Below are 128,461 nucleotides of genomic sequence, written 5' to 3'. Positions count from 1 at the left end.
TGTGAGTGGATTTCTTTGCAATGACTGCTAAGACTTGTCAAGCTTCAGGACTGGTATTAAGGACATCAGAGCAAAATTGCCTTAACCCTGGATAATTTACAATGCTGATCCTTGGACCTCATCTGAAAATACAAATTTTGAAGCTTTTTGAAAAACTTCCAAGTTAATCAATAAAGAGTGCCAGTAAATTTAAAAAATGGTCTCTACTATTAGTGGTGTGAATTTTGGCATACTGCCAACAGGCCAAAGAATGTAAGCAACAATGAGATTTTTCTGAAAAGAAACAGATATGGTTCTGGAGGTGAAGCAAAGCATGGGTTAGGGAAAAGGCAAAGGATGAGAATTATGGAAGTGGTGATGCATTAAAATGTGTAATTTAAGTTATCAAATAAGTGCAAATCAAGCAGGAAATGCCTTTTTGTTTTGTTTTTTTGCCTATGAAATGAGCAAAGAAGTTTAAAAGTATAGTAGTGTTCAGTGCTGCTGAGGGTTAACAGGAGGTGGATATTGGGGTGAGTCTTGTTGGGGAGGACAAATTAATAAATACAACCTCTTTGAAAAGAAGGCATTACATTTCTATGAATCAGTAATAATGCAAGATGCAAAGATTTATGTATGAGGATATTCATCCCAATGTTATTTTAAAAATTATGATCTAAATATCAATATCAAAATAGTTGAATTATTGAGATATCGACATGCCAGGATATATTGTGAGTCATAGGAAAAAAAACCTGATGTGTGCATTTAGGGATATAGCTAATGTTCAGTGAGAAAAGGATGATACAGGGCTGGGGAGATAGCTCAGTCAGTAGAGTGCTTGCCTTGCATGCACAAGGCCCTGGGTTCGATCCCCAGCACCGCAAAAAAAAAAAAAAAAAAAAAAAAAAAAAAGGATGATACAAAAATACTTTGATGTCAATTTCAAGCCTTAAAATTTTCATGTAACAGTTAAATAAACATAATTTGAAAGAAAACCAGGCCCGGGTGATCTCCATTTATTCACCAGTTGTGTGCCTTGGACAAGTCACTCAGACCTTTTGGGGAGTCTTCTCTCATCTTTTTTGAGTCTCATCCTCTGTACAACGGTGACAGTACTTCCTAATGGATTTGTCTTGATAATTAAATGGGATAACTTGCCTAGAAAGATACCAGGCCCTTGAGCAGGGTTCGGTGTTCCCTTCCCTTCCCCTTTAGTGGGCTTTGCAACGCCCGCTGCCTGTGGAGGCACCACAAACTTGGAATCAAAAATGCTCGGGTCGGGTGGGGCTCGGATGACTTCATTGGCTCTGTAGGGACGCACTTCGGCTTGTGGCTGAGCAAGAAGATCTAGCCGCGCCGGGCCGAGCGCACGCGCGGACAGTGACGTCCGCCCAACTGGCTCTCCCAGCGCCTTTCCCACGTCCAGGGCGCAGCTCAGGCTTGGGCAAAGAAGGCTCCGCGCGGTAGTCGCCCTCGGCGGAGGGGCGGGAATAAGGCGGGGTTTCGTGAGGAATGATGGGAAGCCGCACCAATCGCACGGGCGGCTCCGCCTCAGAGCTCGGTTTGAAATTCCGCGCGACCCAACGGCTCGCGGAGCGGCTACTCCGAGCGAGATCTCCCGTGTGTGCGGCTGGTTGCTGCGCTCGGCCCCGCGTGGAGGAGGTCGGGTGTCTCGATTCCCTGGGGCTGCTTGGAGTGTCCGCCATGAGAAGAAGGTGAGAGTCGAGGGGTGGTGGGAGGGAGCGACGCCTGTTCCCAGTACGGGGCCGGTGCAATGTCCGAGAGGCCCCTCATCCGGGACTAGGGTGGCCGGTCAGCCCGCGGCTAGCAGGTGCATGTTCGAGCCTGACGCGCTGGTCCGAGGTCCCGCAGCCTCACGCCCGTGTCGGGAGCGAGCGGTTCCAGGGCGCGCTGGGCTGGGGCTGAGGCTGGCGGCGGGAAGCCCTCCCCGCGGCGCCTCAGGTGCCGCTCCTTGGCACTGAAGGTCCCCTCAAAGTCCTAGGTCTCTTGGATCGTGGCTTTGCATTTCTTGAAGCCGTGAAGTTTTAAAATCATCTTTGCTTTCCTTTGTATCCGCCCTGCGGTGTTAACGCTTACTTGAATTGGAAAGACGGCTTAGTTTCCTTGCAAATTAAAAAAACTGATGATGGAATTTTTTTCCGGTCATTTTAACAGCGTCCCCGGCGCTACTGGGGAGGGAGTGTCCAGTTTGAAATTCGACCAGACGTGTAACTTTAGGCAAGAGGTCGAATGCATTTTCTCGCTTCTAAAACAAGAACAATATCAGTGCGAAGGAGTTGTGTTAAAGCTATACAAATGTTACATTCTGAAAGTAGTGGGTGAAATATTGTGCCGATTCCATATTAAATGATTTGTAGTTATTGGTTAAACTGATTCCCCCAAGGTTTTGTAAGATTCTTGGTTCCATGATTACTAATTCTGATCAGGCTTTTCCAAATGCTTGTCCTCAGGAAAATGGGTGTTGGGTATAAATTATTAGTACTCTTGCCAAAACTAACAGTATTATACGGTTGTGGATGACAAATTAACTTTTTTACCCACCCTATTTGGTGCTGGGAATATCAAACCCAGGGTTTACAGCATGCTAAGCAAGCACCTACCACTGAGCTACATCCCAGTTCCACAAATAATCTTATTATCTAAAGGACGTTATCTTTAAGCTGCTGTGCGTTTAAGCTAATGGTGTTTCTGAGGGCTAGTAAAATCTTAAATAGCATTTGAAGAAAAATGTTATTCACAGTTCATTATGGATGATTAGGGCAGCTTCTGTATTCAAGTGAGTGAATGAAAGCAGAAAAAAGTTACACTTGAATGGTTATAATTAGATTTTAAAACAGCAACTGGGATTACTGTAACCCAAAACGAGGTTTTTGGGTACCTGTGAATTTCAGATATTCATTTTTGGAAAGGGATATGAGAAATAGGCCTCAAAAACAATGGTTGTCAGATTGGTCACTGAATTAACTATGGTTGTGGATCCTGAAACAGTTTGGACAGAGCTTTTCCAGAGTTGTGTCCAGGGCAAAAACCAGGGCAGGGGCTCAGTGAAGGTTGACTGAAAGTAGGCAATCATTTAGAGGGGAACATTTGAAATCTTTTCCAGTCTGGTGACAAGAGACTGGGGAAAAAATGGTTCTTTTTACAACTTTTGTATCCTTGGGTATTTTTGTATACACTCTCAGTAATTCAGTATTCTGAGAAAGAACAAAACAAAAAACAAAACAAACAAACAAACAAAAAAAACAGATTTGCTCCTTTTAGGGAATTATTTAACTGTTTAACAAGGACCACAATGAGAGCTCTGAAGCATCGTCAAGTCATACAACATTTTTAAAAAACTACAGGTTTTTTTTTTTTTCAAAATACTTCTTGAATGTTTGTTATGTACAAAGTACAATTCTAAGTATTGGGGATAGAGTGGCAAACAAAACTGACATCCTTGCCCTCATAGAGTTTACAATCTGAAAAGAAAGGTAATAAACAGGTGTGGTAGCACATGCCTGTAATCCCAGCAACTGGAAGGCTGAAGCAGGAGGATGGCAAGGTTGAAGCCAGCCACAGCCATTTAGGGGAGATCCTAACTCAAAAACAAAACAAAACAAAACAACAACAACAACAAAAAATGATGTAGCCCAGTGGTAAAGCACCCCTGGGTTCAATCCGTGGTACATACTTGCTGTCTCAAAAAGGGTTGGGGATGTGACTCAGGGTTTGAGTGTCCCTGGGTTCAATCACTGGTATGAAAAAAGAAACCATAGGAAGAAAAGGTTGCAGGTTGGTCCAGGAAAGGCTTTCCTAAGAAGGTGACCTTTGAGCAAAGACCTAAAGTGAGGAACCAAGCTGTGCAGCATCTGAGGGAGGAGGGGTCTAAGTAGAGGGAACACAGATGCCCTTAGTATAGCCTGGGGTGTTCTAGAGAGCTAGAAGGCTGCTGTGACCAGAGCAGAGTGGGTGCTGGTGTCAGAACGTAAATGAGTATCAGATGGAATTGGGCTCCTTGGGCTTCTGGAAAGGCAAAGGTTTTAACTGGAGTGGGATTGGAAGTCATTGGAGGGTTTTAAATAGAAAATAGGACTTGGAGCCCTGTGGCTCCTCCTGTGCTGACTGGAAACTTAAGGAGGCCATGGTTGAAGCAGGGAGCCCAGTTAAGAGGCCATTGCCATATAGGTAAGAGATGATAGTGGTGACCTGGATCCATGTGATAGCAGGAGAGGAGGGCTGAGGAGGGGTGAGATTTGGCTCTTTTGGAGGCAGTGTTAATGACAGAGATATAAGGTGTCAAGTATCGCTTGGCATGTTATTTTTTAATTCTTGCAGCCTATTTGCCATATAGATCTTTTTTTTTTTTTACTGGGAACAGAACCAGTGGCATCAAGCATGCTAGGCAAGTGCTCTACCACTGAGCTATAACCCAGCCCTTTAGATTTTATTTTGAAGCTGACGTGGTGGCACTTGCCTGTAATCCCAGCAGTTTGGGAGGCTGAGGCAGGAAGTTCATAAATTCAAAGCCACCCTAAGCAACTCAGTGAGACTGTCTTTAATAGAATATAAGAAAAGGACTGGGGATGTGGCTCAATGGTTAAATGTCCCAGGGTTCAATCCCTAGTACCAAAATAATAAAATAATTTTTTTTTAAATTTTGAGATGATCTCATTAAGTGGCAGAGGCTAGCCTTAAACTTTCAATCCTCCTGCCTCAGCCTCCCAAGTAGCTGGAACTACAGCATGCACCACCAAGGTGGCTTATCTTGGTTATAAATGGAATTGAGATCCACACATTAATGTCCCAATCTCCTATTATTTTACTTTATAAAAGTAATTTGACTAAATTAATTAGTAAAGATTAAGTTTTTCAATGAAGTCATTAATAAAAAATTTCAGATTGTGTCAGATGTCTTGATACCATATGATTCACTTTCATGAAGTGTATAATGATTTCTTAGAATATTCAGAATTGAGTAATCATCACTGCAACCAGTTTTAGAACATTTTCATTATCCTTCCAAAACCCCATTAGCAATCAATCATCTTTTCAGCCTCTGGTCCACATACCCACAACTATTTTGTCTGTTCTGGATAATTCATACAAATGAATCATAGCTTTGTGGTCCTTTGTGACTTGCTTCTTTTAGGATAATGTTTTCAAGGCTTATTGCCTGATAATTTTCCATTGTATTGATACACTACATTTTATTTATCCATTTGTGGTGTTTTCACCTTTTGTTTATTATAAATGATGCTGCTATAAACATTTCTGAACATTTTTGTATGGTCATCTTTTTAATTCTCTTGAGTAAATATCTAGTAATGGGATTGTTGGATTGCATGATAACTATGTTTAAATGTTTAAGAAATTGCCAGACCAGTTTCCAAAGAGGCTGTATTATCTTGCATTCCCACAAGCAGTGTATGAGGTTCCAGTTTCTCACAAATTCTTATCATTGTCTTGAATATAGCCATCCTGGTGGCTATGCCATGGTATTTTATTGTGGTTTTGATTTGCATTTCCCTGATGACTAATGTTGTTGAGCATCTTTTAACGTTTATTGACCATGGTATATCTTCTTTGGAGAAATGTCTTCTCAAATTATTTGCCCATTGTACTGGATTTCCTTTTGTTCAAGGGAAAAAATGATCACTTTACTTTCATTATGCATATAAACCTGTTGTCAGGATCTGAAAGTGCATAAATTCTGATGGATTCGGGAATCTTTGATAGGAATTCAAAGCCATTTATTTTACATTTATTGAACAACTTCTATGTATTAGGGTATGGTAAAATGAAGATGGTAGAGACGTAGTAGTCCCTGCCCTTGTTTATGACAAGTCCACAGTTTTCCATTGTGGCCGATAAAAGGAGCCAAGTGTGCAAACCATGAGGGTTACATTCAGACTGAATATTGACCACAGATTAGATCTTAAAAGTTATTTTTAGTAGAATCTTGACTTGCTTCTCCTTTCTAGTTATCAAAGTAATGTGTGAAGAGAGTGCCTGGGGAGGCTCTTTAGTTGCACTTTAGTTCACTGAGATCATATTAAATAAATGCCTTATTACCTGCTAATATTTCTAAAATAAAAGCACAGTAAATTCTTTGAAGCACTAGATTATATCAGGGTATTAATACTGGCTGTCTGGCATAGGCAACTGGTATTTGTGTAGAAACTTTTCACCAGGGACAGGCGACTTTAAAATGGAATTTTGTGGCTAGAGAAATGTCTGAAGGTTTTTGTGAATGTTCCCAGGTTCTAGATCTAGGCTGGTGACTGAATCACTGAATCTTCTAGGATAGAAAGGGGGCCAGTGAGAGCCTCTACCCATCATTTTTGGACTGCATTCTAAAAGCATAAGTGACTTTTTCAGACCTGCACCACTGTGCCCAACTCACAACTTTACCCAGTGACACTTAACCACTGAGTCACATCCCTAGCCCTTTTTACGTTTTAAGATAGGGTCTTGCTAAGTTGCTCAGTAAGTTGCTGAGGCTGGGTTTGAACTCACAATCTTCCTGTCTCAGCCTCCCAAATTGCTGGGATTACAAGTGTGTGCAACTGCATCTGGCACGCTAAGTTTTTCTTATGGTTTATCTATTTTCTAAAAATTATTGGCATAATTTACACATAATAAACCTAATTCATTTGACATGTTCAGGTTTAATTGTATACTGTTATATATTTGCCATCAAGTTCTAAAACTATTCCATCACCCCAAAAAGTTTCCATGGGCACTTGGATTTTACAGTTGATTTTCCCTGATCTCAAGCAACTAATTTGTTTTTCTTCAGTAAAGTTGTTTGTGTTTTTATTGGTGATTGAACCCAGGGGACACTTAACCACTGAGATACACCTACACCCTAGCCCTTTTTTTATTTTTTATTTTGAGACAATCTGGCTGAGTTGCTGAGACTGGCCTCAGAAGTTGGTATCCTCTAGCATCAGCCTTCTGAATCACTAGAATTTTAAGCGTGTGCCACCATGCCTGGCTCTTTCACTAAATTTTTGTTTCTCCTAGAATGTTATAAAATGGAATCATTATAATATGTAGTGTTTGTTTGGCTGTTTTTCACTTAGCATAAACATAATGTTTTAGCTGTATCAATGTTGTGAGTAACTTGCTCCTTTTCCTTTTCAGTACTGGGGATTGAACCCCGGGATGCTCTACTACTAAACTATGTCCTAAGCCCTTTTTATTTTTTGTTTTGAAACTGTCTTGCTAAGTTCCCAGGCTGACCTTGAACTTGTGATCTTCTTGCCTCAGCCTTCTGAGTCTCTGGGATTATGTGTGCTAGCATGCCTGGCTTGTGTTCAGTTTTATTTTGTTTGTTTTTGGTATTGGGGATTTAATCCAAGGGTACTTTACCACCAAGCTACATCCCCAGTCCTTTTTATTTTTTCTTTTGAGACAGGGTCTAACTTAATTGCCTAGGGCCTTGCTAAATTGCTGAGGCTGGCCTTGAACTTGTGATCTTTCTGCCTCAGCCTCCTGTTTCTGGGATTATAGGCATATGCCACCACACTGAATTCAATTTTAATAGATACTGCCAATATATATTAACATGGTTGTACTGATTTGTACACTTTACCAGCACTGTATGAAAGTTTAGCTTTTCTATATCTTTACTAACACTGATGTTTTTCTTTGTAATTTTAGCCATTCTTTGTGTTAGTAGTTTTAATTTAAGAATAAGATCAGGCTGGGCATGGTGACGCAACCCTGTAATCCCAACTACTCAGGAGGCTGAGGCAGGAGGATCACAAGTTTGAGGCCAGCCTCAGCAACTTAGTCAGACCCTGTCTAAAAATAAAGGGCTAGCGATGTAGCTCAGTTAGAGAGTGTTTGCCTATCATATGCAAGGCCCTGGGTTTAATGTCTTGTACCTCAAAAAAAAAAGGGGGGGGAAGAGAGAACAGAAAATAATAATAAATCACTTGCTTCTTAACAGCAAGCTCATGTTTATTTTGTTGATGTTTCGTCTGAGTTTTCTCTAACAAAAGCATTGTAATTCTATATTATACTGTCATAGATAGAATCATCAATGAAAGCCCAGATTCTGAGTATTATTCAGAAGAGTGAATCTCCATGATGGACTGTGATATTGAATTTTGTTTAGCTTGTGTGGAGGGAGAAGGGAAAGCAATAGGTCAGAAGTGAAATTAAGCTGAATGCTTGTTTTCAATTTGTTTGAACCTTAAGGCTGTTGAGAAGCTAGTTTAGTTGGCTCCTGAAAACACGACTTTTAGTCTCTAGGCAAAGATTGACTTAACAGGTGAATTTGTTTGTTGTTTTTTAGTGAGGTACTGGCAGAGGAGTCCATAGTATGTCTCCAGAAAGCTCTAAATCACCTTCGGGAAATATGGGAATTGATTGGGATTCCAGAGGACCAGCGGTTACAAAGAACTGAGGTTGTGAAGAAGCATATCAAGGTGAGCTGGGTAACACAAGTCTCAGGTATAAGGATGCTGGTGTTGCATCTGAGAAATGTGAATACCTACCCTAGGACATTATAGGCTTTTCCTGTTTTTGTTTGTTTTTAAGTCTTTTCTTATAATTTCGAAATTATGAGCATTTTGGTGTTGGGGGGTCTTCTTCTGTGGCTCCAAACTTAACATGAATTATTTTCTCTCTTACAGGATCTCCTGGATATGATGATTGCTGAAGAAGAGAGCCTAAAGGAAAGGCTTATCAAAAGCATATCAATCTGCCAAAAAGAGCTGAACACCCTGTGCAGTGAGTTACATGTAGAACCATTTCAGGTACGTGGCAGTCTGGTGGTTCCAGGTTGGGTCTGAGATTTGGAAAGAAACAATGACTTTGGACTGTAGACAGAGGCTTCCTTGTAGGGTTTATGCTGGAGAAGTGATTTTTCACGTATGTAGAGAGTTGCTTTGCTGAGAAATGAAACAACTAATAGGTGATCAGAAACAAGCTTCTTTTTTTTAATATCTTTTTTTAGTTGTAGATGGATGTAATACCTTTATTTTATTTTATTTACTCGTTTTTATGTGGTGCTGAGGATCAAACCCAGTGCCTTGCACGTGCTAGGCAAGTGCTCTACCTCTGGGTCACAACCCCAGCCCCTAGACACAAGCTTCTTATGCATGGGTTTGGATTTATGGCAGGCCTGTCCCCCTGGGCCTCTCATAGTGTCCCATGCCACAGCAAACCATAGCCCTGAACCATTGCCTGGCCTCTGCCTGTAGGCTGCTGGCACTGAAGCGGGTTGCACAGTGGAGAAAAAAAAGAAAAGAAACAAGCTTCTTGCTGTAGTTCTGCTTTGTAGAGCATATTAATTTTGTGTGTGTGTGTGTGTGTGTGTGTTGCTGGGGATTGAACCCAGGGTCTTGTGCTTGTGAGGCAAGCACTCTACCAACTGAGCCATATCCCCAGCACCAGCATATTAATTTTTTAAAAATAAACTTGGAGAAAAAGGTAGGCACAGATGGTACTATGCTATTCTTTGAGAGAAAATGAAAAGAGGTACCTAGGAAGTAAAAGTAGTGATAAAAGGAACAGTTACCCCAAAACCCAACCTTTGTAGTTCTTTTCATACTCAAAGGTTGTATACCACTGAATCAGCCAGAATGGCTATCTCAGAAGAAATGTCTCAAAAGCCAGAGTGTCAGGAGCACATATCTAGCTCAGCAGACTGTGATTATCAGTGTAGGTAGCCCAGAGGTAGTGGTATCTGGTCCAACGTAAGTTAGGAGTTTGAGGGAAGGATATGAGGAGACAGGGTGCTGAAATAGCTCTGCTTAGAGCTAGTGAAAACAGTGTTAGAATGTAAAAGGACAGATATGGAGCTTGGAAAAGTAATGATGTACTAATAAGGTTCTCTGATCCCTCTTGCTGTTACAGAAAGAACTGCCTGTGTATTTAGATAGAATCAGACTAGAAGAGAGACTGCCTTTTAAAGGTTAGGGACAATTCACACCTGGCAGCAGAGAGTAATCAGGCAGACCATGACATCTGTGGGGTTTCCCGGAATCAACATAAACAACACAAAAATAATTGATTTTTGAAACATCAATTTCTCTTTCTTTAGTCTGTCTTTTTTTTTTTTTTTTTGGGGTACTGGGGATTGAACCCAGGGGTACTTTACCACTGAGCTACATCCCTGACCCTTTATAATTTTTTTTTTAAGTTGCTGTAACTGGCCTCAAATGTGTAAATCCTCCTGCCACAGTCTCCTGAGTTATTGGGATTAAAGGTGTGAGCCACCATGTTGGCTTTAGTCTGTTTTTTTGAACTTTCAATGTGAAATTGGGTTAGGTGTATAGTGGTATATCTCCCTGAATTTATGACGGTTCCTATTTTACTAATGTTAAATGAAGTTGAAGTTGTATAAGTTTGTAGAACATATAACTCCCCCTCTCCTTTTGTCAGTTAAGAGTAGTGCAGGGACTACTAAGTTTATTTTTATTGGTAAGGTAATGTTCGTGGAATTATTAAGACGAGTATTTCTTTTCTTTCTTTTTTTTTTGGTGGTGGGGGGGTGGGTACCAGAGATTGAATCTGGGGATGCTTTACCACTGAGCTACATCCCCAGTACTTTTTGAGATATGGTCTCACTAAGTTGCTAAGACTGGCCTTGTACTTATGATCCTCATGTCTTAGCCTCCTGAGAAGCTGTGATTATAGGCATGTGCCACCATGGTCAGTGTAGGATGAATATTTCAATATAAGCTAGATATAGATACCTTCTTGCTAACCCAAAGCAAGCTTTCCAACCAATTTATGCCTCTTGCAAAAGTGCTGTGGTACCTAAAGATGTCAAATTCATAGAGACAGAAAGTAGAATGGTGGTTGTGATGAGCTGGGGGTGAAGGCAGGGAATGAAGAATTTTTATTAAATACAGAGTTTCAGTTTTACAAGATTAAATGACTTCTGGAGGTGGATAACAGTGATGATTACACAATATAACTGTACAGATGCTCCTCAACTTTAAATAGGGTTACATGCAATAAATCAATTATAAGTAAAAAATGCATGCTGTCACACCAAACCTGCTGAACAAAGTTTATCCTAATTTACCTTACATGTGCTCAGAACATTTATGTAGCCTGGAGTTGGGCAAAATAATCTAACATAGCCAGACATGATGGTGCATGCCTATAATCCTAGCTACTCAGAAGACAGAGGTTGGAGGATCCAAACTGAGGGTCAACCTCAGCAATTTAGTGAGACCCTATCTCAAAATTAAAAGGGCTAGGGATATAGTTCAGTAGTAAAGCAGCATAGTACCAAGAGCAAAAATGTTAAGCCTGGTGTGGTGGCACATACCTGTAATCCCAGCCGCTCAGCACGTTGAGGCAGGAGGATCTCGAGTTCAAAGCCAGCCTCAGCAACTTAGTGAGACCCTGTCTCAACATAAAAAAGGGCAGGGGATGATTTAGTGTCCTTGGGTTCAATCCCTGGTACCCATGCCCTGCTGCCCCCCAACACCCCCCCCCCCAACCACAAGAAAGACAGAAAGAAAAACTGTTAAATTGGTGACTATCTGTACTTAATCCACAATTTTTTAAAATTGGATAAAACAAAAAATCCTGGTATCTACTAACCTTTCCTCATTTGGGACCTTCATTAGGAGTTCCTCTTTGTGCCATATTCTGTTGGTTATGAGTTGATTTATTTGTAAATTTAACTGAAAGCCTGTCAGCTCTCTTCTACTGTCCTTCTCAAGTGATTCTTCTGAAGGAATTATTTGAAACCTTGTAACATTGGTACACTTATACAGGAAGAAGGAGAAACGACTATCTTGCAACTAGAAAAAGATTTGCGCACTCAGGTAGAATTGATGCGAAAACAGAAAAAGGAGAGAAAACAGGAACTGAAGCTACTTCAAGAACAAGATCAAGAATTGTGTGAAATTCTTTGCATGCCCCACTATGACATTGACAGCACCTCTGTTCCCAGCTTAGAAGAGCTGAACCAGTTCAGACAACATGTGGCAACACTGAGGGAAACAAAGGTTACTACCTGCCTTTATATTTTTCAAAAGCCCTTTTGGCCTTCCTCTAGATATCTTGTAATTATTTTGTTTAATAGGCATCTAGGCATGAGGAGTTTGTCAACATAAAGAGACAGATCATACTGTGCATGGAAGAATTAGATCACACACCAGACACAAGCTTTGAAAAAGATGTGGTGTGTGAAGATGAAGATGCCTTTTGTTTGTCTTTGGAGAATATTGCAACACTACAAAAGTTGCTGCGGCAGGTAATGTCTTCTCAAATTTAGACCTTGGATCTCAATAGTGTGTGTAACACTTTGAAAAAACTGGCAGCTTTTTCTTCAGTCTTAAATAAGTTCTAATGTATGTTAAGAGAATGAGGGAGGATAAAGATAGTAATTTATGATATATGACCTTGATTTTATTTTTTGGTACTGAGGTTTGAACCTTGAGGGTCTCAAAAATGCTAGGGAAGTACTCTACCACTGGGCTACACCCCAAGCCCTGATTTTTTTCTTTTCTTTTTCTTTTTTAATATAAACCTTAATTTATAAGTAGATAAGACACATGAAATTTAATATTCTAAGAATATGAAATTAAATAATGAAATGACAGCCATTTGAAATAGCATAGTTTTTTAAAATAAATCTTTATTTTTTATATTTATTTATTTACTCGTTCATTTATTTTGGTGGTATGGGGGATTGAACCCAGGACTCCAAGCATGCTAGGTGAGTGCTCTCCCACTGAGCTATAAACCCAGCCCCAAGAACGGTGGTTTTGTTGTTGTTGTTGTTGTTTTATTTTTTAAAAATTTTTTTTAGATGTTGATAAACCTTTATTCATTTATTTATATGTGGTGCTGAGAATTGAACCTGGTGCCTCTCACATGCTAGGCAAATGCTCTACCACTGAGCCACAACCTCAGCCTCAAGCACAGTGTTTAATTGAAAAAAATTTCAATTCAAAACTGGAATCCTGTTCTTTTCTTGCGGTACTGGGGATCGAACTCAGGGCCTTGTGCTTGCAAGGTAAGCACTCTACCAGCTGAGCTATCTCCCCTGTCCTGGAATCCTGTTCTTGATGTCTGAGATCCTTCCACAGTGACACCCTTACAGCTTGTGTTTAGAATGCATCAAAAAATTTCTCTTGGGAATCACAATATAAATACTGCTTCTTCATTTGGGTCCAGACATTCCTTGCTGCCGAGGGCCAGCCTTTTGTGTTACTGTTTTGCTTTAATCACAGCCTTTCCTTGCTACAGCTGGAAATGCGAAAATCACAAAATGAAGCAGTGTGTGAGGGACTGCGTGCTCAAATCCGGGAACTCTGGGACAGGTTGCAGATACCTGAAGAAGAGAGAGAAGCTGTGGCAATGGTTATGACTGGGTCAAAAGCCAAGGTCAGGAAAGCGGTAAGACACCAAATGGGTGCTGGGTAAGCAGTCGTCTGTGAGCATTTCTGGGTCCAGTCCAACATCCTTACCAACTTCTCCCTTGGGCTTGCCTACTCTTACTGCTTATCTTCTATCTTCTGTATACATTCCTTAGATTTCTAGCTCCTATAATATGATTGTTATAGAGTGTTGATTTACTTCTGGCTTATTATTTTATTTAAAAAGGGAAACTGTCCGGCATTGAGGTGTATATCTATAATCCCAGTGACTTAGAAGGCTGAGGCAGGAGAATCAAGTTTAAGGCCTCTGCAACTTGAGATCTTATCAAAAATAAAAAATAAAAATGGAAGGGGAGCTTTTAATCTAAGTGAATATAAAAGTATGACAAATACCTTTAATATGTCTTTTTCTTTCAGCTGCAGTTAGAAGTGGATCGGCTGGAAGACCTGAAAATGCAAAACATGAAGAAAGTGATTGAGGCAATTCGAGTGGAGCTGGCTCGGTATTGGGACCAATGTTTTTATAGCCAGGAGCAGAGACAAGCTTTTGCCCCTTACTATGCCGGTTAGTACAGATGCATTCCATGTGACCTACTCACTGCTCTTTTATAAGCCCAGAGACTCACCAGGAAGTCTCTTATTTCCTTATCTGAACAGATACAGCTAATTCGTAACAATATTATCTCAATCTTCATGTTCAGGAGATGAGGACACTAAGGGACGTAAATGTTGAGCAGCTTAACCCAGAGGTATATAGCAGGTAAATACATTAGCCTATTTGAGCCTAGAGGAGTCTGATTCCTAGAGCCAGTGGAATTCTAGGCTGACCTGAATGAAATTATTCTAACTAAATTCAACAAATGTTTTTAGACAGGTTTCGTGACCTGACCTTCTATTGTCTGGGTAAAGCAGAAAGGAAGAATGTAAAAGAAACTAAGATGAAGCAAAACACAGATTTTGGAGAATACTAATGATCTTTGTCCATACCCTAGTCATTAGTCCCCTTAGGCTAATTATGACAAACATATTCTTTTATTGATGGTTTATTTTTTTTCAGTGCTGTGGATTTAATCCAGGGATGCTTTAACACTGAGCTACATCCCAACCCTTTTTAAAATTTTTGTTTTTGAGACAAGGTCTAAGTTAGTTGCCTAGGCTGACCTCAAACTTAAGATCCTTCTGCCTCAGCCTCCTGGGTTGTGGGGATTCTAGGTACACACTACCATACCCAGCTCCCCCGTCCACCTGCTGACCGCCCAGTGCTAGGAATGAAACCCAGGGCCTCATGTATGCTAGGTAAATGCCAACCACTGAACCACACCCCCAGTCCTGGCTTTTTTATTAGGCACAACTCCTATATTATAAAGAAATTATCTATTTCCATTTTAGGGAAGTGGGGGATAGTAAGTTGGGATACTACACACTAATTTATTTATTTATTTTTTTAGTTGTAGATGAATACAATACCTTTATTTTATTTATTTTTATTGGTGCTGAGGATTGAACCCAGTGCCTCAAACGTCCTAGGCCAGGTGCTCCACCACTTAAGCCTACAACCCCAGTCCTGAGTAACTTTTTTTTTTTTTTGGGTGCTGGGGATCGAACCCAGGGCCTTGTGCTTACAAGGCAAGCACTCTACCGACTGAGCTATCTCCCCAGCCCCCCTGAGTAACTTTTTTAACTACTGGGTCTGTTACAGAGGACTACACAGAAAACCTGCTCCAACTACATGATGCTGAGATTGTGCGGTTAAGAAACTACTATGAAGTTCATAAAGAACTCTTTGAAGGTGTCCAGAAGTGGGAAGAGAGCTGGAGGCTTTTCTTAGAGTTCGAGGTATGCCCTACTTTGTCTGCTTTCTTAAGAATGAAATGAAGTGTTGAGAAAACATGCTCTGTGCTGGAGATAGACTCAATGACAGAATGCTTGCCTAGCATATGTGAGAGCATGGGTTCAATCCCCAGCTCTGGGGGCGGGGGAAGCAAGTAAGCCCTTGTAGAGAAATCAGAGTCCAGTTTTCTTTGTTCTTTAGGCTTCTAATATCCTATAAATTAATGGCTTAAGGAACCTAGGAGTTTCTTGCTTGAAGGAAGCCCAAATGTGGACAGGGCAGGCTTCTCCAGCTCCAGTCTTCCCACCACTAAATATGGACCTCATCTTCAGGGCAGAGCTGGTTGCTAGAGCTCCCACCTGAAGGGCAGCATGGTAGAAAAAGAACAAAGGCAGCATTGCCCTCTGCCCCTTAATTAAGGGCTCTTCCCAGCCTCTTTTCATAGCACTTGTGTTTATGTGCCACATCAGTTGATGGTAAGCCTGAGAATTGCTATCCCAGGCAAATTCTGGCTCTATTACTAAGGAAGGAGGGAAGAGTGGATGGATGTTGTTGGGCTAAGCAACTAACTATTCTACTATTGCTACTTTTGCTATTTTCCTAGAAAACTAGATGTTGGGATGAATTTGTGTTCTCTGAATTCCTCCTCTTCTCTTGGATAGCATAAACAGAGCATTTTAGAACTCAGGGTTGGAACTGGGGTGAGACAAATAAGGTACCAAGGACACAAAATTTAAGGAGAAGATTGTTATAAGGTTCATGATAACTCTCTTGGCATTCAAAGGGATCTATGGACTTTTAAGCTGGACTCCTTCAAGTTTATAGGCAGGAAACTAGAACTCAGATGGAAAGAACCTGACAAGACTTTGTAGCTATTTATGATCAACTAATCCTTGAATGTTCCTTAATTCTGGGTGAAAATGAAGAACAGGAGGGAATATAGACACAGCTAAAGCAGCAGCCCTTGTAACTCGTTGCACACTAGAAAAATAAACGAGTTACCAACTGCTCTGCCACTATTGTTGATAGGCTATGACCTGTCAAGCAGTCTGGAAAGGAAAGTTTGGTCTACTTATTATCAAGAATGCTTCTGGGGTTGGTGTTGTGGCTCAGTGGTAGAAGAACTTGCCTGGCATGCGTGAGGCACTGGGTTTGATCCTCAGCACCACATAAAAAAATTAATAAATAAAATAAAGGTATCCTGTCCCATCTACAACTAAAAAATATACATATATGTATTTTTTAAAAAAAGAATGCTTCTGGTTACCTGCCCCATTTCTTCAAGTAATTCCCCTGATTTACAATAGCTAGTTTTATACTCAAATTACTGTGTATATATTATAAAATAACAAAAAAGCAAGAAAATTAAAAAGAATGAAAAACAACACTTTGGGGGGTATGGGGCAGTGTTGGGGTGGGAACCCAGAACTTTTCATTTCACATTTATTTATTTCAGGGCCAAGGATTGAACCCAGGCCTCACAAATGCCAGGCAATCACTCTGCCATTGAGCTACACCCCAGCCCTCTACATTTTTGTTTATCTTGTGAGGGTCAATTTAGTGGAACCCAGATTATCTACAAATTTCCTGGCCATGTGCATTTAAACTGCATTCTGTGTCAGTATGCCAGAAATACAAGGGCAAGCAGACACACCACAATAAGCCCTGAGTGCAGGCCTGCCCGTCCCTCCTCACCTTGTATATTATAATGACATCATCTGACATCCAAACCCAGGAAGGGAACCAATGTCATTGTTACATCTAACTGTTATTTTTTAGATTAAAGGAAGCTCATAGTTTTCCTGCACCCCAGTGGATGATCTTGACTATGTCTAGGAGTGTCTATGGCTTAAAATGCTACCATTTCTAATTGCTAAATGTGGATAAGAATGTAAAACCTTTGAAGTCAATGTAATAATATACATCATGTTATGAGAGCAAGGAATCTTAGAAGTAATTGGTCAGACTATTATAGGTTTTACTCTCACTAAATAAAATGAATATTTCAGAGAAAAGCTTCAGATCCAAGTCGATTTACAAACCGGGGAGGAAATCTTCTAAAAGAAGAAAAGCAGCGAGCTAAGCTTCAGAAAATGCTCCCTAAGGTAATATTGTTGCTAAGATTTTTTGGCACTTGGTCTTAAGATTTTTTTTTTTTTTTCTGTCCTTTGCTTTGTATTAATTTGCCCCAGAAATATTTTCTCTTCAAAGTTTGGGCAGGGATTAATAAGTATGCATTGGACCTTCAGTGTAAGCAAAGGCCCAGAGAATACCAAGTAAGTGTAGGCTGCTGGAGTTGCCAAATTAAAGACTACAGAGTAAGTGGCTTATACTACAGAAATTAATTTTCTTACAATTCTGGAAGCCAGTAGTCTGAGATTCAAGATTTCATTGGCAGGGCTGGGTTTCTTCTGAGGACTCTGCTGGTCTTGTAGATGGCAGATTCTCATCCTTGGATCTTCACATAATCTTACATGTCTGTGTCTTTGTGTCCTAATTACCATCAGTGATTGAATTAGGGCCCACCCTAGTGACCTTATTTTAACTCATCTACTTTCTTAAAGACCATCCATCTAGATACCCTTACATTCTGAGGTGTTGGGAGTTAAGACTTCAGCAAGAATTTTGAGCAACATTTTGGCCCATAATAGAGGCAAGCTTTTGAGAAAGTGCTGTGGGCTTTATTGCTATTTTCTATTTTAATAATAGTAAAGCTTCCCATTTTCTGAGTTGTCACTATTTCAAAATGTTTTCATTTATTCATATGTCACAATATCCCTTTAAGTTAATACTGTTTTTATAGACCAGGAAACAGATACTGAGGAGTAACTTGCCCATCTTTTCACAGCTAGTAATAGTATCCCAGATTGAAACCCAGATAATCTGGTTCCATAGTCCTGCTTATAGTACACTGTCTGGTTAATGTTACTGATATTACTGATATTGTTTCCAGCTCCAGGCACCAAAACCTCATTATTTAGACTCTGGGTTCTTGCCTTCCTCTACCTTTCTATATGCTGTGAATGAACCATCTCTGGTTACTCTGACCTGTACTCCCATGGGTCCAGCTCCATGAAGTTAGAATGATGATACTCTGGGAAGGGAAGAATCATTGTTTTTTCTTTTTCTTTTTTCTTTTTTTTTTACCCAGTGGTGGTAGCCCTAAGGTTGGAACTCAGGACCTGGCGTATGCTAGGCAAGTGCTCTGCCTCTGAGCTATACCCCAACCTTTTTTCATTTTATTTTGAGACAGGGTTCCCCTAGGTTGCCCAGGCTGACCTTGAACTTGAAATCCTCCTGTGTCAGTCTTCCAAGTAGCTGGGATTACAGGCATGTGCTACTGCACCGTGCTTAAGTAGTTATTCTTTAGGATAATCGTTCCATTTGGGCTTTAACTCCAAAGATTAAAAGTAACTAACATGTTCTTGTTTCTGGTCTCAGCTGGAAGAAGAGTTGAAGGCACGGATTGAAATGTGGGAACAGGAGCAATCAAAAACATTTGTGGTGAATGGACAGAAATTCATGGAGTATGTGACAGAACAATGGGAGATGCATCGACTGGACAAAGAGAGAGCCAAGCAGGAAAGAGTAAGTGCACACAAACTGGGAGAAGAGGAAGATAGTTTATGTATCCTAGCATGTCTGCCAGGGCTAGTTGAAGAATTAGGTAGCCTTCTGACAGCTCCTTTAACTCGGGCTGCAGACTTGGCTCTAGATTTGAGGCCCTGCTTCTGTTCCCATCCTAGAACCACTCTCTTACTGGGACTCATCACTGTTGCTTCTCACTTTCACACAGCAACTAAAAAACAAGAAGCAAACAGAGACAGAGATGCTCTATGGCAGTGCTCCCCGGACTCCAAGCAAGAGGCGAGTACTAGCTCCCAATACACCAGGCAAAGTGCGGAAGGTAAATGCAACCTTTCTGGGCTCTCTTTCACCCTCTGTACTGTGGAAATGGGAGAGCAGTTTTCTTCCCTTCCAGGTTCAATGAATTTGAGAGTAAATGGGAGACTGTAGTTTAATCTTGAGTAGTGGCTTATTCCAATACTCAAGGAGTGACCAGCTTTGATGTGTGCCATTTGTTGATTTCTGGCATTAAACTCCTGGGGACCAATAATTGCTAACATTGTGTAATGATGAAACTTTCAGAGGTTCATCATCCTGTAATTCTACCAGATCACCATAGTAACTTTCATGCTTAATGAATGGAATGTTTAATATCCCTTTATCTCTAGAACAGGAAGTCAGGGAGTAATTTTTTACTTTCTTTTTAATAAGAGGTGCATTATTTTAAAAATCACCTATAATAAAACTACAATAGATCCACTATGAATATTTGGTATTCTTTCTGCTCCCACCCCACAGTGCTGGAGACCAAATCCAGGGTAGGCAAGTGCTCTACCACTGTGCTACATCCCCAGCCTTGTTTTGTATTGAGACAGGGTCTTGCTAAGTTGCCTAGGCTAGCCTCAGACTGAAATCTTACTCCCTGAGCCTCCTGAGTAGCTGGTATTACAGGCTTGTGCTACTTTCTACTTTTTAAATTTTAAGATTTAAACTACCTCAAACTTGAGATCCTCCTGCCTCCTGCCACTTTTGGGCTTCAGGTCTATACTGGCACCATGTCCAGCCTAGTCTTAAAATAGTGTATTTTTACATAATAGAGGTCACATTATATAATTTTATTTTTTTTTTAACCTTTCCCCCTATTTCATATGAATTATGATTTCCCCCCCCCCCCCCCCCCCCCCCGGGTACTGGGAATAGGACCCAAGAGCACTCAACCACTGAGCTACATACCCCAGTCCCACCCCACCACCTCTTTTTGAGACAGGATCTCACTGGGTTACCAAGACTGGCTTCAAACTTGCTATCTTTTTGCCTCAACCTCTCAAGTCACTGGGATTTCCTCTGTGCCCAGCTGGGTTATGATTTTTTTTTTAAAAGCACCAAATTGTCTTCAAATATATTCTTTATTAGTTGTATATTCTATCCTTTTAGAAAATATTATCATTTATTAAATTAGTTCCCTCTTTGTGTGACACTAGGTATTTTTTAATTATGGACATGTGATGAACTTTTAAAAACATACTACTTGAATTCTAGGATTTGTTTTGGATCAGTGATGCTAGGACTATAAAGATGAGTGAGAGAGCTCTTGCTGCCAAGAGTGCTGTAAAATATTTCAAGTCTGGTTGTATTAATCACTCAATCTAATCCCAGTGTGGCTATGGAGTTCTTTAGTGCCTAAGTGTTATCATGTGTCCACTTCCTGTCAACACATGAAATTTTCAGACTTTCAGGTTTTTTTCTTGCTTCTTATTCAACTTCCTTCTTTTTTTTTTTTTTTTTTTTTTTTTTTAAACTGGTGCAATACAGTTGTACATAGTGATGGAATTTGATTTTACGTATTCGTGTAGACTCTGTAAGTTTTGTCTTCCCTTTCTCCTCCCTTATCCCCTGGCAACTAGGGATTTAATTGTCACAGGAGAGTAGTTTTGCATTTTCTAACATTTTACATAAACAGAATCACAAGTACATATATTTGTGTGTGGCTTCTTTCATTTAGCCTGATTTCTTTGAGGTTCATCCATGTTGTTGCATTAATCAATAGGCCACTCACTCCTTTTTATTATTGAGTTGTATTTCATTCTATAAATGTATCATAATCTGCTTGTCCATTTCCCCTGCTGAGTATTGTTTCTAGCTTTTGACTAATACAGATAAAACTGCTGTAAACATTTTCTTATAAGCATTTGTATAGATACATGCTTTCACTTCTTTTGGGTAGTATTTGGGTCATATGATAAATGTCTCATGCCATAAGTGATTATACTATTTTATAGTTCCATCTACTGAATATAAACGTGCTTTGAAAACTTCACATTTCCTCAAGTCTATATAATACAGATGCAGCAGGCTCTTTACTGTGTAGACTCATCTTTTCTGGACTATTTCCCCTAATCTTTTCCTTTTTGGGGAGAAATGGGTTGCTGGAAAGGCTGAAGATGTTTGATCAGTAATATATCTGTTTTTCTCTAGCTGAACACTACTACCATGTCCAATGCTACAGCCAATAGTAGCATTAGACCTGTCTTTGGGGGGACAATCTACCGCTCCCCTGTGTCTCGACTTCCTCCTTCTGGCAGCAAGGTAAGTAAGTTCTTGGGAATGTACATCCCCACATGCTGCCTGGTTGAGCCCTCAACTAAATGAGGCCTCTGGGTCCTAATTTCTAATCTCCCTGAATTTGGTTATTAGTGAGATGCTCAGAGTTGACAGATATAAGTCAGATTATCATTAGATAATAATCAAAAAACTAATGAAGAGAAAAAACAGCCACTGAGCCTCCCTGGTGCTATGGGAAGCACTGGGCTGTGTCGAGGAGACTGAAGATTAGGTAATGGTCTTGTGGTCTCTGTGAGCTCAGGTCCAGTCTGCCGCTGGTGCTAAAAGTCAGGTTCCCTACATGTGGGTCCAGCCCATCGACACTGGGTCACTAAATACTTGAAGAGAGGTGCGGATTCTGCTAAAACATGTTTAGTCATTCAGATATCCTTAAAGGTTATTCTCAAGGTATGTGCTCTATGAATCATTAAGAATTCAAGGGTCTGAATTCTTAGGGGCTTAGTGGTGAAATCTGGTGGTAGAGCTCTTGACTATCACCAAGCAAGCAAATCAAAAAATAGCTTTTTATCAAAAGTATAAATTATAGACATAAATAATATGATATTAGCTCTTGAGCATTGGGGTTTTTTGTGTGTGTATGCATTCATCATAATGAATGGATCTCTTTCCTTACTCTAGCCAGTGGTCAGTTCCACTTGTTCTGGAAAGAAAACACCCCGTGCTGGTAGGCATGGAGCCAACAAAGAGAACCTGGAGCTGAATGGCAGCATCCTGAGTGGTGGGTACCCTGACTCGGCCCCCCTCCAGCGCAACTTCAGCATTAATTCTGTTGCCAGCACCTATTCTGAGTTTGCGGTAATTCACCTTTTCTAATATCTACCAGTCTCTGGGGAGCACACAGTTGGGGCAGTCATTGTCTTCCCAAGGGCACCCAGGCTACCTAGTCAGGCTATCCAAGGTACCTTGGAGGCTGAGAATCCCTTTCCTGCCTTGACATGGTGAGGGTGGGGGTGGTTGAAGAAAGTGTATAGGAAGTTGGCAGTAGCAACTAGTCATTTAACTTGGATCCTTCTGCTTAAGATAATACCACTCCCTGGCTGCAGGAGGTGACCCTCTAATCATTGCCCTGGTGCTCTCTTGGTGGAGTTCTTGGTAATTGTCTTCTTTGTTCTTAGAAGGATCCATCCCTCTCTGACAGCTCCACTTTTGGGCTTCAGGTCTGTATGGCAACCCCTGCATGTCCAGTGTCCCTTTTCCAAACTCATCTGTCATCTTGCTTCATTCCCATCTGGGCAAAGGGCAGCACTAACCTATAATCTCAGCTGTATTATTACAGAACTATTTTAACAAAGGAATTCTATTACAGACTTCAAAAATAAGTATATGGCTTATGTTTCCAATGGGCTGACTAGCCTGCTAATAAGAAAACTTGTTCAGACTTGAATTGGATTCTCAGCCCCACCTAAAGTCAGGTGAAGAATTTTAAAAACATATTTCACAAAAGAAAACCTTCACTCTCCCCAATTGTGATATCAGAGGCCTACAATATGCTAGAAAGACTAGAGGCCCCATCATGTGGGGAGGGGAGCCCCAGCTGTGTGCTGCTTATAATGAGGTTCTTGACCTGTGTGCTGATTATTTCCTGGAGTATATGTCTTACTAACTCAGGGCTGAATCTCAAACTTTGTCTACTGGTCTTTTCCCCACATTTGCCTGTTTCTACCACACTGAGTGGCTAAAGCATATATGAAGCACTGGATTAAAATAATTTTTCCAGAATGATCATCTCCTAGTATCCTGCTCTGTATTTCCTAACACTTTACTGCAATGCCTTTTCTTAACAAGCTGTTTTATCTTCCCCCTCCATGTCTTGCCGTGAGACTGAGGTGAGGGCTGCCCCCTACCCTCAGGGGGATACAGAGTTAAAGCCTAGGATGCCTTCTCTCTAAAAATGATGGAAAATGGGACAGTTGCCCAAGGCTGTAGCTAGCGTGGAACATTTAAACCAGCTTCATATTCTGGCACTTTATTCCAATTTATATTCCTGGTAGTAGTTGTGCCTATAGAAATGGGTGTGTGCTACTCTGGCTAGCTGCATGCTGGACAGAGGGTCCTATTTGTCTCTTTGCTTACTCAGCCAAGGCTCATTTTATCCACTTGGGGCTTAAATGTTCCTGCCTATCTCTATGGCCGATCCTGGGGCTTCATTTGCTTTTGGTTAAAGCTAATAACACTCCACCAACCAGCACCAAAGCCACCAACTAAGCTAACCTCTACTAATATCTGTCTTTCTCAGTGGTCATTCAGGCTTTCCCTTCTGCTTTTATGCCATGTGCTCCAGCATGAGATCAAATCACCAGCAGGTTATAAGGCCCTCAGCCCCAGGGATTGGTAGATATATGGTCTGGCCCATTGTTTTATAAAGGGCTCATGAAAACAAAGCTTGTTGCTTACTTAGCTTGGCAACTCCAAGAGTAATTCTGTAAAGTATAAGGGATTTCTCAGGTGACGTTTTAACAGAATGGACTGGCTGAGGAAAGGGGCATGTGTGCGCATGCGCTCAGTATATGACTAACCCAGTGGAACTCAGTTCCTCACCTATTCCTAACAGCCTGAATTAGGGATCTCTTGTCTCAGAAACTCCTCAGGGGACTTTCTGTTGACACTTAACCAGGCTTAGAAGGGAAAGGCATGCATGATAGGGGTAGTACCGCCACTGATGTTATTTATTTTTCAACAGCGAGAACTTTCAAAGGCTTCCAAATCTGAAGCTACTTCTCGAATCCTCAATTCAACCAACATCCACGCCTAAGGAGTCCTGACCAGCCAGCCACTGTGGCTTTCTTCCTATGCATAGACTGGAATTAATTAAACAGGGGTGGCACTAGTTTTTCTTCAGTTTAGATGCACTTAAATCCTGGACAGGTTCAGTTACCATGGGCCGAACTTAAAAGACATGAACAAGTGACAGATCAAAGTCTGTCATGGATTTAGTGGGTCCACAGAGTTGCTTTTATTTTTGACTCAAGAAATACCTTAAAACCTAGTTTATAGCAGTAGGTATAAATATTAGCATCTAAGACCTAATTTCTTTCTCTACCCCATGATTCTACTTGTTGAAGCATGATTACCATTGTATAAAAAAATGATTGATTAGACCCAGCCTTGGGGGATGGGAAATGAAGGAATTTTGGCTTGTATACCTATAATTAGCAATTAACATCATTTTTTTGTCTAGGGTGTTCAGTTAATGATGTAGCTCTGATAGCTTTGCCCTCACCAAAAGGCCTGTCCCCACTACTCAAGACAGCCTTCCTCCCAATGAGGATGTCTGTGTCAGCATTTGAGATGGCCTGATATAGTGCCAAAGAGTGACAGGCTGGGAGCTCCTTTTCTAAATTGTACAGTGTGTTATACAGTGCAATCCCTTTGTGGGTGTGTGTGAGTGACTGTTTCTTCAGAGTTTTCTCTGGGTCCACTGTGCCTGAACTCTGTTTGAACTGAACTCTGTTTCTTCAGAGTTTACTCTGGGTCCACTGTGCCCAAGTTTTACCCCTGCAGCTGCCAGCCCAGTTGGGAGGCCATCTGGGTAGGTTGGGCCATTTCTGTTGCAGAGATGAGCAGCTTTGCACATGTCACTGCTGGGGACTTTTTCCTGCTTTAGCTTCCACAGATAAGGCTCCTTTACCTACCCTAAACACCACTACTGCACTTCCCAAAGCACTATTATTTATTCTTACTATCTGCCTGCGCCAGTACTACTACTGTCAATACATTAAATGGTTCTCAAAAGCTTACAGTGTGGACTTGGTCTGTAGGTGTAAGCCATGCTGTTAGTCATACTTGTCCTGTTTTTAAAATATAAATATATTCTTAAAAATAAATTAAAATGTGTATAGTTACCTTTCAAAAAGATACTGTGGTGTTTTTCTTGATTTATTTTTCCCCAAAGCCCATTTGATTGATTTGGCCTATGGAAAACAAAAGATCAAAGAGATGTACAGAAATTTTTTTTACTTAGGACTTTTGTTCTTTTGTGTCCTTTTTTGGGGAGTTTGGGGGTGGAGGGGGGTACTAGGGATTGAACCCAGGGGTGCTCTTCCACTCAACTATGTCCTCAGACCTTTCCATTTTATTATTTTGATAGGACCTTGTTAAGCTAGCCTGGAACCTGAGATCCACCTGCCTCAGCCTCATAAGCCATTGTACCTGGCTTTTGTGCATTTCTAAATTATGAATCTCTTATGCTTTCTCAAAGACCATTTTTCCTAGCTCCAACAACAGGTATTAGGAACCTTCCTGATTCATTGTCACTTGTTTATTAACGGGAATAGCTTTTATAAAAGTGAGCTTTATGAGCTGGGGATGGTGGTACACACACCTGTAGTCCTAGCTATTTGGGAGACTGAGGTTAAGACTGCAAAGTTTGAGGCCAGCCTCAGCAATTTGGCAAGAGCCTGTCTCAAGAAGGGCTGGGGATATAGTTTGGTGACAGAACACCCCTGAGTTCAGTCCCCAGTACCAAAAAAAAAAACCAAAACCAAAAAAGCTTTGAGGTATGACTGACATAACTGCATGAGTGAAAGTGTACACTTTGATATATTTTGATAGAGTGCACATCTTGAAATCATCACCCTAAAGTTTCTTCCTTAGAATTCTTCCCTTCTATCTTAACCTAATACCAACTGCTAATTTGCTTTCTGATGCTATAAAATATGTTCCTGTTTGATCTAGTTCTTTCAGTATTTTCGTTATTTTGAGATTCGTTCATGTTTCTTGTATCCACAGTTCATTCCCTTCTGTTGCTGAGCAATATTCCTGATATGTGGTATATACAAGTTTGTTCACATTTGTTTTATGTGTATATGTTTTCATTCACCTTTGGGGTTTGCCCCAGTTTTGGACTGTTAAAATGGAACACTTCTTCAACACTTAGTTATTTACAACTCTGCCTTAACCTTCAGTTCTTGCTTGCATGGAACTTGAAGGCTATCCAGAGAGCTTAGTATTTTCACAGGCTTTTCTGAGCATGTATCTAGCCCTGACCTGTGTTCTAGCCTTCTCAACGTGAGAGCTTTTAAAAACCTTTCCTCAGTGTATCTCCTTTGCTGACCTCTTCATCTCCAGGTGTTATAGTATGTTTACTGCTTGTGCCAACTATTTGTCCCTTGTCCCAGACTGCTGCAGCCAATACTTGTGCTTTAAACAGTTTCAAAATGAGATCATGATTGTTATACTCCACGTATGTATGATTTGTCAAAATATACTCTACTGTCATATATCCAAAAAAGAACAAATAAAAAAAAAATAGAAAAAAATTAAAAATACATAAATAAAGACTTTAAGATAAAACCACCGAGCTCTGGGAATAGAGTCTGACAAAACAAAAGCAAGCCCCATTCTAATTCTTCAGATAAGTTAGCACAACCACAATTCTTTGAAAAAAGACAATAAAACTTACTAGTTGGTTTTGTGAGGGATGAACCCAGAGTTTCCTACTTTACCACTTTCAGTGATGTTCCACTTCTAAATGTTTCTGTACTTTAAAAGCAGCTTCAAGACATACAAAGCTAAAACTGATGGAACTGAAAAGAAATGGACAAATCCACACAACACCCCTCTGCCAAAAATATAGAATAGGCAAAAATTAGCAAAGCTAGAAGAACTGAACACTACCCTTCCACCAATCAGCCAGACCTACCTGCAGAGAACACCAACCAAAAACTATAAGGTACATTCATCAAAAGAGTCAAACAAATAACAAATTTTGTCTTAAAAACTGAAATGAATGAAATAAAATGTTCCTGACCATAATGGAATTAAACTATAACAAAATTTCTTAGGAAATATTCACATACTTAGAAATTAAAGCAAAATCTCAAGGGAAATCAGATCATTTTGAATTGAACAAAAATGAAAATACAACACTGATGAATTACAGGGAAGTGAGTGGCAAAAATGACCTCTAGTCGTTTCCGGTCTTGGCTGTACATCAAAATCACCTGGGCGAGAGTGGTGGTGCACGTCTACAATCCCTGTGACTCAGGAGGCTGAGACAGGAGGATCACAAGTTTGAGGCCAGCATAGGCAACTTAGCAAGACCCTGTCTCAAAGGGGTGGTAGTGTAGCTCAGTGGTAGAGTACTTGCCTAGAGTGTATAAGATCCTGAGTTCAGTCCCCAGGACTACCCAAAAAAAAAAAAAAAAAAAACCCAAAAACACCTGGGATGAAGTGGGAGAACTTCAAAATCCATGTGTGTCTATGCCCACATCCAGAGGTTCTGATTTCATCATCTGCGACACTGGCTTGAGTATCAAAGTTTTTAATGTTCTCTCTCCAAGTGTTTCTGTAGTGCAACAAAATTGAGGCCCCTGCTCTAAGGTGAAGGCTCAGTGCTGTGATGGGACGGGGCAAATGCAGGGACATTAGGTGCTGGTGATGGTTTTCCCTGACCTGAAAGGAAGTTTGTTTTTTTCTCCTCACTTCCCAAAAGGGAGTTTCACAAATGTCAGCTTTATAGTTTTCTAACACATACATGTTTTCTGTCCCCTTTTCTATATTTAAGAAATATATGTACACACATATATACATACATACACACGTCAGCTCTTTTCTTTTTCCACAGCATACACATATGTGTTCCAGGGCCCACAGGTGACAGTCTTTACTTGAAGTTGTTTCTCTACAAAGTATTCCACACGGCAGGGCTGATCCATGCTGGTGCTATCCTTGTGGCCAAGCTGTCCATATTTACCTGAAGTGAGATGAGCCTCTTTGCCATCCTCTCCAATAGGCCTTGCTTCTTTTCCATCCAGACCATGGATGGCAGCCAGGAGGGGGTGGGGTTTACACCCACCCCCAGCTGGTGCCTGCTCTGTGAATCCAGGAGACTTGGAACCAGAAAGCCTCCAGGGCCAGGCTCAGGGTCCCAAAAGACCAGGGGGAACCAGCCACTCCAGGCAAGAGGTTCCTCCAAGGTTCCTTGCTACCTACACCAAAATGTTCAGCACAGATTTCCATCCTATCATTTTTCTACCCAGTGCCAGAACAACACAAACGTGTTTTATAAATGCTGGTTAAACACTCCCTTGCATGTATGCTTAAAATCCCAGCTACTAGGGAAGCTGATGCAGTAGGATCTCAAGTTCAAGGCTAGCCTTGGCAATATAGCAGAAAGGAAGATGGGTAGTCCTGATGTCATCTCCTATTTCTCTGCTGGTTGTGGACATTATCTGGAGTGTGCCTAGATCTGTTTGGACCCCAGGAAGGGAGCACACAGCTTTTTAGTTCTGCACCTCCGGTGATCAGGTGGAGACCCCTGCTTCTAGTCTGTGTGGTTTTGGCACCCATTCTATATTCCCAGGCCTTTCCCATGCTCGGTTTAAGGGTCACAAAAACAATCCTTGTACTTACCCCAGCCCCAGGTGTACAGCTCTCCTGTTCCTGAAACCAGAAGGACAACATTCTTCTATTCTCTGGCAAGACATTTGTCTAGCCTGGCCTGGCACAGCCCATAACCAGCATGTCACAATCCTCACCATATGTGTGGTGTGGAACAGCATATTCTCTATTTACAACTGTCTAATCAAATTTAGTGTCATAAAGGATCCAGTGGAAAAGTTTATCTTCCTATATGTGAACTGAGTGGCTTACTTCTTGCAGCTACTGAGGTCAGGACGCTGGGTGGGGCAGTACCTATGTGGAGGATGAAGAACATCAGTCTTCTCCAGAAAGAATCTTCTGGGCCTGACAGGCTGGGGAGCTACCCTTAAAGCTATTTGGGGGTGGAAGCTCAATTAAATGAGTAACCATGTCAAAGATGCCTTAAGATAATACTCTTTATTGAGCATGCAACTCAGTGGTAGAGTGCTCTTACCATGTGCAAGGGCCTGAGTTCCAGCCCCAGCCCTGCCCCCCCAATAGTTTTTAAGTTGACCATTCCCTTTTCTGCAGCTCTAGCTAGAACAGGTGGAGTGCCTTTTCACTCCATTCTGGAAAAGCCCGCCCAGCCGCACTCACGTGTCACTACAGCAGTGTGCCGGGATCCACAGCTGGCTTTGATTACATCTGAGCCCAGGGGAAGATCCAACAGAGCTGGGAAGGGCTGTACAGCTATGAAGGGAGCGGAGGCTCCATCCTCAGCCCTAGCTGTTCTATTCACTTCAGAACCATCTCCATTCAGTCCTGTGGTTTTGGAATGTTTATACTGATAATTATTAATACTATTGAATATTAAGCTCAACCTATTCATGCATTATCTCATTACTACAACAGATCTACAAAGCACATTATTCTCTGGCTTTAAAGCTGATGCTCCCACCCTTACACTCACAGGAAGTGTTGGAGTTGGCAGTTGTGGGTGTGCAGTGCCAAGGCTGGCATCAGCCTTGCTAATGCTCCCTAGTAAGGGACTCAAAATCCTGTGGTATATTCTTGGGTGACAAGGATGTCAGGTTTTTGAGCACTGTAGCTCTTCAGCCAGCATACAGCCAGGAGTAAGAAATGACAGCAATATTCTGGGGAATACTGAAAGTCACGTTCATACTCACCTTCCTCTGTAAAAGTCTTCTTGTCCTCTGCCAGGCTCCTCGCAGGCAAGGCCAGTTGCCCTGATTCATTCCAGCCCCAGATATAAATATCCCCTATTTCTGAAAGAGATTAAAGGGACCCATTAAATAGACCATGAACCCCTGTTCATCAATCCAAACTTCCCTAACCCTCCTGTCAACTTCTGAGGACAACTAAAGCCTGTTCTGCCCAAGTGGCAAACCAGGCAAAGGTGACCTCAGGCTCTGGTGGCTTCCTTGTCTTAGGTTCTCTGCTCCTTAATGCATTCTGGTACCCTTCCCTTAAATTAAAACCCTTGCTAGATTTTCTCTATTTTCATTTTTTCCTTATGTTGTTAAGTCAATCCCCCCCACACACCCAAATACACCATGGTAACCCTGGAATTTCCCCAGCATCTCCCTTTCAAACTCAATGAGGCAGCCTGTACCCCTTTTCAACCCCACCTGCCACTGGTCCTGTTGCTTTTTCCCGCTCCTACCTTCCTTGCCTCCTCCACCACTGCTGCTCTAACACCACCATGTTGAAGCAATGGCCCTAATGCTAAAAATTCACTAACAATGGTAGCTTTTATAAGGTACTTAATCTGTGCTGGTGTTTTATGTACTTTTCAAATATAATCTTCTAATTCTCACAATAACCTACAAGGAATTATATGACAATATCCCCATTTTAAACAATATCACCACTTTTGTTCAGGAAACAGAGGTTAAGTACTAGGACCAAGATCACAGGGGCAGAGTGATGATTTGCAGGCCTAGTTTGATGCCTCCATGCTTCAACCTGTTCTCCAAACTTAAGCACTCCAATTCCTTCTGGACCTTAAGTGTGAGGCCTACCAACTGGCTGTTTCCAGCCCTCTGTTCTATGCCCCCCAGCCCAGAGGTTCTGCCTGATGGCCAAACCAGGTCCATTACATCAGAATATGGGGAGAACAAAGGCACTAGTAATTGAAAAAGCTCCAGTGATGTAAGTAGCAGCCAGACTGAGAGCCCTAGATACAGAGATCACCTGCTGCCAGCCACACCCTCTGTGTGCGCTCCAAGAGCCTAGGAAGTAGCTGCCCCTGGATCACCCATCATGGTTTTGGACTCAACATATCCAAAGTGAACCTCCTTATCTGGCTGTAGGTCACCATCACAGAGTCACGCCCACCAACCTTATCCCCTGTGGGCATCTCAGTGTCCACCATGCCAAACATCACAGCCACCTAGGCAACTTCAGTCTTTTCTCTGTTCTCCTTGGCTGGGCTGCCCCTCATCCCTTCATGTTTTTTTGGGTAGGTATTTCAGAAAGTTGACCCCTGGCTGCTCGGTGGAGGTGGATGGGAGGGATAGTGAGAACAGTAACAGAACCAGGAAATAACTGAATTGGTCCAGGTGAGAGGGCAGTGGTAGAGGCAGACTGGCACTGGGCAGTCACAAATGAGTGGGTTAACTGAAGTGGGATGAGTTTGAAAGGAGGCCTGGAGAGTCTACCCCCTAAAACTGGAAGAGGAGAAGGAAGGTGTAAAAAGATCATGAGCTAGTCTAGAGAAGTACTAGGTCACTCACTCACCGCTCACACACAGAGAATGCCAGCCACCAGCAGCCACCTCGGCCATGGGTAGGCCCTGCAACGCCTCCAAAAGTCTTGGCTCCAGCTCTGCCTCCAGTGTCCCGTGGCCCAGCTGTCCGTGTCTGAGGAAGGGAGACCCTAGTCAGGGCAGATTTAGGGGCCCCTCCTCCGGCTTGTCCTAATCGCATTCAGCTGGTCCTCACCTGCCTCCGCCCCAGGAGAACACCTGGCCGGCAGCGCACAGCAACAACACGTGCTCTGCGCCCAGCTCTAGCCGGCGTGCCCGCAGCTCTGGGGCCAAGGACCGGCAGAAGGGTGGCTGCGGACTCACGTAGGCGCAGGCGCAAGGCAGCAGGGGCAGCGATCCAGTTCCAGGCTCATCTCGCGCTTTGTCTTCCACCTCAGCCTCAAGCGCCAGCTTCTGGGTCCAAAGGGGCTCCCTGCGCAGCGCCGAATCAGGCGCCCAGGCCTGCAGCTCAGTCCCAGAATCCGTCCGGGAGCGAATCACCATGAGGAGTCCCTCCGAAGCCCAAGCATCCCTGCAGTCGTCCACCGCGCCACTAGTGGAGCCAGACAGCTCCACTCGACCTGCACCTGTGCGGGCATAGTGGGATGGGGCATATACCAAGGACCCCAACCTAGAGTGTGGGGAAGCGGGGTCTAGATAGGGGTAGGGTGTCAGAATGGCTGACGAGGCATGTTCCTGGGAGGGAACGGGACCAGAATGGGAGCTCTACACTGGGGTGGCCTGAACGGTGGGGCATAGTTTGCCTGGGGCAGGGCTGGAATCGGGGTTGAGGGTCTCACGGGTCACGAAGGCGGTGTAGCTCCAGCTTGCGCTCACGCGACATATGTCGATACCCGCCTGCAGTGGCTCAGGGCTGCGCACCTGGCGCCCTCGCCCGGAGCCCGGCGCTTGTCCGAAGCCACAGAAACCGAAGCCGAACCAAGCCCCGGGTCGCTCTCCGGCCATGCCCGGCAGCGCCCTCTGCTGGCTGCCACCCGGTTGGGGTCGCAGGGACCCAGGGATAGAGCTGGAACCTAAGGAGCTTCTTGCCGATAAGCCACTGGTGCGACACCGCGAGTCTCTGGCCTCCCAGGAGCTGGAGTCGCCTTATCTATAAAAAGGGATGGGAAAAATACCATCCTGGCTACAGGGGAAGAGGGCTGAGCACAAGTCCCACCAACTGCAGTGTCCTCAACAGACCCAGGGAGTACAGCGTTTGAGGCAAGTTACCCACAGCTTCCGGCTCACCCACAAGTGCCTCCGCAGCCAACCGATGTTCTTAACTTGAATTCCAAATCCATTTCTTCAGTTGTACAAAAGCGGGTGAGACGGGAGATGTTTGTATCTACCCCTCAGAATTATAATGAATACAATTAAAGGCTTCGGTGCTAGCAGTGTTGGCTTATTAAGTTCAGTTCTTAGAGTTAACGAAAATGACCAATGGGATGTCTTATTGTTTTTCAGAAACCTGTTTAGACACAATTTCCACTGGACCACATCTACTCATTTATTCGATCAACCGGCCTCTACTGCGCCGGCGAAGTTAGACTCTGCCCGCAAAGAGCTCACGCTGAAATGGGGAGACAGTCTGGTGGTTCCAACAGCAATGCCTTTTTCTCCACACGGGAAGTTAGGCTTGATCGAAATTTTGGAAGTATTTTCAATGCGCCGGATCTCGTCTGAAATCCAGCTCCCGGGTTTCTGCCCCCAGGTGTCCACTCCCAACCCGAGGGACCTCTGACCTTGATCCCGGCCCTGTGCCCTCCACCCCTCAGGCAAGTTCTTTCCCGAGGTAGTTCCACTGGGGAGATGAACTTTGAAGACGAGCGCGCCTGGCGAGGCCATTGGCTGCAGCAACCTTCCTGGGGCCAATCGCCAGCAAGCGCGGTGACGTCACTGCTTGGGAAGCGGAAGCCCCGATACGTACTCACCTCCCAGGGGTCACTTCCGTCGGGCTGTAGACCTGTGCTGAGTTAATTCAAGCCGGCCTGGAAGTGGGCCTGAAACCTCCGGTAGGCACGGACACCCGCGGGGCTGCGGGGATCGGATTAGAACCACCGAGGGAAGGCTCATTAAGAGTCTAGAGAGGGGCTGGGGAGATAGCTCAGTCGGTAGAGTGCTTGCCTTGTAAGCACAAGGCCCTGGGTTCGATCCCCAGCACCCAAAAAAAAAAAAAAAAAAAAAAAAAAGAGTCTAGAGAAAGAGCGAAGAGCTATTTCCTTCCGGCTGGGACTCCAATAGCTCGCTACTGGACATGCGTAGGACTCACGAACAAAAAGGAAGCGGACGTACCAGGCGTCTCCGCTTTTACTTTCCACTGATTGGCCTGGACCCTGTCATTCACTCCTCCGAGCTTTACGAGCCGGAAGTCTGGTTTAGGCTCTGAGAGAAGGTCGGGCCCTGGAAGTTGAAAAGCTCCAGACCCGCACCTTTCTTCCAACCAGGCTCAACTACAGAAGAGACTGGTTTTTTGCAGGAGTGAAGACACCAACCCCAAATCCCAAGAGCTGTCTGACTGGAGGTCACTGAGAATTTTGACAGAAATATTAAGGGCAAACATGGGAGTCTGTATCCTAAAAACATTTATTTCCAGGAAACTGGATGGTTTCTATTGACTGGCGACCTGGTCTTACCCCTTCTCTCTCCAGCAGGATTAAAAGGCAAGTCAGTGGACCCTGGAGTGGTAAATCTATCAGATTCCTTCTATAAAGGTGGTTCTCTTGCTGCTACAGAACTCTGCTGTACACGCCTATGCCCAGCTCCCGCCCACAACAGTCCTCCCTTCCCAGAAATAGGGCACACATTTGAGTACAATACACTTTATTAGAGGGGCAGGCCTGCTAATAGACTTAGATGATGCTCACAGCTGGAGAGGCTGCTGATATGCCCTTCCTGATGACCAGAATCCACAGGCAGAGCTGTAATGCACCTTCCCCATACCCAGCTCTCTACAGTAGTAAAGTAGGGCCCCTGTAAGGCTGGAGTCAGTGCCGGCAAAGCAGGGCTGTGTGACTGGTTGTGATCCAAAACTCAGGAGAGGATGTCAAAGGGCAGCTGTGGAGGAGAGGCAAGAGTGTTCAGTGTTCCAGTGCCCATCAGCCAAAGCTGCTTCTGTCCTCACTCTCAGTGCAACGGTAGTGTGTGCATGAGCCATGGGTCAAGGGCAGCCCCTCACTTTTTATCCTGGTTGGGTTGGATAAGCCCATATTCCACTGATTTCCCTAAGCAGGCTGCAGCAGCCCGAGTAATAGGGTCTTCCTCGCCCTTAGCCAGGACTGACAGGATCTCTAGCACCTCACTCTCCATCAGGGTGCTGGCAATCTCCCTGGAGGCCTCCACCATATTCAACACCACCACAACACCCCGGTGCTGCAGTTCCTGGTTGGGACTCAGAAGCAGGGCCTGTAGGATCTCCAGCCAATGTGTGGTCTGCAAGAAATAGGGCAGGTTTGACTATACAACAACAGGCCCAATCCTACTGAACACACCTACACTCTAGAACATCCCCCACCAATATCATGAGGGTTCACCCATCCTCCCCCGCTGAGAACAGCACTGACCACTTGGGGGATGCGGCTGCAGAGCGAGGGTCTCATTGAGGTGAGCATGGCCAGGCCTCCAGCAGCTGCCCGCCGTAACAATTCATCATCTTCTCCACTGTATAGCACCAGCAGCTTTAGCCGGTCATTGCCCTGGGCTTCAAAGAGGTCCTGCACCTGTGGCCAGATGGGGGAAGAGGAGCATGTTATCTGGGTGCAAAGCCCATCCAGGGCACAGGGCCAACTGCATCTCTGCATGACATGACAACTTGGACCAACCCTCACCTCCTTGCTCATGGCCAAGTTACACATGCACTCTGTGGCTGCCCGGCGGATCATCTCATGCTCCTCAAACATGTAACCCTCGATCATGGGCACAGCTTTCTCCTTTAGGATCTTCTGTCTGAACACAGAGGTGGAACAGTCAGCATCAACAGGGCTTCTATAACCACCTCCCAGCCAACAGACACATCCCTTGAGCCAGGAGTTTCCCTTGAGAATATCTATTGACTCTGCTGTACCAGATGTGAACTGCAGTTGTTTTTACCCTTCTGACTAGGCCTACGAAATAGCATAAGACTGTGGAAAATGCTCAAAAGCAGGAGGCAGGAGACCAGAATGGTGGTGATACCAGTGCTAACCCCTGACATGTGAGCACTTAACCTGTTCAGCTGTTTGGATTATTTTACTTACTCCTCACTACAACCCCACTGTGAAAGCAGGTATGATTATCTTTACATTTTATAGAAGAGGAAACTGGGACTGGGAAACTAGTGAGTAATGTGCTGAAGGTCACAATTAGTATTAATGGCAAATACATACTGGGCACACTGCTGGGGGCCAAGACGCCTATGTACTAATTACTTTTACATGTATTTTCTCATTTAATTCTTCTCACCATTACTTCATGAGCCAGATACTATAATCATCCCACTCACAGAAAGGGAACCTGAGACATAGCAGTTAAGTAACTTGCTTGAAGTTACACACTGGCAATTAATGAAGTCAGGATTTGAACCCGGGCAGTCTCCAGAGCCTGCAATGTTCTCACCCAATGCCTTGTTGCCTCTCTTGGCCTGTCTCCTTATCTGTATGATACAGAGGAGTCACTGTGAGGCTCCAACAAGCCAATGATTGACTGTAATCTACTAGGGATAATCCAAATCCTGACGACCCACACAGTCTCTTACCGGAGCCTCTCACTGATCCCCGCCAGGTTTGTTAGGGCCATGAGTGCCTCGAAGTTCTGCAGTCCTGAGCAGTTGAGGTGCAACAGGGAGACGAGGGGCCGGACCACTTCGTAGATCTGTGATATGCACCCTACTGGTCAGGGCTACTTGCTGCAGCCCCTGCTAATCCCATCAACCCCATAGCAAGGAGGAGTCTACCCTCCAAGAGACTGCTGCTAAGGTTTCCCCCCACCCTAGGACTTAGCAAAGCTACTACCATCTGTTGGTCCCAAGGAGTAGCCCTGGTCAGAGGTCATCAGGGCCCAGTGAGGGGTGGAGGAGAGGTCAGGATGGTGGCAAGAAGACACTCACCCGCTCACCAGGAAAGGTCATCTCTGGGTTGGAGGTGATGGTGAGCTTGGCGAGAGCCTGGGCTGCCTTTGTCTGCCCCGTGTCAGTGCCCTCCAGGGCCAGCGGGAGCAGAGCCTATAGGAAGAAGCCCATTAGTGGCCCAGGACATGCCTGGGAATGCAAGTCAAACCATCAGGCCCCAAAGCCCTGACTGTGCCCCCCACCCTTCTCCTTCTCTCCCCAGGCTTGACAACACTCCCTGCTCAGATGCTATTCACCTGAGGTCTCTCATTGAGTTACCCAAACTCTTGCTGAAGCACCTGTTAAGAGTTAGACATTGTGCTGGGCCCTGGGGCCATGGAAGTAAGTGAGAAAAGGGAAAGGGAAAGGGAGGTGAACTCAGGACCCTAATGGACACAAAATGCTGAGGGACTCTGAGGAACCCACCCACATCAGTATCATTCACTCTGTAGGAAGCAATTCCTGCTGGTCACTAATAATGTCCTTCCATGCCATATCCAACCCTGATATCTGGCATGACAACTACTGAGTCATGTTTTATAAGCAAAAGGCTCAGCATCAGGAAGAAATATGTAAACCAGCTTACCTTGCCTCCCCCCTGAGCAACCACGGTGCCTCGTTCCTCCACCTCTTCCACCAAAGCCAGAAAGACCCTGTGGGGAGAAGGCAGTAGTGGGTGGAGGGGTCTGGGGTTCTGACAGGCAGATACTCTATTCTTGGGCTCAACAAAGAAAGGCAGGCAAGTGGTGGCCCTTGCTCCAAGAGGCCCACAGTCCCAGGACCTCTTCCACCTGCAGTCACACTAGCAGCCCAACGAGGTCTAAGAGTTGGGAGAGATCTCACCCAACCCAAGGCATTTCACCTGGAGAGCAGCTCTCTGCAGGAATTAGTCAGCACCGGGCTCTCGGTCTTCACCATACATGTCATGGCTGACACCACACCTGCTGCCAGTAGCTTCTTCACCCGAGCCCTCACAAAGCTTGGTTTGTCCTGGAGAAGGATATAGCTTAGGAGGGGCCTTGGCTGACCAGACAGGGAAAGGGAGCCCTTCTCACAGCAGAAATTGATGAACATGGAAACAGCCAGCTGGTCTCAACAACAAAGAAACCCCAAGCCTCTTCTAGTGTACCCCTTACCTTAGGGTGCTGCTCAGGCACATGTTGCTTAGCATATTTGGCTAGCTCCACCATCTTGGGGTCAGGCTCCTCATAGTCATAGCTGTTGGTGCAATTCACCAGTGCTGAAGCCACTGCAAAGAGCACCGACCTCTCCTCGGACTGCCAGGAACAGAGGAAGGTTCAGCTGGCCAGTCCAGGACAGAGTGGTGAATGCTGCTAGTTCCAGGGCCCGATTCCACCCTCAGCTGTTCCACCTGGACATCAGGGTGAATCTGGGAACCTCCCAAGACCCCAGACTTAGGAAGCTTACAAACTTGACCTCCCCAACTCCTCCAAAAAGCTCATCTTTCCTGACACTGCTGGTGCCCAGGCCACATAGGTACTCAGGCTGCCAGCTCTTGCTCCCTGGAGTTGCAATATCACTTCTAAGACCTGCCAAACTGTATACTAAGTGGTGTCCCCAGGGTGACAGCAGGAACCCACAGAGCTACCTTGCTGAACTGGAACAGAGCCTTCAGAGCAGCCTCATCCTCCACAAACTCTTCTTTTACATCAGCATCAAAGGTAAGGTAAGCCAGGCCCTCCACCGCCCAGCGCCGAGTGCCTGCATCAATCTGGTCATTGCATAGCCACCTGGGGACATGCAGGGGAGTGAATGACCATCTGAACTGGGGAGTTGGAAAGACTATATTAGGGTAAAGAAAAGTCAGGGGCTTAGGCTTCCTGTCAGCATGCAGAAACAGTTAATGTGCCAGAATCCAGAAGAGTCTGCCTAGGGGAGAGAAGTCCCTTCCTGGGACAGGGAGCCCTCCACCCAGATTCCCCCTGACCCCCCAAGCTTTGACAGGTGTGGAGCCACAGCAACACACACAACTCACTTTCGACACTGCTTGGCCAGCTTCAAAGTGGAGCCTTCAGCAAATTGCTTCATGCTAAAGTCAGTCCCTCCAGCTGAGCCAAGCTTGCAGAGTCCCTGGAAAAAGAAGATGCGACCCATTACCTGGACCCTGGGATGGAGACAGGAGCTGACCACCTCCATGCCTGGCTTGGGATTCCTACCAAATCCTCTGCTGCGGCTCTTGAAGTCAGATACTCAAATCAGCACCTCAGCATGAAGCAATATGATCACCTGTTGAGGTGGCCACATGACATAGTCTGGTAGAGACTGGCTTCCTGGGCCCCACACCTTCCCAGTCTACACTGAGAATTGTTCTGTTCCATTCCAGGTCATACAATAAACCTCTTTTTAAGTGGAGCTAAGATGTATGTGGGGAAAAGATAGGTACTTTAGCACAGCCTTATGGGACGCAGAAATCCAAGAGTAAGTGACCCAAGGAGAAAGGACAGCTTCCACAAGTCCATAGACACAGTAGGTTCATGGAAGGCTATACAATGCCCAAGCCACCAGCTCCTGAGGATACTGCCTGATTCCTGCAAACCCAGCCTTTCCACACAGCCTTTCTCACTAGCAAGGGGGACAGTATGTGACACCGTATATTCCCAACTCTCCTTTTTGTACCTGACTTGACTGTGGTGGGAGGAACCAGGCCCAGGCCCTACACATAATTTCACCTAGAAGGTGCTAAGACTGCATATGAGACCCCAGCCAGGTCAGCACCCCTGCTCAGCTGCCTCCATGCCCAACCTCAGTTTGCCCATCTTTGTCAATGAATCTTTGTCAATGAATCTTTTATTTTATTTATTTATATGTGGTGCTGAGTATTGAACCCAGGGCTTCACACATGCCAGGCAAGCACTCTACCACTGAGCCACAACTCCAGCTAGCTTGCCCATCTTACCACCAGTGCCCGGATGCGGATGCTATCCTTCTCACTACGCTTATACAGGTCCTTTAGCAGCGAGACACCATTGGCAGTGATGAATGAGGCCCGCTTGGCCTTGCCGGCTGCATGGATCAAAGCCTCCACAGCCACCAGCTGCTCTTCCTCCTGCTCAGAGGCACACAGAGCAATCACACTCTCCATGACACCACTCAGCTCCAAAGCCCGGTTGCCAGCATCACATGGGCCCTGCAGGAGGCAGGACACTGTCTGGATGGCCCGTAGCTTCCCGGCCAGCCCTTGGCCCTCAAACCAGCTCCTGAGGGGAACAGAGTTGACAGCTGTCACACCAAGGCACGCATAAAGGTACTCTCCTTCCCTCACTTCCCCTCCACTGGCCAGGCACCTGAACTACTTGGACAAAAAGCAAGAAAATCTGCCAAGGGGAAGACGAGGGCACTTTCACTAGGATTATGTTAGTCACCAATGATCTTTACCTACTTTCATTCAAGTCTTCCCTGACAATATACCACCTAACAAAAGTTACTGTCACTCACACCACCCTGCTTACTTCCTTTTTGTACTGAGATCATTCTGTTTATTTCATAATTTATCATCCATCATTTCCCCCCAAACTATAAGCTCTTTAAAGGGTAAGGACTGTCATGTTTCCCCTCTGTGTTGGAATGGATACACAGAAAGTGCCCAGGAAAGGCATGCACTCGATACATTTGTTGCATTATTGGAAAATTGAGTTGAGAAAGAAACCCAGATTAGGCCACTTTGGAACCAGAAGAAGGCTTGCACAGGGCACAGTGGCATGCACCTGTAGTCCCAGCTACTTGGGAGACTGAGGCAGGAAGTTCACTTGAGCCTAGAAGCTCAAGGTCAGCCTTCCCAAGGAAGTCAAAACTTTTGTGTTGGAACCCCTTGGAATGGGAAAGAGGGAAGAATCCCTTACTTGATGTAGTTTTCACAGAGTCGGTGGAAATTCTCCCTCTCAGCATCACACTTCAGGTCATCAAAGAGCTTGCTAAGGAGAATGGAAGCGCTCATGCGGCTGTTTGCTGTCACCGCAAGCTCCCCAGGAGGATCCTGCAAGGAGCCCCCCACCTCCAAGATCTTTTTCAGACCTGAAAAGACACCCCATTTAGAAAGTAGAACACTAGTTCCAACCCCTATATAAAGAGACATGGCTTTCCAGGAGACACAGAGAAAAGCTGGACTACCTCCCTCTCAGCCAAGAAGGTCACAGAGTTCAGACAGCCACATCAAGGCAGCCCACAGAACTTGGCTGGTGGTTACACAACCTCTAGGAGGCTGCTGTGGGTCAGAGAAGGACCTCAGAAGTGAGGTCTGCATGCCGGTCCTGCCATGGAACCAAATGCTCTGGGGTTTTGAAGTTCCTGCTCTATAAAACTAAGGGGGGAAAATAACACCCAGGCCTCAGAGGATCATTGTAATAACAAAAGAAGTGGAGTTGTGCAAAGGGACCTGGCAGAAGTGCTCAGCCAAGGCCTTTTCAAACCTTTTCTTATTTATCTTTTTTGAAAAAGAGAGGAGTAAACTGACATATTAAAATTTGTGTTTTTTTTTTTTTTTCCAGCCAGGTACAGTGGCATACAACTGTAATCTCAGTGACTCAGGAGGCTAAGACAGAAGGATCAAGGATGGAGGCCAGCCTCAGCAATATAGCAAGACTCTGTCTCAAAATAAAACATTTTTAAAAAGGGCTGGGGATGTGCTCAGTGGTAGAGTGCCCCTGAGTTCAGTCCCTAATACAAAACAAACAAACAAAACCTTCAGGTAAAGAAAGAAAGAATCTAATCCTTCTGTTAACCTGCTATTTCAGGCTTGGCGTTCATACATTTGCACACATACAATCAAAGGGACTAACTTTGAGCTCCTAAGGGTACTACGCAGGCCACGGATGTACTTTGATGCAGACACATGGCTGGATGTTTGCTACTTTTCTGATCACTTCTATGGATAAGCAGGCTTCAGCTACCCAAGCAAGTTTTTGTATCACCTACCTTGGTCAATGACCCAGAGAGTCAGACTATTGTTGGGATCCTTAGGTGATTTCCGGGGCACCATTTTAATCAAGAGGGTCAGAGCATTGTCTCGGCCTTGGCCAGAGACCCCAACCTCAGTCAGTAGCTCTAAGAGGTTACTAATGAGGACCTTCAGCTCCCGGGCAGGATCTGGCAACAAGGACACATCAGTGATTAGCATGCACAAGGCCCTACATTCCAATTGCAGCACAAAAAAAAGAGGACATTAGTGGGATCCACAATGGCCCAGACTGGTCTTACATCTATCTGAATTCCCCCAACAAGTCAAGGAGACACAGGGAAGGGGAACCTGCATGTAGGCTCAGGCCTGAACTCTAGCATTACCCTCAAGCACCTTGGCTACTTAGAATCTAGAGTAAAATACTGTCGCCAAGTCATATTCCTAAGCAACTTGCAGCTGCAAGTCTGGTCCCAAAAGAACTGGCCTCATTAGTTCAGCCCCATCCCTTCCACAATAACAACATCCAAAAGACTGCAGATCTCCTTACTCACCCACAATGATGGCACCTTCTTTGCCTCGGAAACCTTTTTTGATACCTTCTTTGAGGGCATCAAATATAACCTGCAGCAGGTGGCAGGCAGCCAGGGACACAGCCTGGTTTTCCACACCCAAGATGGAGACCACTCGCCGAGTTCCCAGCACACTCAGGGTTGCTACTGTCTGGAGTGGGAGAGAGGCAGATAGAAGCATCTGGTCATGAAGGGTAGCCACAGAGTTTCCTAATTCTCTGAGTTGGAAAGAGGTGAGAAAACATTTAGGAGGAAGAACCAGCTCCAACAGAACACAAAGCAGGCCTGTCAGATAGTGTGACCTGGGATCATGCCAGGAAAATTGCATTTGAAAGGCTTCCTAAAGAAAACATTCCAGGGGGCCTGGGGGTATAGCTCAGTTGGTAGAGTGCTTGCCTTGCAAGCACAGGAGCATGGGCTCAATCCCCAGCACCACCAAAAAAAAAAAAAAAGAAAAAAAAAAAGAAAACATTCCAGGGACTGGGGTTATGGCTCAGTGGTAGAGCACTTGCCTAGCATGTGTGAGGCACTGGGTTTGATTCTCAGCACCGCATATATAAGTAAATAAAATAAAGGTCCATCAACAACCAATAAAAATATTTTTAAAAAAAAGAAAGAAAGAAAGAAAGAAAGAAAGAAAGAAAGAAAACATTCCAGCCAGGCATGGTGGTGCAGGACTGTAATCCCAGCGGCTGGGGAGGCTGTGACAGGAGGATCGAGAGTTCAAAGCCAGCCTCAGCAACTTAGTGACGCCCTAAGCAACTCAGTGAGACCCTGTCTTTATATAAAATACAAAATAGGGCTGGGGATGTGGCTCAGTGGTTGAGTGCCCCTGAGTTCAATCCCCAGTACAAAAAAAAAAAAAAAAAAAAAATCATTCCAGGAGTCCCCTACCTCTGCTCTCCTTGGTCCAATCAGAAGACAAGAAACACTCTGGCCCTGGAGCAACTACTTTGTCTCAAGTCTCCCCAAGAAGGAGAAACAAACTGGACAAAGCTACCTAAACCTCAGGCCCATAGCCACCTTATTCTTCCCCAACCCCAGCCCTGAGGTCTGTCTATAGCAGGGGAATGTGAATATGTGTAGAATGAACCTGAAAGGCCTTTCTACCCTAATCCTCATCTGGAGAACCCCATGTGAGCCCATCCAGTTCACTGGCTCCTTCTAAAAACTGAGAGAAGAGAATTTACACAGTTTGACCATTCTTGGCTTTGGGAGGCCCAGAAAGAGAGCCCATATTTGGCCCAAAAAGACTTCATGGAGGGGCTGGGAATGTAGCTCAGTAGCAGAATGCTTGCCTAGCATGCACAAGGCCCTTTGAGTATTTCATAGTTCCACACCTGATTTAGGAGTTGTAGTTTCCTCTAAAAATCAACCAAGGGTCAGGTCCCTGTCTCCTGGATCAAGCCAGTTCAAGAAAGAGCTGGGGGCTGGGGAGATAGCTCAGCTGGTAGAGTGCTTCCCTTGCAAGCACAAGGCCCTGGGTTCAATCCCCAGCACCGCAAAAAAAAAAAAGAAAAAAGAAAGAAAGAAAGAGCTGGGAGTATGGACTTCACCACATTGGTCCAAGAGCAGGACTATTCCTGCTACACTGTGCAGTAATACCACAGTCCATACTGAGAATCAGGTCAGGGTCGGGCAGTTTCTACATATTAAGTCACTGTCTCCATGATAAAAATGCTATGGGTGACATACCTGATCACATAACTCTTATGTGAGGACCCTTCTCCAGAAGAAAAGTCAGTTTGATCTTTTTTCTTTTTTTTTTTTAGGAGGGTAGGGGGTGGTTACTGGGGCTTGAACTCAGAGGCATGCAATCATTGAGTTACATTCTCAGTCCTTTCTATTTTTTACTGGCCTTGAACCTTCAATCCTTCTGCCTCAGCCTCCTGAACTGCTGGGATTACAGGCCTGTGCCACCATGCCTGGTTGCCAGTTTGATTTCTAGGGCACTTTTCTGGGCAACAAGCTTGCTTTTAACATATAGACACTAAATGAATCAGTGACCAGGTGTCTCTGTGTGAGCTGGCTGCAAGAAAGCAATGCTTCATACTAATTAGTGGATTAGTATACTTCCTACTAATTCACATTGGTCTTTTAGGTGCTATTTTTATTTTTCCCCTTAGTTATGTATCTCCTGTCTCCTATACTCTGCCTCAAGTTCTTTTTGGAATAAGGTGAAGGGAGGAAGAATGGATGGAAGGGAGATAAATAGATAAGATTGTTGGATTGAGTGAGAGATAGACAGACAAACAGACTGAAGCAATAACTATAAACACTCTCCCCTACCTACCCGTGATTGATGCTCAGAGCAAATGCCAACCAGTGTACGCAGAGCTGCCAGCATGAGGTCAGTCTCTCCAGTGTCCAGCAGGCGCTGCAAAAGCTGAACCCCATTGCTCCGGAAAATCTTCTCAGCTCCAGCATCCTCTCGGGCCAGCACCACCAAGTTCTGAGAAGCCTGGGTCCAAGGAAGCACACTATAGGAGCTGGGGATGTAGCTCGGTGATAGAGGACTTGCCTAACATGCATAAGGCCCTAGGTTCATTCCTAGCAACACACACACACACACACACACACACACACACACACGCAGACAAAAGAAACACATTAATAACACTGACACCGTGTGTAGCATGGGACAGGCCAAGCAAAGACCCTGAGCTCTGGACCTCACTGCCTACACTTAGGAGTTGAGTGACACTGGCCATAAAATTAACCTCTCTAAGCTTTAGCTTCCTTCTAGGTAGAGGGAAAACCCTGCTTTATGGTTAGAGCAAATGGGATTCTTAGTCTTCAGCAGAGTCTGAAGGGCAGGGACATGCCTCAGTTACGTTCTAAGCTCCTGGAAGAAGACTGGCCAACGAGGCACTCTTGAACACTGGTTCCCTTTTCTTGATTCATACTATGATCCCAAGCCCTCAAAACTACCATCTAGGACCCATGACATGAAAAGCAACATGCATCAGATCAGGCCAGCACAGGGGTTTTTGAGGCCAACTCCAGTGAAGAGGTAGGGGACTATGGATGGGCAGCTCTAGGAGGAGTTCAGTCCCCATGGGCTCACTCAAGGCCCTATACCTTTTGCTTCTTCTCAGTGCCTTTTTCTTCTGGGTCCAACAGTATCCGAAACATCTGTTCCACTTTGGCATCTGTTGAGGACATGTATCGTACCTATGACAAAACAGTAAAGCACAGAAGAAATCACCTCTCTTGGCCAGAGACAGCACATTCCCTGCTAGTTCTCTCCAGCTCCTCCAAGATCTGGCTCCTGTCTCTGGGGGGTACAGTGAGAATGTCTGGGCTCAGGACTAGCACATGCTACCATGGGCAGGAAGAGACTTGCTGGGAAACTCCTTCTAAATTTCCTGAAGTCATTTTCCTCCCTGAACTAATTCCTGTTTGGGCAACAGCAGTAGCACCAATGCTAAAGGCAGTGATCTTTGGAAGGGGAGGTATCCTATGAGCCACAAGGAAACCCACCGACAGTGGTGCCATCTACGTTGAGAACTCATGGCACACTCAGCAAGGGAGCTGGAAGGTTGTAAGGCAGTTACTGACACATCTTTTGGCTCCAGAATTCTTTTTAACAGTTTTTTTTTTTTTTTTTTTTTTTTTTTTTTTTAATCTGAATGAGCAAGACAGTCCTAAGCCTATTTACCTACCTATTCCCTGGGGACTGGGCATAGATGGTGGCACAAATCTAATCCCTACTTCTCCCCTTGCATCTATGGCAGACACGACTAATCGATCCCAGCACATTCCCTTGCTAGGCCCAGGAATCTGCTTCCTAATCCTTCCCTATATAGGACACTTATGGTCCTATATAGAGCAGTTGCCATCAAATAGACCCAGCAATGAAAGGAAAACTATTTATTTTCCCAGGTCTTGGAATGTGTTTTCCATTGTATTATTTGCTTCTACTGTGTATTTTAACAACAAATTATCTGGTTTATTCAAACTTTGCTTACAGTTCATGATGGTCTTTGAAATCTTTTCCCTCAATTAGTTTAAAAATATATGTACTAGGGGCTGGGGTCGTGGCTCAATGGAAGAATGCTTGCCTACCATGTGTGAAGTACTGGGTTCGATCCTCAGCACCACATAAAAATAAATAAATAAAATAAAGGTATTGTGTCCATCTATTAAAAAAATTTTTTTTTAAATATATATGTACTAGGGCTGGGGTTGTGGCTCAGTGGTAGAGCACTTGCCTAGCATGTGTAAGGCACTGGGTTTGATTCTCAGCACCACATATAAATAAATGAATAAAATAAAGGTCTATTAACATCTAAAAAATACTTTAAATAATAAATAAATAAATGAATAAAATAAAGATCCATGGACAACTAAAATATATCTTATAAAATTTTAAAAATTAAAAAAAAATATGTACTACAGAACAATGTCTTTATTAAAAGTATATTGACAGGCCAGGCACGGTGGCATACATCTGTAATCCCAGCAACTCAGGATGCTGAGGTAGGAGGATTGCAAGTTCAAGGGCCAGCCTTGGCAAGTTTAAGGCCAACCTCGGCAACTTAGCAAGACCCTGTCTCAAAATATAAAAGTCTAGAGATGTAGTTCAGTGGTAAAGCACTCCTGAGTTCAATCCCTAGTACCACAATTAAAAAAAAAAAATACACACACACACACACACACACACATGCTCACATACATATAGATACAGATGAATCAAAGTCTCCTTTGGAAAGCTCAATACCATTCCTTTCCTCAAAAGGTCACAATGTTATTATTCTGATGTGTATCTTTTAAAATATTATTAATTGTATTTGCATTGCATTTAGTCAGGTGTACCCACAGGAAAAATAGTATTGTTTTGGGTGTGTATATGGGCAATCATTTTAACATAAACAATATACTGTATATGTTATTAGACTGGGAATGTAACTCAGTGGTATAGCATTGTTTATTGTATATTTTGCCTTTTTCATTTGACAAGTGTCAGATTTTCCCGTGTGTAGTTTCGTCTATTCTGAGTAAGTACAATTTAAGAGTTTATAGTAATGACATGACCCAGTTTATTCAGTCATTCCCTTATTGCTGGGCTCTTAAGTGAGATCCAAGTTTTCCTTACTATCAACAAGGCTGGAATAAACATTTGCAAGCTTAACGTACACGTGAACGAGGTTTCTCTAGAGGAAACAGCATGAAGTAAACATATTAGATCACAGGACATGTTCATTTAAAATTTTAATAGATATGCTACCATACTCTCCAAAGAAGTTGTACCAATTTATACCCCCTCCAACAGTCATGAAAGAGTCCATGACCCACAATCTTACCAGTGAAGTGTCTGCCTGGGTTTCCTTGAAAAGTATACAAAGTTTTATGTTTGCCAAATAGACCACACACAAAAAAGTATCATGCCATTATTTTAATTTGCTTTTCCCCAAACACTGGCATGGCTGAGCATCATTCTGTGCTCATTTGCCATCAGCAGCTCCTGTCCAGAGACCTGTGTCTACACCCTTGATCCAGACCACTTTATCATGGGGTCAATGCCCCAATCGCTCAGTCTTTCACATACCTTCTCCTGAATCTGCCCTCCAATGTTCCGCAGGGCTTCCTGGAAGACTTTGTTCTTGGGCTCCAGGCTCACACATCTCTGCAGGTCAAGGACAGCCTGGTCCAGGCGGCCCAGTTTCTCTAAGGCTTGGCTCCTCCGGTAAAGTGCTTTGACATCCCCACCGTCCTTTTCAATGGCTGAGCACAAACAGGAGCTCTGTCAGCACCCATGAGGCCACCGTCTCCAGGCAAGAGCAGGAGGGAAATATCTCCAGGGCCATAGGAAGGTGGGGGGATGCGTGTGGGGCTTGGTACTTCAGTCTCAGAAAAGGTGAGGGTAGCTGCAGAAAAGGAAATGCCCAAGGGAGTGGGAAAGAAAGAAGGCAGATGTGTTTCAGGGTCCAAAGGAGAAGAAGGTATATAGTGCAGTGCTCCCAGAGTCCTTGCCCACCAAAGAAGCCCCACAGCTCCACATAAGGGCCCACATTCCCCTACCTTTAGATGCCTCCGTTTCTGCTTTATCATAATCTTCCTGTAAGAGAAAGATCAGGAGCCTGAGAGGGTGATCATCTCTCTTTCCAGGCACTAACTAGACAAAAAAGATACACTTGTTCTCCAGAGTCACCCGATCCCCCACCGCCCTGAGGCCCAAAGACATCTGGCAATCATGTGATGGCTGGGGAAATCGAATGCTCAGTTCAAGTCCAAGCAGCAGTAAAGCTGGGCAAACAGGGCCCAGGTAGGCCGGGAAAGAGCGGCAAGCTTCCCTCACCAGCTTGAGGTGGCAAGCAGCCAGATTCCGGTGCAGAATGGCCTGGTCCAGGGGCGTCGCGCCCAAATCTAAGGCTTGGGTATAGGCCGATAAGGCGCCCTCATAGTCTCCGCATTTGAACAGGTCGTTGCCCTCTTTGCGTAGCTGCTCCACTGAGCTGGCCTGTGGGGAATAGGGGTGGAAACGTCGGGGAGGGAGCTCAGAGCAGAACAAGCAAGCTGGGAGAGGAGAGCGGGGTCGGGGGCGAGTCCCATGAAGGAATAAGAATGGAAAAGAAGGCCAGGGCGTGGCCAGGGTACCTGCGAAGGGGAAATGACACGGGAGGATTACTACGCACCCCGGGGACGATGGGTCGGGGCTCAGGGGTCCCTGGGCCACTCACAGTCATCACGGAGCCTAAGTCCCAGGCCCGCGCAGGCGCAGTCTCTGGGGCGGAGGTGGCCCCGGGCTCTGGAAGCTGCCATGGGCTGACGCACACCAGCTCTGAGTCAGAGGTGGCGTCAGAGGGGGGCGGGGCCAAGGAGAGCACGCCTGGGCAGGGGCAAGGGCAGGGGCGGGGGCAGGGGCAAGGGCAGGGGCGGGGGCAGGGGCAGGGGCGGGGCGCTGGGGTGAGAGGTTCGGCCCCGCCAGCCGGCGCACCTAGTTTTTTAACTCCGGGAGCTGCAGGGGGCGCGCGGCGGAGGAGCTCGGGGAGACCCGAGGCGGCTACAGCTCCGACCAGCGCCCCGGCCCCGACTGCTGCAAAAGTGCACGAGGTCTGCGGTCATCAGGGCCACGAGCAGCAGGCTGTAGAGACCCAGGGCTAGGAGGGCACCCGGGCCCCTGTGGGAGAGGGGAGAGTATCAGGATAGCGGCTCTCGCTGCAGCCGTGCGTTACAGACTCCTGAGTTTGGAGAAAGCGCGGGCCCCACTCCCTGAATAAATACAGACATACACACACGTATTTGGGAGAGGTACATTTTGGAGTGGAGAGATACCCTGAAGCCATCCATGGGCAGATTCAGAATTAAAACCTTCTACTACATTGCGTGTAACACATGAATTACAGAGATCCTTTCCGCTTTGACCTTGCCCCCACCCACTCCGCCCCACAACGCAAGCAATGGCTCCCGGTTGCCCGCTTTCACCGCCCCCTAAACGTTTCCTTCACAGAGTTACATGTAATCATGATTTACGTGATTTTCGGTTTGCTGTCTGGCCCTCTACTGGTCTGAGAGTCACAAGCCTCCCACCCCAGAATTTAGGAACAAACTTCCAGACATCGAAACACCCTGTTCCAAAGGTTCTGGGACGGCAGTTCTCACCTAAGGATGGGTGGCGGAGGAAGAGCCGACAGGTTGACTTGGTACAGGGCCTCAAATTCTTCCCGGGTGCAGCAGTAGCCCCCTGCAGCCTGCAGGTGGCAGCAGTAGGCTTCCTCGGGAGTATCAGAGAGCCGAGGACAGAAGAAACCAGGGTAGCGGCGGCCATCAGCCTCCTGGGTGGTCTGGCACAAGTTGGGATGGTGGGCCAGTGCTGAAGAGAGAGGCAAGGGGTCTGGAAACAGGCAAGAAGGGTCTGTCGAAACCCCATTCCACAATTTCCAGAAAGTAAAAGGGATCATCCCCTACCAGAACAGAAGGTTTCTTCTTCCCCTCCTCCCCAACTCAGCAAATAGCCCACACCACCTGCAGGGAATGGGAGAGTGTTGAACCTGAGAGAGAGGTCGACTTGGCAAAGGTCATCCAACTGAAGAGCAGCAGCAGCCCTACCAACAGGCCTGTCATCAAGGGGCCTGGCCTCCTTTTCTGGAAGTCCATGAGAAGTCACCTCCACCTCAGGCTTGATCCTAGGAACCCCATCATCTTTCTCTCTAAGCCATGGCTGCAAAAAGTAAAGAATTAAAAGTCAAAGAGATGGGGATGTAGCTCAGAGGTAGAATGCTTACCTAGTATGAGCAAGGTCTTGGGTTCAATACCCAGTACTTTAAAAAAAAAAAAAATTTGGTTTTTGGAAGATGAGTGGCCACATGCCTATAATCCCAGTTACTTGGGAGGCTGAGGCAAGGAGGATAGAAAGTTCAAGGTCAACTTGGGCAACTAGCAAGACCCTGTCTCAATATTTAAAACCAACAGAAGAAAGGCCTGGGATTTAGCTCAGTAATAGAGCACTTGCCTAACATGAGCGAAACCCTGGGTTCAATCCCTAGTACTGCAAAAATAAATAAATATAAAAGCACCAAGACCCTTAGGCATCATTAACACAAACCTAAAGCTCCTCTACTCCAGACTTCTAGAGAGATGAAAGCCACTCAGTTTTTATCTTCCCCTGGAAAAAGTCATGCCTGTGCTTCTAAACTGCCTAAGATTTTCTGGGAAAAAGGGGAAAAGGCTCAGAGGAATAGAGGAGGGAATGAAGGATGAGACAGAAGATAAGCCATTGGCCTGAAAAATAGACAAGTATTTAGAGTCAAATAGATTGCTACCTACCCACTCTTCAACTTCTAGGTTGCTGTGGAAGCCGTGGGAATTCTGGCAGCTCCATTTCAGGACCTAGATACCTCCATTTCAGCTTGTGGAGCTTCCCTCCCTAACCGCTGCACCATGGCAACCACCAGATCTAGCTGTAAACCAAGGGTGAGTCTGTTCATTAACTTTCCTCCTGAGCCTCATCTCCCCCAGCTACCAGCCAAAACATAAAAATTACCTGGCTGATTGGAGTATACTTAGCAACAAGCCAACTCTATCTCTCCAGGTCTGGTCTGACCCCTCATACCTCATAGCTGCCATCTCCTAACACAGGGAATTTCTCTAGAAGACCCAAGCCCCAGCCAGCAGAGTTAAGTGTTATCACAGTACCTGCCTAGGCTAGATAACATCATGCTCCCAAAACAACAGGGACAAGAGTCAACACCACAGTGGCCCACAGCAGGTACCTGGAGAGCAAAGCAGGGGCCCCTATGGAACAAGAAAGCAACTCAAATTTCACCTAAGCACTGAGGACAAAGACAGTCCTGTGGAAACACCACTGCTCATTGGCGGTCTAAATTTGAAGCAGTTAGGCAGGGCTTCCAGTTTAGGATCCAGTTTTCCAGGTCAGGCCCTAGGGTCTCCTGGGCCCAAAGGTGGGACTGGGTGCCCATAGTAACAGGACACACACCCTCAGAGAAAACTATATTTGGAGCTGTTTGAAAATGTTTCGGTGCACTGACAGGTTAAAGATTACCTTTTACTCTCCAGAGAAGCTGACACTAGGTGAATTGTGGACCCTGTAGTCTCCTCTGCCTTAGAGCACTGGACTCAGCACACTGGGAGGCCACTTCCATATTCCTAGTTTGTCCTCCTACCTCTCTACACAGATTATGGGCTCCCAGAGAGACAGACTATGGTCTTCTTGGTTTTATTTATTTTTATGTGGTGCTGAGGATCCAACCCAGTGCCTCACACGTGCTACGCAAGCGTTCTACCACTGAGTTACAACTCTGACCCCCAGACTATCTTCTTCTTGAACGCCAGCAGAGCACACTGAACTAGGGGCTGTGATGCTGAATGCAGCTCTCCATAGCAGTTGTTCTCTGTGCCAGGATCTCGACCCCAAGAGGAACCTGTCTTTTGCAGCTTGTTAGAATCAGAGACTCCCCAATCCCTGGGCCTCCGAGGCGCTAGGAGGCGCTGTAAACGCTCTAATCGGACTCTCCCGTTCTACAATTCCCAAAGCTTTCTGTACGATGGGCTCGGAGGTAGCGCAGCTGCTGGAGGCTGCAGACTTTGCGGCTCGGAAGCATAGACAGCAGCGTCGGAAGGATCCGGAAGGGACCCCTTACATCAACCACCCCATCGGTGGGCGCGCCGGCTGGGGAACACCCCTAACGGCGCCAGGCGGGAGGGTGGGGACTGGGAAGGGAATGTGAAGGGCGTGCACCTCATTGAGCACATACTTTGTCCCTAGCTTTGTGTCAGGCACGTTTAAGCCTCACAACAACCTGGGGCGGCAGGCATGATTATTCCCTTGGTACGGTGAACACCCCAAGAGAATAAGAGACTCTCTCAAGGTCACTCAGCTAATGAAGGGCTACATCTGACACTTCAAAATCCAAAACAATGAGGCTCTCTCCGATCTTACTTCCTGCTTTGCCCCGCCAGGTGTGGCTCGTATCCTGACCCATGAGGCAGGAATCACTGACATTGTGGTCTTACAGGTAACCCCCAACCCTTGGCCAGGAGGTTAGGGTGGGGATCAGAGGTCCCTTTCAGCAGTGGGTACCCCTTGGTTGGCAACACAGAGCTGAAAGGGAGCCTGTTCCCAGGCGGCCCTGCTTCATGACACAGTGGAAGACACAGACACCACCCTGGATGAGGTGGAGCTGCACTTTGGGGCACAGGTGCGGCGCTTGGTGGAGGAGGTAACAGACGACAAGACTCTGCCCAAGCTGGAGAGAAAGCGGCAACAGGTGGAGCAGGCGCCTCACAGCAGCCCAGGGGCCAAACTGGTGAAACTGGCAGACAAGCTGCACAATCTGAGGGACCTGAATCGCTGCATCCCTGAGGGTATGTTTCCCCACTGATTCGGAGGGAAAGTGAAGAGATGTCCCCTTTTTAAAATCACAGGTTGATCAGTCCAATGGGGGTGGGGGAGGTCTAGGCATTCTCAATTCCCCAAACTAATCTTACTAGAATGATCTTCTTTCATAAGGTGAAAATACAATAGCTGGGCTAGGAGGAAGTTTTCAAGTCAGATCATTCCATTAGGAATTCATTTCATGGCCCTTCAAGAAGAAGATAAAAGGCAGTGCTGTCCTTGACACACGAGCAGGTTTCTGTCTGCTCTTATGCAGGATGGTCAGAACATCGAGTCCAGGAATACTTTGAGTGGGCAGCACAGGTGGTGAAGGGGCTTCAGGGTACAAACCAACAACTGGAAGAAGCTCTAAAGCAGCTGTTCAAGGAGCGCGGGCTGACACTCTAAGCAGTGCTAGGAGCCATCAGTTCTCAGACTCCACCCTCCCCAGGCCAGATGGGATTCATATTTAAGCTTTTCAGTGCCTCCTGATCTCCCTCACTACTTCGCTCAGCCCAGATATTGAAGGTTAAAAATACTTACGTTTTCTCACTTTGAAGGTCTCCCCACCAACTAAACTGAGCCCGGAATGTGGGAATCAGATGTACCCCACCCATTTCTAATGCATTCACTGCCTTCCCCTAAGTCCTGGGTCTGTTTACTATTTTGCATGGTGAGCTCTCTGGTCCCTTAGGGACTTGAGCTTGTGTAAACACTGTTTTAGATGTCATTGTGGAAAATAAAGCAAGTGGGGTAAAGTTTAAGTTGCTCTCCTCCTTCTCCAGCCTCCTCAGAGGACAATGTTGTATGCTTGCCCTCCACAAGGCAGGGTTCCAAAAGTGTGTTCCCGGTGTCAGCTCCCTCAGGTTGAGGGTTCAACCCCTGGAGCCTGGCTTCCTTATCAGTCAGTGGGGTTGTGTCATTATCGGGGTCAGATTACGAGACAGAAAGGGTCTCCATTAACATAAATGGGAAGTAGTGCCACCGCTTACTGGCAACCCTGTCTGGGCACTGAGAGGCTGCAGCACCAACAGAAGCCGGCCAGTGGGGAATCTCTGTTCTCTACCCTAGCCCGCCAGAACTCGGTGATTGGCAGGCTACCTTCGCCCTATGGGACTGCATGTTCCCGCGGTTGCTAAGCAACAGGAACTTCCGGACGCCCCGGAAATGGCTCTGGTTAGGCGGTTCCGGTGAGGGAGGGAATCTTATTGGTTTGCTGGTCAACGTATAGCAGCTGAGGCCTTTTTAGCTGTCTTTAGGAGCAAGCAAACTTGGGACGAAGAGGTTGTTATATCAAAGTCCGTTTTATGTAGGACCACGGTGGTTATTTAACCCAAGTGTAGGGTTCCTGGAAAAAAGTAGGTGAAGGGCAACAAAAACTGACCTTGAAATCAAACTGTTTCAAGATGGTCCCAGGTAAACAGATGAACTGCGTTCAGCGTGATCCTCGTAAGGCAGACCAGGGTATGGTACGTTTTGGTATTAATTTTTTTTTAAATCAGTTTTGCGTCGGGCGCGGTGGTCCACGCTTGTAATCCCAGCGACTCGCGAGGCTGTACAGGAGGATCTCAAGTTCAAGGCCAGTCTGGGCAATTTAGCGATACCCGGTCTCAAAATAATAAGGGCTGGGGGTGTAGTTTAGTGTTTCAGTCCCCAGTACAAGGAGGAAAAAAAAAAATCAGTTTTGCGGAAGCGCGATTAAAAGATTTTTTTTTAACTTCCTTATTAATATTAAAATATTAATATCTTAAAATAAGTCTGCACGCAGTTCACAATAACCAAATTATGAAACCAGAGCAACGAAAATGTGGTATACATACACAATGGCAATTTATACTCAGCTATAAAGAATGAAATTATAGCATTTGCTGATAAATGAATGGAACTAGAGAAAATGCTAAGTGGAATAAGTCACTCAGATAAGGTGGAATGTTTTCTCATATGCAGAAGCTAGAGCATAATAAAGGGGGAAATGAGGAGGGGAGAACACCATGAAAATGGGAGATCAGTGGGATGGAGAAGGGGGCGTTAAGGGAGAGACAGGAAAGGGGAGGAACAGTGGAATAAAGTTAACCAGATTATGCTGCATGCATGTGTGAATATACCACGGTGAATTCCACCTTTATGTATTAAGTACTCATTTATAAAAACAATAAATAGATGGGGGGAAGTGGATTAAAGGGGAGGAGAAGAGGAAGGAGGGAAAAGGTACTGGGAACTGAAATGGGTCAATTTATATTCCACACATGTGTGATTATGTGAAAATGCACCTGTTATGTATACACTAATAAAAACAAATAAGCCTGCGGTTTTTAAATGATTTGAAGTTAAGAATTTTAAAGTTTTAGGATATTTAATAAATTCAGATCCCCTCTGTGCCTTTAGAATGCAATGATGAAGATTGTCACAAGGTAACTGTTTCAAGTTACTTCATCTGAGATAGACATCAGAAAAAAAAAAAAAAAAAAAAAAAAAAAAAAAAAAAAGGGTGTGTGTGTTACCCAGGCTGGCCTTGAACTCCTGGGCTCAAGATCCTCCCACCTCAATCTCCAGAGTAGCTGGGTTTATAGGCATTCACCACTGCACCAGGCAGTTTTTTGTTGTTGTTTGGGGATTTTGTTTTGGTGCTGCAAATCGAACCCAGGATTCTTTCATGCTAAGCACACACTCTACCACTGAGCTACACCCCCAGCTCTTAAAGAATTTTAAATTGTGCTAAAAAAAGATGGTAAGAAAATCTACCATCTTAATCAATTTTAAGTGCACAGTAAATGGCGATAAGTACATTCACATTGTGCCATGATGGTTGTGCACACCTGTAATCCAGTGACTTGGAGGCCAAGGCAGGATGATCTCAAGTTTGAGGCCAGACACAAAAAGAAAAAAATATATATGTATATTCACATTGTTGTATAACCATCACCACCATCCAGCTTCAGAATTTTTTCATCTTTGTGTATGTGTGTGTATGAGAGAGAGACACAGACAGACAGACCAGGTACTGGAAGCTCTACCACTGAACTACATCTACACACCATTTTTTTTTTTTTTTTTTTTTTGGGTATGGAAAGAGCATGAGACCTTTTTTTTTTTTTGGTGCTGGGGATCGAACCCAGGGCCTTGTGCATGCAAGGCAAGCACTCTACCGACTGAGCTATCTCCCCAGCCCCACGTGAGACCTTTTAAAAGGGCCTTAATCTCATTCACCAGGGAGAAGCCCTTAAGACCTAATCATCTCCCAAACGCCCCACCTCTTCATACTGTTGCATTAGAATTTTGGAGGGACACATATTCAAAACCATAGCACTGCATTCTTAAAAGGAAATCCTTCCTGTAAGGGACCTTCTCAAGTTCTCTACCCGGTGTCAAATCTTCAACCCTGTCACATTTTAGATACCTAGGAATCCTCACTCCAAGCTCTACTTAGGTGTCCTGTGCCTAGCCTACCCTAATTATATGGAGTTCACTTTCACTTCAGGTTTATTCTCTACTAGGGAGGTCTGAAGCCAGTAGCTAAATTAGATGAAGACTTTGCATACCCTATTGGTCCTGGCAATTATGATCTGGGGTTTTTTGCCATTGACCCTAATTTGAGATATATTGTGAAGGATCTAATTTATCTATCATCTCTTCTTAATGAAAGTTGCCCCTTGAAGTTTGTCCTTAGGGAAGTTTTTTTTTTTGGGGGGGGGTACTGGGATTGAACCCAGGGGTGCTTAACCACTGAGCCACACCCTCAGCCCTTTGCTTCGAGACAGTCTCCCTAAGTTGCTGAGGCTGGGGCTGGCTTTGAACCCGTGATTCTCCTGCCTCAGCCTCCTGAGTGGCTGGGATCACAGGTGCGGACCACCGGGCATAGCAAGAACAAAAAATTGTTCAGAGATCTCTATCTTGGATGATCTCATTCCTACCACCCTAGAGTGATCACCCCACACAAATACTGTGAGTGCTTATTTCTTTTTGCTGACCACAATCACATCAAGCAGGTCAAGTTCAGGATAAAGATGTTACCTGCACAGGTGTTGGAGGTTATAATCATGCCCTTGGCAAGCCACATCTGAGCATTGGGCCTGGTTCATTCTAATGGAAGGACCCAGGTCTTTGTTTGCCCGCCTCTGCGTTTCTTTCCATGTTTCCAACTAGCCATACAACTCTCTTTCCTCTTCAAAGGAAACTGCATGGTTCTAAGTAGATGGAAGGTTGCGTGGAGCAATCAAATCTTATTTTTGGTAGGTGAAGTCACTTCTATTGTGTCCTGGTTCCAAGTTTGATTATAACCCTCAAAACTCTAAGGCCTCAGTGCTGGAGCTCCATGATTAAGGGTTGCTGCTTGCTTTAAAACAGTAGGCCCATTTCCAAATCATGTGCTCACAAGAATCAATTGGATGCTTATTTAAAATGCAAATTCTAGCCTGGTGCAGCCGTGCACATCTATAATCCCAGTAGCTCAGGAGGCTGAGGCTAGGCTGGGCAATTTCATGAGACCCTGACTTAAAAATAAAAAGGTTTGGGATGTAGCTCAGTGGCTTACCACCCCTGGGTTTAATCCCAGTACCCCACTACCCACAACAACAACAAAAAACATTCTTTGGCTTGGCCTCTTGCTCCCAGAGAGATTCAAAAGGTTGTACCTATGCACTAAAGCAGGCTTTTGTTTCTTGCTCCTGTTATGGCATCACTCAGGACAGCTGTGGCTCTGCCCCAGACATCATTGCAGCACCCAAGCTAATGGAGAAGCCCTATCTAGGACAAGACAGAAACCTATACTTCAAACAAGGAACTCAGGTGATCCTGAACCACTTTTTTTTTGTCCTGGACATTGAACCAAGGAGGGCTAGATCCCCAGCTGTTTTTGTTTTGAGACAGAGTCTTACTAAATTGCTTAAGTTGGCCTTTAACTTGGAATCCTCCTGCCTGTCACCATGCCAGGCTCTGGATCACATGTTGAACAATGCTGCCTTATCATTTCAAAAGGTTAGCAAATAGGATTAAACATAATTCCTGTCAAGACAAATAATTTCATTGCACGTCTAAGACCTCCAAAGATAATATCCTTTATTCTGCTAATTTCCTAGGGGTTCACAGATTCTCCCCTATCATTTGATTACAAATCATATACTAGCAAATAACACGTGCTATAAATTGCTTAGCAACCTTTACCAATATGATTATAACTCCTATTTGTGGAGCTCTTCTGTGTACCAGGCACTATGCTAAGCACTTCATTCATTATCTTAGTTCTTCCATCATGTTATGGACAGGATTCCATGAGCTGTGGCCTGATGTTGGCGCAGAGACCCTGGCAAACCCACAAGAACTTGGCCTTATCACTCTCAAGATTTCAGGTAGCTCCTGGCAGGCCCCCAGTGACTTTGGGGACCCTGAAACAAACTTTTCTCCTAATCATACTGATTTTTAATACACTGCAAATATTTTCTCCTGTATCTGACATTGTTTCAACCTTGATGTTTCTCATAGCACATAAACTCAATTGTCTGGTAAAATGTTTTCTTTTTGGTTTCATATTTTCAAAAGACCTCCCACATCAGTTACAAAAATATATTTTCTTGAGTAATTTGTTTTCTTCCCCTTTCAAACTGATTTTTGTGGAAACTGAGGTAGAGATCTTAACTCTAATAAGTCATCTCAAAGTATTATTTATTAAATAATCCATCTTTTCCCCCATTTAAAATACTCCATTTAAAAAAAAAATTATCGTATACTAAATCCCTATGTACCTGGGCCTGTTTCTGGACTCTGTATATTGTCCCATAGGTTTGTCTGATCCAGTCTGTCATACCAATTAAATTCTTGCTAGTAAGAGCATCCTCTGGGAAATCTGGTAGGACAAGTGCCTTTTACCCACCTCAGCACCACCACAACTCATCACCATTCAGAGAACAAGGTGTGATATTGTCACACCTTTCTTTACTCTTCCAAATCAACTTCAGAACCTACTGAATTTAAAAAAGCATCTAATCTCATTGGAATTATGTTGAATTTGAGCTGATTTAGGGAGAACCAGTTTTTATAGGAACATGTGTAGCACTGGCTCAATTTACAGAATGCTCCCTAGGTCTTCAGTCAATTCTGCTGGATTTCACAAGTAGGCTGCTTTAGTGTCTACAGATGATGGCAAGTATAATCCTTCCTTACCTCCTTCATTTCCTTGTTGCACATGTGTGCTCCTGGCTAGTTTTTTTTGTTTTGTTTTGGTGGTGCTGGGGATTGAACCCAGGGCCTTGGACTTGCAAGCCAAGCACTCTACCAAATGCCCTGTATTCCCAGCCCCTCCTTGCTAGTTTCTGACCCTCATGGAAATGCTTGTGGTGTTTGACTCTTCAGAATGCCATTAACTCTCAGTTTCTGATATAGACCTTTATCTAAATTAGGAAGTTTCTTTCTAGTCTTAATTTTAATAAGGGGTAATTTTATTTTTATGGTGCTGAGGATCAAACCCAGAGCCTCATGCTTGCTAAGGCAAACATTCTACCCACTGAGCCACATCCCCAGCCCTAAGGGTGGATTTTAAATTTTACCAAATCTTTTCAGCATCTATAGAGACTATTATAAATTTTTCTCTTATTATTTGAAGCTGAAATGAAGATTCATGAGCAGTCCTATTGCTTCCTAATTTAGTCTACATATCCTTCATCCCCATGCCAAGAACTGAATACTGTAAAAGGATGGGCCAAAGGTAAGGCTTCAAGACCTGCTAGTCTTCTCAAGTTGCCCAAGCATGGGAGGTCTTGGAGGTTTCACTTTCTTTTCGGGTAAATGGAAGTTTGCCAGGCCTCATGGGGGAAGTCTGCCCCCATGATAGGAAGTTCTCGGGGGCAGTGGTGCAGGGAGTAACAGGAACAAAGAGTAGTCAGGTAGGGTGGAGGACCACCCCCAAGTCCCAGCCACCAATCCCATAAATCCACACACAGACCACCTGCCCAGTTTTAGATGGGGGTTTTGGTATCTGAAATGTTGTGTCCTCTGGCCATAAGTCTCTAGTGAGTCCTTCCTGCCATCCTGCAGCCCCCAGCCAGGATGTGCAGACCCAGTGGCATTTAGGGTAGAGCCATCACAGGAAAGCAGTGAAGCCTTCAGGCTCTTAGGAGAAACAGGGGTTCCTTCTACTCCTCCATCCCACTGCTAACTGTGGGTCCTCATCCCTCTCTTCCCAGTGATCTAGCTCCTCATACCAGGATACATAGTCTCTGCACCACCACAGGATTCCTGTGGAGTAAGCTCTCCTCTGCAGTTATCTGGCACTGGGCCTTACCCACTTAGCTTCCCTGACCTGTCTGCCCCTGTTCCTCCCACATCCCACCTTGGGAAAAGGATGAGTGCCTGAGCTTGTGCTCAGGCACATGGCCACTCACAACCCAGAGTAGAGTCTGGCACTGCCAACCCTGAACAATGGCCTCCTCTCCCTCATCTTACCAGCATCTGCCCTACCTGCCCACCACTGGGCATTGCCCCAAATACAGAAGCAACAATAAACAAGATGAGGGTACAGCTCAGTCTGTCAAGTTCTGGAGGCTTGTCCAACCCATTCTCAGTGTTAAGAGGCAGTCTCTGTGGATGAACTTTGTCTTCAGGCCACAAGAAACCCTAACCCAAACGGAGGCGAAAGGTGGCAATCTCCATGGGTTCCAGGTAGATGTCAGTGCTGTTGGAGGGTGAGGCTAGAGGGTACAATAGTGTCAAGGAGGTTGGCTGTAGGAACCCCACATCCAGGCCACGGAAAAGGCTACCCAGAGCTACCTGTGGAGAGAGAAGACACAGGGCTATGCTGGGTACTTAGAGGAACACTTTTCATCTATGTCACTAGTGATACCTCTTTAGTAATCTGACAGAGCCGGGGGTGTAGCTCAGTGTTAGAGCACTTGCCCACCATGTGCAAAACCCTAGGCTCCAGCACCTCGCAGGGGTGAGGGGAAGTCTTCAAACATATATCACATTGGTGTCCAACCTCCAGCACTGAGAGTTGCTCAACCCCAAAGCCTGTCTGCGGATCTTAGGGTGGAAACCATTTCACTGAGCTGCGACCACTTTGAGGACAGTGATCACGTCTTGGTTCACTTCTAAATCACCAATGCCCTGCTAAGGGTCTGGCCTATGAGGGCATTTAATGCCACATATATAGCTCACAAAGGACTAGCATCGTGGTTTTGGTCCATGTGTCTGGTGTTTTCCACTCCATACAGGTCCCTCTTCAGGGAATAGAAGTTCTCCAGCTCCATGCCATATCTGGAGTTGCCCCTACCAGGCCTTGGTTACTGAAAACATGTATCAATGGCTTCCCCCTTTCTCTGTGGAAAGCCTTGGAATGGAGACACTTTCTTCTCCCTTCCAGCTGTCCAACCTCAGTCGTGTCTCCCCAAGCTCTTGCTCCTGCCGTTCCCAGAGGCTCAGTTTCCCTGCCCTCCTCTCATCAGGAGTTTCACTTTCCACAAATGGGGCCCACTCACCTTGCCCTGGCTTGTGGTACAGTTGAAGCCCAGGTTCTTTGCCTCAAGGCTGCAGTCAAAACCCTTGCGGTGCAAGATGAATGCAGTGTTTGCTGAGGGCAAGTTATCCTCCTAGGTGACAGGAGGAAAGACAATGAGTGGCAGGGTTCTGCAGAGTTCAGAGAGGCAGCAGAACCCCTGCCCAAAGGGAAGTGCTGAGAACAGGGGATGATGGGGACCAGAATTTGGCCCTGGAGGTTCCGAGCTCAGTGGGACACTCACCTCGCCTGGGAGTGTACGCAGGTTGAGCAAGTGGAAGTCACAGGGCAGTGCGGAAGCCAGAGGATGAAATGAGTGCAGACCAGAGCCTGGGAGCTGCCTCTTGGCTACGGGCAGGGCAAGCACAGGGGTGTTCAGGTACGCCGAGGTCAGGTGGCTGAGGAGGGATGGGTAGCTGGTAGAGCGGCCTTCTTGGACCTGCAAGATGGACCCAAGATGTGGATGAGGGAGCGAAGCCAGGCTAATGGGTAAAGGTGAGGCAGGATAACAGTACACCAGGCCAGTTCCTTTGGCAAGAGCTTTCCTGATGTATCTAGATGCAGGCACTGTCATGTACCTTTAATCCTTCATTATGACTACTTCCCATGACACCCTCAGAGGGCTATTTCACAAAGCCATTACTTCTTCACATTATTATTATTATTTTCGTGGTACTGGGGATTGAACTCGGGGCCTTGTGCATGCGAGGCAAACACTCTACTAACTGAGCTATATCCCCAGCCCTGTTATTACTATTATTATTATTATTATTATTATTATTATTATTATTATTATTCCATCACATATCACAAGCAATACTCATCAGCGATATCTCCCTTCAGAGATCCTCAATGCAGGTGGAGAATGAAGACAGATGCACACTGCACCATGGAGGATGGGCCTCAGATGGAGAAAGTGCTCTGAGTCATACTGTGGTCTCCCAACAACACACCATATCCACAGTGCCAGCCTGACACTCAGGACCATGGTCCCCACGCCTCTGTCAACTGAAGACTACTTAAGACAGCTCCCCCACACGTCACACTCATGGATCTATGTAGAATTTTCCTTCAAAGCTACTACTTTTCTGTGTTCTGATTTCTGTCCCTCGTACCACTCTCTCTGGTAGCCCAGAATCTCACTTCTCTCTACTCCGATCTCCACGAACAGGTGGTCACCAAACCCTCCTCCATTCCACCTCTGCAGTATCCTGAAAGCGACCTCAATTCCTTTCTCCTACCCATGACCTGGTTCAAGTTCAAGCCATGAACACTTCCTATTTGAACAACCTTTAAATCCTCACTCCTGCCTGTCTTCCTTCGGACAAAGCTACCTGCTCCCTACTGCTGGAGTGACATGATAAGGGCAGAATCCCTTCCGTATCCCTCCCTGCTCAGGTCTTTCCTGGCAATGAGACTCTTTGGCTAGGCATTCATGGCCTCTGCAGTCTGCCCCTACTATTCCCACAATGCTCTATCCCAGCACTGGCCCATAGAGCTTTCTGCAGTAATGGAAATACACTGCAACTGCATTAGCTACTTGGGACCACTGAAGATTTGAAATGTGGCCAGTATGAATGAATTTATTTGCATAGCCACATGTGGCTGGGAGCTACCTCTAGGCTAAGTGAATGAACTGCTATTGCCCATTCACATTCTTTCCTGCCTTCCACCCATGCCTTGGTGTGTGTGTGTGTTTTGGTACTGGGGATGGAACGTAGGGGTACTTTATCACTGTGTTACAACCCTAGTCCCTTTTTATTTTGAAGCAGGGTCTTGCTAAGTTGCTTAGGGCCTCATTAAATTGCTGTGGCTGGCTTTGAATTTGTAGTCCTCTAGCCTCAGCCTCCCAAGCTGCCAGGATTACAGGCATGTGCCACCACACCTGGCCCTGAGTCCATTTTGAAACAGTCTTAAGTTCCTGAGGCTGGCCTCAAACTTCGGATTCTCCTGCCTCAGCCTCCTGAGTCACTAGGATTACAGTTGTGAGCTACAGTGTGCCCAGCTCATGTGTTTAAATCATACCCCCACTTATCAAAGCCAAGCTTGGAAGACACATCCGCCAAGAAAATTGTCCTTGATTGCCTCAGGACCAGTGGGACACATCCATTTCTACCCTGTACTTTTAGAGCTGATCCTACCCCTACTCATGGGGAAACTGCTAGAAGTGAGCAGCATCATAGGCACTGATGGCCCTCTCAATTCCTATAGCATAGCAAGGGCTCAGTATCTGTGATGAAGGAGTGATTGAACCACAGACATGTGACACTGGACAGCAGGCTCCAGCTACAGTGACAGCTTGCTCATACTAGTTCTACATTCCCATCGCTGGCCCTTACCTCTTGGTCATTGCTTCTGCTGCTGTGAAAGATCAAGTCCCTAAACATGGCTGCCAGTTTGGAGAAATAGCCTGGCTGGTGGGGGCAAAGAAAGCCATGATTATGAGCAGGGTTGGAGCAGAAGGTTAGAAAATGTTGGGGCCAGGGGAGGGAAGACAAGGATAGCACAGAGGAAGGTGGCAAATGAACACGAAGGGAACACAGGCAACAGGGTGTGGCCAGAAGAGGGAATGCCAGGTTGCATGAGATGGGTCACAAATGCCAGAGAGCCTCCCGCCACAACCCAGGAATTAGGCCCTTCTCTGTCTATCTCTTGCCCTCCTCCACCTATGCTCCTCAAATCCTTGGCTAGAACCCCTGGGGCCACCCATAGAACAGGCTTGCTTCGGCTCTCTGGGCACTGGAATCAGATTTTACCTCACTGCCCACAGTTCGTCGTTCTAACAGGAGGCGGAAACAGTTGCGGGTTCTCTTGTTGTCTTTGAGTCCTTGGCCTAGTCCCCGGTTGTCATCCTGCATTAGCCGACGGTCCAAGATCACCTCCAGCTGGCCTGGGGAAGTTAACAGTGAGTCTATAGCCTAACATCCCCATCCCTAAGCAGACACTGGCTGAGAGAAGAATCCCAGTCACAGGCCCTAAGCCCAGTGAGGCAGACAAGAAGCTGAGTCATTCACAAACCAGGAAGAAGCTGAATGTGGGGCTAGTCCTGGGCCCTTGTTTTACAGATGAGGAAATAAGAGGCCCAAAAAGGGACCAGCTGACCCTGGCAGCACACTGTGACTCAGGACTGGGATTCATCCCAGGGGATTCAAGCAGGAAACCTTATTAAGACTGGCTACATTAAAAAAAAAAAAAAAAAACAGAAAATTGAGAAAACCATCTGTAGTGTTGCTGCAGATTCCCTCACCTGGGGCAGGTTTTCTCAGACTGGGCAGATTTGGTTGTGACTAAAACATGTTCTCCTGCCCTTGCTCTACATGGGACAGCCAGAAGGTCTAGTAGGCCAGACTTGGGTCTGACAGCCTTGTCTGTCAAAAGCTGGGTTGTACAGAGGCTGTGTAGGGCCAGGGCTCCTCATGCAAAAGGTGGATTAGGCAAAAGGTGGATTAGGCTAAGGCTCAATGGGGCCTCTGGGCTGTCTTGGGGAAAAGAGATGGCAGATGACCACCTCAGCTTTCTTTTTTTGGAATATGCTTGGGGAGGAGGCTTGCTGCAAAGCTGGCAGATGCTGGGTAAGTTTCCCCCAGCATTTTTTTTTTTTTTTTTTTTTTTTTTTTTTGGTGGTCTTGGGGACTGAAACCTAGGGTACTCTATCACTGAGCTATATGCCCAGCCCATTTCTTTAAGTCTTGTTAAGTTGCCCAGGCTGGTCTTGACCTGCTATCCTCCTGCCTCAGACTCCTAAGACGCTGGGATTATAGATGTGCACCTTGGAGCAGGCTTCCCCCTGCTCTCTTGAGGGGAGCCCACACCAGCTTCTCACACACAGATGGCCCAGCACTCCTCCCCTCCACAGCCCTGACCCTGACTTTTGTCTTTTTACTCTAAGCAATCACAGAAAGCCATCTCCACATCCTAAAAGGAATCCTTTGTACAGAAAACAATCATTTCTTAACATACCATATCCCAGCAGGGCAGAGGGAGACAATCAAGCAGGAACAACGAGCTAGTCAGGAATCATGAGGTGGAACAGCTGGGGCAGAGGACAGTGGAGCCACACTCCTTCCAGAGGGGAAGCATGCCCCACCCTCCACCACTCCACACAGCCTTGAACCCACAATCAATTCAGCCTTCAAAAAGGCTGTCCCATAGACGGAAGGACTTTAAGGACCTCAGAGGTCACTATATCCAAACTCCATTTTTCCCTGAGGCTATGGGAGCTACCTGGAGTTCACCCAGCATGACCAGCTGGCCAGCTCTTATTCTAGACCAGTGCTCTTCATGCTCTTGTTTTGTTTTGTTTTGTTTTTTCTTTTTTTTCAATGCTGGGGATGGAAATCAGGACCTGTGCATGCTACCACTGAACTATATCTGCAGTCCAGCTCATGTGATTGTTAAAAAACATCATCCTTTCTTCTTCTGACCTTTAGAAGGTCATTAGAACAAGACAAAATTTTCTCCTTCCTCAAATATTTCACTACAATATCGAGTATGCTTTTTAACTGTCCATAATCTCATCTCTGGCCAGGAGAAGGGTCACACACTTCAGCTGAGAGTCACCATTTAATAACCTGATGCTTCTTGAGCAGACACCTGCCACCCAGTGGCCACCCAGCTGCCTCCTCCAAAGGAGGAGACAGTGGTGCCTGCTTTCCTCCTATGCCCGGGTCTTGCTGACTGACAGGAGCTGAGGATGGTGCACCCTTCCTGCAAGTGCAGAAGTGATGCAGACTGGAAAGACATTGAGAGAAGCCAACAGAGTGGAGAGCCCTCAAGCATCTGATGAGCTGCTCCTGCCTGCCTCACACCCTCTGCAGAGCTCCTGTTCCCCACTCACCATCCCTGAGGCTGGAGACACCCAAGGCCTGGGCAGTGTGTAGTGTGAGGCGCTTCTGTGCATCCTGGATGTAGGCCATAACTGGCATGGGGTAGAAGTTAGCCTGTAGGGGCAGCTTCTTTAGATACCGCCGGGGCTGCACCTGTGGGGCCAAGGCCAGCAGGTCAAGGGCATCTGGGGACTCTTTGGGTCTCAAGGCATCCCCAGTCTGAAGGGGATGATCACTCTCACTTCCAGTTTCTTCTTCTCTATCAGGGCAGACCACCCCCCACCATCCTGTGATGGAGGCCAAAAACACTATCCAGTTCTGCTCTGTGGGGTCCAGGACTCCAGCCCAGCAATCACCTGAAAGCCATTGAGATCTGTGAAGAAGGTTCCCTGGCTGTCAATATCTGTGTGGATGCGTAGGGCAAGCTCCTTGTTGACGTAGTCCCGGATGTCCACCAGGGACGACACATCCAGAGACAGCCCCTCCACCCCTGGGCACAGGGAAAAAGTGGAGGGCATCAAGAAGATTGAGGATAGGCCATGGCTGAGACACTAGGCCAGGAAATCAAAGCTGAGCTGAAGAGCGGCTCTGCCCAACCCCCACCAAGCAATTCCCAGGCCATTTTTGAATGACCTTTACTCTAAGAGAATTAAACATACCCGTCTCATAGGGTACACCTGTAGGGAGCAGATGTGTAAACAAAGAAGGGGCAGGAGAAGGAGCACATGCCAGCCCAGGGAGCCCACACTTCTTTTCTCACCCTACCTCATCTGCAGGACTCACCAGGCAGGTTATAAAGTCGAACCACCTGGTGAACGTGTTCATAATATGCAACCACCTCTGAGAAGAAAGGGCCTTCAGTGACACGCAGCACAGGGGAGTCCTTGGGGACATAGGGCTGGAGAAAGAGCAGGTGGCCACTGAGCCAACAGTGTGGAGAGGAAAGCAGGAGGTGGCAGCCCAGAGTTGGGCAAGATGTTCTTGTCCTGGCAGGCTCTGGCCTGACACCTGGGGCTGAGTTGCCCAGGACACTGACCTCCTGAAGGCAGCAAAGACAAGTTCTCCTGCAGGAAGTGATCACCCTGAGGGTCGCCTGCACCCTCTTCTTGCCCTCCCTGATAGTGAAGCCCACTGGGGCCTGCTGGGTTTTGTGAGACAACTCTCAGGTACCTTGGCCTCGCCGTCAGGCAGGAAGAGGTAGGCTCCACTCTTGTCTTTGGATGTACGGGTGCCATAGATGAGGAATTCCATGTTCATCAGCTGGTCCTGCTCCTCATCCACCCTTCGGATGCTCTGCCAAAAAACACAGCCCTGACCCCTGGCCCCACACCAGCATGTCAGGCTTGCCCCCTGGGAGGGCATGGACTAACTTCCCCAAGGAGCCAAGCCCAGTGCTACAGTTTGGATCTTAAGTATCTCCCAAAGGTCCACGTGTTACAGGCTTGCTTCCTGTTGTGGGGCCTATCCGTCTGCCAGCCCTGGGGGAAAGCAAAAACTTTAAGAGATAGGGTCTAGTGGGAGATTGTAGGTCATTGGAGGCGTGCCCTTGAAGGGTAGAGTGGGGCATCCTAGCCGTGAGTGAATGGCTCTGCTCTAAGCTCCCCACCTGATGTGCTGCCTCACCAAAGGTCGAAAAGCAGTGGTTCTACTCTGAAACTTCTAGAACCACAAGCTATAGTAAACCTTTTTGTTTTGTAAGTTGGTTATATAAGATACTTGTGTATATTTTTTTCCTGTTTTGTTTTTCTGTTTGTAGTGCTGGGGATCAAACCCGGGATCCCCAGCATGCTAGGCAGGTACTCTACCACTGAGTTATGTCCTCAGCTACCTCAGGTATTTGTCACAGTAACAGAAGTCTAACATACCTAGCATCCTCATGTTGAGAGCTTGGAGCACAGATGGCCCATGCCCAAGTCACTGTCAGGTGGCAGCAGACACTTGATGTCAGAAAGCAGCTCTGCATAACCCCACTGACATGCACACCCTTCCCCACCACCCCTGGCCCTTTACCTTGGGGAGCCCGGTAAGGCCTGAGAACCAGACCTGCATGTAGCGGTTGCTGAGAGCAAAGTCACTGGTGCCCGAGTCAATGACATGGAGAGGAAATGCTTCATGCCGGCTCACAGACAGCTGCCGGCCATGCAGGTAGACCCGCACAGAGGAGGGCAGTGTGCGATGCCCATCCAGGCCCAGTTGTAGCTGCAGCACACCTAGACCCAGGGCTGGCAGACGGATAGGCACAGATACCTGTAAGTACAGGAAGGGTGAGGAGGCACAGAGGCCGTGGCCAAGGATCAGTTCCAGATCCAGGCAGGGGAATTCTGGGGTACTGGGACATTTGCTTCCTAATAGTCTTGAGCAAGCACCTGCACCTGTGGGGGTTCCATCCCCTTCTCTGAAAGTACTCCTTGCTTGTCAGACTTAAACAGTCTCAAATGATACTTAAAAACTATGAAGTGTGGGCTGGGGATATCGCTCAGTTGGTAGAGTGCTTGCCTCGCAAGCACAAGGCCCTGGGTTCAAATTCCCAGCACCACAAAAAAACAAAACAAAACAAAACAAAACTATGAAGTAATAACCACACATTAAGCTTTCAACAAATATTTGTTGTGCTATGGCACATGCCTGTAGTCCCAGCACTTGGGAGACAGAGACAGGCAGATCACCTGAGCCCAGAAATAGATACATAGATAAATTTTTATTGAATAAATGGGTGAATGAAGGGGCCATTTTTACTATCACCATATCAACCTTCACCTTCCTTTCAAAGACAGACTCAAATCCCAAGAGTGACTGTCCTCTTGGCAACCCCTCTCCCCAAGACACCCATCCTCAGCCTGAGAAGTGAGCAGGGCATAGCAGAGAGGCAGGAAGCAGATGTCCATGGGCAGGTTGAGGCCCTGGGGAGAGGACACTGATTAACAGAGGGGGCCAAAGCAAGAGCCCACCTGCCAAGCCCCCACCTTACCTGGTAGACATTGGGGACCATGTCAGTGGCAGAGCTCCAGTGCGCACTGATCTGCACAGCCAGGGGCTGACCTTCCTCTGAAAGGACACGCACCCGGGGTGAGTTGACCAACAGGGATACCACACTGAGCCGCTCCTGTTCCAGTGGGTTGAATAGCACCACAAACCTGTGGGTACAGGGCAGGCTGAGTCAGGAGGCCGCTGCCACCAGCAGCACAGCAGGAACAGCAGCCAGGACAGAGTCCTACAGTGGGTCAGCAAGTGCAGGGCTGAAAGGGCACTGGAAGCCAGGGAGTGGCTTTGCCTCTCGGCTCCTGGCCTGATCTGACTCACCTGGGTGAGGAATCCAGCTGGATCACTGTGCGCTCTGGCAGGGCATCATGATTTAAGCGGGTATCATCCTGGAATTAAGTGGGTAGAGATGAAAATCCCACTATAGGGCTTGGCCTCCTCCCCACCCCAGCCTGTCCTGGACACGGCCTGGACACAGACAGCTTGGCCTCTTGCCAGCTGTCCAGGACACACAAATTTCACCCCCAGACAGGGAAGGAAGAAAAAGAGTAACACCCTGAGGTGACAGTTGTTGGGATGGCACCCCCATACACTGGAGGGTCCCCATGCAGATCCAGGAGGGGGCTCACCATTTGGAGGAAGGGAGCCTCAGGGTCAAAGTGGTAGGTTTCCTTGTCCCCCAGCACCAGATAGTGAGCTGCGTTGATGATGACCTGCTTCAGGCTGACTAGGGAACGCAGGAGCCTGTGGCAGGGCAGGAGAGGGAGCAGGGAGATGACCAGAGGGAGGCAGCCTGCCTGCTGACCACCCCACACATCCTCTCCTTGGGATGGTGGGTGGTTGGGTAAGGTGCCAGGGGGCTACCGGGAGAGACACCATACCTGACACCATAGTCCACCACCACTGCCTCCTTGGCAGTTCCAGTGATGGCGTCATGATGCTGAAAGAGCCCCAGTGTGCGCCGAGCTTCCGTCAGCAGGGTGAAGTCAGACAGTGGGTACTGGCTGGCCAGTCCAGAGCGGCGGGCGTGGGCCACAGCCAGGCTATACAGAATCTCTGCCCCCCTGGCCCAAAGAAGAGTCAGCTGCCTGCCCACTCCACTCCCAGGCACCACCCGCACTTGTCCCCTTTCCTTTACCACCACTTCTCTTCAGTCTTGGCCTCTTGCCAGGCCAGTTCCTCCTTAAACCCCAAAACCTGACTCTACTACCCCAGTTTGGGAGGGGCTGGGGTCTCACCGCAGGTGGGCCTCCAGGACTCGGTCCAAACTCTTGTAGAAAGGTCTAGAAGTATAATAGCCTGTCCAGTAGTGGTCCTCGCGGTCCGCGTAGGAGAAGAAATCTCCGCTCAGCACAGGAAACCCTGGGGGCCGGACCCCTGGTTCCACACCTGTCCTCTTGTACAGAGCGTCAAAATAGTCAGAAAGGGTGCCGAACTGGGCCTGTGGGAATCCCAAAAATGAGCTCTCATCAGTTCCAGAGCCTCCTGGAATTGTGGTAACCAGTACTGCAGCTGTGGGGGGTCCACCTCAGCAGGAGACAGTATCTTCTGGGCCTAAAATAAAAGCTGGGGAGCCAGAAGTGAATTCTGACATAAAAGGGGAACCTTGCTTTGGAGCTGCTAACAGGGATGGTCACAGGAAGGTCCCCCCTCTCCCAACGATGCACCCCTCCCACCTGCACATGGAGTTCAGGTTTGCTGTTGAGGAAGTCAAAGAGTCGCTGGTAGTTGAAGAACTGGGCATCCCATTCCTGGGGCTTGTCATACCGGAAGTCATCACCCAGTGGCACCAAGAGGACGTTGCTTCGGAAGAGCCGGGACTTCTTCCTGTACTGGTCCAAGAGCAGGGCCGCCCTGGAGCAGGAAAGGACACAAGGTCCAACAAGAAGTCCCAGCGTTAAGAGATCACCAAGCAGAGCCACCTCAAGAGTCAGCCCGCTCTGAAACACCCCTATGGAGTTGTTCAGCCTGCAGGTAGACACTTTCTGGGACAGAAAACCCAATCCCAGCATTCTCTGGACATTTCCGACAACAGAAGAGTTCTTCCTTATCCTAAGGCTGCAACTGATGGCTTCAATTCCCTGATTCCACTTCTGCCCTGTGACACCACACAGGACAAATCAGTCCTTCCCAGTGATTATCCTTCAGATACATAAAGATGTGCGCACGGCCCTGTGAGCTTTCTACTTGGTTCCTGGAGAACAATTTAGAATCCGCTCACTGGCAGTTCTCTGGCCAGTGACCTGAGTCAGGGGCCCAGTACTGCATACAGAGGTTCATAGTGGGCAGACCCACCAGGAGAAGGCAGAACCACCCTCCTCAGCCAGGTCAGCACCCCAGGGAGCAGTGTGCAACAGGCCTCACTGTCACCATGCTGGTGGTCAGCTTCCATATTTCCATGTGCGTAGGTCTTGTCTTTTACCTGAACTCAATACATGTTCTGTCTTCTGAAATCAAGCATGGAACCTTACATTTCTGCCTGCTAAATCCTATTTGTCTCTTGGAAATCCCAGTTCTAAAACTCCAGTGAGCAATGCAGCACAGTACTATGGTGAAGAACCTAGACTCTGGAACCAGATTATGCAAACACCAGTCACATGTAGTAGCTGAGTGACCTTGGACAAGTAACTTAACCTCTCGGGGTTTAAGTTTCTGGAAAAATGAGGATAACATCAGTATCAATACTGACACTGATGTCTTTAACCCCCATGATGTTATGAGAATTAAAACAAATTAAATGAATTAATATTTAAGCATTTCAAACAGTGCCTGGCACATGGGAGGAACCATATACAAACATTTGCTTGTTTTTTTTATCCATATCATGGATAAAAACCAATAGAAAAATAGAGCTTCCTGTGTTTAGACCAATCTGTTAAATGACGTTACAAATATCACAGTTCTAGCAGTCACTAATCTACTTAACAGGACAAGTCCAGCTTGTCTTTTTATATTTTGTTCTTAAGAAAGGACTCCTCAAAAACCATCTGCACCTGATTTATCAGCTTAGTAAGCTCTTCAAAGAAGGAAATGTGGTTCTGTCTCTTGGCCTGTTCTCTGTGAATTGAGGTCAGAATCACAGATTGCCACTGCTGCTTTAGGAAAATCCACCCTACTTAATAGCCCTAAGTTCCTGCCTGCAATCAGCATTTAGATTCCTGGAAACAAAAGGCCATTTTCTTTCTCCTTTGGTCACATGCTTCATCTTTTGGACATCACAGAAATCACAGCATTACAACATGAAAACCAGTTCAACTTGTTATATTCTTGTTTTTTTGTGGTGCTGGGGCTCAAACCCAAGGCCTCACAAATGTTACCACTGAGCTACACCCACAACCTTCAATTTGTTACATTCTTTTTTTTCTTTCTTTAGTAGTGGAATCCAGGGGCACTTTGCCACTGAGCTACATCCCCAACCCTTTTGATTTTCTTGAGATAAGGGTCTTGCTCAGTTGGCCAGATTGGCTTTGAATTTCAGACCTTCTGCCTCAGCTTCCTGAGTCACCAGGATTACAGGCATGTACCACCGTGCTCAGTTATGGTTTGTTATTTTCTCAAGGTTCTCATTGAATTGTTGTTTAGATCATGTTTAGTCAGCACTTTCCTAGTGGATTTTCTGGTGCTGATTTCAGCCACAGTGACATCTTTGAGGGTCCTCAACTGTTTCCTCACAGGGACAAATCTGTTTTCTCAGTGGCTGGAGGCTCTCTGGGGGACTGAATGCAGATCTGAATGGAATTCAGGTCCACTGAACACAGGATCCTGGCTGACTTTGAGCCAAGTTAGAATATGTGAGCCAAATGAAGGCACATTTGCCTCAACTTTGTAAGAAACTGTACCAATTTAAGAATCATTCATCTGAGGCAGTCAACTGGCTCTGACAGCTTGCTGGGACACCAGAAAACACACTCTCTGGGGAAAACAAAAGCGTTCTACAAAAGGTGGGTCCTTATCATATTCTAGTTTTCTAGGAAGACTTTGCAGCCACCACTGTAACTGCTGTGGGCCTGAACCCCCTCTGAGCCCACTCTCCATTGTCCAGATACCACCTGCACCATGTAGTTCCCCGCACTCAGAAGAGCATAGACCAGAGGTCAGGTCTCCTGACTCCTCTATGGAGCAAAAATGCCAACCCCATGCCTAGGCCAGAGCTAGAAACAGATACCTCTCTGCCACATTGGCCTCTGTGATGGCCCGGGGCGGCACTTTCCAAGGGCAGTTGATGCGTCCACCAGGCAGGCGTTTGAAATCAAACTGGCAGCAGATCTTGGGATCTGGGCCACAGGTATGAGGAACATCATAGCTGTAGAAGGGCATCATGTGGCAAAAGATGTCTGTGCTGGCATCCGAGTCTGCAGAAGACACATCATGTGGTCAACCAGTGACAAGCAGCCTCAAGAATTGGGCACAGGGACTCCAGGAGAGCATGGATCCGCATAAGCTAAAGGTAGCCCTGATATGAGGGTCCAGACGGATTTGGGCTGTACAGGTCAAACAGGCCAAGGGACAGGACACGAGGGGCTTCAGGGTCCACAGGTCCTTCAAGGGAAGTCCTTGCACAGACAGCAGCCCCTTTAGAGACCACAGGTCAATGTGACCTTCCCCTATCCTGAAGGAGAGACAGCTTCTGTCTGTCTGCCCTAAAAGACAGTGGGGTCTTCTTTCTGACATCCCTGAACTTCCCCAGGGTAGTCTATGATTCTTGGACCCCCTCTACCCTACCTGGCCTTACCCCAAGTCTGTCTCCACATGAACTCCAAGCTGTGGGTGGCAGCAAAATGCTTCTTAATGGCATAATGCACCCTCTGGATCAGCATACTGGTCAGGTTGGCACGGCGCAGCAGGTAAGGCATGGTGGAGCTGTGTCCAAATGGGTCTACTGCCCAGCCAGAGCGTGGGGTTGCACCTGGGCGGGGCATATAATCAGAGGCCCTGAACATCTCAAGGCCTGGCCTCTGGTCTCCCAGGTCCTAAGATCCCAATTCTTGCCTTGGCAGGGAGTGGACAGATGCCACATGGATAGGCCCGCATTAACCTTGAGAAGAACCACCCACTGCCAATCCCTGTGCCTCACAGCATCTTGTCACAGCACTCTGGGCCAAGCTACGGCGCCAGAACCCCACTCTTGGGCCTAGACTTACCAAGGTTTCTCTCCAGCCACTGGTGTCCCTCAATAAGCTGGTCAATCAACGCAAAGTAATGGGAGTTGGCCTCATCTGGCATCACCCAGCCTCCTGTTGCAATCTCTAGCTGCCCATTTCCTACCAGCCTGAAGGTAAAGATGCACACTTAGGATGGAGTGAAAATGCTTGCCCAGTCCTGCCAACCAGAAGATGATGCCAAGGCTGCATGCTCTGGCCTCGGTAGGCTGGTTCACTCAAATCCAGAACCAAGAGAACACACACTTGCCCTCCTTTCTCTCCAGCCCAAACCCATGTTGTCCTGGCCCTGCTTATCTTGGGCCTTGTCTCTGTTCCCAGAGGAACATGCTTTTTCTTCACTTATATTCAGACAACTCTGATGTCTTCAACACTAAACTTCAAACTGTTGTTCCTCATCTCTCTGCCCCAGCTCCCTATAACTCTCCAGTGCCCACAGTGTGAAGCGAGACCTATTCACCCAGCTCAGGCCCTCAAACACCTCCCTAAACAGCCACTGGCCTTCGGACTGCTGCTCTCTTTTGGACATTGATGTTGTCCCACCACTTGGCGAAGAAGGAGACTTCTGCCCAGAGGAAGCGCCGCCGGGGGTCCTCCTGTAGCTTGGATACCATGCTGTTGAGGATGTGTTGGGTCTGCTCTGTGTAGTACTTGTCAAAGGTCTTGATCCAGCCTGGGGAGCCAACACAGGGTCTCCTGAGGATGCCATCTTCTTCAATTGCCCCTCCCTTATATCTCCCATCAGAAAGCCCACTCCACACCCCCTCTTCTATGCCTGCTGGGCCCTCACCTGGGTCATTGTGTGAGTGGGGCACCACAAACACCTGCAGATCTTCAGTATCCCAGTCATGTGGGCTGTAGGAGATGTCAAAGCCTTGCCTCCACACGCCACCCTCCACATTGTCAAATGGCAACTCTTCTGACACAGTTAGCATCTGCCAGGCAGGAAGGTAGTTCAGTGCCCCATCCGTGGCCATTGCAAGTCCCTGCCAGCTCTGATTCTTACCTGTAGCTCTGGCTTCTGGCCCCGGTCCTCCAAAGCAAACTGGCAATCCTGGGGGGAGATGGAGAAGAAGCTGGGCCGGGGCTCCGGGGGCACCACCCAGGATCCATTGGCTGTGTGGTAGGGCAGTAGGACAGGTGGGCCTTCTGCATTGGCTGTCAGCTCCAGCACAGAGTCCTTGATGTGGCTGATAATTTCGTGATTCTCTTCCAACAGCTGTTCCAGCTGCTCAATGCGATTCTGCAGCACAGAAATTTGGCTCTGCCAAAAAAACCAGAAAGCAATCACTCACGGTTCTCACAGTTCTTTTTTTTGTGGTGCTGGGGATTGAACCCAGGGCCTGTGCTTGCAAGGCAAGCACTCTACCAACTGAGCTATCTCCCCAGCCCACTCACAGTTCTTTATGCCACAGGGAGGGTCTCTACTTAGGGTCTACCACCTGAGGCCTCACTATGAGCCCACTCTCCTCAATCAAAGCCAGATCACAGCCTACAGGGTTGTAAAACACCAAAGACTGTGATCCACTTGGGTTAGAAGTTCCATCACTTTCTAGCTCACAGATGGCAAAGGTTTCCTCTCACAAGCCTACACTCAATGATCAGTATTACTTTCTGGAGCATGGTGCTGAGGATTGCACTGGGACTTAAAGGGAAAAAATGCTGCAATCAATTAGCAATGTCTGCCAAGAATTCAGGAGGACAAAGTGGCAATACACATTTCATTTTTTTCTTCCTTCTTTTTATCATCACTATTTTTGCTTCCTGTTGGGGCTGGGGGGTGTAGCTAAGTATGTTTAGTATGCACAAGGTCTTAGATCCAATCCCCAGCATCAAAGAAACAAAAACAAAACTTGATATTGAAAAGGAATGTTCCTGTCATGGGCTGACATAACTCTCTAGTCGGGATGACAACCTGACTTGTATATAAAGAGATTAGCAATCAGGCCTTACTCACCCGGGGGAAGTTCCCACCATTCTGGTGTCGGGTGGGATCATGCTGCACTCGGTCCAGCATGAGGTAGAGCGAAAAGACTGCCACGCAGAAGATAGCAGCCCCACACACTGTCACCTGCTTTTTCAGCTTCATACTGGCCTCCACACACCCCTGGCAGAAGAGACACTATCTGTAGCTCTGGCATGTAAAATCCCTTTGGTATCTTTCCACCAAATACCCCAGTGAGTACCCAAGGGCTATTCCCAAGGAATACCTATTTGCCCAACTTCAGTAAAAAGCAAGTTTCTAAGCACCAAATCCCAACATTAGCTAAGGATCCTGACCCAACCCTGATTTTATTCTCTTCCTTCAGACTCCAAAAGCACGAGCAGCACATCCAGAGAGGGTCCCGTCTGGTGCTGGAAACAGCTCTGCCCCTAAGGTGAAGATGATGCCCTCTCTCAGCTGATGATGTAGAACAGGTTCAAGAAAACAAGAGTCCTGGGCTGGGGAGATAGTTCAGTCAGTAGAGTGCTTTCCTTGCATGCACAAGGCCCTGGGTTTGATCCCCAGCACCGCAAAAACAAACAAACAACAACAACAAAAAAAAAAAAACAAGAGTCCCAGCTCTTGCCCCACAGTTCACTACACAAACTCCTAACTGCAATCAGCTTTCCCTTAGGGTCTGACCACAGGTGGTGTCTGTAGAGGATGCTTGGCCATATGCTTCTCCTTTCTAATGAATAAACTGGTCTCTGATTTAAAGGTATATCCAAAGGTAGAAAAGTCTTTTCCCCAATCCTCTTGGATCAGACTGCCACTTAACAGAAACAGTCTTTAGCACAGATCCTCAGTAAGAACACAGAATGAATTTCTTTTTTAAAAAGAAGATGCTTCTGTGTCCAACATAAAGCTAGTCCTACCTGTTCTCCTTTCCGTTTGTACTAATTCCTGCAGTGCAAAACTTTCAGCCCTGTCTTATAGAAGATTTAGGGGCTCCCTGGGAAGCCAGCAAGATGCTGAAAGTCCCCTGGGTAGGGAGAGGCCGGGCACAGCAGCTCGGTTGTAGGACAACTTCCGAGGACCGGACCTGCCACGACCTGCCACCGCCAAAGGCCCCCACTTGCCTGGCAGGGAGAGGGAGGGCGCTAGCTGCTGAGTAGAGCGTGGGCGGGACCACGCTCGGGAGACTGCTCTGGGCTCCCTGGGGCCGAGGAGCTCTGTCGCCTCTGCGTTGTGCCCTACTTAGCGCGATCTGATTCCTCTCTGGAGCCTCTGGGCAATTATTTTTAGCCCCTGGAGTCTGGGTCCAGGCCAAAGTGGGCGGAGCTGGGGGGAGAGAGTCGGATCACCAGAAGGCTAGCACCTGCCGCTGGGTCTTCTGCCGCGCGCCCAGCCCCCTCCCGGTCCTCCCGGACTCTGCCCGCGCAGGGGACCGCAACGTCAGCTGCCTGGGCCGGGCCTTCTGCCCCGCCGACCTCGCCGCGCAGCGCGGCGCAGGTCGCGCTCCTGTGGCCCAAGCCTGGCTGCGGCCGGGACAGTTGGAGCCCTCCCCCGCATCCGCTCGGCCCGTTACCGTCTGCAGTCGGCCTCCGCGACGCTCCGGGCCCGGCCGGCCGAGCCGCGGCCCCTCACATCCCTGGGGAAGGCGATCCCGCTCAGGCAGCGACGCAGGCGAAGGCGGTCTCCCAACCACCAGTCGCCCCCGGTTTCGAGCGCCGCAGCCGCGCTTCCGCGGGGGCCAAGGCCGCCCGCGCGCTCCGCTGCGCCCGCGCGGGTCCGCCCGCCTCTAGCGGCCACCCGGCCGAGCAGCGTGCAGGGCGGGGACACACGCTCCGCGCGCCCCGCCCCGCCCCGCCTGGCCCGACGGCCTCCTTAGTGAGCCCCGCAGACCCCGCCCTGCTCCCGCGGCGTGGCTCGCGGGGCTTGAGCCGGGCTGCCAAAGCTGTCCGCGCCAAGGACCCAGGTGCCGGCGCCGGGGCCGCACTGCGCAGCCGCAGCCCAAGACCCGCTTTGGCGCGCTGCGGAACCTGAGCAGGGGCGCGCAACTTTTTTTTTTTTTTTTCTTTCTGAATCTTCCTAGAGTAAGCACATTTCATCAAACAGTTGCAGAAACATTTCAGTTCCCTTTCACCAGCCGAATAGTGAAGTGCGTTTTCCGCAGTCCGCCTTATTCAGCTCCTGGTAGCCTGTTTTCTGTTATTACCTTCGCAGGCAAAGGAGTGCTGCCTCCTGTTGGTATAAATTAATGAAAATTCCTTTTAATGCCTGCCACCCGTTAAGACATCCCCGCCCTTTTCCCTCTTGCCCCCCGACTTTTGTACTGGCGATTGAACCCAGGGGTACTTTACTACTGATCTACATTCCTAGCCCTTTTACACATTTTTAAAATTTTGAGACAGTTTAAATTGCCCTGACTGACCTCGAACTTGGAATTCTCCCCACTCAGCTTCCCCAGTAGCTGGGATCACAGGCATATGCCATCACGCCTTTCTCGAATCCTTTCTATTTATCTGAAGCAACATCAGATAAGAATGATCACCACTCTGATTCAGCAGGATCATCAGGCCCACTTGGAAGACATATCATAGTAAGGCTCCCCACTCGAGTCATTCCAGATGCCACTGGGTATGGACCTTAGCACCACCTGGCTTTCTCTCCAAGTTCAGAAGCTGCTTCACCTTTTCTAGTTCATTAAATCAAGTGCAGCAAGGGATGTTGGCAACCACATAGATGCCACCCTGAATGACCAGCACGAAGCCCAGAGCAAGATGACTGTCTACTACCTTTCAGGTGTATTGTATACTTTTATTCTAGTTTGTGTTTGGCAGGGCAGTAAGAGGAGCACCAGGTTAGAATCTCCAACCCCTCAACTCTCCTTTGCATCCACAGGTTCCAGTAGCCTAATTTTCTGAAGGCAGGCAAGAGAGGGGAAAAAGGGAAAGTGAGAATTAAATATGTGATTTGGGTCTCTTACAACTCGTTGGGGTCTCTTCTCCCTATCCCAAACTTTGAGTTAAACATTTTATTCAATAAGAACTACCCATCCTGGAAATCGCCACAGTGAGAATAGACACTGCCTGGCCAGGTGTGGTGGCACACACCTGTAATCCTAGGGACTCTGGGGGCTGAGGCAGGAAGATTACAAGTTCTGGGCAATTTAGGGAGACCTTGTCTTCAAATTTAATTTTTTCATTTGTACCAGGGATTGAATCCAAGGGTGCTTAAGCACTGAGTTACATCCCCAACCCTTTTAAATTTTTATTTTAAGACAGGTTCTCACTAAGTCACTTAAGGTCTCTCTTAGTTGCTGAGGCTGGCCTCGAACTTGTGATCCTTCTATCTCAGCCTCTGGCCCCCAACCCCACCCAGTGCTGCTGGAGATTATACGCATGTGCCTGCACGCCTGGCTCAAAATTTTCATAAAAGGGCTGGGGATATAGCTCAGTGGTAGAGCACCCTGATTTCAATCCCCAGCACGGGGTGGGAAGGAGTGTTAAAAAAAAAGAATACACACTGCCTGCCTTATGTGTGTGCTCCCTTGGGAGCTTGGCTTTGGGTGTCCTTTTATCTTTTATTAGTTGATCTTTTAAAAATCCATTCTTTGTTTTATCTGGATGCAGTGGTGCACACATGTAATCCCAGTGACTTAGGAGGCTGAGGTAGGAGGAACACAAGTTCAAGATCAGCCTAAGCAATTTCATGAGACCTCCATCTTAAAACGGAAAGTAAAAAGGGCCGGAGATTTAGCTCAGGAGTAGAATGCTGGTAGGATTGATGCCCAATACCACACATATACCCACACACAATCCATTCTGTTTTGTTGACACTCTCACCTGTCAGTGACACAGGGCATAAAATGTCCAGTCAATGTCCCAAGTGGTTCCCCACTGCTGGATACTCTTGATTATAAAGACAGGCGGCTCCCTTGCTTGACTGGATGTGTCCGAAGAATACAAATATGTGACATTGTCCACTTAGGACTCTGAACAGCATGGCCTACATCCACTATGCATAATGGGAACTGCTGTGCCATACCTGGAAAACCCTGTATATTGCAGTCAACATCCAGTGGTACCCTTAAGGTGAAAGTAGGTGACCCATCTAGTCTATTTGTCAGGGTCAGGCAGGTCTAGTAACCAGACTATGTGCCCTGGAGTTCTTGCTCAACTGTGTAGAGTATGTAGGCACATTAGTGGGGCTTCTTTGGCCTTACATTCTGGAATCACAAGTCCTTACTTTGACCCTAGCCCTAGACAAACTGTCATATCCTATGCGATAGTGGCTGTGACTTTCACCTGAGAGGTATAGTTCTGACCAGGTGGTTGCTTCCACTGATATTCAAGGTCAAAGTGTCCTTTTCCATGGGCATCTCTCTTGGACATGTGTCCCACTCAATCTATTGCCATAGTGTTCCAAACTTCTACAGGAATTGGGACTTAATTATCTAGATGTCCTGCTGCTAAGCACGAGACCATCAGCCCATTGGCTATTGCTCACAGGTCAGTGAAAATGTAGTGAGGTTCACCATGAGAGGTGTTTTCCAGACCAAGCACCATAGCCCAAATCTCTGCTTATTATTATTTTCCCATGCAAAAAATTTAAACTGTTATCTCTGTGGCTGCACAGTGGCAGCTGTTCTGTATACTCTATTGACCATTAACTGGGCTGTCAGTCCTTGAGTCACATCCAGGTTCTCAGGTTCTCAGGAGACTCAGTGTACTTCACACCCAACAAACCCAAGATGCTGGCAGTTTTTGGTCTTTGTCTTGGGGTTAGCCACACCTGTGCCTGGCCTCTCTTTATGGAAGAAAGAGATTCCACAGATGCCTGGTTCACTCATTTCTTGGAGTACTTCCTCCTTAATGAATAATGCTTGGTTAGCAACCAGGCATTGTGGCACACCCTCATAATCACAGCTGCTTGGGAGGCTGAGACAGGATGATCCAAGGCTGAGGCCAGTCTGGGCAACTTAGCAAGACCCTGTTTCAAAATAAATAAATTAATTAAAAGGGCTTGGGGTGTAGCTCCATCCAAGGTATGAAAAAAAAAAAAAAGTTTGGTGGGCAACATTCACTTCACCAATGTTTTAATCCCAAATTGAAGATGTTGGAGTATAAAAATAGTCTCTCAGTGATCACCAGCACCCAATAACAAGGCCACTGAAAAGGGATCTATGGCTTAGAGTTGTCAGGCAAGTGCCATGTGTCCTAAAACACAGATGCCTTTGCCTCTGGATGATGTCCTTCCTCCACAGGCTCTAGTCTGTGCAGCTGACTGATGAAAAGCTGACACTTTTCATCCAAAAGCCTGGAATTCAGAGCCCCACTCAGGGGTGGTACTTTTTGGGTAAACTTGTGTAGTGGGATGAGTAGATTCTGTTGAGTAAAACTGACTCCAATGCTCAGGCATGCCCCTCGGATGTTTTGCCTCCTTTCAGTTTGCTGGAAGTTTTTGTTTTGTGTTTTTTGGATACTGGGATTGAACTCAGGGGCCCTCAACCACTGAGCCACATCCCCAGTCCTATTTTGTATTATGTTTAGAGACAGGGTCTCAGTGAGTTGCTTAGCACCTCGCCTTTGCTGAAGTTGGCTTCGAACTCACGATCCTCCTGCATCAGCCTTCCCAAGCACTGGGATTATAGGTATGCACCACCATGCCCAGCCCCACTTGGGTGGAAGTTTTACGGTCAGTTGTTTTGTTGTTCTTTTTCTTTTTCCTTTGATAGACTTGGAAATTGTCCTCTGGGCATGGGTCCACATGGTGCATAAGAATTTTGCACGTCTGGTCTCTGTATCAGGTTAATTTTTCAGCTTTGGTCCAGCCATCCCATCTACGGAAGTTTGTACTGATTATTCTCTTACTGGATGATGTTATCAACATAGTCATACCAAGACACTTCTGATGGGATCCCAGGCTTCTCTGTCTTGGCTTATTCATCGGTGGCAAACCACAGGGGGATGCAAGTAGCTCTTTGTCAATACCGTAAAGATGCATTGTCACTCAAGTCAACAAGGATAAACTATTTTTCATCTTCCACGTGTAGTGGAATGATCAAAAAGACATTAGTAGCCTGTAATCCCAGTGACTCAGGTGTCTGAGGCAAGAGGATTCCAAGTTCAAGGTCAGTTTCAACAACTTAGTGAGATTGTCTCAGTATTAAAAAAAAAAAGGTTGTGGTAAAGCAACCCTGTTTTTAATCCCCAGTATCACAAAAACAAAACAAAAATTGACATGAGCAAAGCCCACCTCTGTATACTAGGTGATGTCGGTTTATGCAATGAACTCTGTGATGTGAAATAATCCATAAGATACCAAGGTCAGGGGCCTTTTGTACTGGCCACTCAGGCCCCCACCTACCCTTCTATTCTATATTACTTTGTAGTAGTCAGGTCTAGAGAGGTGACCACTTGTCCCTATCCTAATTCCCACTCCAAGGACCCAGTCATCCAACCTAGCCTGTTTGTGCAGTGGGGAAGGGATAGTGCTGAAAGTGGTGGGTCAAACAGTTGTCCCAACAGAACAAACCTCAGCTGGGAGGCAGAGGCTGCTGGTGTCCCTCTTGTCTGCCCACAGTAAATGTTAAAGCTGGTCTAGTTAATAGCCCAAATCTTTAAGTCCCATGACTCTCGAGAGTCCTAGAAGAGAATTTTTCTTCATGGACAGAATCATCACTTGCCTCTTCAGGGATGACCTGGTATAACAGCCAAGTCCACGTAGCCTTTTAGGTGGTTTCTCCCCTACCTTGGTCTATAGCGCATTATCTTGGACTTCTGTCCAAGGCTTCTGTCATGGGAAATGTGCTACCTGATAGCTGAATAGTTTTCTGAAAAATATCCCTAGGGTTTAAGAGAAGAATCACTTCCCTTCATGGCTTGGTGTCAACTAAATGTGGAGTCTGATGGGGGTGACTATTTCATCATCATGATCTCCATTGTGAATCCAGGCACAGTGGCCTAATAGTGGCAGCCTCTCCCAGGACTGCCCAAGAGATCCATGGTTCCTATATTGTCCAGATGGCAGGAACCCATCTCAGATAGGTCACTGGTCATGATAGCTGTAAAGACCAGTGCAACAAGTCCTGATTGTCTCTTTATTTTTTGCTCCTTTGTATCCATGTCATTGGTTGTAGTCAAAAGTGGCCTGGAGTATGGGGTCAGTCCTAAAGCAATCAAGCAACTTGCTCTTCCTTCCCATCCAGCGGATCTTGCACAGAACTCTCACCTGGCAGTCAGATGAGTCATATTTCTGTAGTTTCACTAAACTTTTGGCCAAACTCTTATCGCTCCTTGTAAAGTGAATCTCAGTACATTTCTGAGTGACTAGTTAACATTGATCACCCTGTCCCTTGAGGGTAGCCCTCTTAGATTTCAGTGAAGTCTGACTTGTCTCTGTTTCTCTCAGTTCTTTCAAGTTCTGCTCTTCAGAGATTTTCAAAATAGCTTTATAGACTCCCAACCTACACAGGTTCAAACTCTGGCAGATACAAGGAAAGGAGACCAAGTTGGATTCTCACTGATGACCCAAATCAATAAACACCTTAGGGAAGAAAATGGCTGCCTATCACTAGCTCAAGTTGGAAGGGTTCTTTTTCTTGAAATTGTGGGTCATCTGCTCTTCATTTCTTCCATCACTCTCCATTCTCTTTAAAAATAAGATCATCTCAAGAGAGATGGGAGGGGTGGTGGGGGGAGGAAAAAATAACAGAATGAATCAAACATCATTACCCTATGTAAATGTATGATTACACAAATGGTATGCTGTTACTCCATGTATAAACAGAAACAACATGTATCCCATTTGTTTACAATAAAAATAAAAAAAAATAAAAAAAAAAACAAGATCATCTTCATCTTATCTGCTTTTTCCCAGTCTTTGCAATGGAGGGAGGGGCATGGTCCACTGAGACCTACCATAGCCTACCCAGAAGCAATTCTTTAGTTCTTTTTTTAACCACTTCCATTGGAGAAATTATTTCACTTACTATTTTCATTTAATCACACTCCAACTTAATTTCCTGTATTTATTTATTTTTGGTGCTGGGGATTGAACCCAGGCCTCAGACATGTTGGAAAAGTGATGAACTACACCCTCCAGCCCTCGATTTCCTCTTTTTAAACAAGTTATAGGGTTCTCTTTTATCTCTTTGAAAACTTATATCAACCATTTTCTGACTTTCTTGAGGGATGGTTATTTTACTTCATGGTTTGTATTACTTGTTTCTTGTATTGTAAATCTTTCCCATTTTTTTTTTAGTTCAGTCCTATGCTACTTTATTTATTTATTATTTATGGCAGAGACTATTGAACCCAAGGGTGCTCTACCACTGAGCTACATTCCCAGCCCTTTTTATTTTTTATTTTGAGACAGAATTCACAAAGTTGCTGAAGCTGGCTTGGAACTTGTGATCCTCCTTCCTTGGTCTCCCAAGTTATTGGGATTATAGGCACGTGCCCCAACACCTGGTCTACCTTGTCTCAATCTTCAGTTTCTACTGGGAATATATGCATGTGTGTGTGTGTGTGTGTATTTTTTTTAAAGTTGTCAACAGACCTTTATTTTATTTGTTTATATGTGGTGCTGAGAATCAAACCCAGTACCTCAGATGCACTAGGCAAGTGCTGTACCACTGCACTAGGACCCCAGACCCAGGAAACTCTTGAAAGATGAACTCCTTAGAAAAAGCATTTCTTTCCTCTTTAGCCACATGGGTCTCCTCTGAGTGGAACCCTAACCCTCCCTCTATTCTCAGCTCCTCTTGAATTGTATGTAACATCTACAGTGTCCGTTACTCTCTAACATTTATAAGCTGATGGCTTTCACATCTCTGTCACCAGCCTTAACTTCATCGGGGCTTCAAGACTGATCTGCACACTTGTTATCTTCATAGCCCCTTAAGCAAAACATCTCTGAACTCACCATCCTCCCCACAGTGCTGCTCCTCTTTTTGAGGTCCTATTCCAGGGAACATCGCCACCATCTGGCCAAAACTTGTATAACATCCTTAGCTCTTAGCCTCAGCCAAGTCCCACATCCAGCTACTACCAAATTACATCAGCTCTGCTCCAGGTCTGCTTGTCCTCTGTCTTCCCATGGCCACTAGAGAGGCCTTACAGGCCTTCTAAGATCTGCCCTTCAGAGGAGGATACATGCCAAGAGTATTGGATGGACAAAAGTGGTTTTATTATTTCTTCCTGGGAGAGGAAGCCCTGGTACAGCAGGGACTAAAGCCAACATAGGGCTGCATCCTTCTGGCAGAAGAGCTGCTGCTGGTGATTGGAGCCTAAGAATGTGGACAGCTGTCCAAAGTGTGAGTGGGAGCTGCCAAGGAGGTACACTCTTGCCTGAAGAAGCCACTGGCTTGAGAAGGAGGTCCCAACCTCACCGATGCCGCTTTCGGATGCTCTGCAGCTCCTGGTAGATGGTGCTGAAGCTGGGCCGCAGCCCAGGCTCATAGGCCCAGCACTGCTCCATGAGCCTGAACACAGCATCAGGGCACAGCTCTGGGCAGGGCAGGCGGCCCCCTGTGAGGACAGGCACAGCACACCAGGCATGAGGAAGGGTTCCTGGGGCAGCCTGGAGCAGCAGGAGCTACTGAAGATGTACTATCCCTAAAGTCATTCTTGTTCAACAAAGAACCCAAGAAACAGAGGCCTGGATATGGCCTTTTTTTTTTTTTTTTTTTTTTAAGGTATTAGGGATTGAACCCACAGCCTCATGCATGTTAAGCAAGCACTCGTCACTGAGCTACATTCTCAGTCATTTTAGTATTATTTTGAAATAGGGTCTCACTAAGTTGACGAGTGTTTTTAAGTTGCTAAGGCTGGTCTCAAACTTGCCGCCCTTCTGCCTCAGACTCCCAGGCCGCTGGGATTACAGGTGTGCACCACCATGCCCAGCTGAGGCCTGTGTTCCCACCATGGGCTACTTGTGTGACCTCCACAAGCCTGTTTTTCTATCTGCAAAAGGAACATATTAATCTCCACCTTACATTTGGCAAGGAGTAAATGAAATAACGTATGGCCTAGCACTAACAGGTGCTCTGCTCAGTGGCAGTTCCAGGAATACTCTTATTCTGCCCCAGTGAGATTCTCGGCTGGGAGGTTAAGGGAGGAAGAGGTGTCCAGATGGAGCATGGGAAAGAGGGTATGGCCCTGAGGTTGGCTCAGCCTTACCCTTTTCCACAAACTCCCGTGTTTGCTGATTGCTGAGGTTGGGATAGGGCGAGGCTCCCAGGCTGAAGGTCTCCCAGAGCAAGATGCCAAAGCTCCACACATCACTCTCAGAGGAGTAGCGGCCTGCAGGGGAGGTAAGGCAGCATGAAAGAGCTGTCCATGTCCATGGAGTCAGATACTACCCATGCCCGGTCTCCAGAGTTGCAAAGCCAGGCTTGGCAAGGACCAGGTACCATAGTTAAGGGCCTCGGGTGCAGTCCACTTCACCGGGACTTGTCTGAGACCCCCTGAGGCTGCATAGATTCCATCAGCTTCCTCTCGGGACATCCCAAAGTCACTGATCTTCAGAACATTCTTCTCTGTCACCAGGCAGTTCCGAGCAGCCAAGTCCCTGGGTGAAGCAGGGCCAGGGTCTCCTTTAGTTAATGTTTCCTGCCCTGCCTGGGCTGAGCCCACCAAACAAAGCCATTGATAGAAGCTGCTGCTTGTTCCAGGCACTCATGGTCTATCAGGAGAGGCTAACTCCACCTCTGGAGTTGATGCCTGATAGCCAAGGAATGCAGGGGTGATAGCCCCTCCTCACTGGGGGGTGTCAGGACTGTAGCCCACTCACCGATGGATGCAGCACTTGCTTTCCAAGTACTCCATGCCTGCAGCCGCGTCCCCCACCATTTGCAATAGAGTCTTCACCCTCAAGCGGGCTCCCTCTGTTCGCAGGAAGGTCAGGAAGTCTCCTCCTGGAGGTGGGGGCAGGCTTGAGCCTCCTGCAGGGGGCAGCCACCTGGCCAGGCTGAGATCCCCCACCCTGGAGATCAGCACCCCTGCTCACCCTGCACAAGCTCCATGACAATGTAGATGGGCTGTTTCTGGGTACAGACACCAATGAGACGCACGATGTTGGGGTGGCTGTACTGCTTCAGGATCCTGCAGGGCACTGCCACTTAGGCACATGCAGATGGGGTCCACCTCCCACCTCCCTCCAGAACCCCCAGGGACGATGGGAGAAGGACTGGAGAGAAGAAGAACTTGACTTCTGGAGGCTAGCAGCCCTAGATATGTGGCCTTAGATGGGGCCTCAGCAGTTTCTATCCCTTGGTACTATGGGAGGGTGCTACCCAGTTGTAGGGGGTGGCAAGAGGATTAAATGACACCATAGAAGTCAAGCATTTTATGCCTGGACATGTACAGGGGACACTTTCATAGGGAACCTCTGGTTGTTACCTACCTCGCTTCCTGCAGAAACTTGGCTTTGAGGTCAGGGGGGAGTGTCTCTCGACAGGACTTTACTGCCACCAGAGTGTTGTCAGCTCTCAGGCGTCCACTGAATACTTCACCGAAGTTCCCCTGAAATGGTCTCAGGCTCCTACCAAAGCTTCCCTATGCCACTTTCTTTTCTCCACTCAGGGGGACACCCACCTTGTCCCCACACCCTCTACATTCATTCCCCACATTCAAAATTACTCACCCTAGCTCTCTAGGAGTTCACCTCCTAGTTAGGGAACTGAGATGGGCCAGAAAAGTCACCTATGACATGCCACATTCTCCAAGAGAAGTGACATGAAAAATCCCAGAAACACTTTCCTTTGGGTTTGAAAAGCATTCTTTTTTAGAAAAGTGACTTCCTTCCTAGGCAGGTATTTTACAGTTTACATTAATGAGTGTTTCTTCACATATGCAAGAGGCCTCTGAGGGGACAGGAGTTGGGGTGGGGTACCAGTGACAGAGCTGTCTTCCAGGGAGTTTGAGGGTGGGTACTCTGCTTCCTGCAGGACAGGGAGGCTGAATAGATCTCAGCTGTGGGCTGGAGGGAGAGGCAAGCCAGGAGGAGGCTGGCAGAGCACCGGCATGGTGGAAGCCCAACTCACCCGCCCAATCTGCTCGCCCAACACCAGGTCCTCATGGTTTAGCACCCACTTGTCCTGGGGAAAAGGAATTAGGAAGTCAGAAATCAGTGATGAGAGGGGATGCTGGGCCCTGGGAAGGACTGAACAGCTCTCCCACTGACACTGTCTTTCATTTCTTGGAGTCTTAGTGTGTTGGTCTGTCTAGTGGAGTTGGGTATCAGATTCACACTCAGATGACTCCGGGGAGCAGCCAGGTGCCCTTACCAAGTGAGCACCAGTCAGTTCTGCACAGCCCATGGAGTGGGAGTGGCCTTGACATTCCAAACTTAGAAGTCTGGCCACCTTGTGGAGTGATGGCTCCCTTCACATTCTGCATGTAGACCACAGACATAGCAAGTCCTTACTGCTCCCACTCTGGAGTGTCCTGACCCATGATCAAGCCTTACCACAAGTGGCACAGGCCGGGTTGGGCACAGGCTCACCTTGGGCACAGGCCTGTACAGGACAACACCACTCTTCTTGGTGAGAGGCTGCCGGGAGGACAGCAGGTGGTCAATGAGCAATGGGATGCTGGGAAAGCCATCCCCTTCCAGCCGGTACAGGTTCTGTGGGGCAAGGGGACTGGGGTCAGCAGCCTCCTGGCAGAGGGCAGGAAGAGCAGTGGGGGATAAAGGGCCTGCTTCGGATAAGAGGCAGAGAGGCCTACAGAAAAGACAGCACATGGGGTGCAACTCTGCTGCCCTCTTGGTGGAGGATGCGTGCTTAAGCCCCTATTGCATTGCAGGGACTTGGGTGCTCTCCATAGCTCCTTCCACCCCAGCTAGGGAGGCATCTAAGATGTAGCAGCTACTCTCTAGAGGCCATCAGTCTCAAAGTCATTCCACTGGGGGAGGAAAAGTTCCCAGCCCCACTCACATCCAAGGACTGGATGATGAAGTGCCGGGGCTGGCCATCCCACAGCACCGAGAGCACATATTCCTGCTTGCCCTGGCTCTCCCGCACCAAGAAGTCCCCGGAGTGTGTCAGCAGCTCAGCCACCTCAGCCCGCGGGATGGCCCCATGGTACCACAGCTGTTCATGCAGGGGCTTCTGTACCTCTGGAACGAGCTGCAGTGGTGGGGGAAGCTGGGCAGGGGAGAAGAAAGTGGGGTCACTCAGTCAGCTTAGGGAAGGCCAATGGGTCAGTGGGTATATCTCCCCCACCCAATAAGCCCTCAGTCCTTACAACCACCAGAGTGGCACAGAGCCATCTGTGGGCCCCTGTATCACTCTGGGAAGAACTGGGATGGGAAGTTCAGACTGGCACTTCCCAACCAAGCTGGTGCCTTCTTCTCCAGGCTACAGAGGCCCCTGACCATTCCTGGAGCAAGTAGAGCCCTGAGTTAGCCAAAGCTGCTGGTCCCTGTAGCACACTGGGGTAGTGGGTGGAAAGGGGACAGGAGTTGCAGGATTTGGAGGCATCTGCAGCCAGAAATCCTAGGCGGGAGAGGGACACCCCAAAACCCAAAACCTGGGAGGCTGAGGCAGAAAGATCACAAATTCAAAGCCAGCTTCAGCAACCTAGCAAGGCCCTGAGCATCATACAACCCTGTCTCAAAATAAAAAATAAAGACAGCTAGTGATATGGCTCAGCGGTTAAGCATCCCTGAGTTCAATCCCCAGTACCAAAACAAAAAGCAACTCAAAACACCAAGGAGGGAGCCTAGAGGTGTATGTCTGAGACTCCTGGCCTGGCCTACCTCTTAGGGACATGCAGAGGTATGAACCCAGGCTAACTGGCACTCACCGAGAACTTGGGGCGGAAGATTCCTGAGAAGTGGCTCTTAAGGATCTCCAGCGTAGGTGTCCTTCCCCCCTCTCGCTCCTGCTCCTGAGGCCAGGGACAGACGTCAGCAGGTGGCCAGGCTTGGGGAGGGGGAGGGCAAAAATGAGGAGCACAGCCCCTGCGGGCAGGCATGGCTAGCAGGCAAGGGCAGTAGCAGGTGGCTCACCGAGGACGAGGTGGAGTGGCGGTCATCCTGCAGGAGCAGCACTGCCGGGGGCTCGCCAGGGCCCAGCTGCTCCAGCTTGGTCTGCAGCAGTTCCTGCTGGGCCTGCAGCTTGGCTTGGCCACACAGTGCTACCTGCAGCCCCTGCAGCGCCTCCTGCAGTGCCTGCTTCTTGCCTAGCAGCTGCACCCTGCAGGCCAAGGGCAGGTAGGAGGGTAGGACAGAGACATGGACTCAGTCCGCAGCTGGAAGCAGCAGCAGGTAGGGCAGGCAGGACAGAGCAGGGCCAGGAGGCTGCTGCAGGCGAGCCCACTCACCGCTCCCGGGGGTGGGTGTTCTGCTCCTCACTCTGGAGTTCACGCTGCAGCTGACTGACCACCTCCTGTCGGTTCAGCACAGTCTCAGTGGCCACAGCCAGGTCATCTGTCACAGAGGTCAGTCTGTACCCACAAGAAGAGCAGGGTTAGAGCCACACTCCCCACATGCATCCCTGCAAAACCAAGCAAGCCTGGTTGCCTAGCCACAGCTCGATATGGGCAGAGTTCCCTCCCCACCCTGCCCACATGGACACCCATGGTCTGTCAGGAGCCTGCCCTGGCCTGGGTGCCAAGCCACCACACACGTGTGCTGCACGCTCTCCACAGTTAGCTCGTTCAACTGTAGCTCCCCAGGCTCCAGCTGTTCACCCTCCTCAAGCAGCGACTCATCAAAGGTGACACAGGGTGGGATGTCAGGGGCGGACCTGTGGGTGACATGGCCCCATCAGTGAACAGGCCAGTAGCCCTGGTGTCCAGCAGGTGTGAGGATGGGCTTACCCATACTGTCGCAGGAAGCCTTGGTATTCAGCCTCTGGCTGGATGCGGGCAACAGCTGCAGCCATCTCCCGGTGAATGGCAACCACCTCATCCTGCACCAGACTGCTAATCTCCAGGTATTCCTGCAGGATCTCCTTCCTGTCCCCCAGATGCAACCTCCAGTTAGAGAGACTTCAGGCTGGGAGAGGCAGGCAGTTTAGTCTAGGGCATTGGGTTTGAGGCTGTGCTGGGATTGACCCCACCTTAGCTCATGTGACCTCAGGCAAATTATTTAAAAACCTCTCCGTGATCTTCTACTTCCTGATGTGTGTGATGGTACTCAGGAAGTACTCTGGCAACCAGCTTAAAAGCTGGGGCTCTGGGCCCCCAGTAAATGTATAAGCCACCAATGTGCTCCTGATAGGCCTGAGAGCACCCCTCAGTTCCAGCCTCATGTCTTCATCCTCCTACCCAAAAAGTCCCACTGAACATTGATCGCTCAGACACCCCAATTCTACTAGCTGAAAAAATGAACTCCTAGTCCCCAAAACCTCTTCCTTCCATATCCTTCTCTAAACAAGCTAATGGTAACTTCATCTTCCAGGTGCTGTAAGCACAGACTTGACAGGTTTGATTCCTCTATTTCACACTCCACTTCTAATCATAAGAAAATCCTACTACTGTACCTTCAAAATCTACCCAGGACCTGACCACTTTCTCACCTCTATCACTACCACCCTGGTCCAGTGGCCAAGATCTGCAGTCAGGATCCATGCAAGACACTCCCGTCTGACCTCTCTCCTCTGTCTTCACCCCTTAAAAGTCTATTCTTAACCCAGTAGCCACAGCAACCGTATTAAAATAGAGGTCAGATCATGTCACTATGGTTCACTCAGAGCCAGTCCCCACACTGACCTGTTCAACCCTCCCATGAGCCCCCAACCTCTGGCTCCTCTAGCCCATGTCTGATTCTCCCCTCCCCTTGTTCTGCAGAAGGTCCACTGACTCTTTGTTGCCCCCTAAAGCTCTGTTGCTACAGCACCTGTATACTCACTGTCCCTCTTTCTGGAATAGTCTTTCTCCAGAGAACCCCATGGTTCACTCCCATACCTTTCCTAGATCTGTCTTGGAATGTCACCCTCTCATGTTCTTTGTGTTTTCTGTGGTACTGGGGATTGAACCCAGGAGTGCTCTACCACTGGGCTATATCCCCAACCCTTTTAATTTTTTATTTTTTAAACAGGGTCTGGCTAAGTTGCAAAGACTGGCCTTAAACTTGTGATGCTTCTGCCTCAGTCTCCAGAGTTGCTGGGATTACAGAACATCACCATCTCGAAGAGGCCTTCTCAGAGCACTCTTTAAAATTGCAGCTCCTCCCCTGCCTCAGCACTCCTAACCCCCTTTCCTAATTTTTCTTCAGAGCACTTCTCACTTCTCACATGCTTCCTATTCCCTCCCTCCCTCCACTAACCTGAAAGATTCCAAGGACAGGTGTTTGTCTACATTCAGCTCTGCTACATTCCAGAGCCTAGAATGGTGCTCAATGAATTTACTAAACCCTAGGACTCTTCCCTCCCCTTGCCCCAAGCTCTCCTGCTGCAGCACCTGTACGCTTGCTCTAAGGGCCTCTGGAATAGTGTAATTTGGATATAAGTTGACTTGCTGAGGACCCATCCTCACTCAATTATATGGTCCACACTTTTACAGGAGTGAGTTTTCTGGGCCCTGCCTCTGGACCTAGTAGTGGATTTAGGACTGTTAATGGATGGGGTGGGACTGCGGGCTTACAGGATGTGCACCATCTCCTCATGCAGGTCCTGCAGCGACTGCAGCAGGCTAGGCAGCATGAGCTGGTGGTGGTGCTGGTGATGCAGCTGTGCAGCCCGCACACCAAGCACGTATCGGTTGTGATGGGCAAAGAGTTTCCAAAGGCTGCGAACGTATTTGTCTTTGGCCTTGTCACGGTCCTTGTCTGCAGGTGAAAGGTGAGGGAGGTGTGGAGGAGAGTGTTAGCACAGGGGCCTGGCTACTCCCCACTTTCGGGACACCCATGGGCAGGTGAGCACTGGTTTGGGATTCCCTCCCTGCCAGCAAGGGACTCCACAAACCTTTGCTGGCCTCCTGGTATTTGCGCCTGGCCTGGGCACTGTCCCGTGCCAGGGCTCGGTATTGGCTTTTCAGTTTCTCAATGTCCTGGTTGTGGGTCTGAAGAGAGAGGGATGGCCAGAATAAGAAGGAAGGTCCCTAAGCATGGGAGATTCCTTCTTGAGGTAAAGCCCTGGCAAGGTCCTGCCATTGAGTCAGGCCGCATATCCAAGCCCATCTTCCTGGATTGTTCTGGAGACATGTGGGGGAAGTTGGCTGCAAAAGTTAGGGTTGGAGAAGCTGTTACAGACAGCCCACTACAGGAGGCAGACAGGTAGCCTGGGCAGGCTCTACTTGTCCCTCTGTAGCTTGAGAGTGCTATCCTAGAGCTATATAGGGCCAGCTTCAGGATTATGCAGCCTGTATAGTCACGCAGGGCTCCATATGCAAAAGGGTCTTAAGCATGGTTTGCATGCTGTCTTGTTACTATATTGAAGAAAAAAAAATTTTTTTGGTACTAGGGATTGAACCCAGGGCATTACACATGCTAGACAAGCACTCTACTACTGAACTACATCCCCAGCCCTTTTTTGTTTTGAGAAGGGACTAAGTTGCCCAGGTTGACCCTGAACTTGCAATCCTCCTGTCTCAGCCTCCTAAGTAGCTAGGGTTACAGATGCACTACCACACCATGCAGTGTCGTATTGAAATTCCTAATAATTTCTTAAAAGAGGCCCACATTGTCATTTTGTACTGGGCTTGGCAAATTATGTTCCTGGTCAATAGGAACATTAGATGGCAGCTTGACAGTAGAGTTCTCATACCAGTTCTTCTGTTTAGGTCCTGGGACACCTTGGGCAAGCTCCATCGCTCTTTTCTGAATCTCAGTTTCCCCATCTATAACTGAGCGAAATACATAAACTAGAGTGGCTTTTCTTTTAAAGAGCCAGAAAATAAGTATTTCAGGCCTATAAGTCATAAGGTCTCTGTTGCAATTATTCGATTCTGCCATTGTAGCTCTATAGCAGCCATAGATGATATGAAAACAAACAGACATGGTTGTGTTCCAGTAAAACTTTATAAAAATGGGCAGACCCTAATGTTCGATCACAGCAAACTTGGGAGGCAGAAGCAGGAGGATACCAAGTTTTGAGGCCAGCTTGGGAAACTTAGTGAGACCCTGTTTCAAAATTTAAAAACGGCTGGGGATGTAGCTCAGTGGTAGAGTGCCCCTGAGTTTAGCCCCTAGTAGTTCCAAAAAAAAAAAAAAAAGCAGACCCTTGAATGAGATCATTTTCCTGAGAAAGTGTGTGAGGCCAGGCTGGCCACCAGGGGCTGCTGTGGGTCCGTGGCAAACTGGGCTCTGTGCTGGTGCAAGAGGTGTGGTTCCCTCGGCACAGTGAATGCCACCGGACTGAAGCACCCAGAGAAAGTGCAGCTCCAAATCATACAGCCTACAGCTAAGGAGCTGGTGGAATTCAGATCTAGGCAGGCCAATTTCAGCTGTGAGGGGGCCACTCCACTGCCCTGTCGCTGGGGCCCTGGGAAGGAGCCCTAAACAAAAGGCAAACAGACAGACCTTCATTCCTCTCACTGTCTCTGAGATCCATGCAGAAGGTAGAGCACAGACCCTGAGCTCCACCTAGGTAGTGAGAGGCCTCACCCATCCTTGCATTCCCAGCACTCTGGCCAAAAACAGACAATATATGGACAGGCCAGCTGTGCTGCAGGCCAAGTGGGGGTAGGGCAGAAGCTGCAGCAGGGTTGGAGCATGCCATCCTGAGGCCCGGCCTGCGGTCAGGGACTTCCACTTCCCTAGGGGTCTTGTGCAAAACCATTCTTTGTAGGCTCCACATTGTGACAGAAATGACCAGAGTCTGTGTGCCATGCACCCACCTTGGTGAGCTCCTGCTGCAGCTGCTGCCACTGCTCACTGTAGGTCTTGCGCAGCTGCTGCCGTTCCCGTATCAGCAGGCTCAGCTTGCTCAGGGGCCCTGAGTTCAGATCTTCTGCATGCTGCCGCAGCACTCGGCTCAGACCCTCTGTCTGGCTGGTGATCTCTGCCCATGACTACGAGACAGGATCGGGGAGGCAGGGAAGAATAGACAATGGCTCCCAAGCCTGGACCTGCCAAATCTCCAACTCCATCCCAGAGAATTTTAGGAGAGGAGGGGAGTGGACAGGCATAGCTAGCACCTTCAGGGAATCCAGAAGCCCACCTGGCTGACAGGACTGTCAGGGCCACTACTCCGGCTCTGGCCTCCACTATCCTGCAGGGACATGTGGTGAAGAAGTCCTGCATATTCCCGGTCACTCTTGACCCGCTGAGCCATCCACTTCCTCATGCCCTCCAACAGGCGAAGCTCTGCGTCCTGCATCTGCTGCACTGCCCCATGGCCCTGGGGGCTGCACAGCTCTGAGGAGAAGCCCATAGTGGTGTCCTAGGGACAGAGAAGAGGCCATCATTGGGGGCAAAGCAGCAGCTGGAGATGAAAGGAGGGGACAAAGAGGCTGGGGGCTACAGGGTCAAGAGGGCTGCAGGGCCAGGAGGAGCTGCAGACAGGTAGGTGGGTGGGGTCTTGCCTTGCTGAAACAGCAACAGGTACAGAACAGTAGCCTGGCCTAGGGCTGGCCTTCATTGCTTCCTATCCCCGCAGTCAAGCCCTAGTGCCAGAGTTCCCCTTTCCAATCCTGGAGCAGGAACCAGTCTGGCGTCAACCCCATTCCTACCTCCTTCCATCCAAAAACCCCTTACAGAGGCCTAGGTCAGGCCCTCCACAGGGCCAAGCAGAGGCTTGGCCTCAGGCGAGCCCTGCCACTGTGGCTGCCCTGTCCTTCCGCGTCCCCTACCCCCACCCGGATGGGTGTCAAACTCTCAGGATGCCTGCCTGGCCCCTGCCCACTGCCACCCTATTTCCAGCCCCAAGCCCGCGCGCGTCGTCGCCTGCTGGGCCGCGAGGCTGCTGTTACCGGCGCCGCGGGTAGCTGCTCCTGGGCCGGCCGTGGACCAACTCAGGCCAGGCGCAGACCCCCAGCCAGTTCCTGATTCCGCGCTTCCTCCTCCCGCGGTTTCAGTTGGCCCAGTCCCCGGGGCGGGCCTGCAGAGGGGAAGGGGCGGGCGGGAGCGGCCTGCGGCCCGATGCCCGCCCGCCTGCCCCCCTGCTCTGTGCTGGGCCGCAGCAGCCTCGCCGCCTGCTCGACCACGGAAACGGAAGGGAGGGGGAGGCCGGGAAAGAATGGCCTTGTGGAGAGGGCCCAGCACCGTCCCAGGAATGAGAAGGGGCCTGCGGTGGAAGTGGGGAAGGTCACAGGGTGAGGTTCTAGACAGGTGCTGGGCCGGGGGAATCCACAGAGGTGGGTCCTAGCCGGCCTCCCGGGTGACCCAGAAAAGGAAGGGGGAAAACTAGTCCAGGTCCTCCCCACCCCACTGAATTCCCTAAGGAGAACTCAGGCCAGCCTCCATTTGAATAAAATTTCCTGGGGAGAAGCCTGTCAGGCACAGGTCCTGGTAGCATGATCTCCAACCTCTACCCCTGGGCAAAGATTTCTATTCTAAGGGAACCCCAGGACTGGCAAACCTAGCCATTCCCCAGCTGGGGAATAGCTAGTTATGCAGATTTCCATCTGGGACTCAGAACCCCTGCCACACACCAATGTCATCTTTGTGTTCACTCTGGCCCCACTTCAGGCCTCAGCTTGTAGCCAAGTCACATTCAGGGGTAACACTGAATAATTGGACACAGGTCCACCTATTCTCTACCCTGCTCAGCCCCTATCAGGCACTTGCCCCACACCCTGGGGCTTGTCTCCAGCTTCCATCCTCTTCCATCTGTTCCCTGCAGGAGGCCCTAGAGTTCCTGGCCTTCTGACACAAGCCTACCTGTAGGCAGGCAGGCAGGCAGGCAGGACATCACTAGGCCTAACTGGTCTCCAGTTCCTATCCCATTCCCCAGTCAGGACACAGCCAGTGGTCCTGGGAAGAACGATATCACCACACTGGAGGACAGACCTGGTTTGCATAGTCTGCACGTTTAATCACTTTAAAACTTCTAACATTATCTCGTGTCCATTAAATAGAACCAACAATGCTGGGCCTGTTTAAATTACAAGGAAAAAAAAAATCACTGTGCACCAACCCAGTATCTTACAAAACCAGCCGGGCTGGCCACGAGGGTAGAGGAATGGGAGAGGAGGGGGCACCCCTGGGCAGGTGACTGGGTACCTGGAAGGGCTAGGGGAAAGAAAATGGGGCTCCCAGTTGGGAGGGGACTGATTGTCCTAATGGGAGGGGTGCAAAAGGCACGTCAGAAGAGGAGGTTTTGGGGGGACATAACAGGTCAGTGCTTTCTCCACTAGGGCACAGTGTTGGAGGGGGCTTAGGTGCCACCACCTGCCCGCCCCTGGCACTTGGAGAGCCAATGACCCATAAGCCCTTGGCACAAGCCCCATTTGAAACACAGATGTCAGCCTGCCCCTCCCACCCTGACCCCCTTTCCTAGAGCCCGCCCGGCTGGCCTGCCTCTTCAAGACTTAGGGCTCAGCTACTTCTCACTCCTCAGCAACATGCTGCAGCCCCCTACACCTCAGGGGCTGGGCAGCCGGGGGAAGAGCAGGGTGGACATGGGTGTGAGAAGGTGGGTGTGGTCCAGCTGCTACCCCCATTAAAAATACAAAAAAAAAAAAAAAAAATCAGCATCTAAAGTGAAATAATCACAAAGTGAAAATATATCCTCAAACAGCTCCTGAGATCCCCACAGGGGAAAGCAGCATTGGGTGGGAAGCGGGAGAGGCCGGCTGGGCCACCGTCCCTCCCCACCACCCACCCAGGGGCTCCGGGACTGTGAGTGCCAACAGCCCAGGCAGCTCCGGGCTCAGAAAACAGGGACTTGGGCCCTGGCGGGAGGGGAGGGTTCTAGAGATCAGAGGGTGATCAGGATACCAGCATGGGCTCCCCCCAAGCTGCAGCCATGGCCCATACCAGCCTGGCTCAGCCTGCCTGACAGCTGTCATGGAGGCCTGTAGCACAGAGGCAGGGGACACGCACACATGTGCACACCTGGAAGCACCTGCCTTGCCTTGGTCCCTTCCTATGATTGCCACTTCTGCCGAGGCTCACCAGAGGAGTGGGACAGGATTGGGGATGCAAAAGCCCTTGGTGAGGTGACCTTTCCTTCAAATACCTCCTAGGCCAGCCTCCCTGCTGCCTGGATGGGGACCATTATTGCTTTAGAGGGACAGGGAAGGGGCCAAGAGCTGCAGCCTGGTTTGGGAATCCCGAGAAGGACTGCCCCTCTTCACTCCGCAGGAACTCCAGCTGGGGCCTAGGACTTGGAAAGCTGCCCTAAAGGTTTCACTCCTTTCTCCACATGGAGGGGTAGTGGGGGTGAGGCAAGGCCTTCCCCTGCCCCCAGCTGGTACTGGGGCCCTACCTTGGGCAGCCAGGTGGGCCCAAGGATGGGGTAGGAAGCAGTTTCTGCCCCTCTTGCCTCCCAGCTGGGGTCCAAACCCAGTCCCAAGATAAAAAAATACTTTGGTGAATTAAAAAGTGCCCAAGGAAGGGATTGGCTTGAGGGGGCGGGCAGTGGGCTCATCAAAGGGCACTCTGGTCTTTGATAAAGGCGGTCCTCTCGCCCCGGCCCTCATCCTCTTCTGAGTCTGACGGGCACTCCTCCTGCCAGGCTTCAGGGGGCAGCCCCTTGTAGGAGATGAGGCCACGGTCCATGGTGTACACCTTCACCCCCCGAAAGCTGAAGCCTGAACGTAGTTGCAGGACCAGGAAGACAGTGACGAAGACCAGCACAATGAAGGCGCAGCTGAGGCCGGCCACCACCTCAGGCAGGTGAGAGGGCAGCAGCCCGGCCTGCAGCCGTGGCTCCGCCTCCACCTCTGGGGGCAGTCCTGGTGGTTGCTGCTGTGCGGGAGACTCGCGGCTGCTCTGGCTTTGCCTGGAGCACGTCTGCTCCACAGGGTCCAGGGAGGCGTGGCTGGGGCAGCTGAGGCAGTCTGTGGGAGCTGGACCCTGGCATGTGGCACAGGAGGCATGGCAGGGGGCACAAACACTGGCCCGGATGATTTCCATGTCGTTCTCAGTGCTATAGTGTGTATCAAGGACTTGGGGCGTGAAGCCTGGTGGGCAGTGCTGGACACAGCTTTTCTGGTGCAGGGAAAAGCCTTCCTCACACACTGCCAGCATAGAGAGAGAAGGGTGGTGTCAGTCAAGCAGACCACAGCTACAAGCCATGTAAACTCTCAGCCCCACGCCCATGGCAACCTGATGAACCTCTATCTGCAGCCCCAAACACAGTCACCACAGTCCCCAGGACCCCCCAGTTCTCTTAAGACCCCTTTACAGAGCTTCAGGACTGGCACCCACTGCCCCTCGCCCAGCTCAGGCTCCCTGCTGACCCCAAAAGCTCCCACTACTGACCAACACAGGCTTGGCTGGATGTGAGGGTCTTGCAGCCGTTGCTCTCAGGAGGTGTGGGGAGCCCCTCAGGGGCTGTGCCATATAGTACAAGAGTGAACTTAGTCAGCGTCCCTATTCCAGAGTGGAGAGAAGCAAGGGTTAGAGAGCACCGGCATCACGCCCAGCATACCAGATCCCACCAGCTCCTTTCCTCGTTCCCCACCACTCAAGTGCCCCCAATACCAAAGTTGTTGGCTTCGCTGGTGTTTTCAATCTCCAGAACCCACTCGCCAGAAGGGTCCTCATCCCAAGAATGGGTTGTCATGAAGGCCCAGTCATTAAACCCATCTGCAGAATAGTCATGTGGCCTGGAGGAGGGAGTTGCATATAGCCATCTGAGGCCTTGGGGATACCAGGCCAGGTGACACCTATCAGAAAGCCAGGGGCCAAACACCCTTCACCCCATGCAGCAACAACACCCACTGGACTGAAAATGCCTACTGGCTTGGCTGTTTCTCAGGGGTCCAAATGTTCGCAACAAGGGGACTCTAGAGGTACAAGGGCATTTCATAAAGGAACACAATACTGGTGTTAAATAGGGAGAAGCCAGGGATTCCTATGATACAAAGTGATCCCACAGGATAAAGTTGTCCCTCCCCAAATGCCAACAATGCCCCCACTAAGTAATATTTGATGGTGATTTTTAGGGGTGTGGGTGAATGATTGAATGTGGGTTGTGAGGAAGAAGAGGAGCTGGGCAGGGTGAGCAGGGGACAGGGCAAGAACCTGGCAGCCAGTAGGGTGGAGCGGGTGCCCATGGGGCTGACCAGGTGGATGGCCAGGTCACCACGGCGATTGTAGGACAGGGTGAGCCTCGCCTGAGCATGCTCTAGCCGGGTGATATGGTTGGGCTCGCCTAGACACGCAGTCACCGTCTTGCGCACCTCTAGCCGTTTGCCAATGTCCCTGTGTAGAAAGTATCATGGTGATGTGTCAACTTTGCCCAATGTGACCAGTGGGCACCTCCTATAGCTTTTAGGCCCCACTCGCCTCCTCCCGGCCCAGATCTAGTTCTCACTTGGGCTCAGTTAGGATGTCCATGATACATTTCCGCTGGGGGGCCACTGTTGTCCAGTTCTGGGCCAGGGCCACCATGGCACCTGCGTCCAATAATCCATAGCCATATGAGTGACTCACTGTGGGGACAAGGAAGGCAGGTCAGCAGGAAGGCAGAGAATGCCCCTACCACCTACCTTGAAGTCCAGTCCACTGGGCTACCCTGCCCTTACCTTTCCGGCCCACACCATTGGTAGCCCAGTCATTAGCATTAAGATGGGCTGGCTTTGAGGTCTGAACCACCAGATGTTGCATGTCCCGCCAGGTGAGGTTCTTACTGCAAAGGAGGAAGAGGAAAGCCAGGGCTTAATCTTTTTGGAGAGAAGCTGGATACTAAAGTGTACTACATAGTACACTGAGATAGGGGTGTCCCTCATTCACTTACTTGGCCTCCAGGGTGAGAGCAATGATGCCAGCTGCCAAGGGGGCAGAGGCTGAGGTACCCGTGTGAGACTCTGTGCACTTCTGCCGCAAGTCAGTGGTCACCTGCCAGGAGACAAAAGTGCTCTGGTTTGTGATGGGTAGAGGGGGCTAGAAGGGCAACCTGCTTGTCTTCCATATGTCCATAGGCCCTGGATACCACCAATGGCATGGTGAGCCAGAGTCAAGACACTTCCATTCCAACTGCTATCTTGCTAACTTGCTGTGGCTGGACCAATGCATGGCCCCTTCTGGACCTTAGTTTCCAAAGGAATAAGGGAGTTCACCTAGAGCTTGGAGAGCAACACCTATTCTTATGGAGACTATACTTCTAAAGGGCTTCACAGCTCTAAAGAGTCTTAGAGAGCTTCCAGTTTACATTCCATGATGCCTAAATGGCTATCACCTAGCCACATGGGGATGAGAGGCAGATGGGGTCTGAAAGGGGACCTTGAGCAGAGCCAGCAACAGCCTCACTTCCCCCAGCTCCCTGCCCCAGGCAAGACTCACAATCTGCTTCTCATTCTGATTGCCACTGCTGTAAGTGGTAGCCAGTGTGGATGAGCAGGCCTCACTGTACCAGGGCACGTTGCCGAACTGTGTGGCACTACTGATGGACAGCGTGTAGATACTGTTGGTGTAGCCATCGCAGTTGCAGCTGTCATGTTCCCGGCCCCCATTCCCCGAGGCCCAGACAAAGATGGAGCCCAGCCCTCCGCGGCCCTGTGGACAAAGTGGGCTGGAGTCACTCAGGATAGGTACTTGGGGGAATAAAGACACTGCTATAGACTAGGAAGGCTAGAGTCTCATTCTCTGGGGACTTTGGGTCCACCTCTCACATCCCCTGTGAGATCCCTGATGGATTAGTATGTATGCAAAATTTATCTCTGTACACAAAATAAAAATAGACCAGGATTACCACCAAAATGCTCTAAGTAGTGATTTCTGGGGAGTAGGGTTATGGGTGATTTTTATTTAACTTACTCTTTTCTTGTCTTTTTAACAGGGCTGGGATCAAACCCAGGGCCTTGACCATGCAAAACATGTGCTCTACCACTGTGTTACACCTCTAGTCCTTAAGGTTTTAATAAACATGCTTTGTATATAATTAAAAATAAACCCAATAAGTAAAACAAAACAGAAAGAAGACAACTATGGAGAGGACAGTGCCCAGTTAGCCCCAGGAGGCCAGGCCTGATTTCCAGGACTGGGCCAGAACCCCCACCTCACCTGACTAACCCCCCGGAAAAAGGCCTCCTCGGCAAGGCGGGCTGGCCCATCCACTGTCTTGCCATCATCCTCAGGGCCCCAGCTGGCACTGTAGATGTGGATGTGGTTGGGGTTCAGGCCCAGCGAGCGCGCCTCCACTGCATCTGTCACCTCGCCATCCAGCATGCGCACCCCTAGCCACAGAAGGGACCAGAAGGATGCTGTGTGGGCCCAGCTGCTAAGGGCTCCTCTGGGGACCTACCCAATCCCACACTCCAGGGGAGGGACAGGAGAGGAGCAGGGGAGGGGGAAAGGTAGAGGTTAGTACTGGGAAATCCTGAGCCCCTAACTACTGCCTTTCCAGTACAAGATCCAAGGAGAGGAAGAGGACAGTGCCTTCTGCCCCTAGCCTCACATTCTGGATTAGAAAGATTCTCAGTTCTCCGAAGAGTGAGATGATCAAGGACTGCCATGTAAGGACTCAAGAGTGGGTTGTGAGGATTTAGAGTCCTGCTAAGAGACAACCACCCCACCTTACAGTACCATCAGCACTGGGAGTCCAGCTTTTTGAGTCACTAACAACCCCTATGGTCAAAAGGAACCCAGTGAGAATGTGGCAGGTGTGGTCAAAAGGAAAACAGGCAGAGTACACCCCAACCAGAAGGGCCCTCCCACCTCCAATGTGGGATAGAGGGGCCAAGGCATACACCCACCTCCAATACGGGCATTGTAGGCCACGCCCACACCACAGACACCATTGTTGGCCACTGCAGCCACTTCTCCCGCACACCGTGTGCCATGCCTACCAGGACCAAAAGCATAGCATTAGCAAAATGGACAAAGCACAGCAGATACAGAGAGGACAGTGCAGCCTGTGGAGTAGGAAGGATCAGCATACCCGTCTACCCACGACCACCATCCATGTGTGTGCACAACCTCTGCCACACACACTCCACTAGGCCTGTGTCCATCTCCACTCTGATCAAACCCTCCCACACAATCCCAGCTGGACCAGGACTGTGGCGCTCAGGCTCATGGGGTACCACATGTCTTGGGTAGGACATGTGGCACCCAGGCTCAGCCCTGTGTCCTTGGTGAAAGAAAGGAGAAGGGATGCAGAGACCAGGGGTCTGCTAATTCTTACCTGTTGTCATTCATCTGTGTGTACCGAGGCTGGGGGTCAGGGTCCTGGTCATTGACATCAAAACTGGCCCCAGGATCCTGGAAAGGATGTGGCCATCGTCAGGCAGGAGCAGTCTAATCACATGGCAGAGTAGGAGGGCCCCTTGACACTCCTCAGCAGGAGCTACTGCCTCCCTCCCCCACCTCCTCACATAATTGCCTGCCAAGTCTGGGTGGTTCTTCTCGATGCCGTCATCCAGGATAGAGACCACGATGCCATGCCCTGTGTAGCCCTGGGCCCAGGCCTCCTTCACATTCAGGTCCCGCTGAGTGACACCAGACTGTGAAGACACCCAATCTTATTACTTACAAGATGTGGTTGATTGTGTAAGGTTAGGACTAATTTGAAGAATCCTCTCACTCCTCTAAAACCTCATTCTCCACCCATCCCAGGTCTAGAAAAGCCACCATTGCTCATCTGGCCTCTGTGGAAACATTAAGGGGTCAGGGAGGGCAACCTCCAGGCTTGGCAGGATGCACTGGGGAAAGGTCACCCAGCTAAGGAAAGAAAAAGAATTAGAGAAAGTCTCAAAGTCAGTCTTATCCAACCATAGGACCTCAGAGTGGATGGATGAATGTGTGGGGAGGGGACAAGTCCCCCAGATGCCACATACCAGGTACCACTGCTGGGGAAACTTGGGATCTGTGGGCTCCTGGTACACATCCCTCTTGGTCCTTCGCTTTACCACTTGCTGTTCCAGCCACAGCACCTGTGAGGGAGCAAGGAAGGGATGGTATAGCTTGAGTAGGGGGAGGAAGCAAGAGGGGCTCCTGAGAGTACAAAGGGGAGGGTGGCAACAAGAGGGGCTACGGTCACACTCACTTGAGGCTCCCTCTGTAGTCGGCTGTGCCGTGGGCGGTGAGGTGACAGGGATCGCTTTGTTACTGCTCGATGCCAGAAGTGGTAATAGTCGCCGAAGATCTGCAATAGAACAGGGAAACTGAGATGGGCTTTCCATCTGTCAGTCCCCAGGGAGGTGGTGGTGGGGGTTGGGGTGGACAACGGCTACAAGGAGAGGCTCACAACAGCAGTGGGTGGTGGGGCATTTTCTCCCTGCCCAGGACCCTGTAAGAATAAGCAGGGGACTTCGCCCTCACTGGATATGCTGATTGTCTGAGCAACCTATGCTAAAAGCTCACAGGCAGGACAAGCCTCTGCTTCTATCCCAATGGCTACCCAGAACTTGCCTACTACCCAGGTGCCCTGAAAAGACAAGCCCAACTTTTTCCACCCTCTGGTGCCAGAATCACTGTCCTCACTGGCTTCATCCCTAGGTAATGTCCTGCACCTAGGCCAGCAGGCCAGGACACACCTACCTGGCCCAGGTTGTGGAACCCGTGTTTTCGTGCCACGCTGTCAGCCACGGCCAGGCCTCCAGGGATGTGCACAGCCCACGTGTTGGTAAAGACCTTCTGGCCGCGGGCATCAGTTGTCAGCAGGACCAAGGCTCCTGCTGCTGCTACCACCCATAGCAACCAGGGCCTCAGCTCCATGGGGGGGCAGGAGGCCGGAACCCTGGAGCTCCGTCTCCTTGGCCTAGTCACAGGGCTTCGGCTCCCACGTGCTTGCTCACTGCCTGTGGCCCGGGGTTGACTGGTGGGGGCATGGAGCCAAGATGGGCAGGGCTTTCGGGGAGAATGAGGGCTGCTGGCTCTAGAAGGAACGGGAAGAAGGGGGAAAGAGTCAGTCCCTCCCCAGCCACATGCTAAGGATGCCCTTCCTGCCCCATGACTCAATCAGGTCCAAAAGAGGCTCTGAGGAACCAGGTATAAAGATGCACACCTATAATTAAAGCTACTTGAGAGGCTGAGGCAGGAGGATTCCAAGTTTGAGGCAAGACTCAGCAACTTAGGAAGCCCCTGTCTCTCAAAATAAAAAAATTAAAAGGGCTGGAGTTATAGTTCAGTGGTAAAGCACCCCTGGGTTCAGTCCCCAGTACAAGAAAGAAGGTGTGTGTGCTAGTGGAAGAGAAAGGTGTTTAAAAAACCAACCAAAAAACCTGCGAAGAAATCCACCCTTCCAAGGTCAGTGCGATAGACTGACACATGGACCACCCTATACACACACATCTCCTTCCTAAGCCTTTCTCAAACAGGGAACAAGTACAACACAGAAGTGGGATGAAGAAAGAGTATCAAGTCTTAGTCCCTTTGCTTCCTCAAAATCAGAAACAACAAATAAAAACTCACCATAATCAAAGCAAAAAGATATATTATAAAGCAGTATGTACACACAATCTTACTTTGTTTTTAAAAAACTATTTATACATGCATATTTATACATAACCCAAAACAAAATCTGGAAGGACACACGCTGAAATGTTAACAATGGTTCTCTCAAGATGATGACAATTTTCAAGTAATTGTAATTTCCTTCTTTGTATCATTGTATATTATCCACAATAGCTAGGTGTATTTTATAAAGGAATAAAAGTGTTGGCTTTTTAAAGGTTTTTAAATGAACAGGGTCTACCCAACTCACTATAGAGTTTTCTGGTTCAGCAAAACTCAGCCAGAGGGAGTTATTCACAAAGCCCACAGTTCCTGGGAGGAAAAAATGGTCAACCCAAATTGGGATGAAGCCTGGGAGCACATGCTTGGAGCACAGGGGATCCCCAAGGCTTCACCTCCCTCTAGGACTGAGATGCCAGCCATCTGAAAAGTCAGGGGGCCAGTTACTGTTTCCTGGGGAATGCTGGGGCTGCCCAGCCCTTCCTTACCTGGGGGCCATCCCCTTGCTTGCTCTAGGCCCACCACCTTATGTAATCAGAGCTGGGCAGCCAGGGCAAACAGTAGCTGCTAAGCCAGGAGCGCCAAGGTGAGGCTGAATCAATAGTCAGTGTGTTGTTTTTCCTTCTTCAGCAAACAGAGAGCGGAACCTCTCTGCCTGGGGCCACATAACTATCCCCACACAGGGACCCTGACTAGCCAGAAGCCAAGCTCCTGGGGTAGGCAGCAGTTAGGGTAGTCCCAGTTGGGTTGCTGGGGATACCCTGTCTCAGTGGAAAGCTCCTTGAGTTACTTTGGTGCCTGCCCACAGGGCCCCATGCCCCTACCATGCCCTTGGCCCAGCCCCAAAGGAGGCCCATACTGCCAGATGGCAAATGAAGGTACCCCAGCTCACACAGGCCCTGGGGAGCTGGGCAGGCAGGCTGGACACTGGCAACTCCTTGCTTCTCCAGGGGCTGTCCTCAGCCACAACCAGCCTCTCTGGCTGCCGTAGTCCCACCCGGCAGGCTGGGGGTGGGGGACTCCACATAATTCCTGGGGTATTTTCAGTTTACACCAAAATAACCTGACAGCTGATGGCAGGAGACATTTACGATGCAGCTCCTCCACACCCCTGATAGGCAGAGCCCACAGGGCTCCATGACAGACCTAGGAGCTGAAGCTCTGTGAAGCTTTGGGCAGCTAAAGCCAGCCTGAGCAATGGCTGGGCATCTGCATACCCCAATCCTAGGGAGTGAAGGGACCCTGAGCCCACATTTAAAAGAATGTGGGGCCAGGCACAGTGGCACATGCCTATAATCCCAGCAACTCAGGAGGCTGAGACAAGAGGATTACAAGTTTGACTCGAGGCTCAACAATTTAGTGAGACCCTGTCTCAAATTAAAAAAATAAAAAAGAACTGGGGATGTGGTTCGGTGGTAAAGTGCCTGTGGGCTCAATACCAAAAATAAAATAAAAATAAAAGGATATGGGGCCCAGGGGGCAGAGCATATGGAAAGAGGGTCTCTGTTTTTTTCCCCAGGGTGTGGGGGGGTGCATTAGGAATTGAACCTAGAGGTACTCTACCACTGAGCTATATCCCTAGCCCATTTTGTTTTTTGAGACAGGATCTTGCTTCATACTTGTGATCCTCATGCCTCAGCCGTCTGAGTAGCTGAGATCGTCCCCCCTTCTTGCTACACAGCTGCCTTGTGGATCCAGATGTCACGTAAAAAGCCACTGACCACGGTGCTATGAGCCTTCAAATCTAATGCTGGATTCATTTGGGTCTAGCCCAGGTTTCAGCACACTGTAGATGGAGCTGCAGATGCTGGCATTAAAGGTGATTAACCAACTATCTAATTACCTTGCAGCACCCAGAAAGAAAGCAGGCTTCAGGCACAATTGAATAGCCCCCAAGAAAGAGGGCCTGCCATTCTATACCTAGTGTCCCTAGCCATAGTAAGGTGTCCTTATGGCTTCCAGAGCCCCAAAACCCTCCAGACAGCTTTGTCTCAGCATCCAGAACAGAGGAGGAACCCTGGCCACACACATACATAGAGCAGGAGCTGAGAACAATGAATGAATGGGCTTCTCCCCACCCCCATCTCAGACTCTGACTCACCCTCTGAGTCCCAGTTGTCTTAAACCCTGAGACTTGCTGTATTTCCAGTCCCTTACGATGGAAGGGACCTGAGCTCCAGGATGACCAGAGAGAGCTGTGGGTACTCTTCCTGACTGTTGTTCTTTGGGCAAAGCCCATTTCTCCAGTCTCAAACCTTCCCAACACAGATGGCTACCTCACTGCACCTGAACTGCACCTACCTCAGGTTAGGTTGCTGTTTTCCAGGCACTGGAGGTTCCCACACAACCACAGAACAAGCCACTGAGGGTCACTGGAAAATCTAATCAGATCTCTCTTTCCATCAAAGACCCCAAGACAGGTCCTGTTACAGGCACTGGGAGGCTCCCAAGAAATTCTGACTCCTAGTTCCTGTTCAGCTACTATTTGCTGTGTGACTTTAAACAAGTCACTTCCTCTGTCTGGGCCTCAGTTTCCTTGATGGTAAAAACTGTTAGACCAGCGGTTTTCAAACTTTTTTGTAAAGCCACAGAATCCTTTAAAAAAAAAAATCAAATCTTATGTGGAAGCTCTGTAGAGAATAGTAAAACTAGGACTGCTCTGGTTAAGTTGGGGCAAGCTTAGCTACTCTCCTACACTGTTGTTCACACCTGGCCAACAGCTGCCCAACCAGAATTAAGGGCACATCACCTGGATTTCCTTCCCTCACACCCCAGCACTCTCGGGTAGATGAGGGTCTGCCCCTGCCGGGGAAAGAGATGAGGGTGATGGGAAAGCAGGTACTGACCAGACAAGTGATTGCCGTCAGACCTGTCTGGCAATTGGGCCGCCCCTCGGTCCAGCCACCCCACGGGGACAGCAGGGGCCTCCACCAGGCCTCGGCAGGAGGCAGTCCTGGAACCTACCTGAGTCAGTCGGCCTGCCAGCATCCCCGAAACCCGCACCCGAGCGGGCCCGCCACACAGGTGTGCGGACTGAGGCGAGGACCCAGCGTGAATAATCCCCTCTGCCTCACGAATTGCCGCTCCGCTCCTCCCCTCTCCCGGCGGGACGCAGGCCCTCCCCGGCCCGGGAGTGGGCGAGCCGGCGGCGGCCCCGGAGGACAGCGGGGAGGCGGGAGCACCCAGCGCCTCCGGAATTCTCTCCCCATCCCGCCCCCAGCAGGGGCCCCGCAGGCGCTTCCTGGGGTCAGAGGGCTCGCCCCGGCCCCAAGCGGAAAAGTACCGGCACCGGTAGGGGCCGGGGCCGGGGCCCGGGCGCTCAGGTGGGCTACCGAGCGCCCTTCCCGGTCCCCACGGCTCCACCCTCGGGACCGGCCCCGGAGCCAGTTCCCAAAGCCGGGCGGGCAGCGAGGGCCCGGGTCAGGGCTGCCCCGACACCAGCGCCCCCGATTCTTCCCCGCCGGGGCACCCGGGCCGCGGAGCTGGCTCTCCTGGGGCACGGCGGCCCGGCCCGCACGGCTCTCCGAGGGCCCGGCTCCCCGGCGCGCTGCCTCCCTGGGCCCCGGGCCCCGCGCCCTCGCTGCTTACCCTGGGGAACCCGGGCGGGGAAACTTTTCCAGGCGAGCGCCGCGGCGGCTCGGGCGCCCCTCGGCCGAGCGGAGAGCCCGGCGGCGGGGGCCTGGGCTCGGCGCGGTCCCCGCGCCAGCAGCAGCGTCACGGTGCGGAGGCGGGGAGGCGCGGCGGCGCGGCCTCGGCCCGGCCGGCGACCAGGGCAGGGCTCGGCCTCGCTCCGGCTCGGGCGGGGGCAGCGGCCGGGCCGCGGCGGCGCGGCTTGTTTACTCGGGCCGCTGTCACGGCGGCGGCGGCCCGGGCTCCTCCTCCTCCGCCGCCGCGCCCCTCCCCCTCGCGGCGCCACCTCCGCGCTCCCCCGGCCGCAGCCGCCGCCGCCGGCCCGGGCCCGCCGCGCAGCCCAGCCCATGCCGCACAGCCCCGGCCCGCGTTCGGAGCGCGAGCGCCACACGCCCCTGCAAGCCCGGCCCTGCGGCCTTCTGGGGCGCCCGCTGCCTTGACTCCCGGTAGGCGCAGGTAGGACGTGGGGCCGGTGATCCCAAAGCCCTCACGGCCGCCAGCGCGCCCCCCAGACCCCAGAGTCCGCGTCTCTGCCCCCGGGTTCGGCTCTTCGTACCGCGAGCTCCCTGGGCAGCTGCTTGCGGAAACCCGAACTCGGAACCATCCTGAGAGGATGGAAAGGGAAGGGCCTGGAGAGTCATTCTGAGCCCAGCCTCGGCAGGACTCTGGGAAGCTGGCACTCTCCCCACCTCCGCCACCCGCCCCCAGCGCTTCCCCGCTCTCCCAGCTCTTCCTGAGTCCTGAGTTGAGTGCCCTGGGATGGCAGACCTGGGGCATGCCACTTGGAGGTTCTACCTCCCAGCGGTAGGACAAACCTCGCGGCCTGCTGTTAGAGGAGTCACGATTTTATTTGCTTCTGTTTAGACAGGTGGATATATAAGCAGAAGTAACCCACCTCCTTTTAATCCCCCCCACCACCACCAACGACATGCCAGGCACCCAACTAGTCACTTCAGATTATCTCCTCCTTAGGTACATTATTTAATCCACATAATCCTTTCAGGCTGACATTATTAATCCCATTTTACAGATAAGGAAACTGAGGTGCACAAAGTTTAAATAATTTTCCCTAAACTAGCAGGCTTCAGAGCCTGGAAGAGACCTGGGGTTTTGGCAGAGTCTGAATCCAACTACTTGCAATATACCAGCCGAAGCCTCTCCCTCCCTGGGTTCCTGCCCTAGAAAACGTCTGTGCTACTTGGCTGAGGTGGACACTGCTTGAGCTGAGAAAGAAAAGAGGGAAAATGTGGCCAAAAGCTCTGCAGACTGGGTTATTCCAAGGTCGTGGAGTAGCCTCTGCCCATCCCTTCCCACTCCCTGTGAGATAACCTGGCCAGCAGAGTGCTATCCTGTCACCTCCTTCACAAAGGTTCCGGGATAATGATAAAAACAAATGCCACTGAGTGCTTACTGGAGCCAGGCACCATTCTAAGCCAGTTCCATGTATTAACTCTTTTTATTCTCACCACAAACCCTATGAGATAGGTACAGTGCTGTTTTCCTTTAGGAGCTTGTATTTAATTTTATTTTGAGACAGGGTCTTGCTAAGTTGCCCAGGCTAGCGGGAACTTGTGATTCTCCTTCCTCATCTTCCCCAGTTAGCTGCCCAGATAGCTGGGATCACATGCATGTACTGTCTTCAAAGTGGGGTGTTTTTTTGTTGTTGTTGTTGTTTGTTTTTGCAGTACTGGAGATTGAACCGAGGGCCAAGCTAATGCTCTACCACTGAGCTACATTCCAGCCTTTTTTCTTATTTTGAGACAAGGTCTTGTGCAATTGCCCAGGCTGACTTTGATCTTGTAATCCTCCTGCCTTCCCCACTCAAGCAGCTAAGATTATAGGCATGCACCGCCATGTCCTGTTTCCATTAGGTGCCTTTTATGCATCATCAACTACATTTGATAGAGGAGGAAACAGTCCCAGAGAGGTTAAATAATATTCCTGAGGTTACTCATGTGAAAGGTCAACCAGCAAACTTGGGTTCAAGTCCCTGTGGCAATGTTTTGTATTGTACCACCTTAACTTCTCAGAGTCTCTGTTTTCCCCTCTTTAAAATAGAGATAATATTCAATTAATGGGTTTAGGTACTTTTGGGACACCCTTACAAACACTGCAGAAAATTAAAGAATGTAGGGGTCCTCAAAGCTGGGAAATAAGTCGGTAAATCCATAAATCTGTTTGACTCCCTCCCAGTTTAGGGACTTCCCCCCAAAAGGAGCCAAAACTTCTAGGGGCCACCCTGGGGTAGCCCCTACCATCACCAACCACAGTTGGAAGAACAATGCTCCTGTAGTGAGACTGAGGCAGGAAGTGAGTCACATTTCTTCCTCAGGCTATGAGCAAAAGAACCCCATTGAGGGGAAATAGGGACAGGGCTGGCCCCACCTCACATGGGAGTCCCCCAGTGCCCCTCCTTTGTGTCCTCTGGCCTAGAAGAAAGGTCAGCCCAGAAAGAAGGCACTACAGGCTACCTTGGGTACCCTGCCCCTCCTGGGGGCTGGTCCGAGGCAAGCCACTATGGGTCTTTGGAGAAGGAAGGGCCAGCTGGGGCTCAGAAGAATGCCACCCTGGCAGGGACTGTGCAGCTTCCCCATTTCTTCTGCCAGCTTGTTCTTCCTTGGCGTAAAGGCAGAATTCATTAAACTGTGTTGCTCAAAGGTACATCACCAAGGGGGCGGGAAGAGGAGGCACTGAGCAGGTAAGCACCTGCCCTGCTTCACCCAGAGCCTCTCCACTCTGGTCCTTCTCACATTCTGGGGTTTCCCAGAAGATTGTATTTTGCACAGTTCTGCCTAGAAAGAATTTGGAAGCCACTCTTTTGAGATACCTCTGGAAAGAATCCAGCTGCCCCAGCTGAGGACTTCAGCCTTTATCTCTTTGAAACAAGTTCTGGGCGGCAGGTATTGTTCTCTTTATCTGTCCCACCTGATTGATCTGAGGCCTCAGGGCCTAAGAAACTAAGTTGTCTCTAAAGCTCAGGACTTGTGACTTGGGGCTTTAGGAGCCCAAGGTCCTCTTTGGTGAGGGAATATACTGCAGTTAGTAGTTAGTAGGATGATAGGAGCATGGAGATGGGAGAAGCAGGGCTTGCTTGATAGGTAAGTCCTGGGGACAGGAGGGACTAGAAAGGGGTTCCCACTTTCCCTGCAGGGATCTGGGAGGAAGGGTCCAACAGCCAGACCTCTCTTTATCCTTGGATTTGGAGCTAATCCATGAGGCTCCTTAGTAACTATAGAGTAATCACAGTCCTAAACTCCCCAGTTCCATTATCCCCTTAGGGTGCTCTAGGAGTCCCTATCTCTCAAACCACTTCCCTGTCTCATACACTTCAAATAAAGCCTTCAGCAGCAGCACCCATGCCTGATTTAATCAAACTGAACACAACATCCATGCATGTATAGAAGGGTGCACAACAAAATTTAACTTGTGCTTCTTCTGAAAGGAACTTGAGAGCTTTTTGTTTTCTTTTTTACTTACCTTCATTTTCAGGAGTGTCTACGATAGCTTTTCTAATGTTATATTAAAGGTTCAAGTCATGCAGAATTGAAGAAAGTATGCCCATACTTCACCATTGAGCTCCAGAACACCTGGGATCCATCCTATCACTGTTGCTTCCCCTGCTGGCTGCTGGTGCCATAGTCAGCTCCTCTTGTGTCACAAGGCACAGCCCTTCCAGTTCTTGCTAAACCACTTTGGGAAAACCTCCTTTATATGACAGGCAAACAGGGTGCCTGTGGGTGAGGGGGAGGAGCTGGAGGTTAGAAGTGAGTTGGTGGTGAAATATCTGGTCATGCTGGGACTGGATCCCAACATGGCCAACCCTTCTCATTTTCCCATTTGTTGGGGTGGGTCTGCACTTACCTTTTACCATTTGGCTCTACCATATCCCAGACACTTGTTGGTTTAATGGCTTCCTTTGGCCAGCTCCATGTCTTCTCCCTTGTTTTCAATACCCAGCCAGTGCTACAGTCAGGCATCTAATCAATGCTTTGGGCACAATCTCTTCTGTCAAATAGATGTTCATTGAGCACCAGATGAATGTCAGACCTTGGTGCTTCAGAGCTGGATCCCTAAGGGCTTGTCCTCAGGAATCCAGAGGCTGCCTCTGGGAGAGTTGAAAGGAGGTATGAGACTCACCTGAATCTTCCTGAATTTGAGACCTCCATGATCTTGAGTTTCAACAAACCTGCTGCCCTTCCTTAGCCCTCTTGATCCAGAACAGTAAGACACCAATCGTCTTATCTTCTTGTTGAGTTCTCCAATTGATTTGTCATCTGAAACAGGGTCTCTCAACCTCAACTATTGATGTCTTGGGTTGTGGGGAATGTCCTACACATTGTAGGATGTTCAGCCACCTCCCTGGTCTCCAAACACTAGATGCCAGTAGCACCCCCATTCCTATAACAACCAAAAAGTTTCCCAGACATTACCAAATCACTGCCAGCGGCAAAATCACTCTTAGTTAAGAACTGCTCATTCACATTAGGGGATGGAAATGTTATAGGTTGGAGGCAACAGGAGTTGTGGCCTGGGAACTGTGCACCAAGAGAGCTCCCAGGTCCCAAACTGCCTAGTATAGCAACATGACAACAGGATCACTTAATGTTCAGGGCAAATAATCAAATGCATCTTCCTGACATCTGAGGACATCACTTTCAGAATGTTAATGATAATGCTGAATCAATGATGTGTGCATTTGTAGTCCCAGCACTTGGGAAGCTGAAGCAGGAGGGTCTCATGAGTTCAAGACCTGCCTGTACAACAGGCAGAGACCCTATCTCAAGGAAAACAAAAATAAAAAGCAGAATGCAAAGCACAGTGCTGGTACCTGTAATCCCAGCTACTTGGGAGGCTGAGGGAGGAGGATCGCAAGTTCCAGGTCATCTGGGCAACTTAGTGAGACCCTGTCTGAAAATAAAAATAAAAAGGACTAGGGACGTAACTCAGTGGCAGAGTTTAGCACATGAGAGACCATGGGTTCAATCCCCAGTACTACAGATAAATAAATAAAAGAACAAAATAAAAAAGGACCATACTCTTGTTTGCTAAGGTAGAGAAGTGGGTGAGATATCTTAGCATTAACTATATGCAGAGAGCATACAGTGGATGCTTGGGAAAGGAGGCAGGGAGGAGCAAGAGGAAACCTGGGATGATGGATATGATTATTATCTTGACTGTGGTAATGGTTTCATGGGTATGCACATATTTTAAAAAGTATCAAGTTGTATCCTTTAAATACATGTAGTTTACACTGTATCAATTAAACCTCAATAAAACTTTTTAAAATGTGTTTAATTGTTTGAAGTTTTAATGCTTGAAGGGCATTATTTTGAAAATTCAATCATGTGATTGGCCCATTTTCTTTCTTTCTTTTCTTTCATTCTTTCTTGTCCTGGGGATTGAACCCAGAGCACTCTGTCAGTGAGCTACATACCCAGCCCTTTTTCTTTTTCAAATTGTTTTTAGTTGTATATGAACACAATGCATTTATTTAATTAATTTATTTTTATGTGGTGCTGAGGATTGAACCCAGTGCCTCACACAAGGCAAGTGCTCTGCCACTGAGCCACAACCCTATCCCCCCACCAGCCCTTTTTCTTTTTAGAGACAGGGTCTTGCTAAGGTGCTTAGGAAGGTGCTAAGGTGCTTCCTAAGTTGCTGAGACTAGCCTCAAACCTATAATCTTCCTGTCATAGCCTCTGAAGTCACTGGGATTACAGGCATGTGCCACTGTGTCCAACTGTGAGTAGCCCATTTCTTGACTGCATGCTATAAATGAGGGGTCACTGGGGTACTTAAAAAGAAATAACAGCAAAAAGAAAATGATCATGGATACAGGCTTAATCTAAGAAAGGAAGCAAAGGAATGGCAACAACAGTTGGCTCCAGGGTCCCTCTGTAAAGCCAGCCTGTCCTCGGCTTAGGAAAGCATAGGAGAGTCTTTCAGTTGGATGATGCTATCAAACCAACATGTCTGGAACGGTATTATCAGGGGCTTGGGAAAATAAAATAACAAATGTAGTGCTGGCTGCCAGGGAAGAAACAGATGATTCTGGAAATTACAGGCTCCTCCACTGACTTTAATCCCTAAAACAAACATTGCTGGGAGAAAAGTCAGTTAATACCCCAAGGAGGGAGGGCACTCTCTCTCAATGGGGCATGGTGCACCTGGGGAGCAGCACACACCTATGGGAGCCTGGTGCCATGTGCCAACCTGCTCATAGGTTACAGGCTCATGCCTGAGGGGCTGCACTTGGCAGGAGGGAATGCCTGAGATGCCCAAAAGGGAGGGCCGTGAGTAGCAAGAAAGAAGGGCCCTCACTAGGGATCCAGATGCTTCTGAGTTGATGAAGAACTCCTTGGAGGTTCTTGGGAAACCCAGGCAAGGCAGGGGAGCAAGGAGAAAGGTTGTAATAGGGATAAATTATATGTGGAAACACAAACTTCTGTTGTGAAAGGTTGAGTGTGCACCAGGTGTTCATTCATTTCTCCAGTATTGATGGAGCACCTACTGAATACAGGACCTCTTTCAGTGCCCCAGTTTCCAAGGAAGTTCAGATTGCCCAAGTACTTTGGAAAACAATAATAAAGAAGGTAATATGGCTGGGCACAGTGATGTCTGCCTATAATCCCAGTGACTCGGGAGACTGAGGCAGGAGAATTTAAAGTTCAAGGCCAACCTGGACAACTTAGACCCTGTCTCAAATAAAAATATAAAAAGGGCTGGAAGTTTAACTCAGTGGTGAAGCTCTTGCCCAGTATGCAAAAGGCCCTGGGTTCAATACCCAGCACTGCAAATAATAATACTAATAATAATAAAGGCAGCGGTTGATATTGGGTTCTGGGGGATGGGGAGGGGAGGGGAGGGGAGTGAGGGGGAGGGGAAGGGCTACTGACCCTGGGGCATCAGGGAAGGTTTTTGGGAGGAAGTGATCTTGGAGTCAAGGTTCAAGAAAGAGGCATGGGGTATGGATATGGAGGAAGGGCCTCCTAGGTGAAGGGAAAACAAGAACATGATCCAGGGGTTGAACTCATGCATCTGAAGAACAGACACTTCTTGGAGCACTATGTGGGGGCAAGAGTGGAAAGAGAGGAGATGAGGGGTAGACAAGAGCCAGATCATGGAGCACATGACAGGCTGGGTCTTGATGTCAAATTAATTCCCAGAGTAATGGGCAGTTTTGGAGAATTCTACTAATTAAACTTTTTGTGTGTGTGGTCCTGGGTACTAAATCCACAGCCTCACACTTGCTAGGCAAATGCTCTACCACTGAGCTACATCCCCAGTCTTTTTTAATCTTTCATTTTGAGAGAATGTCTCACTAACTTGCCTAGGCTGGTCTTGGACCTCCTCAGCAGCTGAGATTACAGGCATGGACCACCTCAGCCAGCTAATTTACCCTTTTAAAGGCCCTTCTGTCTATAGTGGAAAGAAAAGGTATACAGGGAAGAGTGGGAATCCACAGCAGCCCTACACAGGAAGCACCACAGGTAACCCTCCTGACATGGTACTCATGGTGGGGAGTGGGGGGACTGGCTTGGGAAAGCTGGGTGACTTTCACAAACCAGTGCCCCATGGGCACTGAGCAGCCTGAGAAAGGATGGTCAGAGAGGATCTGTACATCCAGCATGGGAAGAGGGGATTTCAGCAGGACAAGAGCTGGCAGGGGGGCAGCCAGGTCTCAAATCCCACAACCCAACCACTTCACTGGGTTCAGTTGCTTCTCCCTAAACCACAACTCTTGGGCATCTTTAGCAGGAGACTTGGCAACCAACACTTTCAGTTAGCAGCAAAAACTCACAGAGCACTCATTGGCTCATCCGTGTTGGGCACCACGATGATTGCCTAATTTACAGCTCACAACAACCCTCGAGGCAGGCACCCAAGTGTTATTATTCCCATTTCACAGATTCAGAAAGTGAGGTCTAGAGAACTTGCTAAGAGTCAGTTAGGAAGAGAAAACCTCAAGATTTGAGCAGAGGAGTATGAATGAAAGCACACACACTTAAACCACTCTGCTTTCTGTCTCTACAAAAGGGTTGAGCTGTGACTGAATCAGATACAGATTCACTCAGGCATTGCGATGTGGGAGGCTCAGTTGTGATTCACACTTGACTTTTTCTTGGAAAAGTCTTGTTCACCTGCATTTTCATAGTAGTACATGTTGGTTTTTTGATACCATTTGTGCCAAGTAATCACTGAACTGTCCTCCTCTGTACCCCACCCCCCTAAACCTGGCAGGAGAAGTACAGTGTGCTGATCACTAGCCCAGCTCTGAATTCAAATTCAGATCCAAAACGCCCTTGAATACCACCAGGAAAATGACTTAACTTCCCAGGGCCTCAATTTCCTCATCTGTGAAATGGGGTACAAAAGCACCTAATTCATGAGGTAATACCTGTAAAGTGCTCGGCCCAGAGCCAGGCCAGCAACAATGGCTGCTGTGAGTGTGCTCCATCCTCCTTCCTTCTGAGACAGGAGAGCTCTTTTGGTTGGCCGCCTGAGGAGACTTCTCTGACCTTGCTACCTTGGCCCACACCCAAGCTTTCGTGGGCGGATCTCTGCCCTCACTGCAGTTCTTCTTAGAGAGCTCTTCTTTTCCTCACAGGAGAGCAGCCAGTCTCCTTGCCTGGCTGCCTATGCTTGGTGCAGCCTTTCAGTGTAGCCTGGTTCCTGGATGGCCCATGGGGTGCCTGTGCCCTCGTGTCCATTTTGCAGGACACTTGCTCCTTTGACCCTTTACCCCTGAGGTCAGAGGTCAACAAACAGTTCTCCCAGGCAGTACTTTTCAACTTGTTCACATCATGACACTTGGAACATGTGGGCAGGTTGCTGGGGTCAGTGGATAAGGCTAATTGAGGCTGGTGAGGCCTTGTTGACAGCTGCCACTCAGACCCTGGTGCCTGCTTGGGGTGGAATGAAAGGAGACCAGAATCCATTTCAGGGTTTGGGGATGTAGCTCAGTGGTATAACAAAGCCTGGGGTTCAGTCCCCAACACCATACACACATGCACACACACACAAGTGGGAATAGAATCCATTTCAGGTATACTAGAGGGCAGGGCTCTCGAAGGGGCCCCTGGTGGTCTAGCCACATGGGGGATGGTGGCTATTGCTGAGTTCTCTTCTCACGGGGTCCTGGCAGGACTGATCTTCCCAACCTTCTGGTTTTTAGAGAGAAGGGGTAATTTCCAGATAGGATTCTAAAGAGATTGTTCCCCTGAGAAGCACCAGGGATGGTTCTCATCATGGAGTAGTTCTCTAATTTGAGCTCTGAACATTATCTTTATAGAAAAAAAAGTCTCTTAGATCCTCTTAATGCCAAAGTTAAAAAATTATGTTATATATACATTACTTTCTTTTTTTTTTTTTTTTAGTACTAGAGATTGAACTCAGGAACAGTTTACCAATTTACCACCGAGCTACATCCTTAGTCCTTTCCATTTTATTTTTAATTTTGATACAGGGTCTCACTAATTTGTCCAGGTTGGCCTTGAACTTGTGATCCTTCTTCCTCAGTCTTCTGAGTTGCTTGGAGTACAGCATACACCACCACACCTGGCTTACATTCCTTCTTCTTTTTAAAAAAATTTTTTTGGTACCAGGGATTGAACCCAGGGGCGCTTAACCCCTGAACCACATTCCCAGCATTTAAAAAAATTTTTTTTGTTCTTTTTAGTTATATATGACAGTAGAATGTATTTTGACATACATACATACCTGGAGTATAACTTCCCATTTTTGTTGGTTGTACCTGATGTGGAGTTACACTGGTCGCATGTTCATAAATGAACATAGGAAAGTTATGTCCAATTCATTCTACTGCCTCCTATTCCCATCTTCCCTCCCTTCCCTTCATTCCCCTTTGTCTAATCCAGTGAACTTCTATTCTTTCTCCCTGCCCCACAGCCCTGCTTATTGTGAGTTAACATCGACGCATCAGAGAGAACATTCCCCAGTCTTAATATATATATAGACAGGGTCTCACTGAGTTGCTTAGTGCCTCACTAAGTTGCTGAGGCTGGCTTTGAACTCTCAATCCTCCTGCCTCAGCCTTCTGAGCCTCTTGGATTATAGGCATGTGCCACCATGCCTGGTTTACATTCCTTCTTATAGTTCTTATGCAACCATCAATGCAAAATGAATAGATAACACATGATTCAAAGGTCAAAACTACAGAAAAATACTCTTAATCTCGCTGCTACCTTTGCCCTTCTATGGAGTACTGATTTTTATTGGATCTAATTTATCTCTCCAGTGTTTCTTTTTGAAACACACACACATACACACGCACACACATACAAACTAATCTTTGTTTTTTTTTTTTTTGCAGAGGACAGGTACTGGGGATTGAATCCAGGGGCACTTTACCACTGAGTTATATGCCCAACCCTCTACTTTTTACTTTGAGACAGGGTCTTGCTAAGTTGCTTAAGGCCTTGCTAAATTGCTGAGGCTGGCCTTAATCTTGCAATCCTCCTGTCTCAGCCTCTAGCCTGGCTCACATTTATTCTTATACATCCCCTTTTTAACCATAGGTAACAAAATACAGTTTGTTTTTTTCACTTAGCAATACATCTACACCAGGGAAAAGTGCACAATGCTAAGCAATCACTTTGCTACTGAGTCACACTCCCAGCCTTTTTATTTTTATAAAAAGTTGTCCAGGCTGGACTTGAACTTCAAATCCTCCTGCCTCAGCTTCCCAAGTTGCTGGAATTACAGGTATGCACCACTGTACCCTGTTAAACTAAGTGTTCAAATGCAAACAGGGCTTGTGGTATGGCTCAGTGGCTGAGTGCTTGCCCAGTATGTGTGAGGTCCCAGGTTCTGCCCCTCCAAACTCAGAAAAATGCAATATCAGTTTGTGTGTGTGTGTGTGTGTGTGTGTGTGTGTGTGTGTTTGGTACTAGGAATTGAACCCAGAAGTGCTCTACCACTGAGCTATATCCCAAGTCCTTTCTTTAATATTTTATTCTGAGACAGGGTCACACTAAGTTGCCCAGGCTGACCTCCAACTTGTGATCCTCCTTCCTCAGCCTCCTGAGCTGCTGGGATTACAGGCGTGTGCCATTGCACCTAGCAATAATATCATTTTAATGGGAAGATGATGTTGTTTGGCTAAAGTCAAATTGCTGCTTGCGGCGAGATGGAACCGACCATATAAGAGCAGATATCTCCTGAGTTTGTCATGCCTATGGATGCTGCCATGTGCTGGGAATGACTCAGTTCTCCCCCACTTTTTTCTCTATTTGAATTACTGCAATACTTCTGTTTGCACAGTGGGCTGTTACATCATTTGGCCTTCAGTTGGCTTCAACGCATCATTTGCGCATTAAATCCGCCTCTGTTCTTTTCTTGTTAGCCAGCAGCAATTAAAAAGGACTGCTTGATGCCAACATAATCATAAACACAAACGCAAACTTGGGCAGTGAAATCCTGTGTCAACAGTAAATTGTAAGGTGGTCACGCTGACAGGAATGATAATAGAAATAATCGTAGTGGCTAACTTGCCAAGTGCTGGCAGTAGGCTTAGTGCTTTACATGCAGGATTTTCTTCAATCCTTCCCATATCCCTTCAAAGTAAATTCTACCCATTTTACAGATTAGAACACTTAGTCTAACAGGGTACAGTGGTGCATACCTGTAATTCCAGCAACTTGGGAAGCTGAGGCAGGAAGATTTGAAGTTCAAGTCCAGCCTGGACAACTTTTTATAAAAATAAAAAGGGCTGGGAGTGTGAATCAGTAGCAAAGTAATTGCCTAGCATGCACCAAGTCGTGTATTTAATCCCTAGTACCACAAAACAAAACAAAATAAATAAATAAAATAAACAAAGGTACATTTAGTCTGGGGAGGATTAAGTAACCTACTCAAGGTCTGTTGGATAGAAAGTGGTAAAATCGAAATTTGAATCTGTGGCTGCCTGTCTCCAGGGACTACTAGGGACTGGTGACAGTGACAGGGACCTGGCTATGCTGTTTGTCATCAGTTCCTGGCCATAAGTGGTCACCTGGGCCAGGCCCTGCTGGGCTGGGCCAGACAGGATATACAAAGCCTACGGCAGAGGGTGGAAGGGGGGTGGGGTGATCATAGTCCCTGTTGGGTCCTAGACTCCAGAGGAACCTTCTTGGAGAGTCCTGGAAGAAAGTGTGCCAAGCCTGGCCATGTGACCGCAATTCCTCTCGCCCAATATAAAGGTGAATAAACACTCACACGCCAAAACATCATTTAGAAGATAATCGTCTATGTCCGTGACTGCAACAATGACACTCTGTCAGGTCCTGGCAAACAACTAAGGGTTCAGTGTGTTCCTGGCACCTGGGGTTGGGCATGTGGCTTAGTGGTAGAAGGCTTGCCTAGCATGTGCAAGGGCAAGGTCCTTGGTTCAACCCCAGCACTGAAGAAAAAAGAAAAGAAAAGAAAGCACAGATCTGTGGCCATTCTCTCAGCTCCAATTCCAGAAGGGAGGCAAAGCAGTGAGGCAGTCCTGGAGCCCCCTAATCCATCATCCCATCCCAGCGTCCCTGCAAATCAATCAAGCCTCTTGCCCCACAGAGTAATTTGTCTTCAATGTTCCTAGATTAATAAAATTGATTGTAAAAACTAAGCTCTCAGCACAGTGGCCCATGCCTGTAATCCCAGTGACTCGGGAGACTGAGGCAAGAGGATTACAAATTCAAGGCCGGCATGGGCAACTTAGTCAGACCCTGTCTCAAAGTAAAAAAATAAATAAATAAAAAGGCTCAGGATGTTGCTCTGTGGTAGAGCTGCTCTAGGTTCAATCCTCAGGACTGGACAACAAATAAATGAACAACCATCACCCCCCCCAAAAAAAATAAATAAATAAAACAAAATAAGCTCCCATCTTTGGCTGCAGAAGATATGCAGGAACTATTAGAGCTCCAGATAAGGGGTTCCATCCTGCAGTTCCCAGTGTGGTTGTCACTTGGCCCCACCCCTGTGACTTACTTCATTTCCCATACCTACCACCTGGATCCATCTGCTGTTTCTCTATCCCACAAACGTACTCCTGCATCAGGGTCTTTGCCTCTCTTTACCATACCCAGGTGCCTTATCCCCCCTTGTCTTTCAGGGACTCTTCTAGAATGCCACCTTTGCTGACTACTCTATGTTAAAACACACACACACCGCACCCACTACCTCACTTGCTTTGTTTTCCTCCAGAGCATTTTTCACCATTGGACATGCTCTATTCTTATTTGTTTATTTATTGTCTTTCTTTCCCCACTAGAATGTCATGTCTTCTCGGGCAAGCAGGGATTTCTGTCTGTTTTGCCCGCTGCTATATCTTTAACAGCTGGAAAAGTGCCTGGCACCAGTAGGTGCTCCGTCAATATTTGTCAAATAAAAAGAAAAGGAAGAAATAAAAGATGTCTAGAACCTCCTTCCCTTCCAAATGAGCTTCCTGTCTCTCTAGGCATTCACATAGAAGCCCAATAGCCTTTTGGGAAGGGGTTATGGAACGATGTATTCAGAGATGGGATTATGTGGCCTCTGATTTTCCTGCTTTTAAGAAAATTCTGAGGGGCTGGGGAGATAGCTCAGTTGGTAAAGTGCTTGCCTTACAAGCACAGGGCCCTGGGTTCAATCCCCAGCACCGAAAAAAAAAAAAAAAAAAAAAAAAAATTCTGGGAGCTTGCAAAACACTTTTCCTCTGTCCCCCAATTCATTCACTGGGAATTTTGGAAACACTGACCAATTCTTCCAGCACAGGGCTTCTCCCTTGGCACTCTGCACTTAGTGGGGAACCTTACAAGGCAGAAGGCTTGGGAAACAGGGTGGAGTGGAATCACCTATCAGAATCAAACAAGACTATCCCAGAAGGAAATACAGCAGAAGCCTGTTCAGGACTCAGCAAACAGTGACATAGATGGGGTGAAGTCAGCCTGCATGTTCACTGGCATGATCTGAGGAATGTCAGGCAGTCCCCTTATCCTCCAATGGGTCCCCCTCTACCTGCCACAATGTCTGGAATTCCATCATTAGAGGCAGTTAGGTTTCCACTTTTAAAATGCACTCTTGGAGCTGGGAATGTAATTTGGTGGCAGAATGCTTGCTTAGCCTGTGAGGCCCTGGGTTCCATCCCCAGCACCCAAAAACAAACAATAGATAAATAAAAATAAAATGGGAAGGTCAGGTGTTCTGCTATTGCAGTCATATAAACCAGGTTTGAATTTGCATGTCATCTCTGACTGGGTCGGGAGTGGGTGTGGGTTTTGGTAATGGGGGCATTTAGAAGCAGGGGCGCTGCCAGGAAAGGAAGCAGCCTGAGATTTCTTCATGACAGGAGTCCACTGAATCAAAGGCCTCAAGACAACAGTTGTGACCTCATGGATAAACCCCAGTGCAGGCTCTGGAGCCGCTATCTGGGACAGGAAGTGGCTAGGAAAAGCACAAACCATGCAAAATCCCCTTCCCACAGTGGCATTAGTTTCCTTAGGGTTCATTTTCACCAAAATGGGTTACCGGGACACCTCACCCAAAGGGTGCATTGGGGAACTCCTCAAGGGTCCACTTGTGACAGGCCGCTTGGTGATCATGATTAAGGCAAATGCACAGAACATGTACCACCCCTAGCCCATGGCAAACATTGCTAATCCATCTCCACACAGCTATGGAGCCCTTTGCCCCAAAGCGTTCCTCAGAGTCACTACTAATCTACTGGCATTCACCCATGAGGTGAAACATAATGGCTGATGATGATTGAAGAGCTGGCCCCGAGTGTGGAGCTACGGTGGGTCTTCACTATTCCTGTCCTTCAGGAATCACGGGCTTAAGATTCCACAGAAAAGACCAACTGGGACTCAGGGAGGGCATGAGACCTGGCCAAGGTCACATAGGGCATCATGAGGGCCCACTCACTATCACCTGTGAATTTTTGATCCAAGAGAAAGAGCACATGTGTGTGGCCTCATGTGACTTGCCCAGGGGAAGACACCATTCTACAAGTCATGTCAACAAGTACAGAATGTGAAGTCCCAGGGTGCTTGGATGACCTTATAAAATCTGGGCTTTCTGGGCTCCATGAGTCAGTTGGACAGCAGGAGACAGATGTCAGGAAGCCTGAATCTGGGATGTGACATCTGACTCTTCATTTGAACCTTTGCCCTGGGGCCTGTGTCCAGGACAGACTCTCCAGTGCCAGGAATGGTGTCTTCCTCCACTGGACATGTGGGCTTGGGGACACGTGTGTCTGTCTCTAAGATCAACCACACAGACACAAACCTCCAAAGCTGGGCTGGAGGTGGGAAGACCAGTGCCTCAGAGAGAGGCAGCCAGGACTGGACCAAGCAGGACAAGCTTTCCTTAGGATGGTTCTCTCTCTGGACAGGTCATCTCCATGGTCTCCACCTTCCTTAGTGATCCATCACTAAGGAAGTTGGCCCGTGACTTAATTTTGCCAAGCCTTGGTTTCTTCATCCATTAAATGGGGATAATGATACCTCCCCTGTTAAGGCGTCACAAGAATGTGATGAACTAATTCTATAGAACACCTGGCACAGTGCCCTCCACACCACTGGTGCTCATAGAGGGCAGTGGGTGTGATGACCTAGGCTGGGGACTTTTCCAGCTATAAGAGCCCAGCCTGAACCCCAAGCCTTGCTGTGGGAACCAGGTATCTCCTGCTGCCTCTGTAGTCACCAGAACTGAAATCTGTGGGCTGAGCTTGGAGGGTGAGAGATTCAGTTTTTATTGAATACAGAGAAGAGTGAGGGTACTGTGAGGGCTATCTTGCTCTGAGGAGCAGCCTAGAAATTTCCAGTCACCAGCTGGTGCCTACATTCTCTGTGGCCTCCCTTTGTGCGGATGTTAGTGTGGGGGTGATAGGCTGAGGGCCCTCCCATCCATTAAGAGGATTCCCAGTGTTGTCTGGGACCGGGGTGGGTAGATGAGTGATGGTCTTTCTTGGAAACCAGGAGAGAGGTGTAATTGTGCCCACTCTGGCTTCCCCAGGGCCATTCCCTAGTCCTCCACCCCAGTGTGCCCATCTACATCACAGTGGAGAGGTGACAGGACCTGGGGCGGGAGAGGGTGGGTTGGATTTACTTGGTTTATATTGTTTTAAAACAAAGAAGTGGCCCATAATGTGTAAATAAAAGAAGCAACTGGTGATAAAATATATAAATGAAGTTTATATACACACAAAGAAAAAGACCAGAAAGAAACAGACCAAGAAACAGACTAACAGTAGTTGTTACTTTGTGAAAGACTTGTGGCTGGATTTTTATTTTCTTCTTTGTGCCTTTCAAACTTTTGATTAGGACCACAATTTGCATTTTAAAATATCAGAATAACACAATGAAAATGATGGGGATGTAGCTGGGAATAGAACCCAGGGCCTTGCTTATTTTAGGCAAGCACTCTACCATGAGCTACAACAACCCCAGCCCCAGTAAGCACAACCTTGAAACAAAAGTGAATGAAGCATCAGGTTTGGGCTCTGGCCTGAACAGGGGTAGACTTCCTTCTCCTGCCCCATGGGTGGTAACTCCAGTTTGGGTGAGGTCAAGTTCACTTCTCAGAATGGGGAGATCTAATTCTCTGCTCCTTAGGCCCGGAACACCTCTCTCTTTCCTGGGTGTCAGATTCAGATCTCCTCCGTACCCGAGTCCCAGAGGTGACAGGGTCCTGTGGGCTATCTTGCTGGCCCACTGGAAGGAGCTGTGGTTTAGGCCCACACCCTCAGCAGGGAGGGAGGGGATGACTCCCTGCCGGGAACTGGGCCAGGCGGAAGTGGTGACAAGCAACAGTGACGTTTCCCCCACATCCTTTCACCTGCCTTACTATGTCTGCTGCTGAGTCAGGGGGACTGACAGTGGGATGTCAGGATGTGACATGACTTGCTGGCCATCCCCAAGAGCTTGACGGGCTTGAGAAAAGATCAAGAAGGTCAGAGAAATGTCACCACAAGCAGAGATATTCTGTCCCCACGAGCAGCCTCCCCTTGGTCCCTGGATCAGTTCTTTGCATGGACACAGTGCTCTGCTCTCCAGTGCCTCTTAGGACACCCCAGGAACTAGCCTGAGCACTTCCTCTCACTGTTCCACAGCAGCCCTGAGAGGTGGACTTGGCAGAGGCTGAGGGTGGTGCCCTAACCAACTTCAGCCCAACCTTTTCCTATCATTGCCTCATAGTCTTCTCTTACAGAGGCTGGGAGAGCTTTGTAGGTTTTCTTTCTCTCTCTCTCTCTCTCTCTCTCTCTCTCCTCTCCTCTCTCTCTCTCTCTCTCTCTCCCTCTTTTTAAAAATATATTTGTTTTTAGTTGTGGATGAACTATTTATTTGGATGAACTATTTACTTATTTATTTGTGTGCTGAGGTTCGAATCCAGTGCCTCATACATGCTAGGCAAGCGCTCTACCACTGAGCCACACCCTGGCACTGCAGATTTTCAATGGGAGACACTCTTGGCATTTGGATGGGGACAGTTCTTCATGTGAGACTGAAACTGTTTCCTAGAGTATCTTATTTGACAGATAAAGACAAACTGAGTCTTTTTCATATATAAGTTGCCCAGACTGGCCTCAAACCTGGGATCCTCCTGCCTCAGCCTACTGAGTGGCTGGGATCACAGGCATGTGCCACCATGCCTGACTGAATCATAAATTTAAAAGACTTGGCTGGGGGCCCAGCTTAGTACTAGAGCATATGCTTAGCATACATAAGGTCCTGAGTTCAATTCTTAGCACAAAAAAAAAAAAAAAAAATTTTTTTAAAATGCTGTTTCAAGGTTCCTCAGTAAGGCTGGAGCTAAAACTTGGATATAAGTCTCCTAGCAGGATGTAGTTATACATGCCTGTAATCCCAGCTCCCTGAGAGGCTGAGACAGGAGGATAGCAAGTTCAAGGTCAGTCTGGGCAAGTTAGGGAAACCCTATCTTAAAATAAAAAAATATAAAGGGCTGGGGATGGAACTCAGTGGTACAGCACCTCCGAGTTCAATACTCAGTATCTGAACCCCAGAAAAGACTGAATAAACTTCCTTCTCTAATAAGATAAGAAATATATCAATATTTACACGTGGGATAAATTGCAGAAGTAGTGTTAAAATACCCTGCACAGAATATGTAGGAATATTAGATTGAAATAAGAAATATAAATTCAATAAGTAACATTTAATAAATAGAACTTTATTTTATTTAAGGTATTGGAGATTGAACCCAGGGGCACTTAACAACTGAGTCACATCCCCAGCCCTTTTTTTTAAAAAAAATATTTTTTTAAATGTTGCTAGACCTTTATTTTATTCATTTATTTATATGTGGTGCTGAAAATTGAATCCAGTGCCTCACACATGCTAGGCAAGCGCTCTACCACTGAGCCACAATCCCAGGCCCTAGTCCTTTTTATTTTTTATTTTGAGATAGGGTCTCAATGAGTTGCTTAGGGCCTTACTAAGTGTCTGAGGCTGGTTTTGAACTCACCATCCTCCTGCCTTAGCCTCCCAAGCCACTAGGATTACAGATATGTGCCACTGCACCCAGCTACATAGGAACTTCATAAACAAAACTTTCTTTGATTCTAAAACTAGAACTCCTGAACTCAAGCAATCTCACACTGCAGCTTCCTGAGTAGCTGGGGCTCCATCACTGTGCCTCCCTTGAAGATGGAACATTTTCTCAACATGGGAACTTAAAAAAAAGTCTATGTATATATTTCAACATATAAATTCATTTAAAATATAAGATTCATTTAAAATGTAAATATTTCTGCTCCCTCCACACATGTATGTATAATTGGTCTAGAAAACATTAATTCAAACCAAAAGTAAGAATACAAAATAAAAATAAAAACATGAATGCACATTTTAATTAGATGAGCCTTAACTGATTGAGGGAGGAAAGGGAGAGTGTGTTCTACGCATTGTTGCAGCCTGCTCCCACTGGTTGCCCAGTTATTGCCACAACAGCAAAAAAGACCCCACACATTTCCAAACATGCCTTCTAGGTATGAGTCTGCACCACTGAGTTCATGCTCAGTTTTCAGCCTTGCTCACAGCACCCTGGTTTCAGGACTCCACTCTAGACAGTGGTTATTTCTCTCTTCTTGGCCTCACACGTGTTAGGAAAGTGCTCTACCACTAAGCCACATCCCCAGCCCCTAGGGTGCTCTCTCTGAGCTCCCAAACCAATACTAGCA

The 128,461-nt window shown here is 47.9% G+C and overlaps 8 protein-coding genes, 1 long non-coding RNA gene and 1 other non-coding gene across 49 annotated transcripts; 5 read left to right on the top strand and 5 right to left on the bottom strand.

Annotated features, from left to right (window-relative positions):
• Positions 1 to 1,569: 1,569 nt before the first annotated feature.
• Prc1 (protein regulator of cytokinesis 1) lies at positions 1,570 to 26,616 on the top strand. 4 transcript variants are annotated; one of them, XM_047541414.1, is made up of 15 exons: positions 1,570 to 1,697; positions 8,291 to 8,423; positions 8,631 to 8,753; positions 11,736 to 11,969; positions 12,047 to 12,217; positions 13,216 to 13,365; positions 13,764 to 13,911; positions 15,046 to 15,182; positions 17,187 to 17,282; positions 18,619 to 18,765; positions 18,974 to 19,084; positions 21,220 to 21,330; positions 21,985 to 22,161; positions 22,485 to 22,523; positions 24,047 to 26,616. In XM_047541414.1, the coding sequence occupies exons 1-15, from the start codon at positions 1,687 to 1,689 to the stop codon at positions 24,116 to 24,118; spliced, it is 1,860 nt and encodes a 619-aa protein (XP_047397370.1). In that variant the 5' UTR covers positions 1,570 to 1,686; the 3' UTR covers positions 24,119 to 26,616. The 4 variants fall into 4 exon arrangements, with proteins under 4 accessions (XP_047397370.1, XP_047397369.1, XP_047397372.1 ...); XM_047541413.1 differs by having other exon boundaries at positions 22,482 to 22,523; XM_047541416.1 differs by lacking the exon at positions 22,485 to 22,523 and having other exon boundaries at positions 21,985 to 22,084.
• LOC124978516 (small nucleolar RNA SNORA42/SNORA80 family) lies at positions 9,097 to 9,230 on the top strand. The gene has a single exon (XR_007107496.1). It is a non-coding gene; the product is annotated as a small nucleolar RNA SNORA42/SNORA80 family (small nucleolar RNA).
• Rccd1 (RCC1 domain containing 1) lies at positions 11,333 to 33,609 on the bottom strand. 15 transcript variants are annotated; one of them, XR_007107234.1, is made up of 11 exons: positions 32,684 to 33,350; positions 32,236 to 32,546; positions 31,632 to 32,022; positions 31,429 to 31,550; positions 29,856 to 29,954; positions 29,326 to 29,490; positions 28,720 to 28,749; positions 27,900 to 28,060; positions 25,210 to 25,277; positions 13,740 to 13,793; positions 12,795 to 13,300 (listed from the first exon to the last, which is right to left on the bottom strand). XR_007107234.1 is itself a non-coding variant. In XM_047541426.1 (9 exons), exons 2-9 carry the CDS (start codon positions 32,399 to 32,401, stop codon positions 11,348 to 11,350), a joined length of 1,038 nt encoding a protein of 345 aa, XP_047397382.1. In that variant the 5' UTR covers positions 32,402 to 32,546; positions 32,684 to 33,350; the 3' UTR covers positions 11,333 to 11,347. The 15 variants fall into 15 exon arrangements, 8 of the variants coding, with proteins under 8 accessions (XP_047397382.1, XP_047397381.1, XP_047397380.1 ...); XR_007107232.1 differs by having other exon boundaries at positions 27,904 to 28,060; XR_007107237.1 differs by lacking the exons at positions 12,795 to 13,300; positions 25,210 to 25,277 and adding an exon at positions 11,343 to 11,358 and having other exon boundaries at positions 27,904 to 28,060.
• Positions 33,353 to 41,080, top strand: LOC124977690 (uncharacterized). Of its 3 annotated transcripts, XR_007107239.1 has the most exons (4): positions 33,353 to 35,696; positions 36,739 to 36,857; positions 38,004 to 39,780; positions 41,021 to 41,077. It is a non-coding gene; the product is annotated as an uncharacterized LOC124977690 (long non-coding RNA). The 3 variants fall into 3 exon arrangements; XR_007107238.1 differs by having other exon boundaries at positions 36,739 to 39,780; XR_007107240.1 differs by lacking the exon at positions 38,004 to 39,780 and having other exon boundaries at positions 33,362 to 35,696; positions 41,021 to 41,080.
• On the bottom strand, positions 34,229 to 48,779 carry Unc45a (unc-45 myosin chaperone A). 5 transcript variants are annotated; one of them, XM_047541397.1, is made up of 21 exons: positions 48,683 to 48,779; positions 48,301 to 48,462; positions 48,024 to 48,060; positions 47,551 to 47,726; positions 45,081 to 45,173; positions 44,293 to 44,460; positions 41,982 to 42,150; positions 41,448 to 41,618; positions 40,376 to 40,547; positions 39,433 to 39,733; positions 38,512 to 38,606; positions 38,125 to 38,266; positions 37,652 to 37,792; positions 37,378 to 37,505; positions 37,102 to 37,168; positions 36,516 to 36,629; positions 36,165 to 36,280; positions 35,260 to 35,377; positions 34,996 to 35,151; positions 34,611 to 34,864; positions 34,230 to 34,489 (listed from the first exon to the last, which is right to left on the bottom strand). In XM_047541397.1, the coding sequence occupies exons 1-21, from the start codon at positions 48,686 to 48,688 to the stop codon at positions 34,420 to 34,422; spliced, it is 2,856 nt and encodes a 951-aa protein (XP_047397353.1). In that variant the 5' UTR covers positions 48,689 to 48,779; the 3' UTR covers positions 34,230 to 34,419. The 5 variants fall into 5 exon arrangements, with proteins under 5 accessions (XP_047397355.1, XP_047397353.1, XP_047397352.1 ...); XM_047541396.1 differs by having other exon boundaries at positions 48,638 to 48,762; XM_047541399.1 differs by lacking the exon at positions 37,652 to 37,792 and having other exon boundaries at positions 34,229 to 34,489; positions 48,638 to 48,762.
• A 3,210-nt stretch (positions 48,780 to 51,989) lies between these two features.
• Hddc3 (HD domain containing 3) lies at positions 51,990 to 62,398 on the top strand. Of its 10 annotated transcripts, none has more exons than XM_047538392.1 (5): positions 51,990 to 52,118; positions 52,422 to 52,477; positions 52,586 to 52,826; positions 53,114 to 54,300; positions 62,162 to 62,398. In XM_047538392.1, exons 1-4 carry the CDS (start codon positions 52,007 to 52,009, stop codon positions 53,242 to 53,244), a joined length of 540 nt encoding a protein of 179 aa, XP_047394348.1. In that variant the 5' UTR covers positions 51,990 to 52,006; the 3' UTR covers positions 53,245 to 54,300; positions 62,162 to 62,398. The 10 variants fall into 10 exon arrangements, with proteins under 10 accessions (XP_047394348.1, XP_047394347.1, XP_047394354.1 ...); XM_047538391.1 differs by having other exon boundaries at positions 53,114 to 54,305; XM_047538398.1 differs by having other exon boundaries at positions 53,092 to 54,305.
• Positions 57,875 to 78,140, bottom strand: Man2a2 (mannosidase alpha class 2A member 2). Of its 4 annotated transcripts, XM_047538386.1 has the most exons (25): positions 77,795 to 78,140; positions 77,346 to 77,547; positions 76,240 to 76,389; positions 75,289 to 75,546; positions 75,073 to 75,217; positions 74,784 to 74,955; positions 74,265 to 74,392; positions 73,856 to 74,029; positions 73,289 to 73,475; positions 70,800 to 70,977; positions 70,362 to 70,564; positions 70,005 to 70,187; positions 69,753 to 69,867; positions 69,445 to 69,512; positions 69,113 to 69,278; positions 68,155 to 68,391; positions 67,315 to 67,437; positions 66,928 to 67,042; positions 66,501 to 66,634; positions 66,156 to 66,297; positions 64,075 to 64,208; positions 63,658 to 63,732; positions 61,563 to 61,757; positions 61,302 to 61,412; positions 57,875 to 60,594 (listed from the first exon to the last, which is right to left on the bottom strand). In XM_047538386.1, the coding sequence occupies exons 3-25, from the start codon at positions 76,369 to 76,371 to the stop codon at positions 60,442 to 60,444; spliced, it is 3,528 nt and encodes a 1,175-aa protein (XP_047394342.1). In that variant the 5' UTR covers positions 76,372 to 76,389; positions 77,346 to 77,547; positions 77,795 to 78,140; the 3' UTR covers positions 57,875 to 60,441. The 4 variants fall into 4 exon arrangements, with proteins under 4 accessions (XP_047394342.1, XP_047394343.1, XP_047394345.1 ...); XM_047538387.1 differs by lacking the exon at positions 77,346 to 77,547 and having other exon boundaries at positions 77,795 to 78,139; XM_047538389.1 differs by lacking the exons at positions 76,240 to 76,389; positions 77,346 to 77,547 and having other exon boundaries at positions 77,795 to 78,137.
• A 7,223-nt stretch (positions 78,141 to 85,363) lies between these two features.
• Fes (FES proto-oncogene, tyrosine kinase) lies at positions 85,364 to 96,965 on the bottom strand. 2 transcript variants are annotated; one of them, XM_047538575.1, is made up of 19 exons: positions 96,075 to 96,965; positions 95,324 to 95,545; positions 95,001 to 95,174; positions 93,128 to 93,224; positions 92,808 to 92,991; positions 91,041 to 91,178; positions 90,848 to 90,967; positions 90,543 to 90,665; positions 90,229 to 90,415; positions 90,024 to 90,107; positions 89,153 to 89,362; positions 88,720 to 88,842; positions 88,259 to 88,312; positions 87,619 to 87,737; positions 87,223 to 87,317; positions 87,007 to 87,130; positions 86,627 to 86,784; positions 86,394 to 86,516; positions 85,364 to 85,742 (listed from the first exon to the last, which is right to left on the bottom strand). In XM_047538575.1, the coding sequence occupies exons 2-19, from the start codon at positions 95,534 to 95,536 to the stop codon at positions 85,600 to 85,602; spliced, it is 2,469 nt and encodes an 822-aa protein (XP_047394531.1). In that variant the 5' UTR covers positions 95,537 to 95,545; positions 96,075 to 96,965; the 3' UTR covers positions 85,364 to 85,599. The 2 variants fall into 2 exon arrangements, with proteins under 2 accessions (XP_047394531.1, XP_047394532.1); XM_047538576.1 differs by lacking the exon at positions 88,720 to 88,842.
• Positions 96,966 to 97,114: 149 nt separating this feature from the next.
• On the bottom strand, positions 97,115 to 112,891 carry Furin (furin, paired basic amino acid cleaving enzyme). 4 transcript variants are annotated; one of them, XM_047538578.1, is made up of 17 exons: positions 109,258 to 109,524; positions 107,971 to 108,041; positions 104,755 to 105,091; positions 104,261 to 104,359; positions 104,052 to 104,147; positions 103,590 to 103,718; positions 103,400 to 103,476; positions 102,969 to 103,057; positions 102,277 to 102,449; positions 101,557 to 101,769; positions 101,012 to 101,112; positions 100,800 to 100,903; positions 100,589 to 100,706; positions 100,297 to 100,476; positions 99,754 to 99,878; positions 99,532 to 99,642; positions 97,115 to 99,287 (listed from the first exon to the last, which is right to left on the bottom strand). In XM_047538578.1, exons 3-17 carry the CDS (start codon positions 104,929 to 104,931, stop codon positions 98,695 to 98,697), a joined length of 2,385 nt encoding a protein of 794 aa, XP_047394534.1. In that variant the 5' UTR covers positions 104,932 to 105,091; positions 107,971 to 108,041; positions 109,258 to 109,524; the 3' UTR covers positions 97,115 to 98,694. The 4 variants fall into 4 exon arrangements, with proteins under 4 accessions (XP_047394534.1, XP_047394535.1, XP_047394536.1 ...); XM_047538579.1 differs by lacking the exons at positions 107,971 to 108,041; positions 109,258 to 109,524 and adding an exon at positions 112,777 to 112,891; XM_047538580.1 differs by lacking the exons at positions 107,971 to 108,041; positions 109,258 to 109,524 and adding an exon at positions 109,856 to 109,966.
• LOC124976000 (putative uncharacterized protein ASB16-AS1) lies at positions 104,761 to 110,931 on the top strand. The gene is made up of 2 exons (XM_047538581.1): positions 104,761 to 105,091; positions 109,258 to 110,931. Exons 1-2 carry the CDS (start codon positions 105,043 to 105,045, stop codon positions 109,737 to 109,739), a joined length of 531 nt encoding a protein of 176 aa, XP_047394537.1. The 5' UTR covers positions 104,761 to 105,042; the 3' UTR covers positions 109,740 to 110,931.
• Positions 112,892 to 128,461: the final 15,570 nt, after the last annotated feature.

Source organism: Sciurus carolinensis, chromosome 2 (assembly GCF_902686445.1).
Source record: "Sciurus carolinensis chromosome 2, mSciCar1.2, whole genome shotgun sequence".
Classification (NCBI taxonomy): Eukaryota; Metazoa; Chordata; class Mammalia; order Rodentia; family Sciuridae; genus Sciurus; species Sciurus carolinensis.
Note: the sequence above shows the minus strand (reverse complement) of the source record. Positions and strands in the feature narration are given on the sequence as shown.

What these genes read in the sequence shown, in the direction of transcription:
- Prc1 (XM_047541413.1), top strand. An exon ending in TACATGTAGAACCATTTCAG is followed by an intron (nt 8,754 to 11,735) that starts GTACGTGGCAGT and finishes ACACTTATACAG; the next exon opens with GAAGAAGGAGAAACGACTAT. An exon ending in CAACACTGAGGGAAACAAAG is followed by an intron (nt 11,970 to 12,046) that starts GTTACTACCTGC and finishes TTTGTTTAATAG; the next exon opens with GCATCTAGGCATGAGGAGTT.
- Rccd1 (XM_047541421.1), bottom strand. Translation starts at nt 32,401, where the DNA reads ATGGCCGGAGAGCGACCCGGGGCTTGGTTCGGCTTCGGTTTCTGTGGC. An exon ending in CTACACCGCCTTCGTGACCC is followed by an intron (nt 32,023 to 32,235) that starts GTGAGACCCTCA and finishes ATGCCCGCACAG; the next exon opens with GTGCAGGTCGAGTGGAGCTG. An exon ending in GCTGTACACCTGGGGCTGGG is followed by an intron (nt 28,061 to 28,719) that starts GTAAGTACAAGG and finishes ATCTCACTTCAG; the next exon opens with GTAAATATGGACAGCTTGGC.
- Unc45a (XM_047541396.1), bottom strand. Translation starts at nt 48,688, where the DNA reads ATGACTGTGAGTGGCCCAGGGACCCCTGAGCCCCGACCCATCGTCCCC. An exon ending in CCCGACCCATCGTCCCCGGG is followed by an intron (nt 48,463 to 48,637) that starts GTGCGTAGTAAT and finishes TATTCCCCACAG; the next exon opens with GCCAGCTCAGTGGAGCAGCT. An exon ending in GGGATCAGTGAGAGGCTCCG is followed by an intron (nt 35,378 to 36,164) that starts GTAAGAGACTGT and finishes CTCTGTGTTCAG; the next exon opens with ACAGAAGATCCTAAAGGAGA.
- Hddc3 (XM_047538390.1), top strand. Translation starts at nt 52,007, where the DNA reads ATGGGCTCGGAGGTAGCGCAGCTGCTGGAGGCTGCAGACTTTGCGGCT. An exon ending in CTGACATTGTGGTCTTACAG is followed by an intron (nt 52,478 to 52,585) that starts GTAACCCCCAAC and finishes GCCTGTTCCCAG; the next exon opens with GCGGCCCTGCTTCATGACAC. An exon ending in ACTTCAAACAAGGAACTCAG is followed by an intron (nt 57,622 to 59,431) that starts GTGATCCTGAAC and finishes TATTATTTGAAG; the next exon opens with CTGAAATGAAGATTCATGAG.
- Man2a2 (XM_047538386.1), bottom strand. Translation starts at nt 76,371, where the DNA reads ATGAAGCTGAAAAAGCAGGTGACAGTGTGTGGGGCTGCTATCTTCTGC. An exon ending in GTCCTGGAGGCCCACCTGCG is followed by an intron (nt 70,188 to 70,361) that starts GTGAGACCCCAG and finishes TCTTTGGGCCAG; the next exon opens with GGGGGCAGAGATTCTGTATA. An exon ending in GCAGAAGCAATGACCAAGAG is followed by an intron (nt 61,758 to 63,657) that starts GTAAGGGCCAGC and finishes TCCATCTTGCAG; the next exon opens with GTCCAAGAAGGCCGCTCTAC.
- Fes (XM_047538575.1), bottom strand. Translation starts at nt 95,536, where the DNA reads ATGGGCTTCTCCTCAGAGCTGTGCAGCCCCCAGGGCCATGGGGCAGTG. An exon ending in TGGGCGAGCAGATTGGGCGG is followed by an intron (nt 87,738 to 88,258) that starts GTGAGTTGGGCT and finishes AGACCATTTCAG; the next exon opens with GGGAACTTCGGTGAAGTATT. An exon ending in TGTCATGGAGCTTGTGCAGG is followed by an intron (nt 87,131 to 87,222) that starts GTGAGCAGGGGT and finishes CCCCACCTCCAG; the next exon opens with GAGGAGACTTCCTGACCTTC.
- Furin (XM_047538579.1), bottom strand. Translation starts at nt 104,931, where the DNA reads ATGGAGCTGAGGCCCTGGTTGCTATGGGTGGTAGCAGCAGCAGGAGCC. An exon ending in GACTACAGAGGGAGCCTCAA is followed by an intron (nt 104,148 to 104,260) that starts GTGAGTGTGACC and finishes GCTCCCTCACAG; the next exon opens with GTGCTGTGGCTGGAACAGCA. An exon ending in ATCAGAATGAGAAGCAGATT is followed by an intron (nt 101,113 to 101,556) that starts GTGAGTCTTGCC and finishes GTCTCCTGGCAG; the next exon opens with GTGACCACTGACTTGCGGCA.
- LOC124976000 (XM_047538581.1), top strand. Translation starts at nt 105,043, where the DNA reads ATGGAGCCAAGATGGGCAGGGCTTTCGGGGAGAATGAGGGCTGCTGGC. An exon ending in GAGAATGAGGGCTGCTGGCT is followed by an intron (nt 105,092 to 109,257) that starts CTAGAAGGAACG and finishes CTCGCTGCTTAC; the next exon opens with CCTGGGGAACCCGGGCGGGG.